We start from the raw sequence: 144,179 nt of genomic DNA, 5'->3' as shown, positions 1-144,179 counted from the left end.
AACACAAAAGGCAACGATGTAATTGATCAGAAGACCCGTTATACTTCACTAAATCTGAAATAAAATCCACATAACTGTAGTCCTGTAAGAAGAATGCCCTATAGGAATTCGAATGGGGAACATTTGACTTGGACTCTGGGTGTTTAATGTTTGTTCCAGAGAAGGTAGCCTGTACATAGCTTTACACTGGGACCTTGGAGTCTGATGGAAGAAGGGATATTTAGAATTAGCTAGGGAGAAAAAGTTGAATCTTAGTCTAGAATCAAGAAAATGGAATACTGGGTAATAAATGCATTACTCATGAGTTGAAACTTGAAATAGGCCTAATGAAGTGTAGCTTAGGTTACAAGATGAAGAAGATGAGAGAATGAAGAGTAAAGACTAGTTAGTTGTTGGAAGGACCCATCTTGGACTGACTGGGAAAAAATACATGAGTGTTCTGTGAGTGACTTCCTTGAGGCAAATCCAGTAGGGATAATATCTTGAACTATGTCAGTCCTCGGGAGATGGGACCGTGATTCCACGATTCTTGCTTACTTAAAGTGTAAGTAAAAACATGACCAAGACCTTTAAAAAAGATTCTTTAGTAAATGGTCTCAAAAAAGTATAGGAATACATGAGGAAGGAAGAAGGGTATCAGAAATGCTAACTACTTCTGCTGAAGCTCTAAGTATGCCAAGACATTAGAGTTAGGGAGAGTTCAAAACTCACTAGGAGAAGACAGGGCCAAAAGAGACAGAGCTTAAAGGTCAACAGGAAATAGTTCATTCTTAGGACAAGTTAGCAAGTAAAAATTGCTATGCCCTTGAAAGAAATGTAAGTTGGGTAGATTCATCTTCTGCCTTAGAGGAGGGCTGACCTAGAAAGGAGAAGTGGTATTGGTTGATGAGGGAATGTTAATTGTTCAGTTCTGTTCTTCATGAAAAAGCTGTATAGAACAGGACCACACTGTAAAACTAGACAGACAAAAATGGCATGTAAAGCAACCTAAGACATACTGTGAGCATACTTAATTAGGCTGTGATAAGATGCAAAGGTTATATTGCTCTTTTAAGTTTATACTAGGATTCTAATTGTCTTTTAGGTTGAAGCTGCATGTTTGCTGCCTTCCCGCACACAATTCAAACTGCATATGCCTGGCTAGCTATAATCATTTGGCTTGGAATACAATATTTAAATCATTTGGCCTACAACATTCAGGCATGCGTAGTGACGACGTAATCATTGGACTGTAATAGTATACTACCTAGATATGAGTAAAGGTTGATCACTGACCACAAAGGGGAACTTAAAAATAATTTTAATAAGTACCTGTTTGAGATTCTTGGATAACGATTAAAGGAAAATCTGAAACTGCATATGTTTTAAATGCTCTAAAATCCTGTATAAATAAAGATGGCTCGAGCAACCACTTGCTTGAACCTCATCAACTGGGCAGAGTTTTCCTTTCTGCCGACTCCACACCTCCCTCTCAGATTACTGAACTTGTCTGATTCAGACTCCAGCAAGCTGTCAATCAATCCATGGACTGTCTATGCAGTGCTGGAAGAAAGGCACTGGAGTTGTGGATCCTTCTCACTGTTCATCAGCTCATTCTGCCAGCATGTTATTTCCTTGCTTCTTGCTCCAGAGACTTCAGGTTCCATAGTGCTTCCCACACGTAACACTGTCAGCAATGCTTCCCTTCAGCACTTGTGGTGGTAGGCAACAACTCAGGCAACACAAAGCAGAGCCACATAATAGTTTTTTTTTAATGTTGATTTAATTTTTGGCACCACCTAGATGTTTTATACACCCATAGTTCATTCTTGCCAGGTTAAACGTATGAGTCAACTAAACTCATGCTCACTCTGTATCCCACATCTTGTCGGTTCTCCCTGAATGTTAAATATTAATGAAAGAAGATGAATTGGCAAACGAACAAGGTGATAGTTATATGGCTGGAACTCAAGTCCTTGGGGGTGCAAACATCAGCTAAAAGATGTCCATAACTTCTCATCAAAACATAGCTCAAAAATGTTTCTATTTGGACAGGAGATGCTTAAGAGCAGTAGAATTTTCAATCTAAATTATTTTAAATTATACAATAAAGTTGCTTTCACATGCCCTTTACCGTCCCACTGAGGATATAAAATGCGTTCCATTTATAATATAGATTTTCATCAGTTCTGTGATTATATTAAGTGAAGTTTTGCTCCATTGGTTGAAATAATTTTTTTCAACATGTAATGAATAGCAAACGGTGATAAAATATTACACATATGTGTGTGTGTGCATATATATATATGTATATATATATATATATATATATATATATATATATTTGTGGTTTTTAGCTTTTCTGAAACCCCATTGTTCATTTTACTGAATCCTTGACTAAACGCCTCTGTTTGCATTCCGCTTCACACAAAGGCATATTTTAAGGATGTACCTCTCACAAAGAAGTATTGTTGGGCCAGGAATCAGACTTTAGACAAATGAACTTTTCATGATAACACAGCCTAATTGTTAAAGCCCTTCTTACTGAAAAGAATGAAAATTTCATTAGTCATCACTGTAGCTTAGCTCAAAGTCCCCTTCCTCTTCCCTACAGTGCACTGAAAGAACGAGAAAGAAAAGCAGCTTTAAGTTTAGCACCAAACTTTTGGAAGCATTGGCTCTGTGTGCACCTGCATATGTTGCAGTGACAAAGGCTCCACAAATGTGGTTATAATCTTAAGTATAATTTTAAGTATTGTAGTGGTTTAATGGTTTTAGGTACACATGTGCAGCTCAAATTTACATGCAGCCTGGAGATCCAGCTGATGAACATTCTAGACCTTAGGTTTCTTCTGTGAAAAGTTTAGAGATTAATAGGTCCATCTTTGGTTATAGAAATGTAAAGGAATTAATTTTGCATTGGCAACCATTTTTGCTACAACCATTTAAAAATACCTTTTTCCATGTAACAAAGATATATATTGATCGCTCTACTAAATGAAAAAAGTGAAGGGAGGAATCTCAAAGTGTTTACCTGTAGACAAAAATCTACCAGATAATTAAGAACTGATGGGGAGGCCTGGTGGCACTCAGAGGAAGGATAGCAAATTACCAAGAAGAGACTCGATACTCTCAGAGCATATATAGGGGGAGGAGGTCTCCCTCAATCACAGACATAGGGGAGGGCAGAAGGGGGGAAGTGGGAGGGAGGGAAGAATGGGAGGATACAAGGGAAGGGCTAACAATTGAGATGTAATATGAATAAATTAATAAAAGAACTGCTGGGAGAGGGAATAAGGTCAAGCCTTAATTAGTTATTCAATTCTAAGTGGTCAGCCTGGAAATTATATATACAAACAAGCCTGAAATGAACTCAACAGATTATATTCATGTTTTTATGCCTACACACACACACACACACACACACACACACACACACACTGTAAAAGTGAAGAAAGGAAATGATGTAGTTATATTTTAATTTTAAAAAGAAAATACATTTAAAAAGACAAAGCAGGGAAGATACAGGAAGTGAATAATAAGGATGGAAAGTCTTGATGTCAATTAGGTAAAGTTGCTGAATATATTATGCAACCAAATAGCACAAACTATTTTATCAGATTAGTAAAATGGTGAAGGAAGAATACATCCGGTCGGGAACACACGACAACCAACCTGCAGCTTTACACTTGGGCAGGTAAGTTAATTGATTCTAGACGTATATGTGATAGAGACAGCACACCACTCCAGATCTGAGTTGGCTCATAGGCTTGTTTAACATGCTGGGGCTCTGGATAAATCTTGTAAGCTTTTTCTTCCTGAAACAAGCAGTGTAAGTTGTTTTATCTGATTCTAGATCAGTGTCTTGATCAAAGACATCATCTTGCTCACCATCTTATTCTGAAAAAAAAATGCCAAAGTCCTTAAATAGCCCACTGTTAGTTCTAAATAGTCTCTGCCCCACAGTCCCAAGTTCCCTTCAACAACCTCCACTATGGCCTTGGTCTGCAGTCTGCAACTCAAACGCAAGAAGCTTGCTGCTGTCTCAGACTCTGTGATTATGAGTACCATCCCCTGTGCCGACTCTGTTTAGAGTGCTCAGCTCCAGAATTCTGTATGTTCACTCTCCTTCTTTTTTGAGGACTACATTTAAATGACCTACAAAGTAGTTGACAAAGCTGCAGTCTATGAGCAAACCCGAACCCACTGCCTGGTTCTATATAGCTCCTATGCAAAATTGTGTTTATGACTTTATTTGAAAAAAAAAAAGGGAAAATCACATTCTGGGATATGTGAAACTCCAGAGTTCATGTCAGAGGCAGTTCCCAATCATGAAGAATGAGCTGTCCATTGGCTATTATCTGAAGGAGGGGTTTCTAGGTTCTCTTCATGCATTGGTTGGTGCATCAGTTTGTGTTGGCTCCCCTGGGTCTAGATCTGTGGGTGTTGATGGTCTCCCTGTGAAACTCCTGATCCCTCAAAGTCCTTCCATCCCTCCATACAATTCTCAGTGCTCCAACCAGAGTCCTGCTGCAAGTTTCAGCATCTGTCATAATGTCCAGCTGGATAGAGTCTATCAGAGATGTTAGGCTAACATTCCCTTATAAGTGAATATATACCATGCATGTTTTTCTGGGTCTGGGTTACCTCACTCAGAATAGCTTTTCTTTAAGATTCTGCTATACCACTCCTAGGCACATACCTTGAGCTAAACCTGGAATGAATAAATCTCCTTGATTATTAATTTGTTTCAGTCTTGTTTTCCCTCTTGGTGTAAGTCAAGTACTTGACATATGGACGTTCTCACTATAGCAACAATAAGCAGTCTTGAGGCAAAGTCCTTGGGGCCTTGCCTAAACCAGGGATACACCATTCATCAGCCAGGCCAAAAAAAAAAAAAAAAAAAAAAAGAGTGGGCTGCCTCCAGGAAGCTCACTTGCTTGCATCTGCCAATCCAGCAGGCAATTGCTCCCAGCAAATGATGACTGGGCTCTATTTTGAACTAAGCCACTTGCCTTTGTCTTTCCCATTGTGTGTCCTGGTTTTCTCGATTGTGGGCTCTGGAGAGGACTATTACATTGCCCTCTTATATTCAGTCCTTAGCGCTTCTGTTCAAGTATGCCATTGGCTTTCTTGGTTCTATCATTTGGACAAAGTAGATTGTGGGACTTTTCAGTTTCTCTAACGAAATAAACACTATCTTCTTTTATGTGTGTGTGTGTGATATAGTTGTTAATTAGATACAGTTTCATCTAACTGATATAAAAACCAACTCACAATCACAGAAGCCCAACTTTTTGTACTACAGATTCTAAAATTATTCCAGCATGGCCCTTTCCTTAAGAAATCTGAAGTTGATATTTACATGTCAATTAGGTAACCTTCAAACTTTGTTCTAAGAGGTACCTAGAGCTTTCACTGAAAGTGTGATTTTTAAAAAATCACTTTAAAGACTGATCCCAGGCCCCTCCCCCTCTCCTTTCAGCCCCTCCCTAATGTCCCGGTCCCCTCTTCTCTTTAGAGAAGGGGACCCTAAGGAGTCCATCCCACTCTGGCTCCTCAAATCACAGCAGGACTAAGAGCATCCTCTACTACTGAAGCCAAACAAGGCAGCCCAGCTAGGGAAAATGAATCCAAAGGCAGGCAATACAGTCAGAGACAGCCCTTATTCCATTGTTAGGGGACCCAAATTGTGACCAAGTTGCATACTTAATAGTTATGTGTAGGGGCTCTAGGTCTGGCACAATGCAAGCTGTTTGGTTGATAGTTCAGTCTCTGTGAGCACCCATGGGCCCACATGGTCTTTTTGTAGTATCCTGGATCTCTCAGGGGTCCCTCTATCTTTCCTCCCAGTCTTCCACAAAACTCCCCCTAGATCTACCTATTGCTTGGCTGTGGGTCTCTGCGTCCTTTCCCATCAGCTGCTGGATGAAGCTTTTCAGAAAATAATAATTAATGTTAGCCTCCTATCTACAAGTATAGCAGAGTATCCTTAAAAGTCTCATGGGTTGGCTCTCTCCCATGTGTTGGGTCTCAGGTTGGGCCATTATTGGTTTGCCATTCGCTTAATCTCTGCTACATCTTTATCCCAGCAATGCCTGTAGGCGGAACAAAGTTTGGGTTGAAGGTTTTATTGGTGGGTTTGCACACCCTTCCCTCCACTCAAAGTCCCACCTGGCTACAGGACGTGGCAACTTTAGGCTCCATATTCCCTGCCTCTAGGAATCTCAGCCTGGGTCACACCATAGACTCCTGGGTGGGGGGTGGGTCATGGGCTTTCCTGTTGCAGAGATACCCACAGATTCCTTTTCTCTCTCCTGCTTCTCCTCTCTCTTTCCTTCTCCCTCACCTTCCTAACACCTGATCTTCACCCCCATTACCCTCCCCACTCCCTGCTTCACACAGCTCCCTCCCACCATCTACTTTAGATGTTTATTTTATTTCTTCTTCTGAGTGAGATTCAAGCATCCTCCCTTGGCCCCTTCTTGGCTTCTTTGGATCTGTGGATTGTAGCATGGTTATCCTGTACATCATGGCTAATGTCCAGTTTTTGAGTACATACTGTGCATGTTTTTCTGGGCCTGATTTACCTCACTCAAGATGCTCTTTTCTAGTCCTATCCATTTGCATCTAAATTGCATATCTTTGTTTTTAAATGCTGAGTAGTATTCTATTGTATAAATGTACACTATATTTTCTAGCCATTCTTTGGCTGAAAGACATCTAGGTTATTTCCAGTTTCTGGCTATTATGGATTAAGCTGCTATGACCACAGTTGAACAAATGTCCTTGTAGTATGATGATCATCTTTTGAGTGTCAAATAGTTAGGTCTTGAGATAGCTTTATTCCCAGTTTTCTGAGAGGCCTCCTAATTGATTTCAAAAGTGGTTGTACAAGTTTTCACTCCCACCAACAATGGGGGAGTATTCCCCTTTCTCATCTTAACCAGCATGTGCTGTCACTTGAGTTTTTGATATGTCATTCTGACTGTTGTAACATGAAATCTCAGAGTTGTTTTGATTTGCTTATTCCTGATGACTAAAAATACTGAACAGTTTTAAAGTGCTTCTTAGCCATTAGAGTTTCCACAGTTGAGAATTTTAAGTTTAGCTCTGTACCCAGTTTTTAGTTGGGTTAAATTGTGGGTTCGGTGTCTAATTTCTTGATATGGCTTGGGTATTAGCCTTCTTTTGGATATAGGGCTAGTTAAGATCTTTCACATTCTGTAGGAAGCCATTTTCCCCTATTGACCATATCCTTTGTGTTACAACAGCTTTTCAGTTTCATGAGGTCCCACTTATTAATTGTTGATCTTAGTGACTGTTGGTGTTCTATTTAGGAAGTGGTCTCCTGTGCCAATCAGTTCAAGGCTCCTCCCTCCTTTTTCTTCTAATAGATTTAGTGTATCTAGTTTTATGTTAAGGTCTTTGATCGTCTTGGACTTAAGTGTTGTGCAGGGTGATAAATACAGATCTATTTGCATTCCTCTAAATGCAGACATCCAGTTAGACCAGCACCATTTGTTGAAGAGGCTTTTTTTTCTCATTGTTTGGTTTTGGCTTCTTTGTCAAAAATCAGTTGTCTTTAGCTATTTGCATTGTCTCTTTGATTCAGGTCTATTGACTAATCTGTCTGTTTTTATGCCAGTCCCATGTGGTTTTTATTACTTTGCTCTGTAGCACAGCTTGAAGGTAGGGATGGTGATTCCTCCAGGAGTCCTTTTATTCTAAGGATTTTTTTGATATCCTGGGCCTTTTATTTTTCCATATGAAATTGATGGTTGCTCTTTCAATGTATGTAAAGAATTGTGTTGGTATTTTGATGGGAATTATATTAAATCTGTAGATTGCTTTTCATAAGATGGTCATTTTTACTATGTTAATCCTACTGATCCATGAGCATGGGAGATCATTTTCTAAAATCTTACTTGAATTCTTTCTTCAAAGTCTGGAAGTTCTTGTCATACAGGTCTTTCACTTTCTTGTTTAGAGTTACACCAAGATATTTTATATTATTTGTGGCTATGTTGAAGGGTATTGTATCCCCATTTTCTTTCTCAGCCCATTTAATCACTTGTATAAAAAAGGATTACTGTTTTTAATTGCTTATTTATTTATTTTATTTTATTTTTACATAGACATTTATATTACTCCACATATATACAATAAACTTCCCATAGCAAGAAGAACCATGACACAACCAGGAATTACATAAATGTTATATTCTTAGTGTTTTGACTATTTGTATTTGACAGCCTCGAAGAAAACATCTTTCCTATCTTGGTGTATCGAAAATTCTGAGTGTAAATCAGTCTGTATCACATCTTGTCATTATCAACTTAAAACACCTATGTAGGCCTAAAAACATCTTAGCCCCTAAACAACTAAGCTTCATTGTAAAACTAAGCTACCTGGTCTTCAACTCCATCAGAGACTTGAGAAGGAATAAACTTGATTACCTGAATGTTCCAGGAGTGCAGGTTAGTAGCTTTCCAAATGAGAAGATGACAGAGACAGTTTTCCTGTCTAGTTTGGGTGCATCTTAGATTGGAGCATCTTCTTTGAGTTAATTTTGTATCCAGCCACTTTGCTTCAGGTGTTTATCAGCTACAAGAATTCTTTGTCTTCTAATAGCAATATTTGGATGTTTTCCTTTCCAATTTGTATCCCTTTGATCTCCTTTAGCTGTCAAATTGCTCTAGCTAGACCTTTAAGGACTATAATGAATAGATATGGAGAGAGTAGGCAGCTTTGTCCTTGTCCCTTAGAAGTGTGTGTTGGGGTTGGTTTTGTTGTTGTTGTTGTTTTGCTTTGTATTAAGTACTACCCCTGATTTTGGGAATCAGTCTATGGCACAATGTCTCAAAGCTGTGTCAAACTTTGAAATCAGAAGAAAAGAAAGAAAGAAAGATAGGAAGGGAGAAAGGAAGAAAGAAGAAAGGGAAAAAGGAAGGAAGAGTAGAAAAGAAAGAAGGAAGGAAGGAAAGAAGAAACACACACAGAGAGAGAGAGAGAGAGAGAGAGAGAGAGAGAGAGAGAGAGATCTTACTATATGTGGGGCTAAGCTCCAGGTACCTTGATTCAGTGTTCAATGTAGCTTGGATCCCTGGATTTTAAAATATCCTTCAAAGAATTTTAAGGCAGAGAAAAATCAGGAAATAGTGTTCCATGATATTAATGTGGAAACCATTTGTTTGACAAGACTGTCAAGTCATTTTTACCACCAGGTATCCTAAGAGAAGAATGACATTAAACTCCCCAGGAGACAGCTTCAAATGTGGCAAACAAGCCACTAGGCGAAATGTCCTCATTTCTGCCACAGACAGAATTCTGCCTAAAAATGGGCAAGCTTGGATGCAGGCAGAGTTGACTGGAAGCTCTGCCAAGAAAGCTTAAGCAATTCTTAATAGTTCCTGTCTCACAAATATGTGTCAGATATATTGGGCCAGAAGGCTGAAGATGATGTTCCAACATTATAGTGAGTCTGGGTGACTGTTCAGGCAGCAAAATGTCTCTGTCATGTTCACATTTTTAGAAGCTGCTAACCTGCACTTCCTGTTTACTCAGATAATTAATCTTATTCCTTCTCAAGTGTCTGATGGGGTTGAAGTTTTACAATTAAGCTTAGTTGTTTAGGTGTTCAAATATTTTTAGGTCTAGGTAGATGTTTTCAATTGATAGAGATGAGATATGATAGATATTGATTTACATTCAGAATTTTAGATGCACCAAGATAGGAAAGATGTTTTCTTCAAGTTTGCACAATACAAATAGCCAAAACACTATGAGTGTACCTTTTATATAATTCCTGATTGTTTCATGGTTCTTCTTGCTGTAGGTAGTTTATTGTATATATGTGTAATAATATAAATGTATATATAAAAAAGAAAAAATTGAAAAAAAGAATGACATCCTCAAGATATCTTTGAATCATTCATGTATTTAATTCACATTCTCTTGTAAATCCTGACCCCGTACCAGTGTGATGTACATAGTGTATCTTCTAATCTCTTTCACCAGATTATGTCTCCTTAATAGTGCAGGCTTCTGCCATCCACCCAGACATAGTGAGTTACTGTCTCTGAAAGAGGAGGTCAGTAATTTGTACTTTTAACAAATCTAGACGATTCCAGCTACACAAGACTTCCGAATACACCTTTAAAAACTGTATCAAACATACAGAATGAGAAAATAAGAGATTATAGTGGCTCAAAAGATAGACAATACACTGCTGTCATTTTTCTCTCAATTATATCACTTTTTATAACATGAAGCTATGCTACTCTAACTTACACATGAAAAATGTATGTGACTTGTGTCAATGAAATTGAACTCAGTTACTCAAGAAATAAAACGGGCTAAATGTAGACATGAGGTAGGCTAAAATAAGGCTATGTAATGTTACCAAGACATCGAGTTTTTCCATGAAGTTAATCAAGATCATGAGTTAATTTGGTAGTAAAAGAAATCTGAAAATTTTTATCTCTATCCTTTAACTATGAACTGAGAGGTATTTTCTTAGGATTGGAAAGAAAATTCATTTTGTAACGCGTTAGCCACAAAGACCTGAATTCAATTTCCGCAACCCACTTACAAAAGTTGAGCATAGTGGCGGCACTCACTGGAAATCACAGTGCAGGAGAAGTAGAGACAGATGGATTACTGGAGTTCACTGGCCTGGAAGGCCTAGCTTACTTGGTGAGTTCTGGGTCACTGAATGACCTTCTCTCAAAAGACAACAGCATTGGCCCTTGATGAATGACATTGAAGTTGCCGTCTGTCATTCACACGCATGTGAGTACATGCATGCACAAGAGTTGCACTGGGAAGTCTCTGTCAACTTGCTATAGACTAGAGTCACTTGGGAAAAAGGAGCCTCAGTTAAGGAATTGCTTCCATCAGGTTGGCCTGTGCACATGGTTGTGAGCATATGATTTATATATTATTTATGTAGGATGACCTAACCTACCATGGGCTGTGTCTTGTAAGCCAAATGTATTCTTTCCTTTCTGCAAGCTGTTTTTAATCAATGCTTTATCACAACCACAGAAACCAAATTAGGACAAAAGTCATTTTAATAAAAAGTAACACAAAATTAAAATAAATAGCACAATATTGAATAATTTATGTAGAATATTCACGTACTTACCTAATCTACATCTACACTGCTAGACTCTTAGGAACTAGCAGGAACTGTACATTGTCATTGGTATTAAAGAGCTAGTACATGTGGGCATATACCCAAAAGACGCTCCACCATACAACTAGGACACTTGCTCAACTGTGTTCATAGCAGCTTTCTGTAATAGCTAGAAACTGGAAACAACCTAGATGTCCCTAAACCAAAGAATGGTTAAAGAAACTGTGGCAAAATGACCCAGTGGAATTCTACTCAGCTATTAAAAACATAGAAATCATGAAATTTGCAGGCAAATGGATGGAACTAGAAAAGATCATCTGAGTGAGGTAACCCAAATACAGAAAGACACACATGGTATGTACTCACTTCTAAGTGGATTTTAGCCATAGAGTACAGTATAAGCATACTACATTACACAGATCCAAAGAAGATAGGTAACAAGGATGAACAAAGGGAGGATGCTTTACCCTCACTCAGAAGGAGAAATAGAATAGAGAAAGGTAGTGGTTGAAGAGAGGGAACAAAGCAGGAGAGGAAACACAGAGAGATATGTTGGTGTGGGGATTGGGTGGGGATCAGACTAGGGATAGCCGGTAGAGGTGGGGATGTGCAAAGGACAGAAAGTTTATAGAAGAAAAAAAAAAAAGAGAGAAACTGTCATCAGGGTCATCTCTGTGACAAGCTGGAGACCAAAGTCAGGGTAGGCTCCTGGGGCCATGGCGGAGGGTATGAAATGGACTTTAGCAGAGACTCCCAGTAGTAGGCGTCATAGAGACTGGAGAGGATCCCCTCTAACTAGATAATTCTCCTAGTAGAGGAAGGGGAACACCAACCTACTCACAAAATTTCGACTCAAAATTCACCTTGCCTATAAGATTTGCAGGGATAAAGATAGAGCAGATAGAGAAGAGATTGAGGGAAGGCCCAATCAATGCCTGGACCAACCCAAGACCCACTGCATGGGTGAGAACCAACCCCTAATACTATTAATGATACTCAGCTATGCTTGTAGACTGGAGTCAAGCAAAGTTGTTCCCTAAGAGGCTCCACCAAGCAGTGTCTCAAAACAGATGCTGAGACTTACAGCCAAACATTGGGCGAGCCTTGTGGAAAAGTATGGGGGAAGGACCTGGAGCTGACAAGAGCTTCACAAGATGACCAACAGAACCAACTAGCCAGGGCTCAAAGGGACCTACTGAAACTGAAGCACCAACCAAGGACCTTGCATGGACTGGACTTAGGCTCCCTACAAAGATGTATCTGATGGGCACCTCAGGATTCATGTGGGTCCCCTGTAAGGGGAGCAGGGGCTCTCTCTGACATGGACTCTTTTGTCAGCTTTTCAATTACTTCCCATTGGCAAGACTGTCTTGTCAGGCCACAAGGGAAAACAACTTAGTCCTGAAGTGACTTGATGTGCTGGAGTGGAAGGGAAGAGGGGGGCTCTCCTCTTCTGAGTAATAGGGGAGGGGGAAGTGGAAGAGGGAAAGTGAGTAAGACTGGGAGGTGAGGAGGGATGGGGCTACAACCAGGATGTAAAGTAAGTAAGTAAGTAAGTAAGTAAGTAAGTAAATAAATAAATAAATAAATAAAAGAGCCAGTACATGGCATTATATTTAGCATATAATCAATCATTTGCAAATCAAGTGAAAGCCATGTCTATTAGTCATTAAAACATCTTCAAATATGAAAACTGAAGCATTTCTGTCATATGTATATTGTGACTATGAAGAAAATAATCATATTAGTGTTGCAGCTATCTATCAATACAAAAAGAGCTCACTACTAAATATGTATTTTAGATTTGAAAAGTTGTATTTTAAACACCTTGCCAAATAATTCGAAGCAAATATATATCTTCTTATTTGCTGCTATATGATATCTATTATCTGCCTATAATCATCTATTATCTATCTATCTATCTACCTACCTTAAAATAGAAGAATTTTCATTGATGTCTATCTGCTTGTATAACCAAATGTGTATTTAACTTTAGCAGATTATAGGCTTCACGGCTTGTTTTTACTTATCTTTTGCTTCTCAGTGTCATTATCATTGCTACTGTTTAGAAAAATAAGCACATTTTTACAGAGATTAGTATAATGGTCTAAATTTAGTTCAGATGCCATCACTTAATATGTGTATAATTCTTCGGTTCGTATCTGGCTAGGCCAATTGTCTTAGTTGTAAAATTAAAACACAACATTTTTATTAATTATTCACTTTAAATCCTGGTCATAGCCCTCCCACTCCTCTCCTCCCACTCCATTCCCTCCCTGTTTCCCCTATTCCCCCTCCCCTACTCCTCAGAGAAGGGGAGTCCCATTACCCACCCACTACAAAATATCCAATTGCATCAGGACTGAGGGCATCCTCTTCCCCTGTAGCCTATTGAGATTTAAAAGAAGAAAGAGGAGGAGGAGGAGTAAGAGGAGGAGGAGGAGGAGGAGGAGAAGGAGAAGAAGTAGAAGAAGAAGAAGAAGAAGAAGAAGAAGAAGAAGAAGAAGAAGAAGAAGAAGAAGAAGAAGAAGAAGGAGAAGGTACCCCACAGGTGTTTAATAATTGTCTTAGTTGCAGTTACTATTGCTGTGAAGAAATATCATGGCCAAAGCAACTTGGGGAGGAAAGGATTTATTTTGTGGAGAAACAACAACAACAACATAATGGAGTTGCAAAAAAGCAACTTGCTAAGCGCACTGGGGAAATGTATAGGCAGTGGTAACTCTTATTCACTTATTTGCAAGAAAATACCTTGTTTGTTTGTTGTTATTTTGTTGTTTCTTTTTCTTTTTTTTTGTTTTTGTTTTTTCAAGACAGAGTTTCTCTATGTAGCCTTAGCTGTCCTTGGCTGGCTTTGTAGACCAGGCTGACCTGGATCTCACAGAAATCCGTCTTTCTCTTCTTCCTTGAGTGGTGAGATTAAAGATGTACTCCAGCACACCCAACCTTATTTTTCTTGTTAGGCAAAATTTTATACCTATATTGTATATCACTTGTTCTCAACCAGGGAAATATTAGGTTTATAATAACATATATAAAATTAGAGATGCATAGTGTAAACAGTTGAGTAATAAAATACACTATTTTCACCAATTCATAATTTTGTTATATTTTGTGTTTCTATCAATACTGTAAAAGTTTCTCTTATTTGATATAATCGTCATTTTGGAGGCTTACTGCCTCTGTCTGCTAACCTACACCTAGTCCTGGAAGCTTCTGGCCTCTGAACAACCTATTCTAGGCCAAGAGTGTTTTTAGCCTCTGAGACTTACTGCTGAATAAGCTTACCCTTCTTTTTCTTTCTGAACTCTGCCTGGCTGGTTAAACTCTGCTGTTCTGCCTCAAACTCCTCTCCAAGCTCACTGATTCAAACTGGTTTCTCTCAGCTTTTGACTGAATTGCTTTGCTTGGTTTTAAACTAACTTTAGCAGTCTATTCTAATCTTCTGGTTCCTTCTCATTCTCTGACTTGTCTGTCTTTACCTGTGTCTAGCTGGTTCTCTCAGTAACTTGTCACTGTTAAACTGTCCCAGTAAAATAGCCCCCTCTCCCTCTTTGAGCTTCTCTCTTTAAATTGCCTATTTTTCCTCTCTGTCCTCATGAGAATTGGACACATTCTATTCTATCAAATCTTTCTCTTATTCATCACTTGGTCTGTCTTTCAGTTAGATGTCATTGTTTGGGGTTAAAGGTGTGTACTAAGGGCATATCTGTGTTCCAGCCACATCACAATCACATAGATCTAGAAGGTCTTTGCATGTGATCAGAGCGGCCATGTTGCCGGATTAAAATTTCTCTACAAATACAAAGCATCATTGCTCCCTAGTGGCCAAGTGGGATTTCATGTTATCAATACAGAACATAAAATTTAGATGGGGAGATAGACAATAAAAATGCTAATAAAACAGTATATAAGGGCTATGGTAGGGAAAGCACAGTGGTGTGATAGAAATGGCCATTTAGTCTCAGCAGTGGATTTTAGTTTTTTCCCCATAAACTAGAACCTTAGGACAATAATAGGTATTCATGCAAAGTTGCTGAGATGAGTAGCACACATTACCCAATGTATGTATGTGGGTACGAATATGTCTATACCATATGGGCACATCTGTGTGAGGCTGGGAATGTACACATGTGTGCTGAGACCAGAGAAGGATATTTTGTGTCCTTTCTTCTCACATTGCTCCTTATTTCTTTGAGAAACTATCGCCCACTTTACCTGAAGTTAGGCTGGCAACCAGCCTCACCTATCCTCCTGCTTTTATCCCAGACAGTGTTGGGGTTTGAAGCCTCTAAGTGGCTATGCCAGAACCTTTACATAGATGTGGCTTAATGCTATCACTCATTGGGTCATGTCCTCAGCTTTCCTCAGATTAAAAAAAGAAATCCTCAAAACCGAAAGATTTATAGGTTTGGTGATATCACTGACCATGGAAATCCACATTGTTTGGTGCTACGATTTAGTTATGTGTTCTTTTTCAAACCTTGTAGGGAACTGAATAGGATGCTGAGTTAAAGCAAAATATGTACTTGTTGTAAAGTACATTTCTATGCGTTCTCATTATTATGGTACAGGGTTTGTCTGTGTAATGCACATTATACGAGTAAATTTTCATGTCTTTTTCCTCTTTAAATCTCTTTAAGAAGCTGGCTTTGAGAGTAGAATTGCCTCCTTGTCCCCTTCAAGATCCAAGAATCTTTATGTCAATTGTCCCCTAGACTTTTTAGCTGGGGCTGGGCTGGGCATCCTGACTGTGGAACAGAGAAGGAAAAGAAATGCAAAACAGCCCAAGAATAAAAATATTGAGCCCTTGAAAATGGCTAGAAGCAAAACCATTTAATAAAGACTGTATAAAATTGCAAAGAATAATCATAATATTCTCAGAATATACATAATTTATTTAGTTATTAAATAAAGAAAAGTCTCAGAGAGCAGAGGTCATTCTTTTCCAAATTTGCTTAAAGAGACAGATGGCAAAAAGACAATTTCCTAGCCCAGATAAAACCACGAATATTCAGCATGTGCCAAGCATCCTTTTTATGAATATAGTGCAAGGTCCAGTTGCTCAGGAATACACATTTTAGTATAGATTCTAATTCTTTATTGTCTTACAATGTATTACGTGTCCTTTTGACAAATGTACAGCAGTCTGAGACACCCAGTGTGGTTTGTTATAGAAGATATGATATGCTCTAATAAAAACATTAAAAACTAAAATAACTCAGTGGAGAACAAATTAACAATACAATGTAAAGTAAAAGAAAGAACAATAAATTAAGAGATCTTAAAATTCTAATATAGGAAAATGTTGTATTAGGATAGAAAAACATCAGATTAGCATAAGTGATATATCCAAATACTATATCCTCATACTTAGTTATAAAATATCAGATTCTTTCTAACTATTTTATATCTACCTTTTAAATCATATGTTTAGTTAGGGACAGAAATATATTCATGTACAGGGGGTACATTCAAAAGATAGTACCTGAGTTTCCTTTCTAGCAGGTGTAGCTACAACTAAACTGGATAATATTCTTAGATGCAGTACACTTACTGTTCCCTGGTAAGTAAACATATTTGATAAGAATCACAAGTGAACACTTAAACCATGGCTTTCTAATCGCTTATGTCAGTAATTACAACATTTACAGTGGAGAGCAATGAATGCACTTAACTCATGAAGGCTCTGTCGAGCAAGGTTTGAGTAAGTATTCTTTAGTGTTACACTACCCTTACCTGTCAATTCCATGAACACAAATGTAATTCTGGATATCTGTGATCTATGTTGCTTATAAAAACTAATCAGGCTTCCAACAGAGAAGTGAAACTTGGAAAATTATTCTAGCAGTCAGGATAAAACACAGGTTAATTGTACATAGGCAACGTCTCCTTGGCTGAGCTTCTGAATACTCCTGTTAGCAAGAAGGGTACATCTTCCATTAGATGCTTAAAATGTCTATGTCTAAGCAATGTTCCTTAATACATTGTTTATATGAGATGGATTATATCATGCAATTACCCAGCAGCATTTGTCAACTACATTTTATGCTTCAAATATTTATAATAAATGTCTTTAATATTTGGATATCTCACTTCAAGTTTATATTTAAATATACAAGTTTTCTATTTTGTACAAAGCTTTTGTAAAACAGTAAAAATGGGTTCTGTTTGAATATTTATATATGCACATATATATATAGTTTTTGTACATTTTTAAAAGATTGATTTTTATTATTTTTAATGGTGTGTCTCTCTGCGTAATTTATGCGTATGTGTAGAGGAGCCTCTGGAAAAGAGGAGCAGGTGCTGGACCCCCTGAAGTTGTGAGGCTCCTAAAATGGGTTCTGGGAACAGCACGTAGGTCCTCTGACAGAGGAGGGAGCAATCTGACCTGCTGAGGAATGGGATTAAAATTGAGCTACAGAAGAAAACAACCGTGCACTTCACTTTCTTTTCTAAATCTACTGAGGAATGATCACATCTGGGATGTTAATAATAACATTCGAAAACACTTCAGCTTCACTATATCCAAAGTTACAGGCAATGATTTGTCAGTTTAGAAACCAATAGTTTGGCTACTGGTGATAAATCAGAAGTGAGCAGGGCACACCTTTAATCCCAGCACTCAGGAGGTAGAGGCAGGAGAATTTCTGTGAGTTAAAGGGCAGCCTGGCCTACAAAGTGAGTCTGGGACAGCCAGGGCTACACAGAGAAACCCTTCCTCAAAAAAAAAAAAAAAAAAAAAAAAAGAAAGAAAGAAAAGAAATCAGAAGTGAATGGAGTTTTCCCATGGAATGGATGCTTTTCCTCAGAAATCGGAACATATTTTTAGAAACTGCATCTGACAATTTGCATTTATGAAGTACCAGAGGTTTCAGAGTGCTGTCCTATAGGTTACCTCACCTAATCTATACAACACATTATGTAGTAGAAACCCTGTCAACATTTTTGGCAGGCTTAGAGGCTGAGGTATTGCTTAATTTTGTAAGATTCGGTTAAGTTCACACACACCTAATAAAAGTAAGAAGTGTAATTTCAGGGCTCATCTAATGGAAATGTTAGTCTGTGTAATGGGAGCTTATTTAGTGGAAGGCATGGTAAAAAACAAAACAAAACACGAAGTATGGTTGGTGTGATGGTTACTCTTGTCCACTAGATACAATATAGAATCACCTTAGAAAGGAATCTTAGAGAAGAATCACCAGGGCATGGTTGGCCTGTTGGCAGGTCTGTAGGGGATGTTGCCTCATTAACATCAATGTATGTGAGAACGCCTAGCCTACTGTTGGTGGCCATCCCAAAGCAGTAGGTCGAAACTGTGTAAGTGTAGGGAGAAGGATGAGTGTTAAGGAGGCATGCATGAATGAGTTTATTCTTCCTCTTGTATTGCCTGTGGGTGATACTGAGTTGCCGATTTAAGTTCTTGCCTTTGACTTTCCTAGTATGGTGAGCTAAAGCTGACTTATAAGAAATATCAACTTTTGTCATGGTGTTTTACCCCAGCAACTGAAAAGAAAACTAGTAAAGTTTTGTGGAACAAGATTTTCTTTTATGTAATAGCAAGGCAGGTAGAAAACAGGAAATACTGAAAGGGAGAAGAGGGGATAAAGAGGAAAGCAGAAATAATTTCTATCTTTTTTAACTTATGGATGCTTCTCACAACATTATAAGTACTGAATAACTGCTTCTGTGGTCTAGAAATGTACCTCAGTATCCAACGTCAATGTCATACAAATAATGGAGGAAGATTTTGTAATTCATAGTTAAAAGAACAGAAAATTATTTATGATTTCCTCTTAATTTTACAAGCTTTAAAATTGGGCCTTTATTCAGATAAAACTATAATCATCATATTTCTATGATAAAGTTAAACCTACCAAATCCAAATGAAAGTCAAATCTAAGACATTTCAAAGGCCCTTGTAATCAAAATTTATACTAATTACTTAGCAACTATTCTCAAAATTATTAGAACAAACGGAATATTTATAATCAAAGTACCTCAATTATCTTCTATGTAACATAGAAATTGATTTGATTCTGAAATTTAGCTGATCGTTAAATATATTGAAAGTGTGGCATCTGTGCCACCACGGTACTGAGTTGAGGGCGAGGGGCTGCGGATTTAACTCATGCACACACACACACACACACACACACACACACACACACACACACACACACATACACACACACAATAACACAGTGGGTCCTTCGTGCTAAGAGAGCATCAGCCGCAGCATCAGCCGTGGCAGTGGTTTATTATTCTCGTCCCAGAGTTCCAGAGAGCCTTCTTATAGGCAGCAAAACAGGAATCCTCCTCCCAGGTGAAATCCCTCAAGAGGTGATTGCACACAGGAGGAAAAGTCTCAAGGAAGGGAGAGGTGCGTTCTCAGAGCAGTAAACATGACTAGCTAACCAAGATAAACTCAGACATGGAAGCTGGCAGAAACAGGACATGAAACAGCAAGACAGGCAGGCAGCCCAGTCGGGCCTGGTTCCTATAGAAAGTTTTAAAATTTTTATTTATTTATTCTTCTCTCACACAATACATCCCAACCACAGCCTCCCCTCTCTCTCCCCTCTACCAATCTCCCGCCTCTCCCCTCCCCAGATCTACTCTGTCATTTCCCTTCAGAAAAGAGCAGGCTTCCCAGTGGTATCAACCAAACTAGGCATAGCAAGCTACAAAAGACTAGCTATAAGCATTCATATCAATTCTGGATGAGGCCACCCAGCATAATAAAATAGGTCCCCCAATAAGGCAGAAGAATCATAGACACCCCGACTCCCATTGTTAGGAGTTCAAGAAAAACCCCAAGCTAACGAATTACATATTGCCTGCAGAGGGCCTGGTGCAGATCTATGCAGTTCAAAATTTTTGAATAGTTCTAAGCTTACAGAAAAATCTGTCAAAGCACTACAGAGGATTCCTATAGATCCTACGTCCACAACCTCATTATTTAAATTATATAGAGCTTCTGTTGGCTAACCACTACTGGTGTATTGTTTTAAGTAAAAGCATAACTTAAAACACAGATTCTCTTATCTTTACACCAACAACCTGTTCAGGAGAAGGAGTAATCCAAGACCAATCAGTCAGTCGTCCTGTGTCCTCTGTACTGTGAAGTTTCTTATGTTTCACTTTCTATGCCCTTGGCATATATGAGAAGTAATTGCATGGGTCCTTGAGAGCATCCCCGAGTTGGATATGATATGCTACTTTTTCTATGACTATACTAGATTATAAAGGGGGAAGATTTTACATCTCTGTGGAGAGAGGTGTGGGGAAGAAGGTATCTTTTCAAGAATTTCTGAGTTCTGTTTTGTTTTTGTAATTTGGTACACCTGGCATGGTGCCCAGATAATTGAACACTTTCAAAGTCCTTCAGAAATCATTGATGACACTGGCTCTTCTTTGACACCCAGACACCAGTGAACCTCTGAGGAGCTAGTCCTTCCAGTATGAAAAACTCCTAGCTATTTTTTTTTATATTTTAAAATTTTTAATTAAAATAGAATTATATCACCGCCACCCCCCCATCACTCTCATGTCTCCTCCTAAAAATCATGGTCTCCTTTTTTAAAAACCCTGTTGTTATATGTATAACTATATAAATACGACCTACTGATCTGTTTTTTGCTGCTTGAATGTATATGTCTTCAGGACTGATCCTCTTGGGATTGGATAATCAGTTAGCTTATCCCTGAGGAGGACTAATTTTCTCTCTCTCTCTCAGCTTGGTTTTGGATATGGTTCCTTTTACCTTTAATTGAAGACCATGATGCTTGTAGCATTCAGCATTTCTGGAACAGCCATGGTATGTCTGGTACGGTGTGAGACTGCACCCTGCTGCTCACCTGGCACTCGAGCATTGGCAATCTTGCCAAGAGCCACCCTGTTAAAGGCATGTGGGCTTTCTAGGAGGTGATCCAATGTTTTGCAAGGTCTGTACCATGATGCCATGCTCCAGAATTGCTTCCAGTGTCTGATATGATGTCAAGAGCCATTGATTTGGGGAAGTTCAGTAGGCATAAGAGATTTCTGGAAGGAATCCAGTATTTTGCAAGGTCTGTACCATGATGCACCCCAGAATTGCTTCCAACCTCTGACAAGGCCATCAATTTTGCACTGTTGTATCTCTCTAAAATCTGACATTGGAGCCTGGCATGGTGGCTCATGCCTTTAATCCCAGCACTCAGGGAAGCTTCTACAATAGTAGATTTCCATGACTTTTAAAAAGTGTCTTCAGTATTATGTATCTCTCCCATATTCCCTCTTTTACCCCACCCTTCCACCTTCCACCTTATTTAACTTTTCCTGTCACATTATTTTCCTTTTAACCTGTCTTTGTTACTTCTCTTTGGCCATGAGAAAACCCTATAGCCAAGATCTTCCTTCCTCTGCCTTAGAAGTGCTGGGATTAAGGGCATTTGGCACTATGCCTAGCTTCCTTATTACTTTCTTAAAAGCAATATAATTTGTTCTTGAAGTGAAAAGACTGAAGGAAGGTATCTTGAAAACAGTTATGGATTCTGAAATCTTCCTTAACTGTCTCAGTATGAGTAAGTACATTATCAAAAAATAAACATTTAAGAAACAAGTTTTTGCTAATACTTACTATTGCAGGACAGACCTGGTGGCACTCAGAGGAAGGACAGCAGGTTACCAAGAAGAGACTTGATACCCTATGAGCATATACAGGAGGAGGTAATCCCCCTCAGGAACAGTCATAGGGGAGGGGAATAAGGGGAAAATGGGAGGGAGGGAAGAATGGGAGGATTCAAGGGATGGGATAACCATTGAGATGTAACAAGAATAAATTAATAAAGGAGAAAAAATGTAAAAAAAAATAAATATCAGAGAGCTTTGATGTTTTAGGATTAATTATACTTATTGAATGTGAAAGCCACTGTAGATGGATTTAATAAGCACCCTGTAGCCAAATTAATGATGTGATAATCATAAGCTCTGTTGTGATAACCTTATCCAATATAAAGTAGAGAGATTGAGGAATAAGACTTAACCAAGGTCATGTCATATCCATTTTATGGGTAAAGACATCAAGGCACACAGTAGTTGGCAACACAGTTAACAAATAGTGAAACTCAGTTCAGTCCTAGGTAGTTGTGTCACAAAGTTAATAGTTAATGATTACCAGGTAAGCTATTATTTCTCACAAGCACTGACATTTTCTGCTGAAATCATTTGAGCCCAAGACTTTGTAGAATTATAATGACTTTGAAATGAACAATTGAATGAACAGATGAATATAATATGCAGCACTAACAAGGCAATTTCATTTTACCTTGGCTGAAACTTCCTTCACAGACATGTTATCTAGTGCTAATTTGAATGGGAATTTGAAGAATGGATAAAAGGGGAAAACCACACACCCTTCTTTGAAAGAAAGTAGAAAATGTCTTTCATTTATCTAACCATCCTGTCAATAATATTGAGTGCTGGTTGCTAGAGAATTTTAAAACAAAGAGAGTGAAGTTTACTTTTATAATTTCTTTTGTTGTTTCAAAGTCCAAAAATATAATTCTATTCTAATTTATGCAAAAGCATACTAAACTTAAGTTGTGAAATGCCCCTTCAGTGTTGGGCTGTGATAAACATGGTAATTAACAGACAGATCATAGATGCAAAATTCATGGACATAATTACACATAATATTCTGGAATGCATTTTTCGTTATTGGTTAAATCTGAAAAAATTTTACAGCATGATCAGTTCATTTGATTTTACTAAACACACGGATGTGATGCAAATTATAGAAAATAAAATCAAAATATTCATTACATTTATAATGTCAATTTTTATCAAGAATTTATGTACACTTTATAAGGACAATTAATTGCAACTGGAGCATGATTTTTAAGCAAATAAAGCTTTTAAAGAAAATGTTTGTATTCTTTTCGATTATCTATTATGCTTGTTTCCAATTTTTTCTAGTGTAATTTAAATTAATAAATGTACAAGTTATTAATCTCCTTAGGTCAAGTACAAAGACTTCTAACTTATGAAGATGAGAAGTGCATTATTTCCTTTGAAATAAGTATGACCTCTCGGCACTACAGTCGTTAAATAGATTTAATAAGAACAACCATGAATAGTAGATTTGTAAAATATCGTTACACAGATTTCCAATTTTTTGAGGATGAAGTCCCTAACATGAACGTCAAATTGGAGCAAGGAAACAAAACAGCATTAACGGCATCCTGTTTTCATTTCTGAACATTTAAACACAAAAATTGCCAAGCTGCATTTTAGCTTCTGGACTTTATGCCTGACCTGATTTCAGAAAGCTAGACCGTATTCAGTTCCGGTATGTATATGTGTATATACACATGTTATATATGACATCGTGTGTGTGTGTGTGTGTGCATATAGAAAATATTCCGAATTAAAGCAAATTAACGTTTCCTAGATTTCCTGAAGCTGGTGGCCTGCTATTGACACTTAAAGACACAAGTTCCATGGGCAACGCTGCTTCTTCATCTGGAAGACCACTTGGCAGATGTGGTTTCAGTCAGGAATAGGAAGCCAGACCCAACTAGACAAAACTTTAAAAGGCTTTTTCCAGGCGCCCTAGCTACGCGTTTTTCGGTGCCCTCCACGTGTGCGCAGGCGTGAGCCCCTTCCCGCCAGCCACTCTCCTCACGGGGGTGAGGGGGCTGGGGGGGGGGGAGGGGAAGAGCCTCTCCTCAAGGGGCGACTCTCTCAGGCTAGCAGACAAACAGGAAGTGGAAGGGGGCGAAGGTTGGCGTCCAAAAGGCACCGCTTCATTCCAGGGGCTTGAGGAGGAAAAAGGCGGGGCGGGCGAGTAAGCTGCGTGGCAGGTGCAGCGTCGTCGCAGCCTCTGGGTTTCCGCCGTCGAAGCGCGGGTGCGCGCGCCTTGGTGGCCCGGGCCCGAGGCCAGCGGGAGGCCAGGAGTTTGGAAAGGCGGCCCCGGGAAGCCTCGGGGGCGCGGAGGCGGGGGCGCGCGCGCGGGTCTGGGCGCGCGCTCCGGCTCACTGGCGGCGCGCCGTAGGGGGTACGGGGGGCGGGGCGGGACGCGCCGGGCTTGGGCGGAGGAGCAGGCGTGCTGCGGCCCCGAGGGAGGGCACCGGGGTGGGGGGAGCATCGCCTGCCCGAAGTGAGCCCGTCTTAAGGCGACAGGCTCGCCGCAGCGTCCCTCTCAACGCCCAGCCTGGGAAGGCGACGACGCGCGCTCCACAGACGCCGTCCCGCGCCAGAGGCGCTCTCCCAACTCCCCGCGCGCAGCAGCCGGAGGACGCGGTAAGCGGCGGGCGCCGGCTGGGGACACGGGGATGGGGCGGGGGTGGGGGGGGTGGGGGACGGGAGGGCTCAGGGATGCGGAGTTGTTCGCTGCCCGAGGTGAGTAAGTGAGCACCCGCCCGCGAAGGCTGAGGCGGCCGGAGCCGGGGCTGTAGAGAGTTCAGTCTTGACACCCTTCGGGGGCGGTCCCCGGGCGGCGGGAGCCGGTCAAGGGGAGTCCGTCCGGACGCGGGACTTTGCACTTGACCGGTATGAGGAGGATGGGCTCCTTGCAGCCGCCGCCGCCGCCGCCCGGGACTGTCTCCAGCCCGCTGGGGTCCCGCTAAAGGTAAGCGAGGGATGCCTTGGGGAAGGGGCGGCCACACGCAGGACCTTTCTTTCGGGAACCGCAGTAGTGGGCAGAGACACCACGGTCGCGCGGGGCCCTGGGAAGGCGGACGGGTGTGCGGGGCCAGGTCGGAAGGTGAGGGCGCTGTAGGGGGGGGGGGGTAGGGAGGGGGGGCGGCGGGCTGAGGGCGCGGGGCAATTGCCTGCTACTGAGGAGCGGCCAGGCCTGGGGTGAGTGCTAGGGGTTTGCAGAGGGGCGGCGGGGGGAGGGGGGGAAGCATCGCTGAGCACTCGCTCGAGGATGCAGTGCGTCTGGGCTAAAGGACGCTCAGAGGTGTCTGGAGTCAGCAGCTGATCTGTGTGCTCCAAGGCATTCGGTTTGAGGGCTTATAAAGTTGGGTACCTGGAACATGCCATTCTGCGGCACTTAGTGACCTACTGGGTCGCTGCTGTACCTGTGTGGATACCAAGGTGTTCAGCATCTTTGAGAGTTCTGAAGGTCGTGGAGAGCTCAGGAAGGGAAGGAGGGACAAAGTCTCAGAAACTTACCAAAAGGTGGAGACTTAGAGTTGGGGGACGTTGTATTGCAAGGAAACCCAGGGTGAAGTTTCGTAATCCTGATCTTTATCTGTTAAACCACCACTATTGGGGAAACAGTGCCAGGAGTAGACACAGGCTACTGTTTTACATGGCTGCTGTCTTAAAAGACTCAAAGAAAAGCACTAAGTTTTTTGGTCATCTTAGGCTGTAAAGTTGTGCAACTGTTTGTTTGTTGGTTTGTTTGTTTGACTTAAAATTAATGCCAGGAATGTGTGGTGTTTTGGCTAGATGCCAAATATGCCCTTGTTTCTATCTATAAAGCCATGTTCCTGAAACATACAAATATCTTCTTCAATGTAGTGTTGTCTGGTACACTGCTACGGGAAGATTTCTAAACTGTGGGCAAGCAGTGTCTTGACATTTAGAACAACAGGTTAGCTTTTTTGGCCCACATATGACTGGCCTTTTTCTACTGTAGTGATCTGAACTCTTTGAGTCTAAGCTCTACATTTTTGGGTGTATACTGCTACTTAGAACACTTGTTATAATAAACGAATTCAGTAAATAGATTTTATGACAAGATTATCAGAGACCTCTTTTTTGATAAGAGTTGCTTGATAGTTAACTTTTCTAGAAACTTAGATTGGGATGTTTCAAGGTATCCCTGAGCAGCCCTGAGTTTTGCTATCATTGAAGAAGTGCTATAAAACCTACTGTCAGCCCTCAGACTTCTTCAAGATAAATTATGGGTCTGCATATCAAACAACACAAGTTTATTCTCAATTTCCAGAGAGCACCTGAAAAATGCCAAGGCAGATAAGCAGTGAATAATTTTGCCTGCTTATGTAATATACGTTACCTCAAAATATTAATAACGAGAACTTCAAAAAAGCTAGCCATTGAGCAATTTGTAAGTCTTAGTCTGTCTTCAGAAGTCATTTGGCTAGGCTATATTAGTGTGTGTTGTGTGGTGGCTGAGTATCTTTGTAAGTGTGAATCTGTAGAAGAGCTGACACTGCCATTTGTTGGGATATACAGAAACTATTTCTGCTTACAGTTCCTGCTCTCTGCCTGCTGGGTAGAAGCACTAGAATGCAGACAGAGGTACCATTCTTCTTTGTGTGCTTTGTCTGGGTTCCCTTTCTGTTATTAGTTATCACTTTCTACTGCTGTCAAGGAGGGAGAGGGTCCTGATGCTGAATTCCCCCCCCCCCCCCCCCCCGCCACCTCTCTCGGTCTCTCTATCTCTGTCTGTCCTTGTGAAAAGATATATCCATTGCTAAGTACAGAATCTGCAGATTCTGTGATAGCTAATCTTTGCCTATGTGCTCTTTGCTGTACTGTGGTTGAATATTGATATTCTCAGAAAAGTAGCCTGTACATGCAAAGTTTTAATGAGTTTATATACAGAATTTTTTTGTGTGTGTGTGTGAGAAACCTTTACAAGAGTATTTTCATTTTTAGACAGTTTGGCTGTTAAAAAAATTTATTGGCACTTTAAAAATTGTTACTTTTCTTATGTTGGCTTGGATTAATTTTCTTGAGGAGGGTGTTTTGTGTCTTTCTTTCTGCCATTGAAACTCATTAACCTGATGTAGTGTTAATAGCCCCCTATCCTGGAAGCTAAGCAAAAGTGTAATGTGATAATGCTGCTAACCATACTGGATGCTTGTTAAATTATTTAAATGTTACTTTGCATACTTACCTAAGGAGGAGCTACATAATCAAATCAGTTTGAAAAAGTCTATTAGTCTTTAAAATAGCAACATAGCAACATATGTTCCTAATCTGCAGTATTTCGAGACTATATCCTCTCCTTTATCAAGTATTTATTAACAGAGTACCAGTCTTTGTGCACTGAGATTATGCAGACAAGTCAAACTGAGGTAGTTTCTGGGTCTAAGAGGGAGATCTAGCCTTATGCAATCAAGGGCTATAGGAAAGTTGTTGTTGTTGTTATTCAGAAGTACAGTGTTTTGATATTTGAACAATAGATTAATATACTATAATATGTTTTGTACATCTGAGACAAAGTAGGAAACTAATATGAATAAAATGGAAGAGCACTGTCATTTAACTGCTGTGGTAGAAGTGTGATCAGAGTACTTGAGTACAGATTTGGGAATAGCTTGTTATGAAGTCAAGAAGATGTGAAAAGATTTCTGGAAGGTGACATGAAATCAAGGTTAACAGAAATAAGATCCCGGACTTTTGTTTGCCATGCGGAGGGTTATGGGTCTTTATGCAGATGTGTGATGTGGTAAAAGGTCAGCTTTCACAGCAGTCTAGAAGGAAGGATTTCAGAAATGTGAGACAGGAAACAGCTTTTTTATATTGGGATGGCCTTGGCAAGAGGACCTAATATATGTATTACTTTAGTTAAGAAAGAGTACCAAGGTACTTACGTGGTAGAGTCTAGAGGCACAGGTGATGGATGTTATGGTAGGATACAGAAGTTTGGGGTAAGAAAGTAAGATTTGAGGCATACAGAATCTGAAGTGATGTAGAAAGTCCACTAGAGATGTGCATTCAGTGAGTCACTTAAAGTTTTGAGAAGACGGGTCCTAGGTTAGATAGTAAGTAGGTAGATTAATGGATGGATACACAGATGACAGATGTAGCATAATTGTAAACATTGAACATTGATGGGTTCACCGGGAAAGATACCAAGAGGTGGAAGGGCAGTAGACAACTAGGGAGAGCCTAAAATTTGACAACTGGTTTGAGGAAATGGGAAGCAACAAAAAACAAGGAAGTGGAAAGCAAGAGGGTGGGACAGAATGAGGGGAAAAGAGAGAACTGCAAGAAGTAAGCCATCAGGAGGTAAAAGGAAGAGTGTAAGGCAGTCCTGCTCTTCCTTCACTCAAGTAGTTTTGTGTTCTGGAGCTTGCAGTTTAGTTCCTGTCCTTTAATATGCAAAACAGGGACCAAAGCACTAGCTCTATTAGGCTTCTGTGAGGTTCAAAAACTAGAAAGTTACCTGTTTGCTGCCAACAAGCAGGAGTTGTTTTAAAGAAAACGGACCTTGGATTTCTGATTAAAAGATCCATAGTGAGTTTTACTTTCCAAAGTGCCAGCTGGCAGGCTTATTTCAGAAACCTTTCTAAGGTGATCCAATTTGTAGTGTCTTACTTGAGAAACCAATGGATTAGCAGACATCGAAAAATGGGAAGGGAGCAGAGAAGCCAGCTCAGCTAGGTCCTAGAACAGGAGTAGGAATTGTTTCCAGAGTTCTGGGGGGAGGGGATGCTGCGTTTCCAGAACAGCCTCTGTTCCAGCTGAACTGTCCCTCAAACCAAGGTTCTTGGTATTCTAAGTATGCATTGGATGATCTCTCAAGATATTCATTGTTCATTTTAATAGAGCCTGGAAACAGAAAAACAAAAACAAAAACAAAAACAAAACAAAACCCAAGATAGATATCAAAACTTTACAGACTATAACGTATCAAATGGTTCAGAAGGCATTTCCCAGTCATCTAGGGCCTAAAACTCAACATTGTGAGCAAGTAATGATTAACCTGTTTTGCAGTGGAAGGATGGTCATGGAGTTTGGTCTCTATCTCCTCCTTTGAACTTTAGTCTTTTTTTTTTTCTATATGGATGAAGTAGTGATGTTTTATATACTTGGTAAGCTCTTAAAATTGAATTTGCATTGTGCATACATAAATATCTTGTTTTGTAACTAGTGAATATTTTGGGAGTAAAATGTTTACGTATATGAATTGTTTTGGCAACCTGCCAATACCTGAACGCAGTACATTTGTTTACACAGTAATTTGATGGCATAATAGTGATTAGTTTGTTATATGTAATTATATATAGCTCAAATTAGTAAATCTATTAGTGCAGTCTATCTATGGTTAATTCACTCTTTAAAAATAGCATTCTCAGTAGTGCATAGATTCAGGATACATAAGAATTTACTGAAAAATGAAATGTAATGTTTAACATTGTAAAAGTGAAATGGAATTTATTATGTAGATGGCTCCACTATTTCTCTTTGAGAGTCTCTAGCCACACTTTCTGCTATCAGTACCTCTCGTTGGTAGAGTTGGCTTCCTGTGATGTCTTTCTACTCTATTTACATGCTCCTATTACTAACAAACTGTAAAGAGCTGTGTAATCTAATTTTTTAAAGTTTTTTTTTCTATTCCATATTTGTGTAAAAACCCAGTTTTTCCTCACTAGATACTTATTATCTTTCTCAGAACTCCCAGAGATAGCAAGGGCAAGTTGAAGTTTGATTAGTGAGGGGTGTTATATGTGGACAGGCATTGCACATTGTATAGTAGCCTGAACAAAAATGCTACTTTTGAATTGATGGTATGTTATCTAAGATAGCCTGGGTCAGTTGCTGGTTTCAGGCTGGGAAGCTGCCTAAGTTTTAAAATATTTTAGTAGATGGAGAGACTGCAGAGTAGAAAGATTTTAGAGCTCTTCATTATGGCCTTAGATTGTTCATGTGAATTTCTAATGCTTAAAATATTTTCAAGATTCTAAGTCACGATTTGACTGTTACATTAAGCATACCGTGGAAACTATGGAATTAATATTTCTCCGAGTGAGAAAAATGTATTAGGTATATGCCCGAGTATTGAAAAAGTAAAATTAGCTGGATGGTGGTGGTGGTGGTGGTGGTGGTACAAGCCTTTAATCCTGGCACTCAGGGAGGCAGAGGAGAGTGGATCTCTGTAAGTTCGAGGCTAGCCTGGTCTACAGAATGAGCCCCATGATAGCCAAGGCTACACAGAAAAACACTGTAGAAAAGCTAAATAAATAAAGAAATATAAAAATAAAGAAAAAGTAAAATATTGTTTATAGATTTGCTACATTATCTGTAAAATTTCCTTTATGTTGCATAAATTGGATCATTTGGATATTAAAACTTCAAAAGACCCAAGCAAGAAGCATTTAACACTTGTAAAACTACATTTATGGGCTAGGAAAATAGTTCAGTAGGGTAACAGTTTCTTCCACAATCTACAAGCCTCAGCATATGAATTCAGATCATTAAAATGCACCTATAGCAAGACTGGGAATGTATCTGCAATCCAGCATTCCTATGGTGAAATAGGAAGTAGAGGCAAGAGAATCCCTGGGGATTCACAGCCTATCGACCCTGATGTACACAGCTACAAAAACAAACAAACAAACAAACAAACCCAACCAGGTAAATAAACAGCAACAACAAAAACAAAAACAAAAAACAAGGACAACAACAAACCACCATAGATAACATACCACCAATTCAAACCCAAGAGACCTTGTCTCAAACAAGGTAGAGAGTGAGGGTTGAAATCCAAAGTTTTCCTCTGACTTCCACATATGTGCCTAGACTACCAAGAACACAAGCGTACATACACTATACTACATCTATGCACAACACACAGATTTTTTAAAACAATAAAGCTGATATTTTGCTATATTAATTACATACCTTATTATGTTATATAAATTTTTTTTCAGTAAAAGAAAATGTAGCTAATGGTTTAAAAGGACCTCATATTTTAAATAAACTAAACTAAAGGACTTTACTATTCAAAACAACATCAAAGCCCATCCATGGGAAGAATCCTTCTCTGAGTAACCTGTTTTGCAAATTCAAAACTTTCGATTCTGCTTAAGCACACACACAACAACAAAAGCACATGGGCACACCTCTATAATTGAATGTAACTCAACCGTCAGATTTTCTTTTTTTTAAACAGGCTTTTTGTGTAGCGCAACTGGTCTCAGATTTGCAGTTCTCTGGCCCCAGCTTCCAGAGTACTGTGTGTCCCCATACTTAGCCCTATTATAAACTGCATTATTTCAAATAGTCTTACTCTTACCGTAGTCTAAGCATTATCGTAACAGCGTTGATAATGCAGAAGACTAGCAAGAGGAATATATTTATTTTTACATTTCTGGCAATAACATAAATGAGGATGTGCTCCGTCTTAGTATTCTGAAAGGCCTGCTCTACACTGCCGGGGGTTGTGTAACTTTCCCTAAGCAAAATGGCTTTCTGTAGCTTTATCCATTGTCCAGTTGGTGTTTCTACTGAGTGGGGCTTGGAGCAAACTAGTTAAACAGGTTTATCTGTTTATTTGACAGGGCTGGGGAAGCAGGGAACAGATAGGATCTTGTGGATAAAGGCAAGGCTGAAGCTGATTTAAGGACATTAGTGCTGATCACTTAACTGTTTTCTCCTGATGTGGAAAATATGTCACGGGGCATTTATAAGAATATTGTCTTAATCGAAGTATGATTAGTGTAAGGAAATAGACAGGAAATTAAAAAGCATAACAACAAAGTGAGGATGACACGGATGGAATCCTTATTGGAACAAGAAAACGTTCAAAGAAAAGCAGCCGTGCTTCAGTGTTAGCCTTAGTTATGCTTTCTGTCAGCTGGCCGGGTCACACCAAGAAACCAGAGTATTGATCTGGGGATGAATGCAATTAAAGCAAAGGCTTGCCTGTGGTATTGGCATCCTATGTAGGACCTGTCATCCTGGGTCTGAGCCATGCTAGGGATACTTATGGGTAGGATATAGTTACTTTCTCTGACTCTAGCTTTATCTGAGGAATGGTAATTATCTTTTAGAAAGTAATGAAATATCTTTTAGAAAGTAATGAAATATTATAGTCATACAGATTTATGTTTTGCTTTTAAAACATAGTCTCATATAGCTGAGGCTGGTTTAAACTCACTATGTAGCAGAGGATGACCTTGCAGTGGTACTGATCCTCTAGTTTCCACTTCCCAGAGAGCTAGAATTAAAGGAATGTGTATAACTATGCCAAACTAGCTTAGCTTAGCTTTGTTTTGCTTTCTTTCCTTCTTCCTTTTCTTCTTTCTTTCTCTTTCTGTAGTTTACAAAACTCTTAAATGTATGTTCTATCATTGTATTGACGTTCCTCAGGCTTCTGGTGAGGAGGTGATAGAATTTTACTATGTTCATGATACGAAGCTTCAGAGTTTTTAAATTACTTCTTGAAGTGACCAGTACAGTCATTGGGATTTCAAGCCTAAGACCTCAGTTTCTTGCTAGAGCTATGTGCTGGAACTTTATCAAACACTTTATTTCCTGAAATCCTTTCATATTCCTGTGGAAATGACATGATAAAGTCTCTTTCAGTCCCACTGTAGTGTCCATTCCCTTCTTTCTTGCTGAAGTCTCCTGTTCCTACTCTGTGAGTATTCTTCTTCATCTGCTTTTCTGGTTATTTCTCTTTGTCTTTTCTGGGCCTTCTTCAGAACTTAAAAAAAAAATAATTCTCAAACTTTTACTGTTTTTCTTCATATCTTTGGTGAGGGTTATTCATACTCAGATACTGGGTTTCTGTTTATAAATACACGATCTGGAGTTCCTGCTGCGGCATTTTTAAATCTGCTCTCTCAAAAGCTTAAGGGTCCAAACAGTTTACGTGGCTGGCATTACTGTCTGTCTCAGCCAAATGACATATTTTGAGGTTACCTCTTCGATTATCTTTCTTTTGTCTCTCACTTTAGTCTGGCTCACTCTTCTATCATCTCAATAAAGCCTTCTCTTCACATTGCTTGAGACTGTCCTTTATCTTGTGCTGCCTTTGTGTAAGTCTCCTCACTTGTCAACTGAAACACACTATTGCCTCTTTCACCTTCTCCTTGGATCCATTTCATCACTATCTGTTACTTGCTGTGTATCCTTCACTTTCTTTTAGAGACATTTGACTGTTTTCCTTACTTTCACCTGGAAACACTAAGTCTTTAGCCAGCTTTCATGCCTGCACATTGTCAAGCTGTACCGTGAACATGCTCACTAGACTTACACCCAATAATGTGAAAGCATCTATCCCTTGAGGCACTTGCTTTGGGATATTTCAGACCTAAAGTGCCCTAGCATTCTATGGAAGGGTGCCTGACAAAGAGAGACAGGAAATAAGGAGAATGGGGGATTAGAGAGCTGGAGAGAGACAGAGAAGAGACTCGGCCTATAACCGAAGTCTTCTTTGTGCCAGACAGCATTCTACCACTGAAGTACATCCCTAGTCATCCCTCTGTAACCTGAAATTTTCATCTTACAAGCTTATGACCTTCAAGTCACACCTCAGGTTATTATATTCTTGTATCTATAAACGTTTTAAAAACTTTACTCTTTGCATACATTGATGTGAGCTTAACATTTACTCTGTCCACCTTCTCCCTCTAAGGAGAACACAGATCCATATACCTTCTTGGATAAACAGTTCTCACCAAAGATGTAGTATTCAAACGCCATTAAATGTTATTTTAAGCTCTTCACCAGTGAAGGTAGAGAGTTTTCCTAGTTTTCTGTACATATGCTGATTCTTTTAATATTTTCTCTCAAGCTGGATCATGAAGACTTGAAATGTTTTCCCCCTTTAGATTTGAGGATTTTCTGTGTAGAAATCATCTGTTCCATGTAGTAGGTCTTAGTGGCAAGGACTCATCCATAGAAAAGTCAGCCACAGAAGTCTCTATAAGGATCACATTCATGTAGCAGTATTTTCGTTTTAATTTACATGGTGGTTCTAGTAGATAAAAGTAAATTCCCAAGTAATTCTACGTGAGGCTAATAACAAGAAATACCCATAGCAGTAATTAAATGTACCTAGTTTTTGTTTCATATTTATTTTTTGAGTGTAAGTGTGCCTAGTGTCATGAAATAGTAGTTGGGGATGGGTTACATATACCGGAAAGAAGATTTGGAACCCTTCTAATTCACTCACCTGGACCTTTTCTTTTTCTTCTTTCTTCTTCTCCTCCTCCTCCTCCTCCTCCTCCTCCTCCTCCTCCTTCTTCTAAGATTTATGTATTTATTATTTTGTATACAGTGCTCTCACTGCATGTACACCTGTACACCATAAGAGGGCACCAGTCACATTTAGATGGTTGTGAGCGACTATGGGGTTGCTGGGAATTGAATTCAGGACCTCTGGAATGCTTTTAACTTATGAACCATCTCTCCAGCCCCCTCATCTGGACTTTTTATAATAGCTGCAGATGTTGAAAATGCTGCCCAGGTTGGTTTTGGTTTTATTTGTTAATTTTTGTCCACCTCCTCCCTTTCTTTGTTCTAAGAACCAAGTTCTTAAATCTAAGTTACCAAAATTCTTGTTCAAAACAATTCTCCTTCCATTCCATTCTGGGCAGGGAAATAGAAGAAGGCATGGGATAATATTCTAAGATTAAGACAATTTTAAAATATATTTTAGCCCAGGATAAAAATGAATAAAAGGAAAGAAAGATAAGCATGAACTATAAAGACTATTAAAACATGTACACAAGTTATCTGTTTATGAATCAGGAAGGTCCCATAGGAACTCAAAACAATGTAGGTTATTGCCATTGTTCTAAGTTGCCTACTATAGATAGATGGCAGGACACTTGCTAAGGACAGCACATAATTTGACTATAAGATAGAAAAATCAAGCTGGAGGTAACTAGGATACTTCCTCCCTTCAGGCTAGCTTCCATATATTACCTGAATCTAGTCCTGTTCCTATTAAAATTCCTCCTGTCTTCATGAAGGGAGAGCCTTTGTGAATCTGAGCTATGCATGTTGATTTCTTAGAGATCTGAGATATTGAAGAGGTAATCCAGCCACTCATCCTACAAGCAGCTAGGCATGTTCATGATCGAAGTCTACATCTGAGTGAAAAGTACTGTTTTTTTTTTTTTAATAGTGTATTTGAGAGCTGTATGGTATAGAGGGTTATGAAGGTTACTACTAAGGCTTTTCTGTCATTTTGATTTGTGTATCCCAGAATTCAAGAAAATAGTCGACCTGTTATCTGACATGTGGTAGTGACAACCTTGGAAAGTCTTTACATGGGACAGGTAGGATATACTAGATGAGGATAAAGACACCTGAGTGATATTTTTGACTTTGCTAAGGAGTAGCTATGGTTTGGCTTGTAATGGTAGGGAACTACTCTCTAGGAGCATTGTTACTTTTTCTGTAAAGGGCAGAATTTGGACTCAGCTATATTTAGCACTTAAATTGGGGCTCCAGTTGATATTTAGATCAAAATGCTTTTAAATGTATTTTGTGTCACTTTACAGAAAATATATTCAATACTGTGTTTAAGTATATTTACATTAGTTTTGCAAACCCAGTAATGATAGAAGTGATAGAAAAATTGTTCAGCACTTCTTTATTGTGGATATATTAGTATAGTCTTAGATGCATAAAATATGCAAAACTATACATTTTTCCATGTTTGGTCCCTGAAGATTAATATAACTTTGCCATTTTTCAATCTAATAATCTATAAAGGGCTTTCCATAGTGCCTGTGCTGGAATTTTATGACAATAGGCAAGTTTGTTATTAGTTTACTAGTGAAGATATCCATGGAATAAAATACAGAATTGCCTAGAATTCTTATTTTTGGTTAATATTTGGCTATACTGTTTTTTAACTCAAGAAACATGTTTGAGACATTATATGAATGTTTATTTTGTGATTTTCAACAATGCCAGTATAACCCACCTGAAAATCTTTAGTAATAGGAAATAAAGGATATTTTTAACAATAGAGGAAAGAGTCCATGATTCCAGTACATTTCTGTAACATTAGGAATTTCCAAGTAATCTTTAATTGAAAATATATAGAGAGAGTTGTATCGTGGGAAATCAAATTTTGACCTAGATTTCCTTCAGATTTACCACTAAAAGAAGTATTAATATACAGAATTCCAGGCGAGGCTGGGCTAATGTGTGAAAACCTGTCTTAAAGCCATTATGGACTATTAGATTGAAAAACAGCAAACCTACATTAAACCTCAGGGATCAAAGACTTGAGTAGGTTCTGCAGAAGACACAATGCTATTCTCTGATTCTCCTTTACTTAAAGGGACAAATTTTATAAGTTTTATGCATCTGATTATATCAACAAAATCCCAATAAAAGAATTTTAAAATGTTATAACATGGAATTTTAAAACATAAGGCATGTGTCAAAAAATTGCAAGCATTTGTTAGAAGTTTAAACCTTTGAAAGTCTCAGATAAGTTGGAAACTCTCCTATTTGCTTAAGGATGAAGTCATATTCAAAACAAAGAATTTATGTATTTGCTGGATGTTGATCACATGATGCAGAGGCATGGGAATAATTAGTACCTAGCTCGTCTGGACTTGGAAGAATTGTTGAAAAGAAACCTAAGTCTTTAGAATGTGTGTGTGGGTGTGTATGAGGTGGTCATAACTCAGACATGATAAATATTAAACGTGATTTAATCACGCCACATTCTTTAATAAAAAGGAACATTGTATGTTAACTGTGCGTTTTTATCATTACCACTTATTGTCAGAAAATGACTCCCGAGTCAGTACTTTCAGGCTCACCTGTGAACTTGCTAAAAACAGATTCTGTGGTTCATCCCAGATCTGTTAAGTCAAACTTTGTGAGGGCAGGCCAAGCAGTCTGTTTGTATAAATTCTCCTCTTGCTTTTGATGCTGGCTACTCTTGAGGCTCACTAATCTGAAACCAGGTGCCTAATTGGTAAATATATTTTCATATAATGAAAATTGGTAATCATTTTGAGGATGAACAACTTGGCTTAGGTTTTAAGACTTTATTGATCAACAGTTCCCTGGTAATTTTTACAACTTAAACTTATTATATAAAAAACCTTTCATTAATTAGTTGGTTGTGTATTCTTAATTCAGTTGATACATGCAGACTCATTAATTCATGTAAAAAATGAGCTGTGTTGTCACTTTTGTTGACTTGTTTTAGTGCTGTTTCATAGTTACCCAGTGGAGGGAATAGTTCTCTATTTTATCACCTGGATAACAGTAGCAGAATAAAAATATTAAAACCTGAACCTCAGCTGGGCTTGGTGGCGCATGCCTTTAATCCCAACACTTCAGAAGCAGAGGCAGGTAGAGCTTTGTGAGTTCAAAGCCAGCCTGGTCTACAAAGCAAGTTCCAAACAAAACAAAACAAAAACCACACACCTGGTCTCCAGAAATTCTATGAACTTGACTGAATTAACAATCAACTCTTTAGACATTGCTAGCTTTTCAAAGCATCTCAGTGTTCAGCTAGAGTTGAACTGTAGCCCTATGCTTAAAGATTGTCCATTTATCAAGCCAATTACAAGGTTACATAGTAAGTTCATTAGGTACTTATATTTATTTTAAGAAAATTGTCCTTTCTGTTTTCCTGGTTGAGAAATAATTTGCTTCTCTATAAGTTTGCATTGCTGGCTGCTTAACCATGTACTTGTCATGACTGCTTTAGGATTGTTACAGTGTTGACTAGATCCTGGCCTATATTCACTTAACTTTATATGAATACCAGAAGTCCCATGTCCCTAAGCAACTTGTTTCAGAAATACATAAATTGGGACTCTCACTCTTGATCTGTCAAAGTGCAGTTTGTATTTTCACATGTCTTATGAAGTGTATGTTCATATTAAAGTCTCTGTAACCTAAATTAGGAAATCAACTTGAATTCATTTCTCATTTGTAAATTTAGTACTCCATTGATCTAATCTGAACTGCTTTATGAACCAAATCATAACCATGAACCAAACCTTAACAATTAAACTTACTCTTTCCCCTTCCATTCCTGCTTTTTTCTGCTTTTATTTTACCCACTCCCATGTGAAAGTAATTTTCCTAGCTCTTTCTCAGTTTGTTCATAAATCCAGGTTTGAGCAAGTTTTATAATAGTAAAGCATGGTTAAGATTTTCAATTCGATAGTCTCACTTGGTAGGTTAGATAATTAGGCTCAAAGAAATAAAATACTTGAGTTAATTTGCAAAGATTACTAATAATAGAATTCATGGATTGTGCTATTTTTATTTTTTCTTCCATAATAAGTCATTTAAAATACTATTTCCATACTGCAGGTGTAAGCTAAGTGAAAAAACAATCTCAGGTTCTCAAACATACTTCCAAGCCAGAACTCTTACTGTACTCATTTACAACTATTTTAATTATATTTCAAAGTGGATCTTGATCTAGTTGACTAAGAAATTCTGTTATCATAACGCACTGGCAACATAAATCAATTCAGAGTTTGCGAAATGAATTAGATGAGAGGGGAAACCCCGTCCTAAAGGGAATGAGAGGGAGCAGGATGGCTGAGTGCTCCCTGCTGGAGTGGCTGAGTGCTCCCTGCTGGAGTAGTATTAAAAGCTTTATTCATGTGCTCTTGCAAACTGTAGGTCATCGTAGAAGAAAGGCGCTTATAAAGGTTATGATTATTCTGTGTTTCTAGGATCCAGGGTGTACACTGCGCTTTTCTGAATTCCACAGTTATGCTTTAAGCTCAGGTCTTGCTAGTTTCTTCAGTTCTGTCACTTGTATAACTCCACACTGGAGGGTTAGATTCTTATCAGTGAGTCTTACGGAGAATGGCATAGAAAGCTTCATTTGCTTATTTAACAGTGCAGATTCTTTTCCACCCAAGCCACAGCCTATGTGCTGAAGAGACCTTGGAATTTATATTTTTACACAGGTGAGTCCTTTGGGCCCTAATAGTTGAGGGTCATTTCCTTTAAATTTTGTGCTTTATTATTTTTAATATATTTATTACTGTTATCACCATCATTATTATTTTGAGGCGGGGTCTCATTCTGTACCTCTGGAACTCATGATGATCTCCCTACCTAAGCCTCCTGAGTGTTAGGGTTACAAACGATCAAATCCAGCTTTGATGCTTAAAATAGCTAAATTGATCACTATCAGGCATAAGTAGATATGAGGTTCTGACTACAGTGTTTGTTGATACTTATATCTCCCTGTCCTCTCCATAGCTTGCTTTTATTTTCCTTCCACTTGATGGTTGAGGAGAAACTGTGTGTGGACAGGAGCCAGCTATTGCTGATAAAGGAGAAGGGTTGAATTTCTCGTTACAGCTTTGCCACCTGCACTGTAGATTTTAGGAACGAGATAACTGTGGGTAGTTACAGAGAGGAGTGGTGAGTGTTCCTAGCTTTCCTTATAACTGTTTTAGAAGGTATCACTGATAGTTGACTTTTTTTGTATTTCTTTTTATATAAAACAAGGTCTGCCTGTTTGTTCTACTCCCAAAGAGCTGCATCAGTCTGATTTTCTTAGAGTAATATGTTAGTATAAGAGATAATACAATATGAATATAGTATTTTTCATCGTGGCCTTCCAAATTAGTTGTTAGTGATGGGTAATTTTTTCTTTTAAAAGTGATTGTGTTAGAAATTTTGACCAGAAATTTCTGACAGGAAGACTGAAGTTAATTTATTTTGTAAATTTGGGAAATAGACCACATTCTTCCTTTTTTATTCAGAATTGTTGTCTCAAATCTGCAGGTAAACTTTGCGTACCTACAAATGATATGCTAAATTAGAAATATTTTCGGTTGCTGTTGTTTTGTTTTTGTTTTTTGTTTTTTATTTTTTCTGAGTAAATCAAAGCCGGAAACTTAGAAAAGTAGTACAATTTGAAAACCTTGTTATCTACTCATTAACTGCTGACAGTCAGTCTGTGTTTTGTCAATGTATAACTTTCACCCTGATTACAATTCAGTTCAGGGTACCGGACAGACACTTTTTATTTTAATTTTGTATTTTATTTTATTTTTTATGTGTATGAGTGCTTGGCCTTCATGTTTGTCTGTGTACCACATCCATGCATGGTGCGTTGGAAAGGTAGAGGAGGGTGCCAGATCCGCCAGAACTGGAGCTACAGATGGTTATGAGCTGCCATTTGGGCTCTGGGAATCAAATCTTTTGAAAGTTCAGGCAGTGCTCTTAACCACTGAGCCATCTTTCCAGACCGCCTTCCCTTCCTTCCCAACTCTGTTTTATTCAGGTGGGAGCTAACTGATAGCAGGATTGGGGGCATAGTTTCCTAAATGATGTGTTCGCTTCCCACCCCAAGCTGGGAAGCTCCGATTCAATGAAAGGAATTTTACTTTCCGTGGCTTTTTTGCAAACAGCTAGTCATGCTTTACTTTAGAACACCAGGTATTGCTTTCATGGGAAAGTAGTAACCATAGAAGTGCCAGTGGGTTTTTCCCATTATGTGTGTGTGCTCATTAATTTACTAGGTATTAGCTTTTGTCAGGTTCTTAGCTTTTATAGGCTCGTTTCATAAAGTGAGCCCAACTGAGTTAGTCTAAGTGAAGTAATGCTTTCTAGTCTCAAAAGCAAATAAATGAACTACAAGATCAGAGCTGTGAGGTGAGCCACTTGCTTGGTTTGCTTGGTGATTTCTTGGTTTTAGTACTTGAATACCCATCCCTTGGGAACTCCCTTAATTATGGGAAGGCCAAGGTGATTCATTGTCCTAGAACTACTGACAGAGACAGTAGTGTCTGAGCAGTTAGCTCCTCAGAAACAGTAACATGGCATAAACATGGAGGAATAGCAATTTTGGCTCCAATCACCTTCGTGGCTACACCTTTCTCAGTTCACGCTCTGGAGGGTTAATTATTACCACAGTCTCACAGCACCTAGGAGGCACACAAGAGTGATAACTATTAGGGCAACGTTGAGAAATTGCACACAGCCCTCTACTCCTATGACCAGAGCCTTTAGGGCAGAAGCTTGGATATTAAAAGCCTCAGTATGCTGCGTTCTGCCACCAGACCCCATACACTAGTTACAGAGACAGAAGTTAATAGCAGACATACATTTACTGTGGCCATGCTAGGAGTTGAGGAAAGTTACAGGAGCAATAGGTTTACAGGACAAAGTTTGCGCCTGGAATTGTTTCCAGTCAGGGCCTGCCAGCCCTGGGAGGTAAAGGCTGCTCCTGCTTGCACTTGGGCAGGGAGGTGGAGAGGAGAGAGTAAGAGGCCCAGCCCTTCCTGCCCTCTGGAAGCAGGGAGGGAGTACCACCCCTGGGAGGAGATAGTGCTCTTCTGCTACCCCCCTCCCCCATGGTCAGGCTTGCAGTTAGGCAACTGCGCACCTTTCTTATCCAAACCCCTATGCCTACGTGATGGAACTGGGTCTATAAGAACTGGGTTGGCTCCATCCTTATAGGCCCAGTCCCTCCATCCCAGTCTTTCAAGCATCACCTTGTTTCTCCCATCTACCCTTCATTTGCCACCTCCCTTTGCAAAATGTACTTCTGGGAAAAGAGAACAAGGAAAGAGTCTTTTAAGGGAAGCACAATTCACTGCTTCACACACAGCCAAAATTCAGGAGGCAAGTGAGTAGGGCAAGGCTGTGGTCCTAATCCTCATCACCCCCAGCCTCCTAGAAAGTCATATAGTCAAAGTGGGACCACACAAATCAGAGATAGATTATTGCTTCAGTTTCCTAGTTGGAAATGGAACGTCCACCTTTCCTCTCTCTGTGTGTATACAGTGTGTTTCATGTATTATTCTTTGGGTGATCACCCCATTCTAGAGAGCTTGTGCCTCAAACCTCAACTTGGAATTGAATCAAGGTGCTTGGGAAAAGGAGTTGATTCTGATGCCAACAAGGCTCAGTGTCCATGACTCGAACTCCACTTGTCTTTTTTTAAATTTTTTTTATTAATTTATTCTTGTTACATCTCAATGGTTATCCCATCCCTTGTATCCTCCCATTCTTCCCTCCCTCCCATTTTCCCCTTATTCCCTTCCCCTATGACTGTTCCTGAGGGGGATTTATGCTCATGGGGTATCAGGTCTCTTCTTGGTAGCCTGCTATCCTTCCTCTGAGTGCCACCAGGTCTCCCCCTCCAGGGGACATGGTCAAATATGAGGCACCAGAGTTCATGTGAAAGTCAGACCCCACTCTCCACTCAACTGTGGAGAATGTTCTGACCATTGGCTAGATCTGGGTAGGGGTTTGAAGTTTACTGCCTGTATTGTCCCTGGCTGGTGCCTTAGTTTGAACGGGACCCCTGGGCCCAAATCTGCCTATCATAATGTTCTACTTGTAGGTTTCTAGGACCCTCTGGATCCTTCTACTTTGCTATTCTCCCATGCTTCTCTCACCTAGAGTCCCAATAGGATGTCCTCCCCTGTTCCAGTTTGCTGGTAAGTGAAGGCTTTCACGGGACATGCCCCTTGGGCTAGTATGCAGATAAAAGTGAGTATATACCATTTGAGTCTTTCTGCTTCTGGGTTAACTCACTCATTATGATCATTTCTAGCTCAATCCATTTGTCCACAAATTTCAGGAATTCCTTGTTTTTAATAGCTGAGTAGTATTCCATAGTGTATATGTATCACAGTTTCTTTATCCATTCTTCTACTGAGGGACACTTAGACTTTTCCATGTTCTGGCTATTATGAATAAGACTGTTATGAACATGGTTGAGCAAATTTTCTTGTGTGCTGGAGCATCTTCTGGGTATATTCCAAGGAGTGGAATAGCTGGGTCTTGAGGAAGCCCTATTCCCATTTTTCTGAGATAGCACCAGATAGATTTCCAAAGTGGCTGTACCAGTTTGCATTCCCACCAGCAATGAAGGAGTGTTCCTCTCTGTTGCTTACCATGGCGTCCCAGGTCCTGTGCTGCTCCAGCCCAGCCATTCACCCCCCTCTTTTATGAGGATTCAATGGCACCTTCAGCCTGTATGGTATGGTAGATGTCCTGTACTCCTCCTCCTCAGGTGTCCTTGTGTCATGATTGGGAATCTTGTGTAGACTGATTGCTCCCAGAATTGAGCCAGAGAGAGGCAGAAGGTGTCCAGGTGGCCACTGGTGAGGTCAAAGCCAGGAGGGAGAGGGTGGTGGGTAGTGCTTCGGTACATATCCTTTTGGAGCCTTTGGTTGCACACCTCAAGGCAGTTCTGGCCCTTAAAATGGTGCTGCAGGTGTTCCTTCCTTGGGGAAAGCTTTGTGGCACAGGTGGCACTCATGGGCCTACCCCATGGATTATCTTGTGACAGACTGGGAACTCCTGGGGGCATCTGTGAAGGGCATTTACACACAGCTTGTCTTGTCCATCCAGGCCTGGTGCCAGGGCGACCTGGTGCATGGAACCCAGGTAGTCCTTCAGGTCAATGGTATCTTCATCTGAGTCCAGCGTCTCTGGTGATAGTGGGGGCTTATTGCTCTGTGTTAGCCCGTGGGCTGGGGGATATACCAGCTCCTCATCTTCTTCACTATCAAAGACCTCATAGTTCAGAGGCCCCTCAGGAGGTGAGGCGACACCTGTGGGAAGACTGTAGCTGTTCTCAAGGCCACTGGTCCCCCTGTTGCTCACTCTACCAGCCACCTGTTCATCGTAGGTCAAGGACTAGATGAGTACTGTGTGTGCCTCAGAATCCCCTTGGTTTGAAGAAAAGCTTTTCAGAGCTTGTGGCTGTAGCAGGCAACAAGTCGAGGTGGTGATGGTGGTGGTGGTGGTGGGTGAGGCACCTGTGGATGGCTAGCTTCACCTTTTGGGTATTCCCCAGGTTGAGGCTGTGATGTTGGCAGTACAAAAGCCTCCAGGTGCTTCATGTACTTCCGTAGTCATGCTCATCTGGTCTGGGGGCTTCTTGCCCACTACTTTGTAGAATCTCCATGCAGGCAGCAATGACACGGGATTTCCAGTAGCTGGGGAGCTTGGAGTACAGCTGGCATGTTGATGCTGCTGGTGGTCAGTGTGGCTGTGTAGGTAAATTCAAGCAGGGCACCCAAGGCATCGGGCCCTAGAAAAAGTCCAGCTTACACACATTGGCCGTGCCTCTGCTGAAGCTGTCCTACCACACCCTGTTCACAAACCAGGAGCACCCCTCCCCCACCCCAAGAACTTCTTGAACTAGAGGCTTCATTTAGCCAGCATAGCCCTGGGGTGCCATTATTCAAGATGCTGCATCCTGAGGGTGAGGGTCAGCTGGTGTGGCTACATGGCCAGGCTGTTGCTGCTCATTGAGGCAGCTCAGGAGCTCACTGCTGTGGTCTGGGAGTGGAATTCCAGTTAGCTAGCTCATCCTCAGGCCTCCCCATCTTCTCCTGTCAACTGCAGAGGCACAGGCGGTGGGAAGAAGCCCACACCCTACTCTGGTCCTAGTCAGAAGGCTCACTGCTCTTCTGCCACCCCTTGTCTCCTCCTGCTGCTCACCCGCACCCCTGCCCGAAACAGGGAGCCATACATTCATCTGGTTCCCTCCACCCTTGAGTGCTCCATCGCTCTGTCTCACCTGCCCCCTTGCTTTCCCTCCATTCCTCCTCTCCTTCTTTCTGCCCCTGCCCCTGCCTCTGCCCCTGCCATTCCAACCCCCCCAAACCCTTAGCAATACCCTTTGTCACTTCCTGTGTTTTCATGGTCTCGTCACCCCTCCCCCTCACTCCATTCTTCTGCCCAATAAAAACATAAGCTTCTACCTCTTCCTGCAGCTAGTTCCAGCAAGGAGCATATGGGTTCCTCCCTCCCTTTGGCCCCTCTGAGCTCCTACTAAGCTCCCTGAGCTTTTCCTACACTTTTCCTTAGCCTTTCTCCCTTCACCTGCCGCTCTGCTTTTACCACCGTGTCCTCCAGTCCACCTTCACCTATAGAGTTTTTAACAGACAGTCTTCCTAAAACACAAATGAGAATAAGGATAAGATATTATATAATTCCAGAAGATCACTGTCCAGGGGATAAACTCAGATGGTTCTGGAGCAGGAGAATTTCAGCATTTGTTTCTAGCTGTGGTCTTTCCTTTCTTATTCACACAGTAGGATGTGCGATGCTGGTGCTTGTGCTTAGGGGCTTCATAGCCTTTCATAATTGGTCGTGTATTTAAGTAGTAGAGCATGGTGACCTAATTGAGGCTGCTTTCTTATAGTCACTGCTTTGCACAGAGGGCATGGTAGACATTTTTAGAAGGTATTTTGCGTTGAGAATATTGACATTTCTCAATAGTAATTTTCGTAGAATCAATGTTTAGAATCTGTACTTCTAAATTTTTTCAAGGACGGTACTCATTAGCTATATGTAGCTAAACTATTAATACAATTTAGATTTTAGCTCTCACTTTTATTAGCCTCATAAAGCTGCTCATTAGTTACTGGTGAGTAGAGAATGCTCAGTAGGAAAACAGGGCTACATGTTTTTCATCTCACAGAATATTCTGCTGGACAGTGATATTCTAGAACATAAGAAGTTCATTAAAGCAAAACCTGTTATTCTTCTTAATTTGTAGTAAAGACTGAAATAAAATACTGAGATCAGAGTAAGAAAACACAGAGGAAGGGTTTGTTTCATCATCATCATCATCATTATTATTAATTATTCAGTTACTTATGATCAGTTTATGACTTTGAGTGTGATTGATGTGTGTGCTAATTGTTAGTTCACCAAGTAGAAAAGTACCTATCTGCTGCCAGGGATCCGTCATTAAGTGTATCTTGGGTATGTACATAGTGAGAGTTGACAATAGTATTTATGGTGTACCTGCCTTTGCATTAGTCTCACCCCTAAAATTTATAGCATGTGTATGCAAAGTCTCTAATTTTTTCTTCAAAATTGGAAGACAGTAACATCAGAAAGACACAGAGGTATGAGGCAAAAGTAGTACACTTAAAACCCAGAAAGCTTTTTCCCCCTCTAAGTTTGACTACTTATTTCATCCTATGTTGACCCTGTAATTAGAGGAAAAAAATGCTGTGGAAATAATGTTTTCTCTTTTTTACAGATTTGTTTCCAAATCTACATAGTCATTCAGTCAACATTTAATATTTGTAATATTCATGTAGTACATTGCTTTTATTTCTCCTGGAGGTAAGAAAGAAGAAAAGAGCTAAAAAATAGTGTATTTATTATTGGAAAAATACAGCTTATTTTGTGTGTGTTTATTTTAGGTTGCTTGCAGAGCTTACATATTGAAAAAGTATATTTGTTTCAATTGTGTTTAGATTATTGGGAATTTTCCTGAAGAGTATGGCTATTATACAATCATAAACAAAAATAGACAACTGCACCATGATTTTTCGTGTATGTCTAAATGTATTTTGTGTTCTTCCTTGAAATCAAAGTGTCTGGTTTCCATGTATAACTTTTTAGACTGTATCTGTTTGGGAGTCTAACCTAAGCCCATATTGGTTATAATGAGTAGATTTTGTATATAGTTAATAGCTCTCCTAAGCATAATGTGTGTATATCTCACAAATGTCAGAGTAAGATTTTGTACATAAAATACTAACCTGAAAGTCTAGGAGAAATGTCAGTCTTGAAGCGTATATCCATCTGATTTGAGGTCGGCGTGCTAGTTGAACGTGGAACATGCACAGTATGGTTTGGGACATAATCATTTGCCAAACCCTTCTTCACTATGCGGTTACTCTTGGACTTTTTTTTTTTTTTGAAAGTCATTCGCTTGTGTGATGCCCCGAATCAATACATTATATAACAAATAAAGTACTGCATGAATACATAATGTCAGAATATCTAGTGTATTTAGTCATTAAGAAAAATATACTAAAGGTCATCTTACCTGTGAGGAGGTAAATGCATTTTCTACATAGTTATTAAACTACTACTTAATTATTTATCTTTGAAGCGTGTGACCTCTTTTGGAAACTTTTAATCACAATTGAGAATTTTACCAGTAAGTTAAAATTATGTAAGTAACAATTCTGTACTGATATGCCTGAAAATTAAAAATTGCCACTCTTTGAGCTCAAACTATGGCACCAGCCAAGGACAATACGGGCAGTAAACTTTGAACCCCTACCCAGATCTAGCCAATGGACAGGACATTCTCCACCATGTCAAATATGGTGGCACTCAGAGGAAGGATAGCAGGCTACCAAGAAGAGACTTGATACCCTATGAGCATACACAGGGGGAGGAGGTCCCTCTGAGTCACAGTCATAGGGAAGGGGAGTAAGGGGAAAATGGAAGGGAGCAATGGGAGGATACAAGGGATAGGATAACCATTGAGATGTAGCAAGAATAAATCAATAAAAAAAAAAGAACAAAATAGTAAAGAAAAAAAAAGAATAAGATTTTCTTAATATTGTTTCATGGTGTTCAAAGAAGCACTATCATTTGTCTCTAGGTCTTCAAGAAATTATTATCTGGAAATGATATCATTTCAGATTGGTCTTAATATGTATTGTATGTTGATTTCTTCCAGTTCTGTCTTAAATAATATTGTTGTTTTATATTTTGGGTGTTTTTCTAAAGGCTTCTTTGGAATATATACTAGGCTCATTTTAAAAAGAATTACATCATTAGGTATTTTGGAAAGTAAAATTGTTGTGATTGAATGGCTAGCCTCTATATACTCTTTTAAGTCATTTTCTGGTTGTCTTTGCAGCTATGAAGTCTTACACTCCATATTTCATGCTCCTATGGAGTGCTGTTGGAATAGCAAGGGCTGCCAAAATCGTCATTGTGCCGCCAATTATGTTTGAAAGCCATTTGTATATTTTCAAGACACTAGCATCAGCCTTGCATGAGAGAGGCCACCGCACTGTGTTCCTCCTCTCAGAGGGCAGAGACATTGCCCCATCTAACCACTACAGCCTCCAGCGATACCCAGGGATCTTCAACAGTACCACCTCAGATGCTTTCCTGCAGTCTAAAATGCAGAATATTTTCTCTGGGAGATTGACAGCAGTTGAACTCATTGACATACTGGATCACTACACTAAGAATTGTGACATGATGGTTGGCAACCAAGCTCTAATCCAGGGCTTGAGAAAAGAAAAGTTTGACCTGCTCCTGGTGGACCCCAATGATATGTGTGGATTTGTGATTGCTCATCTTTTAGGAGTTAAATATGCTGTGTTTTCTACTGGTCTTTGGTATCCTGCTGAAGTGGGAGCGCCCGCTCCTTTATCATATGTCCCAGAATTTAACTCGCTCCTCACAGACCGAATGAACTTCCTGGAAAGGATGAAAAATACTGGCGTTTACCTCATATCCAGAATAGGGGTTAGCTTTCTGGTTCTCCCCAAGTATGAGAGGATAATGCAGAAATACAACCTGATGCCTGCGAAGTCCATGTACGATTTGGTTCATGGGTCCAGCCTGTGGATGCTGTGTACTGACGTAGCACTGGAGTTTCCAAGACCCACCCTGCCTAACGTTGTGTACGTTGGAGGAATCCTAACAAAGCCGGCCAGCCCACTGCCAGAAGTAAGGTTTGCTGAGCATCTTGATAATTTTTTCCTAACTATAAGGGTCACTTTTCATTCTGAAAGAAAAAGGTTTGGTTAGGATCCCACTAAGAGCCCATACCTGATCAGCCCTCTTTACTTGTGGATCCTTTACTTGCCTGGAATTCATCTGCTTTGGGTGAGTGTGCCTGATCAGTATCAAGAGGCTGTCTGTCATGTGTGGTCAACACACTGAATGGGAAATAGATTTTTAAGTGATAACTATAGTTTATGAGTTTATACTTAGCTGTTTAGTTTTAACAAGTGTAACTTAGTTTGCTTTTAATTAAATATTCTTTCTCCACAAGTAGTACACAGGGCTCAGTGTCTCATAAACTAGGGGGAAAAACCTGAAAGAATAAAGGTACTTCTTTGGGAATTTATGACTGGAACATTTCCATTCTACAGTAGAAATGAATATTGATTTTTAAAGTAGGAAAACAACTAATTTAACTGTATAACAAATATAACTTTGTAACAAAAGCATATCGTAGTGTTGTTTAATTTCAAAGACAGAATTAATGGTACTTTTAAAACATCTATCTGCTCAAACCTGCATGTGTTTTCTAGCTGAAGCATCAGCAAATCCATTGTTCTTCAGAAATCTTTTTTACATACTACTTTGTTTTAATTAGCTATCTAAACTACCATGAGTCTCTCTCTCTCTCACACACACACACACACACACACACACACACAGGGAGGGAGGGAGGGAGGGAGGGAGGGAGGGAGGGAGAGAGAGAAGAGAGAGAGAGAGAGAGAGAGAGAGAGAGAGAGAGGGAGGGAGGGAGAGAGAGAGAGGGAGTGAGGGAGGGAGAGATAGATAGATATGTGGCCCTGGCAGGGAACATTTAAGAACTGAAATCGGAGTTGAACATATATATATATGTTCTGACTTCAGTGTTGCTCAGTACTTGATACCACTTACAACAGTATTAGTGCTTATGTAATTTTACTTATTCTCATCTATGAAAACAGATACATGTACAAATGGTTGATTTCCACTGTAGACAAATACAAAAGTCTTTACAGTTTGTCAATGAAGACATAACCAGATTATCTCCTGTAGGTATTACATAAAAATGGTCACTGGGTAGTACTTTCTTACAGTGGAATCAGGTGACTGGAATGTAGATGTGAGGGTTTTCCGGTAGAATCATTTGAGTGATATTTAAGAACTACCCAGGTATAGTCCATGTGACACGGAAGCACAGAAGTAGCTGGCTTCATGTCCAGGGTATTGTTAGCAGCCTGAATTGATGAAACTGCTGGAGTGTCAAGGGGGTAGCTGCACACTTTAACAACTTTGAGGATGTGAGTTAACTTAGCTTAACTCTGCCATTCATGAGTTTGTTTGACTCCGATTTCAATCCTTAAATGTTCCCTACCAGCGTAACCTTGTGAAGTGTTACTCTCCTACCTAAAGGTAGTTAAAGTCTGATTTTAGAAGCATGTTCTCAAGTATTTGGTAAGCAAATTTGTCTGTGTTTTAGGATGGTCATTTATAAGGTCACAGGCATAGCTTGGCTCTTTCCACAGCTTCATAATTTCCCACTGAGAGCAGTGCCCTCTTCCAGTTCCATCAGTTTTAGTCTGAGTGCTTACTCTCTTTGTCTTCTTACTGTGATGATTAGAGAAAGATCTTCTAATTGTTTTTCCTCCACTTTCAATTTCTGGCATATTTCTTGAGTTGCAGCATATTTCTTGAGTTGCGTCAACTTGAACAACCAACTCTAGGTATACAAGATTATTTTATGCTGGCTTTTGTGTGTGTGTGTGTTTTCTGTCTTTATTAGATACTACATGTACTTTTTTTTTTAAATAGTCTGAGCTATCATTACTGCCTTGGTTCCCTCTGTTCATCTGTATCTTAACTAGCTTGAATATTCTGTTTCTTCTTAAATTTAAAATAAAATACTTTATTTTATGTTCTGGCTGTTTTGGCTGCAGATAGGACTGTCCACCACATGCATTAGTTACAGGTGATTTTGGTGCTGGGAATCGAACTTGGGTCATCAGGAAGAGTGGCAGTGCTCTTAACCACTAAGCTATCTCTAGATCATATTTCTTTTAAAAAACAATTTTAGTGCTTTGGGTTTTTTTTTTTTTGAGCCTTACCAAATATATTAATCAAACTGTTTTTAGAGTTACCTTATCTTGGTTAACACTGGCTTGGCCTACTTTATGAGCTTATCACTTCTTTTTTTCCTTCATTGGATTTTATGTAATGACTCTAGTGAACGTTTGCTTCTAATTAGCAGCAGTTGTTTGTGCCTGTTTGTTGGGCCACACATACAACTGAAAACACATGGTGTGTGTTATACTGTGACATGATTAGTAGAATGGAAGGTTTGGATTTTAAATGTTGGATTAGTCTTTGAGTATACATCTATAGTATGGATACTTTGACAAATGTATATCATAATCTTTTTGAATCCCTCTTCTCTGTTGAAATTTTATATACTCAGAGAATATGTCTTCCCACTGAGATTTCTCTGGTTGTTACACGAGATAAACTATACAATAGTGTTAGAAAAGTCAACTCAAGTTTCTCAAGTGTTCATACAGTTACAGGATGTGCATATGACACTAAAACAAGAGGTCGCAGCAAAGGGCTGGTAAGAAATGTTATTTAATAACAACTATGCAGCTGTTAATTGCCTTGGTATTTCTTATTGGGAACATATATCTTTTCTGGATGTCTGGAAATGTTTTGACAGCATGAGTTTTACAGGATGGGATGAAGAGGTAGAAAAACTTCTAAGAGAAATTTTTAGAAGCTTTTATGATGTTTAACTGTGCAGAAATTATTGTGAGTATCTATACTAGTTCGTTCAGTAATTTTTTTTTCTCTCTTCAAGATACAGAGGATAGACAGGGTAGCCTATTCACTTGGCAGATAGACGTAAAGAGTTTGAGCAACTCATCCAGGGCCAGAGTCCAGCAAGCCATTTGTAGCATGGTTTGCTGTGCTACTGATTAATTTGTCAAGATGACTATAACCTTTGGAACTCATGTTATTTTTTTTTACATATGTAACTGTGTGCACGATTGTACAGAAATAGCTGTTTCTAAAGTCTTATTTGATATTAGTAGTTGTGGGTGCTTAGTATGAGAACCAGTTGAAGCTATTATTTGGATATTTACATTTTGAAGATTCTGTGTTGATCATAGATGTAAACACAAACACAATTTTCATAATAAAATGTTGTATTGATGTAGTGTGAGGAAATTGTTTACCTGGATAATCAAGTCATTAAAAAATGTTAGAAATGTGGCCAGAGAAACCACCTCTGTCCTGACATTAATGCCTGGATGTCCTCAGTAGGGTGCTAAATATTTGGATTAAGGGGAAGACATTTGGGTTACGTCACATCCTTGCCCAGGGTTACCTGTTGTTATTACAAGTCACTGGAAATGAAGGATGCCAGTATTCTAAATGTTAGTTTTCCTTGGCCTAGAAACAGGTTTTTCAGTAGAGCTCAATTTAAATGTTCCCTTTGATATTAAATTTAAATGAAATAATGACAGGGAGTGAGTATAGCTTGTAGTAATTTTATTGGATAGTATAGACATGTTAATTTAGAGAGTCTATCCATTATTAAATTGAAATGTTTCCTGAGAGAACTTAGATATTTCCTCATTGGCTGCAGTTCTTTAGCACTGCCAGGCTGCTGAGCTCTGTCAGTTTTCAGCTTCAATACTGAATTTTCACAGCACCTATTTATTAGATCTTCACTGTTAGTTTGACAAATTTTGTTTCCTTAACATGAGTGTGGATACCTCAGAGGGTTATCAGTTTTGTGCCCCAGTGTTTGAACAATATCAGGCACTCGACGAATTTTTTTTATTAGGTGAAACCCGGAGTAGCTGCCAAAAGATAATTCAGTTGGCAGTTGTTAAAGATTAAAACGACTGTCTCTTCCAAATGTATGTCTATATATTATTCTGCAAAGTAACTAAAACTTCCAGACCAATTATTTTAGTGAACAAAACTAGGTATACTAATGGTTTTGATTGATAAAACCCACTTGATGAGTTAAAATGCTTCTTCACTTTTTCTGAATACACACATAAAAAGGGTTGGTAGTGAAAGAGACCATTTGTTGCTGTCTGGAAAGATAACGTTAGCTGGTGTGCTCCTCTTTAGGTGCACCTCAGCATTGCTTTATCTGCAGGTGAAGAATACTGCTGTCATTTTCACTTTAACAGATCCCTGGCTTTTTTTTTTTTTTTTTTTAAGTTACAGAAATACAGTCATGGGGAGAGCTAGAGGAATGAGATAAGAAAAAGATAAAAAAGAAATAAGATCAATGACAGGGTCATGCCACACCCCCTATTTATTGCCATCTGGTCATTTGCCGGAGTTGCCTCATGGAGAGAGAGACTTGAGTAACAGATTTAATAGATTGGCCTCCTGAATAGTTTGAAAGGCTGTGTAGTTATGAGCAGAATGTAAGAAAGCAGTGGTTTTACGGGTTCCGTATTCAATTTCCATTGGCTCACTTAGAAGCTTTATGGTTTCATATGGTGATAAATGATCTAGGTTGTGACATGCTTCCAGGGTCTCTGGGACTAAAAGGCTTGATCAAGCTGCAGTGGGTAGCTGTTAAACTGAGGCTGTTTTAATAATACATTATCTCAACATCTAATGTTATGTTATTGTTTTAAGGATGCAGGCGAGAGAATAGCCGTTATGTACCATATTGATTGAAGTGCCAGGTTTTGTGAGTTTCACTTAGTAAAGATGTATAATCCCTATTACTGGGTGCCTAGTATAGAGTCCATCAGATTTACAAGATGTCTTCATACTGTTACATTGGCTTTTGGAAAACAGGAAGTTGAGGACTATAATGATTGAAGAGACTATAACTTAATTCCATTTGTGCTCCGATGTTCCCCACAAAATGAGAGTTGTGCAGGAAACCGTAGATTCATGTTTGTTTTTTTAAGCAGTTTTGTTAGTTGACTACAATATTTTGACATTTACTTTGTAGTTATAAGCCAGAAGAAGTTTTGAACAATGCAAATCTATGAAGAAAGTAATTCAGGAACTTCAGGGGCCATCAGTAAATTACCATTTAATTTACCGATACAGATATTTTCTATGTGGCACTGTAACAATAAATAACCTATCTGTTGTTCCTGTAAGCATTATTAATTAAAAGGATTTATTGGCATGATACGAGATCCAGTTATATGACGAGATTCTAGTGTTTGTAATTGATATCACAAGCTTTAGCATAACGTTGAGTCTCTAGCCTAGGTGTCAATCCTTAAACTATTATTGCACACTTGAGAAGCGCTTGATTAGATACTGATAAAACATTGACAGGGAATAGGAAAAAAAGTTAACTGATACTTCTGCCAGTGAAAGTTATAATAATAAATTGCTATTGGTACGATTTACTTGCTCTATTTTTTATACATCCTCATTCCAAGGCAGATATTTTTAGTTTTAAATTAAACTTGCTACTGTCAATGAATTTGGTACATTTATTTCTTAGTGTGTATTTTTAAATGAAAAAAGAAACTTTTATTTTTCACTTTATAGTAACATAATAGAGTTTCTGGTACATTTTGAGATACAAGAAAACAGGAAAATTTTCAGGTTGCCAAAAACACCCAAATATTTTCTAAATTGGTCAGTGTGACAAATGTACTCACTGACCAGTCATACCTAATTTCTACTGCACTAAAGTCAATGCAATTAAAAGAAAGCTCAAATTCACAACTGATACCTCAAAGGTATCATACTTGATTCTTTTGGAATGAAAAATGGTTCTTGCTACTTCATACCCAGAAAGTTGAATTCACATATCCACTAAAGAAAGGAAAGAAGGAAGGAAGGAAGGAAGGGAAGAGTATATATAGGCTGTACTAGTTTGCACTCCCATCAGAATCGATTAAATTCAGCATATGATATATATATATATATATTTTGTATCTTGACCATTCTGACTGGGATAAGATGAAATCCCAAAGTGGTTTTTATTTCTGTTTCCCTGGTGGCTAAGGATGTTGAACAATTAATTAAGTGCTTCTCAGCCATTTGTGTTTCGTATTTTGAGAATTCTAACAGTTTTGTTCAGTACACTATCTTTAAATTGGATTGTTTATTTTCTTGGTGTTCAGGGATTTTTTTTTTTTTTTAGTTTTTTATTTTATATACTAACCTTGTGTCAGGTGTAAATTATAAAGACCTACTCCTTTTCTCCAGGCTGCTTTTCTCATCAAATGATGGGGTCCTTTGCTATGCCAACGCTTTTGAGCTTCATGAGATCCAGTTAATTCATTATTCATCTTAATGCCTGTGCTACTAGGGTCCTTTCCTGTGCCAGTGAAGTCAAACCTGTTCCCTACAATTTTTTCTCACTCAGATTCAGGGTGAACTCAGATGTGAACAGCACATGCAAGATCTGCAAAGGCTCAAAACAGACAAAATCCCAGTACCGAGAAAGAACAGACACTAATTCCCATTCATAACCAAGAACTCACTTGTAGTTGATACCTGCTTGGAAAGGGAAAATCAGTTTTCTCCAGTGGGTGTACCCAAATCACACTCCACAGCAGCCTCCATACCCAGGAATAGTTGCCGAGCTTAAAACAGTCTCCATGTATTTTTTTTTTTTTTTTAAGAACATGAAATTGAGTGGATAGGGAGGTGTTGGAGGGGAAAGAATATGATCAAAATATATAAAAATAGACTTGATACCCTATGAGCATATACAGGGGGAGGAGGTCCCCCTCAGACACAGACTTAGGGGAGGGGAGGGGAGTAGGGGGGAAGTGGGAGGAAGGGAGGAATGGGAGGATACATGGGATGGGCTATCAACTGAGATGTAATATGAATAAATTAATTAAAAATAATAATAAATTTACTCCTTAAAAACCTAAAAAAATATTAAAATAAAAGGTAAATTAATTTCACACCCTCTAATTACAAATTCAGACCACCAAAGTAACCAAAAAGACATTACATTTAGGAAAGTATATATGCACTAAACTCTAGCACACCCAGTTTCATAACAAGTATACTACTAGGGGTCAAGACAGAGATTAATCCCAATTCAGTAACAGTAGGTGATTTCAATACCTGCTTTCTACAATAAACAGGTGATCTGGACAAAAATAAACAGGAACAGAATTACATGGCACAATATATCAAATGGACCTAACAGATATCTACTGAACATTAAACCTCAAGCTAAAGAATTCACATTCTACTAGCAGCACATAGAAGTTGCTCTAAAACAGACCATAGGTAAAAACATAAAACATAACTCAACAAATATAGAGAAGTTGAAGTCAGTGTATTCTGACCACAGTACAATAAAACAAAATCAACAACAAAAGAAACTCTAGTACACTGGTTTTTTGTTTTGTTTTGTTTTTTGTTTTGTTTTTGTTTTTGCTTTTTGAGACAGGGTCTCTCTGTATAGCCTTGGCTGTCCTGGACTCACTTTGTAGACCAGGCTGGCCTCGAACTCACATCAGTCTACCAGCCTCTGCCTCCCGAGTGCTGAGATTAAAGGCGTGTGCCACCACCGCCGGGCTAGTACAACCCTTTTGGGACTGCATATCAGACACATATCCTGCATACCAGATGTTTACATTACGATTCCTAGCAGCAGCAAAGTTAGAAAGTAGCAATGAAATAACGTTAGGATTCGGGGTCACTGCAACATGAGGAATTGTATTAAAGGATAACAGAATTAGGAAGGTTAAGAACTATTGCCCCAGTAGTTGCACTCATAAGAGACAGAAAACTCAGTTCAGACAAATGTGTAATCAAGAAAGAAATAATTTTATTTTTCACAACACACAGGAGTTTTTCTTGAAATGTGATCTTATTAGAGGATCTGGAAAGATAGTTCAGTAGTTGAGTGTGTGTACCACTCTCAGAGACAACCCAAATGATTCCCAGCACTAGTGTAATAAAATGGTCCATAACTTTAGCTTCAGGGAATCCAATATCCTCTTTTGTCCTTCAAGGTTACCTGTATACACATTCCGTATACTCACGCAGACAAATGGATATGTAAATAAGTAAAAATAAAGATGATTCTTTCAAAAAGAGAATTTGAAAGCATATCAAACCATATATACAATTTAGTTTCTCCTCTTCAAAAGTTGTATGTTTCATCTTTACAAGATGGAGGCGTTTTGGAATAAGATTTTGTAAATTAACGACATTTTTACTTTTTAAGTGAAATTTCAGAATATAGAGAAATGCTTCAAGCTTTTAGAAACTTAATTTTATTTTGGTAAATTTCAGATGCATTTGTTGTTTTTAAAAGTTATATAAGCTTAGTCTTAAGTAAATAAGATTTGTCTATGAGTTTTTAAATATTTTCAAAATAGTAATTGATGTCATATCTAATTTGAATCCACTAGTTATAAAGATGCTATTTTTAATAGTTGAGATCTGATAGTCATTACAAAGAAGAAAAGTAAAGATAAAGTAATTCACTTCTGCACTAGAGTATAATGGCCTTTTTCCTTATTTCAATTGAATGCCCCAAACCCCTAGTTTTATTTTTTTAAATAATAATGATATTTTAATGTAAATGATATAGTTCATCACACTAGATTTTCTTAGTAATAAATGTAAGCACTTTAAAAACTATCATCTAATGGAACTTACACTATGATTTAGCCTAATTGTGATTTTCAGAGAGTAAGTTCTTAAGCAGGAGTTAAATTATCTTTATCCCACCTAAGTTTTCTATAGCTGAAAATTATTACATTAGCTTTATTCACATATTGTATACATAATCTGTACTTACATTGATAACCCCACTTCTTTCAGCTGAATGAGACCTCAAAGTTTATAATCCAGTATTTGAGTAATGTATTATTCCTTTAAGAAGGCAGTAATTGGCACTACTGGTTACTACCAGTTGAGGCTTTACACAGCTGTGTACTTAGCATTTAATCATGCAAAGAATTGCTAATGAGAAAGTCACACTGGACAAAGCACACCCAGTGAATCTGATACAATGCCATTTTTGTTTGAGAAATATAAATAAATAATCTTCACACATTAGCAGTTTCATTAATAAGTATTTGTACCTGGTGTGTAAAGCAGATAGGCCTTAACAAAACATCTTAAGCTACTACTAGTGATTTATCATTGTATTCCTTTCATACAAATCCAAGTTCTCTTTAAAACAAAACAATTCTTCGTCATATTTCTGCCTGCACTTGACCCTTTACCTTCAATACTTGAATCTTTTGTTCAACAGCTTCCTCCCTTACATGCGTGTAAAGTATCTACTGGTTTCCCCTCCCCTTTCTGTCACTCCTAGAGAGATCCATGTAGCCAATAATCCCAGAGTAGAAGCATCACTCCTGAACTTCACAGTGTGTCTCAGGTTGCCAAGTGCCCCCTTCCTTTCATCAGAAGCACCCTATCTCTACTGCTTGAATGGGCTAACATGTAGCATAAGTAATGGCAACTAAATTCATTTATTGCAATATGGTAAGGGCTGAGAGCAACCTAATGTATTACCTTTCGTGAAGTAGTAAATATTTTATGCTGAAATTTGAGTTCAAATGACAGTGAGGTGTTGAGTCAGAACAATCAATACCAGCAGTGTAATTAGGCTGGAAGATAAATGGTAGAAGATGGTGGCTCAGGACAATTGGGGGGAATACTCGAGGCATCCCTGTATTTCTGGATGATTACAGGTGAGGCTATCCCTGCAGTAATTGGAATTCACTGGAGGAAGTAAATTCTGAGCTTATGCATTTCACGTTTGAGTTGCAAATGTTTGTGATACAGCACATTCGACCAGTGGTTCTAACTTTCCTTTAAGGCTTAGGAAAAAAAAAATAGGCCCAACGCATGCCATATTGAGAAGCTAATGTATGTGGAAAAGGCTGTTGTTAGGTTCTTTCTTTTTTGTCTTGTTTTGTTCTGGAACTTGGCCTTTGTAGAGTGGATGTGCTACGTTAACGGATACTGCTTGTTCTGGGTTCTATAAACAAGAGTGGGAGCCTGAGCTCAGGATCCAGGAGATTGAGCCTCAGGCCTGCTACCAAGAACTGCTTTCATTTTCATGAGGCTAGGAAGTTCGCACTAACTTTCTAGACCAAGTGTTTTTTTTTAGTAATCAAAGAAAATGATGGTTTTGTCAGTATTAAAAGCATTAGTTGTAGATCACTTGAAATATTTGTACTTAGAAATTACGGAGCATTATAAGAATAAAAGATTGCCATAGTGTCCAATGATAATTAACTTATTATTTAAATAAATATATATTGTATACTCAATGCAGACAGGTTGTATTTTTAAGCAGCATTTAGTGGAGAATAATCTAGAGTTTAAGTACATTTCTCCTCTTAAGTCCATTAACAAACCTTGCTTAGAAATCGTACTTGTATTACAATTAAGAACTAGAAAGTAAGTCTGAACAACATTTTAAAAGATGGAATAATTGTTACAGTATCCAGGAACTAAAACTGATATGCTTAACTCACAATAGCCACCTTTAGGCCCCTTTTATATAACTTGCTTTAATTATATATCTTCTAAAGATCTCAGCTATTTTATCCCCAAACCCATGAAAGAGTCAAACAGTTAAAAAGTAAAACATGACATGCTGAAGGCTAAAGGGACAATGTCTATTCAGTTTAACTGTCAGAGAAGGAGAGAAGCTTCTCTTGAAAAACAAAACAATGTACATAAGTCAAAAAGGACAAAGGCTTTTGGGACATTTAGTATCATAGACCCAGAGGAAAGCATTAACCACAGTAGCACAACACACAATTATATCCTTAACCTTGGAACTCTGGACCCTCAGGGAAGGGAGCACAGCACAGCGTCTACAGGGGCTCCTTCAATAATACATTGTAGTAGTTACTTTTCTTGTCGATGTGGCAAAATAGCTGACCTGACATAAGCAACTTTAGAAGGAAGAGTTTGCTTTGACTCACAGTTTGGGAGTAGAGACCTTTATGGTGGGAGTGGCTTTAGTGAAAGCAATTTGAGGCGGCTGACCACATTGATTCTACAGCAAAGAAGCAAAGAGGTGAATGTTGATACTCAGATGAATTTCTCCATTTTTTATACAGCCTGAAACCTCAGCCTGTGCAGTGGTGCCACACCCCATTTAGAATGGATATTCCCAGCCCTATTAACAGAATATAGAAACCCCTACACAGACCATGCAAAGATGCTTTTTCCATTTTATGATTCTAAGTCCCATCAGATTGACAATCAAGATTACTTATCACAGGCTTCAAGGAAAGTGAAGGTTCCAGATTGTGTCAGTCCTGTACACAAGCTTTGTATTTAGGTGAGAAAATTTAGACTTACTCATCAACATAAGTCCAGAGTACTCATCTGTAGCCTGAAACTAGACATTAGAATGTTTTAAGCCATTTGTTTGTTTGTTTGTTATTCTATTAACTTTTTTAAAACTAATTTTACACACACACACACACACACACACACACACACAATACATTACCTATAGCAAGAAGAACCATGACACAATCAGGAATTATATAAATGTTACATTCTTAGTGTTTTGACTATTTGTTTTTGACAGCCTTGAAAAAAACATCTTTCCTATCGTGGTGGGACTAAATTTCGGAATGTAAATCAGTATCTATCACATCTTGTCATTATCAACTTAAAACACCTATCTAGACCTAAAAACATCTTAACCGCTAAACAACTAAGCTTCATTGTAAAAACTAAGCTACTTGATCTTCAACTCCATCATAGACTTGAGAAGAAATACACTTGGCTACCTGAGTATGCCGGATAATCCGTTTTAAGCCTTTTTATGTGTGTGGGCCTTTTGCCTACTTGTATGTCTGTGCACCACATTCATGCAAAGCTCGTGGGGGCCAGATGAGGACTAGGGATCCCTGGGACTGGAGTTACAGATGGTTGTGAGCTGCCAAGTGAGTGCAGGAACCAAATTTGGGGTCTGTAGCACATTTTCTTAACTAGTAAGCCATCTCTCAGCTTCCTCAGCAAACTATTTCATTAACGACTTTAACCAACAGTGTTGTTTAATACCTGTGAAAGTAACAAATATTTATGAGTGTTGCAAATCTCTCCCGTTCAGAATATAGCTGTAGAAGCAGAGTAAATGGCAAAAGAGGACAATTATCTATTTGTTTATTATGGTGGTTCTTTCTCAGGAAAGAACATGTGTTAATATGTTAGAGGGTGGCTTAATGTTTAAGATATTCTCTAGAATGATTTCTTGGTTGAGGAATATTACAAATGCAAAGTATAATTTTAAAGTATTATCCTTATGTCCCTTTTCATACTTTGTAAGAAATTAAAACAATAAAAAAAGAATTATAGGCTAAAATGTATAGCCTCATATATTCTTTCTACTACATTTATATCGTGTTTTAAATCTCTAACAGATTTCCTGAGATCACCTGTGTTATAGAGTGTGCATTTGTATACAACAGTTCATAGTGTTCACGTTAAATAGTAAGAACAGCCTCCAGGTATCCTCTTGATTGTGGTAATTGAGCCAGGAAATAACACTCAAAAGATTTGAAAGCATTTCTTTATTCAATAACACAGGATCTAATGAAACAGATTAGTTTTATTCTAAAAAAAAAGATCAAGTCTGATGAACAGGGCAAAACCCTTGACTACTAATCCTATTAACTGAAGTTTGTGAACTCTGTGACAGGTTAATTTTGAGTAGCTGGGAGTAAGCAGGGGTCATGGGGGAGCTTTTACTGTGAGGGTCCCAGGATGTTGTTTGTAGTTCTTGTGTTCCTGCCATCTTGATCTGAACAATAGACATGCCTGCTACACTAGACAGCCGTATCACAACATCGTGGGTAGAATAGTAAGGTCTTTGAATAGAGCAATGACAAAAATAATCCAGCCTGAGCAGGTTTTAGGAACACTGCTGTATCCTAATTCATTCCGTCTTTTTTTTTTCTCATTCCATCTTTCCTATACTAATTCATTGAAGTCTCTGTGTACAACAGTCCATCATTTAAAAGCTCTACTATTTTATGCTACTATTTTCCTGCTACTCTTATGACATTTTAGTATAGTCTAACCTATTCGCAAGTATATCTTTCCCAGTAGCTGCTGTTTGGATCTTGGTGGTATCATTTGGGAGTTTTACTTGGGTTCATGGCTTCAATATCTCCCATCCTTTCTCAAGTCTTTTGCTATCCTCACATATCTCTGACTGTAGACTTTCTAGCTTCCAGTTCCTGCTCACTGAGGAGTTCCATATATGCTGAAGGTGATCTTCCTGAGGCTTCTACTTGCAGAAGAAAACACCCAGCCCTTCATATATACATCCTTGGAATAGTCTATCTCTTTTTAAACCAATATTTGCTGAGGGCCTCCAAGGTGTTGAGGATGCAGAATAAGATGCTTTAGTGCATGAAGCTTGCAGAGGAATCACATGTGATCTACTTGTGAAGAGAGAAGGAAAGCCAGCAGTCTCATGCTCTCTTCTACCCTCTGGACCAGATCACTCATCTCACCATCCACTAGTTATCAAGAGATGCATGTTCATTGTCAGTTGATAATCCAGGTGCCTTGGTTGAGTGAGGATTTGCAGAGAACCCACTTTCGAGCCTGTGTTGGCACTCCAGCATCTCTGGCTTGTTTAACATAATAACACTCATTAAGCCTGAAAAGGATGGCCTTCTGAGATTTTATAAATTTTCGATGAATTTCCATCATTAATTCCCCCCTTTTTTTCTTTGTTTTGCTCTTCTGCTCTTTCAGTGTCTCTTACTTTTCCCCTATAGACATTTTCGTTGTTTGTTTGTTTGATTGTAAATATCTCTATGTGCTAAGGCTACTTGGTCCTGCAGTGAGCATAGACTTTGACACAGGCCAGCATAAGCTTCAGTGGTAGTTTCACTGTTATTGGTTGGTTGCTGACCTCTAGCCACATCAAAAATAAGTATTTTAAGTGTTAAAAAAAAATAAACCTTTGCCTCAGGGTTACATATTGCCACATTTTCTTTAACTTGAAGATTTATCTTAGAAAAATATCACCAAAAGGTTAAGCTACTCACATCTTGAGAGAAAAGCCTTGATTGTTGTGGCTTTTTAATCTCAATATTAAAATAATTTCTTTCCAAGAGTTCTGATAAATATTAGAATATTATTCAAAGAGCCTGACAGGTGTAATCTTCATTTAATAGAGAGTAGTACTTATGGTGAGTTAATTTGTAATGAATTTTGTCAGCTGATAATCATGTTAAAAAGAACCCTGCCTTTAGGCAGTGTAGCTTTATAAATAATGTTACTTCAAAATGCGGTGTAGTTATAGTTTAATTTTTCTCTACTTGTGGTAAATACAATCCCTCTTCTCTTAATCCAAAGCTATAACTGATACTGTATAATCATAGTTAACAATAGTTAATTATAGTTAATCACAGTTAATCATAGATTCCAATTCACATGAGTAATGAGAAAGTTATTTTATAATTTAAAATATTAGACTTGGAAAAATATACTATTTTAAAGACAGAGACATAGTCTCTACTACCGTCACGTTTCAGTGGATGTCAGATACAAGTTTATTAGAAAAGTGTGACTCACTAGCGTTGCAGTAGTGTTTAGACCTGTGTTACAGAGTTGGTGAGGTTACTCAGCAAGTCAGGCACTGGTCTCAAAGCATTACATCTCAGTTCTGTTCCTGGGACCCACATGATAGGAGTAAACAGACTCTTAAAAGTTGCCCCCTGACCTCTAACAAGTACATGGCATGCTCAAATACAAACACACATGCACACCAAGTAAATAAAATGTAACTTTAAAAAAGTTGCTGTGATGGTTGTTAAAGTGAGAGAAGAGCTACCGTGGTAGACTAGAAACTATTGCATTAAGGTATTATTAGCGTGAACCTTGAGAAGAACGGTAGAAAAAAAACTACATTTTTAGAAACTTCCACATGCAAAGTAAAAATTTGATGCAGTTATTGGATGATATTTGTTCCTTGCCTGAATTAGTTATCTTTTGTGTATTGACCAAAAGACTATGTTAGAACTTCTGGTTTATCTGTGCACTAAACGAGTTTTAAAGACAGGTGAATTAATATTAAGAGGGAAGAAATAAACGTTGGTAGAAGGAAGCAATAGGGTTGTTTATTCTTGCCACATAGCAGACGTGGGGAGATGGCTCAGTCAGTAACAGTACTTGGTGCACAAGAATGAGCATCTCAGTTTGTATCCATCCACATTAAAAAGCCGCACACAGCAGTGTGTGTGCCCGACTACGCTGTTGGGAGGCAGAGACAGGAGAAACCAGGGTAGGCAACTGGTGAACTTCATTTTCAATGAATCATCCTGTTTCAAAGTAAAAGGAGAAAGACACCAGAATTTATTCCTGTTCTCCTTGTATCGCACGTCCACACAGGATCAGAGAACACACACACACACACACACACACACACACACACACACACACACACACAGAAACACACACTTATTTGAATTCAAGAAAAATAATTTTAAGCAATTAATTGTATTCTATTCTATGGATTATTTGCCCCCTTATGAGCCTTGAAAACAATATATGCATTTTGAAATAAAATAGGCATTTTCTTTATCATACACCAACAGAACATTAAGCAGTAAACTTTAATCCAGTCGCTTACAAACTAAATAGTGTGACGGGTTAGGTAAGTAAATTGAAGTTCTACTTATTGAAACAATCAGTGCTGAGTTTACTCAGCTGTCTTGCTGGGTAGGTGATTCAACAACATGCAGCTGCTCAGCCAGGTGAAAATAAAGGAAGCAAAATATCTACAGCTCAAGATTTAAAAAATAATTAGTAGGATAGCCTATACCAAAAAGAAAGAATCAATAATATTCTGCACTCTAAATCAGAATCATGTATAAGTCTTGCTACTGGCATGTGTTGACCATGCCATTACATAAAGTTGTTATAACTTACTCTATTTTGTTATGTAAACTAAAAATAATCACCGTAAGGTGATTCTTTAAAGGATGGGAATAGAGCACCTTTTTGTGCTTGTTACTTGGATTTAATTTAGGTCATGAACTGTGGTTAGAAACTGCCAAGTTTGGGGCTGGAGAGATGGCTCAGTGGTTAAGAGCGCTGCCTGCTCTTCCAAAGGACCTGAGTTCAATTCCCAGAATACCACATGGTGGCTCACAACCATCTGTAATGTGATCTGATGCCCTCTTCTGCAGATAAAGTACTCATTTACAATAAATAAATAAATAAATAAAAGAAACCGCCAAGTTAGGATTCTGTTGGTAAGAGTCATATTTTTTTCTGATTTCTTTATATTTGAAAGTGGAAATGGTGTCTGTATACAAAAATGATTGTAATGGCTTTGTCGACAATTAGACTGTCAAATTCAAAAGGACAGAAATCAATGGTTAAAATATAATTTGGAATCTAATAGTTCTTCAGGGGTAGCCAGGGATACAACCCACGAATCACTTGAATTGTATTTGGAATAGGCAGAGATATCCTTGACAGTCAACACAAAACCCCTGCAATTGTAAAACGTTGTCCGTGAGTTCTCTGCCTTCTGTTTGGCGCTAGTAAAGAGGGAGCTTATGAGGCTTGGAGGAAAATGGTATACCACAGATGAAGCTAATAATATTGAGAGTCTTTTATGTGACATTATTTTAGAGTGCGTTGCTATTTCACAAACACCAGTATTTCCTTTTGTGTTGCTGATATCTGTTCACAGGCATAGCATGTACTCAGTAGAAGCTTATTAGGTGAGTGAATGCATTTATAATCTCTGTCAGTTTCTCAGAGAAACCTTACAAAAGTTTATTAATTTCTTCCTATGAGTTAGAGATTTTCAGGGTTAGAGGGACAGAAGAGAGAATAATAAATTTCCTCCAAAGAATTCTTGAGGAGAGAATTGGTTGTAAACACACATAAATGCAGGGATAATGTTTTGTCATACTTAATAAGAATAATAAAAAATATTGCAAGAAGTTCACAATGGACTTCTAAAAGACAATTAGCTAAGAGATGCCTCTGGCAGATACACTTAGAGTTTACTGTTTTGCAAAAAGTATAGGTAAGTAGAGTATTATTCATGTGGCCCATCGCTCCCTTGCATTGTATACTGATCACTCCTGTTGCTATGCTTTAAGGTTTCCTTGCTACTTTTGAAAAACCAAACAAACATGTAATGCGATCCTTAAAGAGAGCTTTCTACTATCCAGACTCAGTGGCATATACCTATAATCCTGGCACTCAGGAGGCTGAGGCAGGAAGGCTGGGAACCTAAGGCTAGTATGAGTAACAAGGTAAGTAAAAGTAAAAGAAAAGAAAGATCCTCATGAAGTTTATTAGTATCTTAGAACAAAAGTGCCTTTTTAGTGGGAAAAAGTCCATTTTTTTTTCTTGGCAATAAATAGTGCAGTTGAAAAAAAGACATTAACTATGTGACGTTTACTAGGAAAAGGGTAACTCCTCCTTTATTTGCACTGGATGGAGGCATCCATTATTTCCGTTGTACAAAACAAAACACTTCAGCTCCACCTGATAGTGAGATAAAAAGTGCAGAGCACAGCAGAACTGCTGTCCTCCATGGCAACAGCACCTGGAACACAGTTGCTGCTTTAATGAGCAAAGTCGGTTCCCAAAAGCAGTATTTATCACGTAAGGGTCTTTGGGATAGTTACACTTTACAGAAAATGATAGGGAGTGAGTCTTTTTGGTTTTAGCGCTAAAGGTGGTGGAAAGCTAGAACCATCCCAGTTGTATTTAAGGAAAGTTATTTCATTAAATTGGGTGTTCTGGATAGACATTAGCTTAACTCTCCCACAAAATCCTGGGGTGAGAAAATATCTACATCAATATTCCTATTAAAGTTTGCCTTTCATCATAACAGGACCTGGGAAATGCCAAGAAAGATGTTTTGTTTTTTTTTTTAAGTATCTTTAATCAAACTTGCTATTTAGATAACTAGATAACTTCCAGCTATTCAACTTCTTATAGCCGTGACCAGTAGGTGCCGGCCTGCCACCAGTGTGCACAATGGTTGCAAACCATTCAGAGTTTGAAATCACAGTGTAGGAGCTTGACTGTTAACTTAAGGAAAATAAACATCTTCCTGTCATGGGAAGAGGTTCATCTTAATAGTACACAACTAGAAACATGTAGTGGTCATCCTTTTCATAGTCATGTTGGCAGATGTAGAGATTTCATAAAACGTATCTGTTTGAATACACGAATGTCTTCAAGGGAGTGCCATCTGAGATACAAATTATATATCACTTGTTCTTTCCTATAGGCCTTTAGTGAGAGCTTCTTTCCTTCTTTTTTTCTTTTTTTTTTTTTTGCGCGTGTAACTTTTACTGACAGTTACATAGTAATGGCTTGTGTCCACTGCACATTTTATATACCTATTCCAAGCAGCTAAGAGTCTTAGATGTTACTCTCCTCTCCCTTCACTCTTATACTTTTGATCATTCGAAAAAATTTTAGTAATGATTTTTCCCATGTCTAGTTTTTCCTTCTCTTCCTCCAAACCCTCCCATATACCCTCCATGCTCTCTTTCAAATTTATGGCCACTTTTAATTTTAATTGTCTGTGTGTATGTTCCTGAGCACAAAAATGCACTCCGCTTAGTCTTCATATTCTTGTTTATATGTATATGTCTTCAGAGCTGACCATTTGGTATTTGACAGCCAGATGGTGTGCTGTTATTCCCTATGGAAAACTGTTTCACCAGTTCCTACAACCCTTTCTTCTTGTATGTTAATGCTCAGAAAATAGAAAATATTTTATAGCGTATGTATAACATACTGTATATTCTTTTTTAATTTTTAAGTTTAATTTTATATCTGAGTATTTTGCCTGTATTTACATGCACTTAATGGCTGTTTGGTGCCCTTGGACATCAGATAGCAGACAACAGACAACAGACAGCATGTACGTGCTGGGAAACAAATCTAAGTACTGTGCAAGAGCAACAAGTCATCTTAACTGCTGGACCATCTCAGAGGATTTCCTTAATAGAGTAGTTAATAGGAATCAGTTAGTCTTGTTTGCCTCTAGGGTTTTTTTTTCTCATTTCCAGAAGAGTCTGTTGCATCAACCTAGTGGTGCCTTTCTTTTGAGGCTCTTTGCTGACTAGTGTATGATTTTCATTGTTTAAGTCCCTTTATTCTTCATTAAATACGATGGAAAGCCATTGCTACATATTTGAAACGACTTTAAACAGATCAAAGTGACACATTTATGTCCCAGGTAGATGCTGTATGTCTTTACTGTAATAAGGAAGTAGTTTTTAAATGGCTTATATACATTTTTATGTAGTATCAGTCTATATAAAATAGTCGGCTTTTCCTCCTGTTCCTCATTTTCCCCCCTCTTAGGTAAGTCAGATCCAGAGGACATAATGATTGGTATTCAGACTTCCTGTAGGGATTTAAGGTTAAAGACATTAGTTTATAAATTTTGCCATTATAGCACAAAAGCGAGGTGTGTGTGTGTGTATATATATATGTTCAAATTTTCATGAATCTTAAGAATATACTTAGAAAGAACACATTTTTAAACTCCAGTAGCAATATAGAAAGTAAAATAATATCTATAGACTAAAGCAGGAAGAAAGCAAAACAAAACAAGTAAACCAAGCAAAGGAAATAAAGCAACCAAACAACAACAACAACAACCAGCAGTAGAAAAGGAATATAAATGCATCGGTAGGAGACAGTGTCAACTCTCTGCCACACTGGCTGTGAGTTCCTCCTATACATCACTGTTTTCTCTTCAACCTTGCCAGTAGGTGAGGAACCTGTCCATTAGGAATATGCATGCACTGAGTGAATTTCATAGGCTTATAAATTAGTTCATTTTTTGAAACTTTATTCTGATGTGGAATTTTAAACATTGTTTGCATTGTCTCATAGAGTATATGGCCACACCAACATTTTAGAGTAAAGACCATTGGTGAGGAATTTAAGATATGTACATCTTCTGATAACTTCTTAGTTACTGTCTTGCTTTGATTTCTTTAGTGCTATCATAAATATTTTTTTCTTTTCAATTAATGGTGCTAGATTTTAATGTATAATTTCTTTTCCATTTGTTACTGCAAGTTACCAATATAAAGGTATTCTAATTTTAAAGCAATCCACGTGATCCAAAAATTAATATTAACAGTTTGTATTCAGTAATGCAATGAGGAATGAATTTGCTCAACTGGGTAGGCCTAAGAAAACCATACATTGTTAACCATTCTTTATGATTGTGGCATACACATACACTTTACTGAAAATAGATAAAAAATATGATCAAAGTATATTATGTCATATCAAGGACTTCCTAAGTTCCAGCATGGTGTGGCAGTACGAACAGGTGAGTGAGTGCATCCTCTTTGTTTTCCCTAGAGTGCTCCTTTTGTCTCCAGGATCTTAATAGCTGCTGTTATCCTTCCTCCATTGAAAACCTCACTTTGGCTTAAAACTCATTGGGATTAGCATTAACTATCCAAGTTAATGTTAACTAATGTAGCTTAGCTTTCTGGGAAACATGGTCTTTTCCCACGCTCCAATATTTCTAGCTAAATATTGAACTGCTAAAGAAGTATGAGAAATTAATATTGTTAGGCAATTAGCATCCTTCCACAGCAATACATATGTCTGGAATTATGATTATGATGACTATTACCAGATAATATATTCATCTTATGGCCTTATAATAATTTGGGCCCCGAGGTGCACTTCCATGGGCCAGCCTCAGCAGCCAGATAGGTCCCAACAGAGGAGATAAGGATAAGAGACAGTAATAGATGAGTAAGTCAGAGACCATCGTTTGGAGAATACTGCATCTCTGACTGACCAACAACCAGCATATTTCTTTCTTCATGCAGATTCCTCAAAAGAGGCAAACAAGATTTCAGAAGAAATACGGATCATATCATTTTGTCCTGGATAAGTGTTACAAGTACCAATCTCAAATCATTTTGGACTACTTGAGAATTTATGACATATGACATTCTATTCTTCAGGAAAAGTGAAACGTTAAACAGACAGAAAAGTACTTGAGCCACTCTAAATGAGTTGCCAAGCCTTGCATAGTAGTTGAAGTTCACCTTGTGAGTTAGCCTAGCTTAGACATTTGAAGCTGTCCCAGGCTGCAGACTGACTTGTTCTTCTCTTTGTTTTTTAGTTAAAAGATCTCACTGTAACAATGTGTGCCTGTCACCTTATGATCAACACATTTTTGCATTTCTTTTATATTAATTTTACATCATATATATATATAATATATATATATATATCCACGCCTTGTTTTAGGCAAGCTAACTTTGCTATGAAAATTTTATTTTCTTGGGCCAGTGTCCTGTAGAATACATATAGGAGGATGTCTGTAATCTGAACTGTTGCCAGAACTATTGTGTCTGAGTTTGCTTAGGCATAGCTGTGCCAAGAGGACTCTGGGGCTATATCCAACTTTGTGGTGATTTTCACAGTCTCCACGGCAAGGAGGACTCCTCCAGAGTAATCCCCGGTAATGTTATTTTCAGAGTAGTAATAATTTTATGGAGAAAAGACATAAATGAATCATAATGTTAAACGATCCTCACAAATACAACACATAGAGATCAGAAACCCAAATTGAAATTGAAACCCAAATTGAGAAACAGAAACTCAAATCGGCTCAGCTTTGCTAGACTGTGTCAGACAGCTGTGCTGGCTTCATGGCTCCTCCCTTTTCTCACAGTCATGGCTGCACCAGTACACATTGTTTTTTGTTTTTGTTTTTGTTTTTGTTCTCTTCGTTCACAACTGACTTATATACAGTTATTTAAATTCAGTGAACAGTGATTTATTCATGAGTAATAGTTTAAATTTGTGAAGTATTCATTTAAAGTAGTAGTGTTTTGGACCAGTGGGTTTTTAAGCCACACTTGAATGGTATGCAGAGATTTTCCCAAGATGACTTCACAGCAGAGATTCTGCCTCCAGGACATCAGGTGTTAGGGTCATTGATTCCCTCTGCCCAAGGCACCAAAAGATTTGGCAATGACTAGCTTGTGTGGTCACACTTACTGCCTTTGGAATTGTGTTGTGCCAACGTGGTCTTATAATCTCACCTGCCTGGTGTCTTCTGGGACCATTGCAGTTTACATGGGAAATTTTCAACATCCAAACCCTTCTTTTAAAACTTACATGCTTGGAAACATTCTCATTGTCACTACCTCATACAAATATATGAAAAATTTTATATTAAAATATAATAGTTTTAATGAAAACCTTATATTATGGCATTTTCTAGTTCTATCACAGTTGCTGTCCTGGTGGTACTTTCTATTTCTGTTGGTAGAGTTTTAAATCTCTCTTGAGGATTACTCAGCTTTCCGAAATTTGTCAGATAAGGGGTCCAGAATGATCTCATTACTAATTCAGGAATTTTTTTTAATATTAAATTTTCTATAAACTGCTTTTTATTTGGTAATGCTCATTTCTTTCTTTGGCATAGCAAAGCATTTCTTGTGGATATGTGCATTTTCTTTCTGTTCTACAACTCTTCCTACAGTTGTTCATTGGACATATTAATGTTTTCTATACTGAACAGTCCTTTTAAAAATCTACCATATCTTCTATTTTAGTAGCATAAATTTCTCTGCTTGAAATTGACCTCTCTGAAACTCCTGAGTTTGTTGATCCTGAGGAAGACTCATCCCTGTTTATTTTTTCTTTGTGGACTGTGACTATGACAGAACTTCATGAGACGCTGAGATCTTTACAGATATAACTTTCATTGTAGACACTAATTTAGAGGTGCATGATGTCTATTCTTTTCCTTCTGATTTTGAATTCTAGTAGATAGTTTCCCGAAATAAGGTGTATCATAAAAAACGGTGAACATTTAGACCTAAAGAGATTGGCAAGTTTTAATTGACCTAACTTGCTCAATTGAGAATATTTAAAATGTTCTTCTATAAATGTTGCTGAAGTTGTTTTTCTGTAGTGGTGTTTCTCTGTTATCAATATGAAAAGTCCAATGATACTATTTCATGTCTTAGGAAATTTGACCATTGTTTCAGGACCAGAAACAATGAGAGAGAAATACACAGGTATGTAGATATACACATAGATATAAAATGTCTTTCTTCCCATTGAAATGCTCCAACTGGGAGTCCTTTTTTGAGCGTGCTGCCAGTGTGCCTCAGCTCAGCAGTTTCCCTCCCTGGTAAGGAATGAATTTGCTCAGTGATGCAGAGAATGCATTGCTCACTGGTGCCATGGAGCGGTAGGAGAAAGAACATGATGTCTAAAGTTTCATCTCTCAAGTGTCTTTTGAATTATTACTTAACTTCCAATAATATGTAAAATGCTGGAAGATGACTTAAATTACCAGATATAGCGTATTATTTGAGGAAAATGTACGTTGGTTTTTGAAAGAAAAGCAAGTATACCTTTAGAATAAATTTTTTAATAAGTTGGTAGTGGTGTATGTACAGCCACAAAAATAATGAAACTTCATAATTGAGTGGAGAACATATAAGACATTAGATGCTGGCTATGGTAGCACAGGCCTGTAATCCCAGCACTTACTTAGGGAGGCAGAGGCAGGCGGATCTCTGTGAGTTCAAGGCCAGCCTGGTCTACAAAATGAGTCTAGGATAGCCAAGGCTACACAGAGAAACCCTGTCTTTAAAAAAAAAACAAAAACAAAAACCCAAACGTCATACGACATTTTGTATGACATTTACTATTCTTGATGCCTTGAATTCAAGAAAAATATAATCTGCTAAAGGATATGATGTGTGTAAATAATGTATAGGCAGTTCATGTGTGAATCCTGCCATAGATATATGAATGAAATGAAAAATACATGATTGATCTTGGCAAGATGAGATGAGGACTGATGCAGTAAGTAGCATGTGTGCTGACCTTAATCAACTTGTTGATTTGGATAGATGAAAATACTGGCCAGGTGTGGTGGTACACGCCTTTAACACCAGCACTCCAGAGGCAAAAGCAGGTGGATCTCTGTAGGTTTGAGACCAGATTGGTCTACAAAACTAGTCCAAGACAGCCAAGGTTACACAGAGAATCCATCTCAAAAAAACCAAAAACAAAAACAAAAGAAAAAAGAAAGAAAGAAAGAAAGCAAAGAAGGCAGGGAGGGAGGAAGGAAGGAAAAAAAGAAAGAAAGAAAAATACTGTCATGTGCAGAGAAGCTATGCATAAAACCTCCAAGTTGGCAAGAACAGAATAAGCTAAGAGAGGGGACTGTAGTTAGAATAAGGTATACAGAATATGTAAGCCTTGGATAAACCATTAAAATTTTAATTGTTCTTATGAACTAAAAAAGAAGGAATTAGTATTAAACACTTGGACACTGGGTGTGGATTAAAGATTAAGTAAAACTTTTGAGTATACTGTTTCAGACTGGGAAGTGAACTTTGCTGAGAAGGCCCAGAAGTAAGTAAAGGGACTAGGTGAGAAAGCACATCATTATTGCCTGCTCAAAGATAGTTTCTCATATACACTTCTCTACCTTCCTGTGGTTATTAACAGAATGATTTTGTCTTTGAATAAAGAAGAACAGGTCAATTCAGTTTAGTGCCATAGAATTGGCGGTGCAGTATATACTGTGACTGGATGTTTTTGCCGTCCATTTCCCTAGGGAATCCAGCATTGCTGACTGGTGTTACAGTGATGCTGGAAAACTGAAGTTCATTCTTCATTGATATAGTCACTACTGAATCCAGATAAAATCTTTTCTTATCCTGACCATCCTATTACCTTCCCAATAGAGTGACATTTACTGCTTTCTTTATATAAGGATATACATGGAAAATATACCGTCTGCCAGGTTGTTACCATGGTTCTCCCCAAGGCAAACATGCTTTCTCTGAGATGACCACCTACTCAGCCTGAGATCAATGTGCCATTACCCTTAGCCTTCTGGATCATTAACTTTATTGTATAATAGTAGTTTACTTCCTGTGTAATTGGAGAAAGCTATTATCCAAGTGAAGAGTAAAAGGGAGAAGGGCACATATTACAGACATTCGTGGCAAAAGAAAAAAGTGGACCAAAGACTTCTTCATCCTTCTTCTGTTTATAAACTGTATAGCTGACCAAACACAAACATTGGAGCTAATGGAAATGTCCATTAAGTCATGGATACTTGTCTAGCAGAAGATACACTATTTCATAAAGCATTTGAAGGAGCTGATTTAATTGTCATCATCAACCTGGGAAGCGCCATTTGAGTGATTTATCTTGGTAATTATATGTTAGACTAGTTTTAAACTAGTTCGCCCTTCCCGGTTTCGCTCTATACTGGCTTATAGTTTAGAAACACCAAATACCAATGCCATAATACTAGAAAAAGAATTCCTAATACTTATTACTAAGTTCTTATGCTTCCAATGCCCTGTTATTACTTTTATTTAATTTAATTAACTCTAAATGTGCTTCTAATGGGTTCTAGAAATATTTAGCCTACAACCTGGAATTGGTTGTCATCAAATTATTTCTGTGGCAACACAACTTTAAAATCAGGAGGAAAGTAAGATATATCCCCAGATATTTAATGTAAATGAACTTTCTAAAAATTAAAATGTCCTATTTCCAGGGAGGCCACTTGGTCGGCCTAGGGAGTACTACAGCAAAAGCAGTCTTGATTCACTGCTAGTGAAGGCCAGGAATCTGAGCTGGACTTTGAACTTTCAGGCAGGAAACTACATCGTGCTCTTTTATATTCCTGGCATGTAATCTCTTTCACATAAAATGCAGCTGATACAGATTTGTTTAACATTGATTGCATCATTGATGAAATGAATATGCCTACAGATCAAATAAAGGCACTGTATCCTTCTGCTTTAGACTATACGTAATACATGTGGTCATGTTTTTACAGCATAATTTTGCTGCTTACCCTGACAGGAGATTAAGGAATGTGTTTCAGGCTGGAGAGATGTACGCTGCACTACTTCCTATGCATCTTGGCTTCTTCCCTCTTGTGCACATGCGCAATTCATATTAGTTTCCAGATCTCTTGTCTTCTTACATCTCTGGATCCTTCCTTTACTTCTGTACCATAGAAGGATTTACATAATCATACTGTGTGACTTTTTTTTTCTTTTCTAGTCACTTTCCTCTGATTGTTTGATGTCTGCTCTTTTGTTTACTGGCGGGTACTCTCCGTAGAAGCTCAGCAGCTTGCTGTGCTCATATCCTTGGCATGTCTGAAATGCTTGCCTGCAGTTTGCTGAAGGTCTGAAGAACCTTGAAAGTGTAACTTTCCTCAGAGGGTTTCAGATTTTGCTTACTGCTAATTGTAACTGTGCTGGTGAAAACTAAAAGCTTACTGGAAAGGAAAAGGGATACTTCAGTACCTCAGTAGGAACTAATGTGTCTTTCAGGGTTTTTTCATTCTCTCGAATGTTCAGTGTTAACAAGACTTGGCTGTCAGTCACCTTGACATTGATCTCTATTCTTTCTTTAGTTAGTTGTTGTTTAAACTCCTGGATAAAATTGGAAAGCATTGGAACTCTTGGAAAACTTGACAACTTGATTTGATACTGCATGAAGAACATTATACTATTTTTCTTTATGTATTATAACTAGCTTTATATTGAAGAATGTAAAATATGGTAATAAAATGTAAAAAAAACCATACCTTGTTTTAGAAGGACAGTTTTATCTTTCCTTTTCTTGGGGTGCATGTCTTTTCATACCATAATTTGTGTATTGCTTATTAGACAACTTAGCTAAGAAAAAAAGCAAGGTGTGTTTAGCTGACAAAGTACTTTTAAACTTTGATCCCACTTAATCTCAATGTCCTGTGATATATTACCTGTACTTATGGAGGTGAGGAGTCCAGGCTTGTTTAGCATCACACAGCAAGTTGTGGAATTGGACTTTGGAATTGGAATTGGACCTCTTGCTGACATGAAAACAGTGGTTTGTATATATTCATTTTGGGAAGTAACTTTTAAATATTCTTTTCTCCCTTTTCCTTCATGTATTCATATATGTGTGTTTGTTTGTGTATGGGTTTGTTTGTGTGTGTAGTATGTGTGTGTTTGTGTGTGTTCATGCTTGTGTGCATGTGTGTGTGTATATGTATGTGTGTATGTATGTGTGTATGTATGTATGTATATATGTATGTATGTATGTATGTATGTATGTATGTATGTATGTATGTATGTACTTACCTGTGCTGGTGTGTGGAGGACAGAGATTGACATGGAGTGCTTTTTATTTTTTGAAACAGGGTCTTTTACAGAGCTTAGAGCTTTCCATCTTGCCAAGGGTGTCAAGATTTGCCTAGCTTCTTCCCCAAGGTGTGGGGTCACAGCTGGGCCCTGGCACATCTGACTTGCATGGGTGCTGAGAATCTGAGCTCAGTTTCTCATGTCTATGCAGCGAACACTTTACCCCATGCTGTCTCCCTAGCCCTGACTTTTATATTTTCATTGGTATTTTTCATTGAGGTCATCTTCTTTAGCTATTTTGCCACTACTTAAAGTTCATGTAATGCCTGGAGTTGTTTTTAAAAGAGTTTTTTTTGTATCAGAATATTTGCTATTATTCTCGTTGCTGAGTTTTACAAAATAAATATTTCAATTATTTACTGCCCACCTGACCTAAGCAGAACATTCTTTATATCAGACATGGTAAAACAGAGAAAAAAGCCCTATTGATGTTGGTGTTGGGAACAACAAAAGTGGCCTCAGCACCCTCCCCCTTGTCTTCTATCGCCATCTTTGTGTAGGACTCACTCAACAGTCCAAGCATTCTTTCTCTCAGAATGCATGGGGCTGACAAAGGATGCAGTGTTACTGCTTTCTTGCCTGTGCCGGCCCTCTCTCACGGCGCCCAGTTGTTGGTGGAAAAAGGGATGTAGCTTTGGATCCCAGGGTGCCAGCAGGACATACCTAGAGAGTTTGTTTCCAGGCACCAGACATGAATATCTTTTCTAAGGCTGCAAGGCTCTCATACTCTCAGAATGACGCCTCAGTGAGGATAGAGGCGGAACTGTACCATCCACGTGTGATGGTTTGGAGCAGTTTTCTGGGGGATTAAATGATCTAAAATTAATATAAGGCTTTTGTTTTGGATAGTGAGCTGAACATTAATTATTCAGTGATGGTCTCTGAAAGGTTGAAGAGCGAGCTAGAATTTATACTATCCCTAATTTCTCAACATGCATCATGTAGAAGTATTACCTGAAAATACTGAAACTGTTATACTTTTGAATCATTACACTGTTGTGTTCTTTAATTCCCGTCTACCCAGTCTCCTATCACAGAGACCAGCTACTGAACTCCTCCATGCTGAAAAGCACGTAGCAGAGTGGTGGAATAGTAAGAAGACAGTATACATAACTACCCAAGTCATGTCATTTGGTATATAATTGATCCAGAGAAGGGAATATGGGAGCGAGAGAACAAATCACTATCTAGTCATGTTATATCTGTCAAAGAATGTTGATATTTTAACATACAGCGTATGACTATGATAAATGTCAAACATAAACATTTTCCTTACGTTTTCTTTACTGTAAAAGACTTAAGGAAACGTATTTAACACTGCAAGAAGACCATGTGATTACTTTTATTTTGAGGTGTTTTTTTTTTTCAAAATGCTCAGAGAGTCAGGGGGCGGGGGGAGGGAGTTGGAGAGGGAGAAGGAGAGAGGGAGCACACATCTGACAACTAAATTATGCAGAAATGAAATTATTTATCCACGTACAATGGGGTAACATCTGACATCTGTGCTACTATGTTTATGTAGACTATTTGACTCACTGGCCTGATCATTGGCATTCATTTAGAAGATTGGAGAGTTATTCCCTCGGGGTTTTGATTCTCTTGAACTCTTAGGAATGAGTGTCAGCCTTGGACATCATGATGTTTGAGGACAAGTATCTGTGTCTGCCATGCCACCTGGTGGTGTAAAGTACAGTGCTGTGCTGGCAGGGTTTTATAAAGGAATGGATGAAATTTCTAAATTTGCATCTTGAAGGAAATGAAATGTGTGTTCTGTGCTTATGTGCATAATGCATACAAGAAGTAACATTGTTAGTGGAAGTTTTGAGTTGAAAAAGTAATTAAAATATATCACATGGAAAAATAACCTAATTGCTAAATAAAATGTAATGAGGCAAATCAAACCCTGTAAGCATTAAAGTATATTATAAAATAACAATAAATAAATTTCAGAAGTAGCAGATTTAGGGATGACAGTTAAGTGGAATGGAGTAGATTTTGGAAAGTAACTTAGATGGTGACAGTTTGAATCACTGAGGAGATCAGATACTGAATGCATAGTACTGAGAAAGCTGCCTAATGGTATGATTAAAAATAATGATGAAGACAGGCATGATGATGCACTTGGGAGGCTAAGGAATGGGGATTGCTGTGAGTTTGAGGGTAGCCAGAGCTACGTGACTAGTTTCAGTGTAGAAGGAACCGCATGGCAAGGTCCTGCCTCAAAACAAAGGAAAAACTGGTGATAGAACCCAGCTGGACTAATCTAGATGGCTGGAAATTAAATTCTATTAAGTCCTAGATTGACAGAAAGTTAATACATGAATTACAGAAAGAGAATACCACTTGGATGACAGTCCCACAGTGGGAAAAGATTGCCGAAAAACCCAGAGGACGCTTAAGAGATTGTATTTCTTCTGGGGGAAAAAAAGAGATTGAAAGAAAGTTGTAAAACTGTGATACCTAGTAGTAAGTGAACATTAAAATCATTTATTTAAATGTTTGAAATTAAATGGATTAAAATGTGATTTCTTAGCATTTAATAGCATGCTTATAGATGATATAAAACATTTAGAGTTTGTGTTCCTCTGAAGTAAGTTGAGGCATTTTTCTGGAATGTTTGTACAGTTTAGCATTCTCTGGAGGCAGTGTACCCATTTCTATCCCTTCAGTTTTCATACGAATCCTTTATTATATGCTCTAAATTCCTTCTTGTTTATTACTCTTTTGTTGCTTCCGTTCTCTGCAGTCTGTTCGATCTCTAATGAAATCTGCCTGTTTCTTTTGTGACTGTTGATGTCTATTACTCAGGAAGGTCCTTCTGGAGTAAGACAGGAACATTCTTTTATGTCTACAGATAAATCATCTGTTAATTCAGTTTAACATTTTTTATCCTTCTGTGATTCATGATCTGTGGAAGTGTAGAACCTCATATTTTCCCTAAGCGTATACTTTTATAACTCCTTTATTCTCTGAAGAAAATCCACACCTCACATCTGAAGGCAATTTGTCTGTCTTCATCAGCTGGCTTCATTGCTCTGCTCTATCTGCTAACATTACAAGACCTAATTGTTCTAGACTCTGGGACTCGTTACTACCTAGAAAAGTACACTGCCTGTGCTTCTCCGAGGTTACCGTGTGTGTGTGTGTGTGTGTGTGTGTGTGTGTGTGTGTGTGTGTGTGTGTGTGTATTTTCATTTTTCAAAGAGCATGTGTTTGTGTGATGCATGTGTGTTTAGGTGTCCATGTGTGTGCATGCATATAGATACCAGTCTCAGGCAAATCATGCCTCAGCTTATTTTTTGAGACAAGGTCTTTTGTTGACTTCACTAGACAGCAGCCAGCTCATCCCCAGGGCCCTTTGATATATACTTTCCCAACACTGGGATTGTAGACATGCACTGCTGTGCCCAGCTATGCATCTTAACTTAATGTCTTTGTATTTACACAGCAAGAAGTTTACCAACTGATAGCTCCCCAGCTTCTCAGTTTATTTTCTGCAGTTTTGATATTCATTTTATTATTTTACAATTCTCTTGGAAAATGTACTGGCAGTACACAAAATTTAGTTTTTCTAGAATTGGCATTATTCTAACATTAATATTTACTACTCAAGTACATTATTTCTCTTTATTCAGGTTTTACCTTTGTTAAAATTCTCGTGTTTTCTTCAAGTATGTTTTATACATTTCAGTTTAATTTCATCTTATATATCCATTGATGTTGTGCTGCAAATGAATGAACTTTTAGTCCCTTTATTTGTGTTGTTTTTGTTTTTTAATTTGGTATTTTCTTAGAGGGAGGAAAGACATTACTAAATACTTTTATATTTTATAACATTACACGTGTGCAATGGGGTTTTTTATTCTAAGTGTTTATTCTCAAATTAAATTTCTTAAAGAATCTTTATGGAATTATTGAACAGTATCATTGGTGAGTTTTTAAATTATGGAAGATATTGTCAACATGTACATAGAAGAGGTAACAGTTAGAGCTTCCCAACCCATTGGAGATATACAGACATATTTTTCATGACATCCCAGTTTAAGTCTTTGCTGTAGGCTTAGCAGTGTTAATATCCCTGTAACCTCTAGCTCAAATGTGTGGTCTGTGTGTCTTTTGAGCCAAATCCAAAAACCCTGTCTCTTCAGTGTTCCCATTGTGCATCTGTCAGTTCAATATCCTGTGCACTTGTGAAGAACAGAAACATGGGGGAAAGGAGGATTTCATCAAGTGCAAGCCAGGTGTCCACTCATTCCCCATCTGTACTCTGGACATTATCCCTGTATCTTTTACTAGCTCTGTACCACCTTGAAGCCACATTGTCCTTTCTAAGCCAAGGGAAGCATTACCTACTGAAAACTCTGACCACTTCTCCTGTAGGTAACTGTGATGAACACAACTTTTTCTAATCCCTTACCTGTTAGTAAAGACTAAACAAGTATAATCTTACTATGGTTAATAGCTGTGGTACAAAAAGGGGGAATAAAACTAGATATGTGGTTTCCATTTTACATCATGCAGAATAAAAACTGGAAAGCTGTTTATTACCTGGAATCCACTTAAACGCTAGGGTGTTTCAAGTACATGCCTGCAGTCCTTCCCTCCAAGGTCCTTGGTCAGCCACCTGGACTCCTGTGTCTACCAGTGCCAATGCTATGCAAAACTGTCTTGCCCTGGTCTCCCTGGTAATCCTGGGCTGCTGCATGGTGCTCCATGGCTATTTGCTGAAGTTGAAAGTGCCACAAAATCAAAGCTGGCCTAAATGGCATAATTTTTTTTTAAGGCATCCTGCCTCTGAGTAAACTTTTTGCAAATGGTATTGATCCTACATTGAGTGGTAGGTGGTAAATTACAGGAAGGGGAGGCATAGAGGAGGGGAGCCATGTTTCATGTACTCAGTGCAGCATTTGTTCTTGTGTTAGAAATGTTTGCCTTAGAGGTGTGCATTTTAAATTGTGAATAGATTTGCTTCTCATTCTTACTTAGAATCTAGTGATATCATGCTTAAATTTTCATCATGTGAAGTGAGCTTGGTAAATGTAGCAAATGATAAATTATTAGTTTTAATCTAAAATTGTGATAGGTTCAAGTTATTTAATACAATGTTCAAGTTTCCTAGAAAATGTTTAATATAGGCTTCTACCCAATAATCAAAATGTGTTTTCTTCACTGGCTAACCCCTCCTTACAGTGTTTTGCTTCTCTAATTCATTTGGGATATAAGCTGTGCTCCTTCCCTTCCTTCTCTAGGAATGAAGTATCATACAGTTATCATTAAATGAAAAAAATGCAGGTCATGTATTCTCTTTATATAGGCAAGATGAGCTTTAGTATCACTGTGACATGATTCTTACCCTGTAGTGCTCCTTGGCACTGGATCAGTGTCTTCTAGAAAGCTGTATGAAACTGCAAAATGAGAGTGACACAGGGCAGCAGTCCACTGATGCTGAGCAGAAAGTTAAGATCTATGTAGTGGCATTGACAGCAGGCTCTGCACTACAAACAATACCATAAAACTGAGTCATACTCTTGTTTTTATGTCTGTCCATGGCATACTAGTCAGTAGGCAGGAGTGTTGTCCTTAAGAAACATTGTGTGTCCTCAGATGCTTCTAGGCTCATTAGTATTCACAAAGTAAGCAGCCTCCACATCTTCGAGAAAGATTCATTGACCTGGATGACCCACCACTAACCTAAAACTTCTGCTTACAGAATATAGCTGACAGGAGTGAGTGGTAAGGGACTGCTTTGTACAAATGACCATTCCCAACACAAGTTTGATAGGACTCACTGAGAAGTTTAGCTGCAGGGTTTTGATGGTCAGTCTGAATCTTTTGCCCATATTCTCATATTTCTTTCTAACAATGGATGGATCAACTATTAGAATGTTCTGATTTTTGAGGTCTGACACTGTCAGCTACTAGTTTTCAGTTTGTTACTCACTGATGGGGGGGGGGCAAAAAAACATAATGCCATCCTAGTTCCGTGAACACTGTCAGAAGAAATTTTAAATATCATTTATTTTATATCTTTGAGTGTTTTTCCTACATGTATGTATGTGTCGTCTGTATGTACCTGTCATGGGTACAGATCAAAAGAGTGTGCCATATCCCCAGAAACTATAATTATGGACAGGTGTATGTGTGCATTGAGAACTGAACCCTAGTCCTCTACATGAGTGATAAGTGTCCTTGGTGGCCGAACAATCTCTCTGGCCCCTGAAATAAACCATTTAAAGCAGTTTGTAGTTTTGAAGAGGAAAGGGACATATGCTGTTTTTACTTTTTTGTTGTTGTTTAAGGAAATTATACAAAGACTTCAAAGTACACTTTGGATGGCACTGACTGAACTGTATTGCTCTTCATAAAGTTGCCTTCCGTGTTTCTATTGCAGGATCTGCAGAGGTGGGTAAACGGTGCTCAGGAACATGGCTTTGTCCTGGTGTCTTTTGGAGCTGGTGTCAAGTATCTGTCAGAAGACATCGCTATCAAACTGGCAGGAGCCCTGGGGAGATTGCCACAAAAAGTGATTTGGAGGTAAGGGCATGATAACTCAGCTTGGTTTTTTTTTGTTGTTGTTGTTGGTTATTTTTTTTTTTTTTTTTTTTTTTTTTTTTTTTGCTCTTGGATCTCAGTATCTTCTTATTTAATCTTCACGCCCTTGAAGACCATGGCACATTGATTCACTGGCTAGATTAGACAATCTTGAGGTTTCATTTTGTTTCTAATGCATTGAAATCCATAATCAGTTCATAAAGGTCTGTAATTGATAAAGATAACTGTGTAGATATATGCAGAATATATGATGTGGAATGAGTCTGTGTGGGGCACGGTTTTGTATTTCCTTCAGATTAAATGCCCATTTTTTCTTATTTTTTAAAATTTAGATGCAATTTCATGCCTGTCTGTATATTTATTAAAATCAGTTTGGAATAAGCTAGATAATGATTAGTAAGTAATTTAAACACTTCATTAATTCGGGTACTTTACACTCTCCCTGTAATATCTCACCTATATTATTATTTCCAGACTCTTAATCTGAAAGACAGCTTCTGAAACTCTCAGCACCTTACCATCTGATTAATATTGGTTAAGATAGACTTTGAGGCACATTCCAGATTCTTCCAAAGGCACAGCAACAGGGAGTCCAACCTGCATACTTCGTTGAGCACTCATTTATTTGCATGCGCCACTAATTTGGAACTCTGGAAATATATTAGTGAACACAACTCCACAATAAGGAAAAAGGGTCTCCCAAGCCATTATATATACTCTGAATTGTCTAGGCGTTTAGCTTTATAACATGTTGTAAGGCTGGGATAGAAAATGGGCACTTTATCCTGAGCAGGACTTTCCCCTTCCAACCCTGTTTCCGTTAAGATTTCTCTTTCGGGCTTAACTCAGAACCTCTGTGTGCCTTATTGAGGACAGTTCTGTCTGTTTGCATCAGACTCCGTCATCCTCATATTTGTGAGGCACATTTGAGATTCACCACGTAGGAAACAGCCTAACTATGTGCTTTGCTCTGCCAATCTCTCTGGAGCCAAGGCATGGAAGCATACTTCCTGCTGCCTTTCAGAGTTGGCGCTGGGTTGCAAGGATAGAGACTAGCGACAGCCTTGAGGCAGTTGTTTCTCTTTCCTCTCAGTACTTGTGTGGAATTAAACTTAGAAAATATTCATTTGGGTCCCCCAATGTTTTATGTATGTATCTTAGAAGAATAAATGGAAAATAGACTTTGTGAAAATATTATATCTTATCTATATGTAGAATGTTTTATTATGGAGAACATTTTTATTGATACTAAGCCAAAATTTCACTCATAAGAATATCAGTAATTTATCACATAACATAGCACTTGTAAATCTACAAAATTTTAACCCATCTTGTAAGGCCTCATTTCTGAAAGACCCATTGTTTGGTGTCTGTTTTAGGTTTTCTGGAACCAAACCAAAGAACCTAGGAAACAACACTAAGCTCATAGAATGGTTGCCACAGAATGACCTGCTTGGTAAGTCAGTAACTGTACTCACTTGACTGATAGGTGAAGTGTGTGTGGGTTATGGTGGACTCAATCTTATCTAGTATTTCAATTCTTAAAATTCAGACCACTGATTCATAATTTCGTTTGTTGTAAAATGCAACCACTACAATCTGTAATAAAAAATTAAACAACCTCCCAATTTTAATTCTCCATAAAACATATTAAATTCTGTAAGTTAATAGCAATAAATGAAGATATATCTGACTAGGTTAACTGCTAAAAGCCAATAAAATTAAAACAAGAAAACCCACAAATTGGAATTAAATTCATTTATAGATGTTGCTAAATCCTAGATAATTTGAGTTATTTTCTTATCTGAAACCAAAGAAAGACTCAACATAAGGGAAATAGTTGATTTGAGTTTAATTTGATCATTTGCCTTAATTATTTGTAAACTACTAGGTAGTTTTAATAAAGAAGCATTTATTTTAAATTTTCATTTGTTGTGATTTTTTTCTTCTACACAAAATTAAAATAATATTGATTACATGCTATCTTTTAAGTATGCCTAAATATAAATTATTTTATTTTATGAGTACAGACAATAAAAATGAACATTTTTATTCATTAAATTATTTATTAAATGCTGTGTCATCCCTTGATAAGTATTAAGGAAATGATAAGAAAGATGTTTACCTGAGTAGTATTGGTCACCACTCATGCATAAATAACACCAAATATCAAATAAAATAACTTACTTTAAAATTATTGTTCTTAAAATACTAGTAACAGTCTTAAAATATTTTAAAATGATCATTTAAAAGTATACTTATTTTAAAATACACATTCAATGATCTTAAAAGCTGACATTTTATTTATTGTTTTTGATTTGTTATTTTTAGACAGGCTCTCATGTAACCCATACTGTCCTCGTATTCAACTATATAGCTTTGAAGTCTTGCCTCTCTCTCCTAAGTACTGGAATCATAGTTGTATACTATCAAATAGTTAAATAGTTAAATCACCAAGGATTGAACCCACGACCTCAGATGATTGGCAATCACTCTACCATTAGTCTAGCAGGCTTAATTTTTCACTGTAAAATGGTGAATAACTTTTACATATAATACTTTTTTACCTAGCTCATTGTAAATGTAATAAATGAAACCGAACCTCAAAAAATGAACACAAAAATTATCTTTTCCCAAGACTTACGTTTTTTTTTTCCTTTTCTTGTCTATCTTTTTTATTATGACTTTAGAGTCCATACATGGCAGTAAAAAGCAGGAAAACTTCATAGAAACGTAGACCGTCACCTAGCTCAGTGCAACAGTGCAATGATTTTGTCTGGGAACAGCTGATCTTTACGTGTGGGGACCAACAGCAAAGCGCAGCTGTTTAATAGTCTGTAGGGAAGACCTCTTCAACCTGGCTCCCCCGGATTCTCCCTGTCTCATTTTTCTGGCCTTTCCAAGATTAGTACTTTCATATTACTCTGAGCATCACCTCCATAGGTGCTGTGATGACTTCTGTAATCGAAGATCATCCAGGACAAGGGGGAGGCACCAAACCACTGTCTTTTCCCTTCATGCTGTAGCTGCCCTTTTCCTCATATGCTAGCTCTACTTGATTTTTCAATGCTGGACTTGGTAGTACAGGTTTTGTTCAAATACGGGTTCTCCTGCCAAAAACTACTTTTACATCTGCTCCTTCAGTTAGCCAGAGGTAAGGGATAGGCAGTATCTACACAACACTTCAAGAGACACATGCACTGAGAGCTCATTGGTACAGCAGTTTTGTACCTGGTTAGTATATCAAGTAGGTTTGTATTTCTGCATCCTATAATTATTTACTGGCTAATGACATATTTCCTAAGCATAGTTTTATTTTTCTTGCACTTATGTAAGTTTTTTCATCTCTGTAATGAATACAGGCCATTTACTAGAAGGAATGCCTCGTTAAAAATCTGACTAGCTAACCTTTCTATTCCAGTGACAGCTAAATATTATATGATGCTACAGATGCTGAGGCCCGCACTGACTTTCTATTTACTTTTAGCAATTATAGTATGTATTGCTAGTCATGTGACAGTTGTACTTGAGATAATGTCATATATTTCATGATTATTATATGTCTAATTACCAAAAAACAGCTTTCAGTATATATGTATATATATACACACATATATGTATATATACATATATATGCACACACATATATATATATATACATATATATGTAACAAACATTTGAATTGGTATAAAGAATGGAACAATAAAATTACCACTTTAAAAATTCATTTTCTAAAATGTATGCTTACTATATTCTCTTGGTCTTGAAAAAAGCTCTGGGTAAATCTGGAGTAATAATATAAGTTATTTTCTTTCTATCCTTTAGGTCATCCAAACATCAGAGCCTTCCTAAGCCATGGTGGTTTGAACAGTATTTTTGAAACTATGTATCATGGTGTCCCAGTAGTGGGAATCCCACTTTTTGGAGACCATTATGATACTATGACTCGAGTACAGGCAAAAGGCATGGGGATCTTGTTAGAATGGAAAACAGTTACTGAGGAAGAGTTGTATGATGCACTGGTGAAGGTTATCAATAATCCCAGGTAAGGTTTAAGTTCATATAAGGCAGATGACAGTATGTATACATAGAATTTATCCAGATACATATACTTACATGCATATATTTGTTTACACAGTGTATTGGAAGCTGTAGGTTCATCAAGGACAGGTATCCCTTATATTACTGTGTGTTTTCTAAAAATTTGAAAGTAAACGCATCTGTCATTTAACCATCCATGTTGTGACCCTGAGGTTTTTGCTACCAAGATTTGTCAGGCAGAGAAACTAAGGTGGGAACAATCGTGGGATCTCTCTAGCATGTCAGGTTTTGTATCTGTTATTTACCTTTGATAGTCACTGCACTAGCTACATTTCTGTGACCTAGTCCTTGACAAGATGTGATGTGGAGGCGGGAGGATTGATTTTGGCACGAGTGCCTCACAGCTGTCGTGATGTGCGCCTCACATCTTGAGGGGAAAGCAAAGAGTAGAGAATAGTCCCGCTGTGCTGGCTTTCTTCTTTTTCCTCAGCCTGAGTCCCCAGACATAGGACAATGCTATCATATTCACATCTTTCTTACTTTGTTCCCTTCTGGAACTCTTCTCATACACATATGCAGAAGTATGCTTCTTGGGGAATTCTAAATCCACTCATGTTGACAGTGCTGATCAGCCATCACGCTTGCAGCTGCCCTGGACCAGAGCTGCTCGTCCCACTGTAGATTTGAGGCACTTGAAGGTCAGAGAGCGTCAGCAGTTTGCCTGCAGTCACATAGCTATTCAAAGACAAACTGAAGACAGACTTATTGGATTCCTAAGCAGAGCTCTTTATCCGGCCTGGCTTCCCCAGCACTAGCTGTTCCTGAGATGTATTTGCTTGTGTGAATGATGAATTAGAATCTTTATTTTGCCTTTTAATTCTTGATGTGTCCTGAGTTAACCCACTTCACAAATGAGGCTCAGTGGGCAGCTGGCCTGGGTAGTTTTAAACAAAGCAGTGATTTTCATCATTTAAAGAAGTGTTTAGTTTATCATGTGCTCCAAATCATGTTAAATAGCTGGAGACTAGTCTAATTTCTGTTTATACCTAGGTAATATGACCGGACCTTGGGTTGAGAATCATTGCTATAAGAGATGCAACATGAAAAAAATGGTTTCTTAAGCAATAGGGAATATCACATGTAAAATTTTGGAATCATCCATGGTTCATTAGGCTACCTTTTGTAAGCTTAGAGATGGTCCTCATCTGTGGGCCCTTAAAACAGCCAATACGTTGGTCAAAATGTGGCACTTGGAGCAGCATGTCTGCGCTCAGGCACTTCCATACTACCCCATTAATCTACGGTTTCCCTTGTTAGTCTTACACATTCTGAGGCATGTCCTTGGGAAAGTGTTTGCAATACTAACACTGGTTCACTATATAGCAACAATTATAGGAAGTAGTTCAGCAAAGTAGTTTGTGTGTTTGTTTTGATTGTGGAACTGGAGAGTGAACCCAGGGGCTTGCACATGCCAGGCAAGCACTCTTCCATGAGCTGTATTCCCAGCTCAGCTTAGCAGTGTTCTCCGAGGTGTGAGCCAGCATGAATTAGAGAAACGATCAGGCTATACTCATTACATTGCAATTGAGATCCTAACTGCAGACTCTTGAAGTATACATAAATACATTAATTGTGCCATTTCCTAAAAGTCTTTCTATAAACTGATTTACCTCAAGTATATGGCAAGTATTCCACTTCTGATGTGAAGTCATTATTTAAAAGGCTAAATTTGCCACTAACATTATACTCAAGATATTCTAGCTTAAGCCAAGTAACTAATCTTGCTAAAGAAAGTTTTTTTTTTTAATCGGTGCTATTTGTTTGTTTGTTTTGCCTTTTTAAACCTAAAGTCCACATGCTATTACCCTAATCCTCCTTCCTTTACTAGTGTTTGGTTTTGCTTAATGGAAACCCGCTATCTTCTTCTAAGGGAAATGTCTATAATTTTCTGCTTTATTTTTCTATTTTAAGGGAATTTTCCATAAACATACTTTTTTGTTAAACAGAGTAAGAAGAAATCTTTCATTTTCTTTTGCCATCAGCTGAAAAGTATGATACAATGTTAAAGCAAGATGTGGGTGAGATCATAATAATTGTGTGAAAAATTTAAGTCATTTTCAACTGGATTCATTCATTATACAGGAAACAGCTATAGCAGAGTAAATGTGCCTTTAAAAGCTATATCCTCTTATAGCATGGATATAGAAACTCCTACAAGTGATTATCTTGTCTAGCTACTCACCTCAGACCGAATTTTCTTCCATTCATTGGCCTAATTTGCTCCCATGAACATTACAGGATAAATAGTTAGGGCTAGAGCTACATCATAAAAGGAACATCACGTCAATTCATATGGAAGTGTAGACTTTCCATGAGGTGCTATTATCCTCCTGCTTTCTGGATGTTCATATCATCACGTGCCATGCTGTCCACACTACGGCTAGTGCTTGGCACCTTGAAGAACTTACTGTTCACTGGATCTGCCATAGTCCTGCAGGATCTAAGCATCGCAATTTCTTCTGACTTTTCCTTTACTTACTCTCACATTGAATCCAGTATATTACCAATTCCTACTGGCTCTTTCACTCTACCATTTTCTCCCATTTGGTTGAGCCTATTCTCACTTTTTACTACTTGTGTGGTCTTTTACATGTACCTCATCCTGTCAGTATCTTCCTCTATCTTAGTCATTTCTGCGATATAATGGCTGTTTGATTCTGTGATAAAAACTACATAATTTGTTGTTTAGTGTAGCCTTCAGCACCTTGCCAGACACTCCTGGCACTGCACACTGCGTGTGAAAGATTTGACCCTCGGAATGCACCTGTTCTCGTAGCTTTCTGCTTCTTCACACTCTGTTTTAGCATGCCAGGTCTTCGCATATGCCTAAGTCTTTCTTCCTTGGTAAGGCACCACTGCAGAGCCATTTCTTCTGTGATTTTTTTTGAAGTAGAACATATTCCTTTTATCTAAACACTAAGAACTTAGAACAGTTCTTTAGCTGACTGACACTGTTTTTAAAGAACTGGTAGGAAAAATGTCCATGCTTTTCTCTGTATTTTTTTTTTTTTTGTAGAATTTGAAAATGTCCCTTTTCTGATGAGACACTTAGGTAAACAGAATTTGGGAGCATCTGATGGGTAGAGTGTGTGACATGGTGTGGGAACGACTCCAGTTAGAAAATGTAAACCTGCCTCTCAACTGTGGAATCATTTCATGTTTCTGGGTTTGCTTTCCCTCCACAGCTTGAAATATGTGGAGACGCTGTATGTATTCAAAGCATTTAACCCAGCATCTGGAGTCGTTCCCCCACATTCCTAAATTGAGATAACCCTCAGTCCACAACCTGTGTATACATGCTTATGTCACGTTTGTCCCCATTGCAGCTATCGGCAGAGGGCTCAGAAGTTATCGGAAATTCATAAGGATCAGCCCGGCCACCCTGTCAATCGGACTACCTATTGGATAGACTACATTCTTCGCCATGACGGAGCCCATCACCTCCGCTCTGCTGTCCATCAGATCTCTTTCTGTCAGTATTTCCTACTGGATATTGCCTTTGTACTTTTGCTTGGTGCTGCCTTGTTCTACTTCATGTTGTCCTATGTGACAAAGTTTATCTATAGAAAAATCAGAAGTCTGTGGTCTAGAAATAAGCATAGCACAGTTAATGGACATTACCAAAATGGAATCCTCAATGGCAAATACAAAGGAAATGGTCATATTAAACATGAAAAGAAGGTAAAATGAGCCAACAGCCCAGGTGGTGGGAACAAATCTGTTCATCCCTGAGTTTGTCCTGCTATACTTAGTCTAACAGCTACTAAAGCTAAATGTCAGCAAACAATTCTAACACTTCCTCATCAGGCCACTAATGAAATGCCATGGGTAAAATGTCTGTACAGAGCACAGCCCTAAATGCAAACAAGTATTTTATTCAAATACTGATGCAGAAAGTTGGCACTGAATGATTTAGAAGCCTTAATTATTTAAAACAATTAAGTGCTTGTGTCAGACCTTAGTTTTAAATGTTATGTATGTATTATAGGTGAGGAATGGTGTCTTTTCTCTTAATGAGATGTGTGTGTGTGTGTTTCCTCTATAATCGAGTTTTAGCTCGTATTTGTTGAAAGTACAACATGTTCAGGAAGGGTGTAGGAATGTTTTTCTGCCAGTGTTTAGCATATGTGAACTTTAGAATCCTACCTTCAAAGACTGTTTCCTTCAAAACTCAGTGCAAAGCGACAAATGAGAAGATGGGTGGCACAATTTTTGTATTTTTGTTTATTATAGATTTTTTATTTTTTTCCTTTTGTATATGCCCTTTTCTTACTAACTTTGGATGTTTGTGAAGGAAAACATGTAATGAAGTAAATGAGTGAACTGATTTTCACATTTAGCTTAAGTTTTCCTACCAATATTTTTCTCTGCAAGAATTTTCTAATTTTTTCTGTCTTCTTTTAGTCAGTAACATATAAGACATGTAATTAAGACAAAGCACCAAAGCTCTTACTTTTTGTTCAAAGTACTGAAGATTATTGGTCACGTGGCACTTGGAAGCAAGGCCATTGTGGAAATGTTTATGTGACTGTTGAATATTCTGTAATTTGCATTTTGAACATTCATGTGTCACTACTCTAAAAATTTAACTTTAACATACCACCTTCCTTTTTTTTTTTTATTGTCTGGGTCACACAATATAGTACATAGGTGCCAATGTAATTCTTCTAAGCAGAACATTTGCATTTCTTCTGATTGGTACCTGCTTTTCTGCAGGGATTTGCAGTTTGTCAGCAAATAAGACTTTACATGCTACACGGAAGTGACAGAAATTGTACTACCCACTTGTGCAAATGAGTTCTTATTCCCTCCTCATCCCATTAGCCCAGCTCAGCGCCCTTTTATGTCATTGTGTCTGACATGGGACAGTGACAGTATTCATTTGGAACAGGGAGACAAGTCACAGCCTTTAAAAAATCAGGACCTCCCTGCTGAACCACTTACCACAACAACTGAAAGCTTATTCCATGTCACTGTTTACTGAGCATTTGCACTACACATGCAGAGTGTGTGCTTTATTTATTTGTGGTTGGAAATACCACATTTGACACTTGAGAGTAGAGAAATGAAATATTTACTTAATGTCACTCACTAACATGGAAGAGTTGTGAAAAATCTAGAATGCTGTAAATCCTTGTCATACACTATGACATACAATTTTGTGACACCCCCACCAGGAGCCACCCTCATATACTTAGAAGTAATATCAGTAGTTTTTTAATGCACAATGCATACAGTGTACTGCTTTCTGAATACTTGAAGAAATGGTATATATACAAACCTGTTAATTACACATTTTCACAATCTTATCACAATGTTGCCGTTAAAAGAGGAAAAAAATAAACACAGGCAATGAATGGTGGGATGGTAACAGAACATAGAGTGTATGAATGAGTTGATTTTACTTTTGTCATTGGATGAAGTTGACAATAGGCACTAACTGGATAATTAAGCATATGTTAATTTCCACTGTGATTTAAAAGACTGAAAACAATAAACAAAATTGAAAATAGAGAAATGTGGTTGGAATAAAATTTTTATTCATATTTTAATTCACAGTATTATATATAGGTATATTTACATTATAAGCAATGTTTCTAAGGACTCCCAACTTTTGTATGTATATATGAATGTGAAAACGATGTATTAAATGTGAGAACATATTTAATAAAAATTAAATTCAGGGACTTATCCTTTTAAAGTACACCAACATGGATGTTTAAATTCTATCCCAGCATTAAGAGTGTTAATTACAACTCTTATCATAGTTTCTTTGTTTTATTTTGTTTCATTTAGTTTTTGTTGTTTTCCTTTACCAAACGCCTGCCCTGGACTGCCAGGAAGCTTATTAGCCAATTTTATTAAGTAGGATGATTTAAAATTTTCTATATTTGGGCTAACTTCTCTAATGAAGTTTTCAAGATGACATTAATTTGTTTATTTAATTTGCAGTTGTTCAGAAAGAGTCACTGCAGAAGTAGGTGCTTCCATAGCTGGTTTTATGAAATGAAAATTGGATTTTTTTCCTTGTAAATTGGAAACTTGCAATATCTCACCAATAGCAGAAGGCAACAATTTTGATAACACAGATTGGTAATAGCTTGTGTTCAGTTGGAAGTGATACTGTATTATTGAACTTGTAGGAAACAAGATATTTTCCTCAAATCTCAGACTCTCACTAAATCCTAAATTACTACTAAAATTGAATGACTCCACTTTAAAAGGTTTAAGAGTTGAAGAACCATGAGGCTGGCATATTGCTTATAATGTGGCCTTGGGTTGTTCTCCAGAACTTCTCATCCTACCATATCTTCCCTAAAGAAGAACCAAAGTTAGTTTCAAAATAATCTCAAGTAATAATTTAGGTGTTTGTTTATTTAAAGCATAATTAATTCATTTCTCATTCTTTCTGCTGTAATTCAATGAGTTTATAAATGTCACATTTGATGGTGTTATCATTATCTATAATAAAATGAAGGAGAAAACTTTTTAAAAATTTAATCATTTTACATAATGATCCTGACCCTTTCCCTCCTCTCCTTTAAGTCCACTCTTATGCTCCCTTCCACTATTACCCTCTCTCCTCTGCTAATGGGGGGCCCAAAGGGTACCAACTCACCCTCACACTTCAAGTAGCAGCAAGTCTAAGCACATCCTCTCCTACTGGGGCCTGGCAAGGGAGCCTAGCAAGGTGAAGGGGATACAAAGGTAGGTAGGTAACAGAGTCAAAGGCAGCCCTACTCCCATTTTTAGGGAAGCCACATGACAGCCATACTGCACATTTGCTACCTAAGTATAGGGGATCTAGGTCCATCCCATGCATGCTCTCTGGTTGGTTGTTGGGCCCAGGTTCATATACTCTGTAGGTCTTCCTTTGGGCTCCTTAATTCCCCACCTCCCTCAATCCTTCCTTCCATTCTTCCAAAAACTTCCCGTGCTTGGCCTATTGTTTGGCTGTGGGTTTCTGCATCTGTTTCCATCAGATGATAGATGGAGTCTCTCGGAAGACACTTAGGCAGGGTTCCTGTCAGCAAGCATAGGAGAATATTACTAATAGTGAAAGAGGTTGATTCTCTCCCATGGGGTGGATCTCAAATTGGGCCAGTCACTGATTTGCTATTTCCCTAATCTCTGCTCCATCTTAATCTCTACACTTCTTGTAGACAAGACAGATTTTGAATCAAAGATATAATGAGTAGGCTGATATCACCCTCCTTCAACTGGAAGTCCCACCTGGCTATAGGAGGTAGTAACTTCAGGCTCCTTACCCACTGCTGATAGAAGTTTCAGCTAGGGTCACCCCATAGGCTCCTAGAGGCCATGTCCTGAAGATGTGTCACCAAAGATTTCCATTCTTTCTCAGAGCTCTCCCGCAACCCTCTCTGCCCATCTGATCCCTACCCCCTTTTCCTCCATCTACTTCAGAGGTCTATTTTGTTTTTTCTTCTTAGTGAGATTCAAGCATCCTCCCTTGGGACTTCTTTGGCTTCTTTGGGTCTATGTGTTATAGCACAGTTACCCTGTACTATATGGCTAATATCCACTTCTAAGTGAGTACATGCCATGTGTGTCTTTCTGGGTCTTGGTTACCTTACACAGGATGATTTTTCTAATTCCATCCATTTGACGACAAATTTCATGATGACTTTGTTTTTAATAGCTGAATAGTATTCCATTGTGGAAATGTACCACAGTTTCTTTATCCATTCTTCGGTTGAGGGACATCTAGGTTGTTTCCAGTTTCTGGCTGTTATGAATAAAGCTCCTGTGAACATATTTGAGCAAGTGTCCTTGTGGTATGGTAGAGTATCTTTTGGGTCTATGTCCAGGAGTCATATACCTGGGTTTTGAGTTAGAACTACACCCAATTTTCTGAGAAACCACCAGATTGATTTCCAGAGTGGTTGTACAAGTTTGTATTCCCATCAGCAATGAAGAAGTGTATCCCTTGCTTTGTATCCTCTCCAGTTTGTGCTGCCACTTGAGATTTTGATCTTAGGCATTCTGATGGGTATAAGATAGAATCTCAGAGTCACTTTGATTTGCACTTCCCTGATGACTAGGAATATTGAGCATTTATTTAAGTGTTTCTTGGTCATTAGGGATTCCTCTGTTGAAATTTTTTATTTTTAAATTGGATTGTTTTGGTTTGTTAGTATATAATTTTTGAGTTCTTTATATATTTTTATATTAGCCTTCTGTTGGATGTAGGGATAATAAAGATATTTGACCATTCTGGAGGTTGCTGTTTTGTTCTGTTGACAGTGTCCTTTGTCTTTCAGAAGCTTTTTCAGTTTTTCAAGTTACCATTTGTTAGTGGTTGAGCTATTGGTGTTCTGTTCAGGAAGTTGTCTCCTATGCCAATGAGTTGAAGGCAATTCCCCACTTTCTCTTCTAATAAATTTAGCATATATGGTTTTATGTTAAGGTCTTTGATCCACTTGGACTTAAGTTTGTGCAGGGTGATAAATATGGAACATTCACATTCTTCTACACGTAGGCATCCAGTTACACCAATGGCGTTTGTTGAAAATGCATTTCCTTGATGACTAAGGTCACTGATCATTTCCTTAAGTGCTTGGCCATTAGAGATTCCTCTATTGAGAATTCTCTATTTGGCTCTGTTCCCCATTTCTTAATTGGCTTATTTTGTTCTTTTTGAGTTCTTTATATATTAGGGGGATTAGCCCTGTGTCAGATACAGGATTATTGAAGACCTTTTTCTGAAAGTCTAAATAATAGTCTAATAAAACAAGAATTCTTAGCATATATTCCAAATTTGCATTCACAATTGGAACTACATTTCAAATTATACTATGATGTTAAATAAAAGTATTTTAATCAAAATTAATTCAATACTAACATTAATCTCGTGATATTATGATAGTTCTAATATTACAAAGGTTTTTTTATGTATGAAAATGGTTTCATTTATGAGCCCGTATAGAACTTGGCACTAATTTATAGAGAATTAAAGGTATGATATTCCTACTTCCGTTCTACTATCACTTCTACTTTTTCACATCCTGTTGTATGTAGGTGATAATTTTCTATGGCCATGAGCCAAATGGATTTATGTTTCACTGAATCAGTGTTAGTTACCCAGTTTCAAATGATATCTTCTGTTGAACCAATCCTTAGTTCCAATATTGGGATCAGATTTCTATTTAAATCAAAAGTAAATTTTCAAGAAATCTCTACAACTCAGAATAGTTTAATTATTAACATCTTTTATGCAAATAGGAACTTCAGGTGCAGCAACTACTATAATGTCATGTAACAGAATGTAGAGTGTGTGAAATAGAGTGTCTAACTTGTAGGAAACATGAATTCTATATTTACATAAAATTCTGCTTCACTTTTTTTCAGAATCTGTGTAAGTGTACATGTAGTTCTTTGCTTTTATAGAAAATGGGAACATTTGAACTTAAAGACATTGGTAAATTGCAAGTAGTATTCAGGTTAGCCATGATTTGTCCTGAGGTACCACTGAATGGCCATCCCCAAGCGATGGCCTGGTAGAGATCTTCAGTTCAAATTTGAATCTTGATTTTGTGTTCTAGTTAAATCAAAAGATTGAACTTGAAAATACCAGAGCAGTGAGAACAGTTTTACAATTAAAGTATTATGACACTTGGGATTAAACAAAACATGCAAGGCTCTTAAAACTCCTAAGAGTTTGAGATGTTCCTCAAAGTATGTAAGCAACAATTGCTGAGGGCAGGAGACTAGTCCACCAAGCTGTCTGTAAGCTGTACAGGGAATGTGTCTTGTGGGCTGTCAACCACACTAGGGTGGGCTTTGAATGATGCATTTGGGTCACCATGCTGTTGTTAGTAACTTCAACAAACCGATTAACTAAGTTATACATCAGTGCCTTATCTGAGGTCAATGGACAATTGTTTACATCTCTCCAGGAAAAAATAGGTATCCAAAGAAGTAAAATACTTATATAAATTTATTATTGGTTGGTGCTGGAGTCCAACCACACCTAGGGATCCTCAAACACTGAAGGGGCGAATGTGTGGAGTCAGTGAAAGAAGACTTGGACCAAGAAGTGCAGTTCACACACTTTGGCACTGAAACAACTCAGTTCACTTTTATTTATGCATCTATTTTTTTCACAGTTGAAAAATGTTTACAGTCATTTTCTCATGTATGCTTAACAATAACGTGCACATTGTATTGTTCCCCGTTCTTCTCCTCAATCCCCACAGTTTCTTGCTAACCCATGAACTAGATCAAGAAAGAGGAAACAGCTTCAGCAACGAGTTAATATCTAAACCAGCACATTGATATATAACCAAGTGACCACAGCTGGAATTAGCTGTGGTTACTATATAGAGAGGCGATAGACTATATATCCAGGAAATTCTGATTTAATTTTGGCACCTAGAGTCTCTCTACATCCTAATCAGGAGACTTCATTCCTCTAATGCTCAGGGCTCTTGGCAAATTAGTAAAACTAAGTCAGTTCTCATCCTTGCTTGGCTCACCTAGTGTTCCGATTAAGTCTTAGAACCAACAATCCACCAAGACCTACCTAGCCTTTAATAATGATCTCGCTGTTGTATGGAGCAGGTAGGTGAGGAAATTGTCAGAACCAAATTACCACTGGGAGAGAACATCTGGACATTAGCTGCTGTACCCAGACCAGGCCCTGGAGTTGACTGAATCACATCATCACTATTAATAAGAGTGGTAGTAATCTGTTGACTCCCATGATCCTCGGGGGCAAATGAGTGAAGGAAGCCTGAGCTTGCTATTTCTGATTCTGATGAAACATCTGTCACAGAAAAAAGCGAAAGTAAAAACTGCCGTTAGGAAAGCCGAAAGTGCAAACACATGGCTATAGTGAGCCAGGCATTTCTTTGGGAAATGCCAGCAGATTCCACACCAGTAATCCCACAGGTCCTTGCCATGTAGGGACCCAACTCCTAAGGCCTTGCCATAAGGAGAGCCATTCCTGGAAGAGGATTGGCCACCACCAGATTGGTGTTTATATCCAATTTTTGTGAGTTACATTTTCTAAAAATCCAAGTTATAAAGGGCTTGCTTTTTCTTGAGTAACAAATCTGTCCTAACAACCTTCATTTAAATTAAATGATGGAAGATCTATCAAATTTTGGAAACTTTAGAAATTTATCCTAGAACGCTATGTTTATAATGGAAATATTGAAGAAATAAAATTAAAGAGTTACAGAACTAATCCACTGCCTTAACTATGTTATTTCATGCCACTCCACCTTCCTGGTTATTCTAAAATAAAAACATTTTAAAAATTAGATTGTAAACTACATGTAGATTCCAAATATAAGTAACATTTTCTGTAAGTGTGAATTTAAATTGTAAGACCTACTCCCCAGGTGTTTTATAGAAAATTAAGGGAAGTGGGTAGTTTATTTCGATGCCTTGTACATTTTATGAAGCCAGGGGAAGGAAAATGGCAGCTTGTGCTATTTAGAAAGCAGTTCTGAGTTTCCGAAGGGGTGGGGGAGATCTACTCAGAACTTATACTGTTGATTGACAGTGCTCAATCTTCCTGTTCTGTTTGCTGTTATTTTCATGCTTGTGTGTTTTCTGATTTCTTTCTTAGCTCCTTACTTGCACAAGTTAAAAGTGTCAGTACCCACTGGTATTCCCAAGTGAAAGATACACAAATTGTGTGTGTGTGTGTGTGTGTGTGTGTGTGTGTGTGTGTCTGTGTGTGTGTGTGTGTGTGTGTGTGTGTCTAAAAATGATGCTTTTAATAGAATGTGGTAAGACAACTAAAAGTTAAAACATTAAAAAATATAGAAGGAATTGAACATATATCCATTTATTAAAAGACGTATGCTGTCCAACCTAAACATCATCCATATTCTAAGGTCCATAAAAAGAGGGATGGAATAGTTCCCCTATGGATACTGGGAGGAGAGCGCCCAGTGTGTGAACACTTTCCCTCAGAGCTCCATGGGACTCTTTGAATGTGACACTGTGCCATATCTGTGGGGGCATAGCACTATGATCTCTAAACAGTCAAGCAATAGGAACAGCCCTTTTTTGCCTTCCACTTGATCAGTTAAGAAAATATTTTTCTTCAGTGAAGACATCACCAAATGTTAATTGTTTGGATTTTTATAAAAGAATCGTGTACTGTAAACTGTTCAGTTTTGAGTATGTAACTGTTACCTAGCTTCACTCCTATCTCCCTTGTTAACAGAAGGTGCTGGAAGTGCAGCAAATATCTTGAGAGCCCAGAAAATCCTAGAGAAGAGGCAGGCATTTCAAACTTACCCAAACTTTATATTTCTCGAGGATGAACTTGTGTGTAAAAATTTATAGAAAAATGTAGATAGGAAAGCCAAAAACAGCCTGGGGAGGAAGCAGCCACTAATTTATTCAGCCAGCATAATCCCCTAACAACAATCTATAAGCATTTGTTCTTAAGCACACAGATAGGTGTACTCTTCACCCATGACTGTCACTTTTGTCCCTGCTCTAGAATCCCCTTGTCAACCCATCTAATTGCTTCTATGCATTCCAGTACAAGTCCTTCTGCATGTGATCAGTATGGAGTGCCTCTTGTTGCTCTTGTTCTGGTGTCTTCTAGGAAAAAAAAAATCATAGATTTTATTGTGTGTTAAATACCCATTTTCATTGGTTTCATTAAATTTTTTTGAAGATCTGTAGCAATGGACACCTTTGTATATTTCAAGTCAAGTTTGAACATCAGCCTGAACATTACACCCTTAGGTACAGCATTTTGCCCTGATTAAGTGGACCCTTCTATTTCTCAGGCATGCCAAGGTCACCTACCGTGCTGATTTTTGCTAGTCACTTCTCTTGGAACCAGTTCAAGCCTTCTTTTTATCCTAGTCTGTCTGCTCATTTACATCAGTAGCTGTTCTTAAGATTGTTCTCTCATGGTGTCTCAATATCAAGCCATGGTGTTTCACTGTTTTCCAGTTCCTTTATTGATACAAACATTTCAAGGATACACTCTCCATTACATTGCCATTTTTGACTCGTTCATCAGCTCGCTCTTCTAAATTAGAAAAGTTGCTATTAGCTGGTTTTTATGACCTTCTCATTCAAGACTTTGACCTTCATTCCGTTCATTTTCTACCATTCATCTTTTTTAATATTCTTTAAATTTTACATTACAAGGGCTGTTTGGGAGAAAAGGAGTCCATGTATGTGAAAGGAGAAATGAGAGAATTAAGAATTAAGGGGAAGAAATAGTATTGCAATATATTGTGTATGTAAATACAACACTTAAAAAAAACCCAATTCCTATTCATTTTGTTACCAATTTTAAACATACAGTGTGGCTTATGCTCTCAGATTGGATGGCATCTCAAACATTTATTTTAGATCACAGATAAACAAATCGTATTTCTTAATTTATAACACCACGAAATAATATTCCTTTGTCAGTATTGTTACCCATTTGGTCTCACTGATGTAAGTACAGCCTTTATGAAAACACAAACAAACATTGTTTTCTGTGTTTCTAAAGTGCCAGGCACTGTATGTGATAGTAGGGACCCAAGGATGAGGAAGCCATAATCCCTGCCTTCACGAGGACAATTCCAGCAATAGACAGTTTCACTAAGCAGTGGGATATTGGTTGTAATGTGGGTATAGAGTGAGCTACTGAAACAGAAAGAAAATGAAGGGAATTTCCACATGGAAATTGTTTCAGGTGAATCATAGAGAAATAATGGAAATTCACAAAGCTGAAAATGGGTGGACATGATCTTAGAATAGCATGCCCTGCAGTCAAAGGCACTGAGTTATGCCAGAGAGTCAGACATTATAACCTGCAGGTTGTTTAATCTGACTGGAGAGTGTGTGATGATGAGGAAGTGACCACTCTACTAAGACAAAAGACAGTTTTCTCACGGACTTCAGCTTGCCTTTGGCTTTGGTTTTTTCACCATTCAGCCTTGCCCTATCTATTCGGTAACTTTCCCCAGGAGGCCATATGTTATATAATGCTCAAAGACTGTTGGTATCAAGTTTCTTGAATTACAGGCTGAGATCACATAAATGCCTTTTCCCCATTTTTTTATTGTGTTTCTTTTTTAATGTATACATTTATATTATTACACATGAATAAAATAAATTACATACAGCAGGAAGAACCATGAGTTATAAATGCTTTTTATTCAATCTACACTGGATCAACAAAAGGATAACACTTAGATTTACTTGTTCTGGATTTAGGAAAACTACAAAATAGTATTATATACAGCTTCTTAAGAAAAAAGATGAGTTTTTTTTTTCATTTGAAAATATGAGTAAGTTTTGATAATGTAAAGATTTAGAAAAAGCATTTTTTTAAGTTCTCATGCAGTCCTGGCTGGCCTCAAACTGGTTAAGTAACTGAAAAGGACCTTGAACCCTGCCTCCACCTTCTGAGTCCTAAGATTACAGGTAATACTACAATTTTATGTGGTGCTGGAAACAAAAAAAAAAAAGGGCCTCCTGCATGCTAGGCAAATACTCTCCCTACTGAATTACATTTCCAGATCAATTTCATAAACATTTTCCCACACTTAACCTGTTCATAATAAAATATCTGGGATAAAATGACTGCCACCAGGTTCAAGAATAACAGTGACGTAAGGAGGGTGTGATAGCTCATACCTGCAATCTTAGCACTTGGGAAACTGATTAAGCAAGCCAAAGCCAGCCTGTGCTGAATAGAGAGACCATGCCTCAAAAATCACAACAGAAGGCTACCGAGATGTTTTAGTTAGTAAAGGCACTTGTTGCACAAACCTCTTGATGCCTTGTGTTCAATCCCTGGAACCCATTTACAGGCAAAAATAATGGGCTGCCTGTACTAGGGCCCTCTAACTTTCCATACATGTGCCTCTAGCAATGCACCTCCACACTCATATCATGTCCAGAAACAATAGTCTGAGTCTCTCTCTGTCTGTCTCTGTCTCTGCCTCTGTCTGTCTCTGTCTCTGCCTCTGTCTGTCTCTGTCTCTGTCTCTCTGCCTGTCTGTCTGTCTGTCTGTCTGTCTGTCTGTCTGTCTGTCTGTCTGTCTCTCTCTCTCTCTCTCTCTCTCTCTCTCTCTCTCTCTCTCTCTCTCTGTGTGTGTGTGTGTGTGTGTGTGTGTGTGTGTGTGTGTGTGTGTGTAAGACCAGGTTTCCTTGTGTAGCTCTGTAGTTCTGGCTGTCCTGGAACTCTTTCTGTAGATCAAGCTGGCATGAACTCACAGAGATCCACCTGCTTCTCTTTCCTGAGTGCTGGGATTAAAGGCATGTGCCACCACAATTAAAAAAATGAAACAAACAAAATAATAACCAAAATGAAAGATTACAGCTTCCTGAGAGCAAATAGCAATCCATGAACTGCTACATAATACCTCTTGGAGAAAGACAAATCACCATAGTAATGACTTCCTATACAGAAAATACACTAATAGGATTGGCCATAAAATAATATTTAACCATTTTCAAACTTAATCCTACACATTATCCAATCTTCATTTGTTTTTTTCTATGATTTCTGGGTTGGTTTTCACAGTCATGACTCTATTTTTATTAATCTCTTTCAGCAAAGAACATATCCAAACATCAATCGCATGTCCTAAGTCATGGGTAACTTGCGAGGCTTCCCAAAGGAGTGGAGGAAAAGAAAGAGCAAAGCAAACCTCAGCGCTCACTGTTGGGGAAGAACTTTGGTGAATAGTGAATGAGTCATGTGTGGCTTGCGACTGCTCAGGAAAGAGCTATCAGAATCTGTGGTTTCTCAGTGGAATAAGAACACAAGCTGGGATATAAAGCTAAGAAAAATTTAGATTCAGATGCTTTCTAAATAGCCCCTTTTTGTGGGTGGGATTCAGTTGTCTGTAACTCCTGGAGCCTATTACACCCTTAGAGCCAACCATAAACGATACTTTCTTGTTGGGAAGGAAAGTACACTTTATTTTTTCTCGATTCTGACCCATTTTGGAGAGGAAATAAAATAGGCTTTTATACCAGAAGTTGCTGATAGGATCACAGTCGGAGCAGCAATGGAAACTCCTAAGTGTAGATGTTGGTATTTGTACATTGTGTTTGGTCCCATAATAGACTGCAAACTGCATTAACCTAAGGGTGATGGCAGGTTTTAGGTGTCAGATATGCTGATAGGCCAAGAAAGGCATGGAGCAATTCCAAGTGACACAGCCCCAGGTGAGAACACTAGCTTTATGCCTATGCAATGAAATGTTGCTTAAAGGGTGATGGTGAAGACAAAATGTTCATTAATTGCATTCTTCACTCTTTCTCCAAGACTTTTGATCTCTTGTTTTTATCTGGGAGAAAAATCAACTACCATTTCCTTGTCAACTCTTTTTTAATCATCTGGAAAAACAACTAAAATAACAAATAACCATTGCCTAAACACAAAGCACCAGCGACTTTAGGCCTGCTTTGTAGAATTTATGATAAGTGGTTCAATTCTAGATAAGTAATTCCATTAGGATGACAGTTCTTTGGCCAAGACTTATCACAAGTTGAAACTTAACACACTGTTATGATTGACTTTCGATTAGTGCCTCTAAAGATCTTCTAAACAGTTTGTGTACTTTTTGTTCAAATTAGTTTCTTATTTCCTTGGAGTTGTCAAACCGTTTGATGTTTCCTCTGTTCCTCCCTGACTATCACCTTTATGGCAAATCTGGTACTTCCTATAGGACAAATCCTTCATCTGTGGACAGTTCTATGCTGGATCTTTTTTATTTTTATTTTTTCTCGGTGACGTTTACATTTTATTTACGTCAGTAGCACTAAAATACATCACGTCTTGAGGGTCACATTTCCACAACACACATTAAATACCAATCCACACTCCATGGTAACTGCCCACACCTCTTCCCACCAAAGCCAAGCAAACACAGCAAACACTTCGTGGTCTCACCCTCAAACCTCAGGTGACCCTGTCCCAGCTCCTAAAGGAGAAGTCTATACCAGCTTCTATCATCCCAGCACCCACTGCCTCTACTTAATGCATACTCCCATAACCCTGGTTTAACTCAATCTAAAAGTCCCCTTGCTCACAGTAGGGTGACGAGTAGGAAGTAGTTGAGATGACTACTTCACCCCCTTATCCATTTTCAAAAGACTGAATTGGTGTACTCCAGGATAGCCAGCTCTTCTTCCAGGACTCCTAGGTCCCTATCTGCTGCAGGACATGGATGACATCCTCCCCCCTGTCCTCTACCCTAAACTTTCATGGCAGAGCTTTTTGTTCCTCTTCACCATATAATCTGGACATTTTGTGCTCTTGCTGCTCTTGCTTTTTTCTCTCTCTTTTCTCCCTCACCTACATTTATATACTTTAACTTACCTTATATAAAAGCAATTCAATGTTCCTCATTTTTAAAAAAAGTTTATTTATGTATTATGTATACAGTGTGCTCTGCCTGTATGTATACCTGCAGACCAGAAGAGGAAATCAGATCACAATAGAGATGGTTGTGAGCCACCATGTGGTTGCTGGGAATTGAACTCATGACCTCTGGAAGAACAGTCAGTGCTCTTAACCTCTGAGCCATCTCTCCAGCCCCCCTCATTTTTTAATTATAGGAAAAGGTAGGAATGTTAGGATTCTGCTTCCATTTCTCTACCTGTGATGTCATTGACTACCCACCATGGGGGTGTGGCCCTACCCATGACAATATAAAAGGACAGTCCTACTTCACCTCTTCCTCATACTCCTCTCTCTCTATGCCCTCTCTCTTCCCCTCGCTACTCTCTTCTTCTTTGTCTTTGTCTCTTTTTCTGGGGTACTCTCTTTTTCTTTTTCTCACCATACTCATTTAATAAACCTCAGATAAAATAACAAAAAAACACCCCATGTTCTTTGATAACCAGGTTTTTTGTTCCTTAATACTTTCTATTGTCTCTACCCACAACCCTTGCCTTTTCTGTCTGGTCATATTCATGTGTCAAAGGACAGATCCTAGCTAAACTCAGGCACCTCTGAGATCCAGCTGGAACCTGGATACATAAGCAAGATTGTCAACAAGAACAACAACAACACAACCCATTAACAGATTCTCCTGAAAAGCAAAGTGGTATCAGAAAATAGCTGTGAGGTAAAGACTTACCTGTTGTGACTGAGTCTCTGGTTTCATTCCTCAAGACCACAGTAAACATGAAACAAAACAGAAGTCAAGGCCCTTTGTTGGAAGACGCTAGTGCCACGCTCTGTCTGTTTCATTACAGCTCCTTTTCTTATTTTCGAGAACTATTTCAAATCTTCCCCATTTCCCTCAGTTTTTCTTTTTCTTTTATTTGTTACTGAAAATGATAATGCCAATAGGCATGTATCCATACTTCAGCACCTTCTCCTAACACATTTGTGTCTACACATATTTTCTTCTTTACTGTATAGTTACCAGTGAAACATAATGTAAAAGCAACAAAGTAACAACATGTATGTTAGTTTCCAGTATGGGAATCACTCACTACTGAGATTCCATTGTGGAATCAGCAAGCTATCTAAGAGGAAAAATCCAGAAGGGATTTTTTTTGGAATATCAGTCAGGACATCTGGGGTTGATATTGACATGTGGGATTCAGCTTCAGATAAAGAATTCAAACAGCAGTGGGAAAAACTAATGGCTGGCAGTACATACTCCCCAGTAACAGGACACACTCCATAATCCCAATTAAACAACCCCTAATGCTAGGGAAGACCATTTTATCTTGCTTCCCTTAACCTTTCCATCTCTGCATCATTCTCTCTTTTTAAAAAAGTCTCTCTGTCTGTCTCTGTTTGTCTACCTGTCTCTGGGGGGTGGGGAGGGCACATGTACCACAGGTACACACGGATGTGCTGCCAGTCCTTGCCTTCCACCTCATTTCAGGCTTTCTAACTGGGTTCCCACTATTGCTTGAGTAGCCACTCATTTGTGATGGACGAAAACTCCTTCTGTTGTTCACTGTTCACTTGCTGTCTGCTCCCCTCCTTCTTGAAGGGGGAACTGACTTCTCACCTACAGTCTGTTTTCCTTGCATTTAGAGATTAGTTCGTCTAAACACAGTTCTTCGTGCTGTCTCTTCTTCAGTCATGCAGCTCCTTTACAAGCATGCAAGGCTTCAGCCCTTCTCTCCTCCTAGGCCACCTTCTCCTAAACTGGATAGAATCATAAGCAACTTCTCAGACACAGGGTGCTCTTTAGTGATAACAAGATTTAGAGTTTCTCTTGTCTGGAAATTTCTCTGAACTGGATCTTTTCTTCACTCCTCTCCTGTTGCTCCTTCACCCTTTCCTAAGCTGTATTGTTCCCAGAGAAAAACACCTTGGTCATTTTATGTCACCTACTGTGCTCACGGCTATTCATCATGTCTCTCTGTATATTCTCTTCTAAGCTAACGACCTAAGCTAATTGACTTTTTCATCTGCATTCCTAGCACACAGCACAGAAGTGAGACATAAAAAATACACATAAAACTATTAACTGAAAGAATGAAAGAACCATTTTATTTTTTTTTATTGCATTACTGCTCCCATGTCAACACATGTTAAGATATGGGATGGTAGCATGCTGTATAAATAAGCCTAAATGTGTATGTGATGAAATAAAATGTATTTGTGCCACACTTTGTTCACCTCAACTCAAGGAAGTCCCCTAGCTAGCTTTCTCTGGCTTTCTGTGTTGTGGGCTTTCCTTTCTCCCCTCATGGGCGTTGAGTCACTGCCACCTGCAATGAGTTGACTGATATGTAGTCAGTTTCAGACACAGGACAGGCTTTCCACAGAAGCTAAGGGATTTATTACCTAATTAATGAATTTCCTGTCAACGACATTTGGGAGAAGAGGGGAAGTGATTTTGTTTCTTTTCTGTCTTCTAGCAATCTTGATCCTTTAAGGATAATCTTGTTTTTGCAGCTCTTCACTTTTCAGTTACCTTCCTTCTCATCTTCCAAGTAGTATATGGATGCTACATATTAAATCCTGAATATACTGGTTTTCTATACTTATTTTCACACACATTCTAAGACTGTACACACAATGATATATATATATGTGTGTGTGTGTAAATATATATTGATATTCATATGTGTATGTAGTTGTAAACTGTGGGTCACTGAAGATGTTATTTATAAAACATAAATCTATACATAATTTTACCCCAATTGGAAACTTAAAATAATCATCTCATGCATACTTGTGAAAATTAGCCAATTTTTTTTAAAATCAATGTTTCCATGTTTGAAGGGTTAATGCTGACACGCTGCAAATGAGTTTCTAAATAGTGTAGGATTCACCAGGAACTTAAAAGTCGTCCATTTTTCCTCCCACCCCTAATGGACTTTGGACTTTGATATTTACCACTCTACTACTTGAACACTGAACACTTTAGTTCATGTTGTTGTTTCTTTCACTCTATAGAATAAAGTGAAATTTAGGAGAACTGCAGAATATATCTCACAGGTGTGCTCTCTATTTCTGGATCGCAGGTCATTCCAGCTATAGTCAAGTTGATGACCAGGAAGCACCATCACACCTCTTATTGCACAGCACCTCAGTGTTGCTAGAGAAGCCATCATGCTTACCGGCTTTACATCACACCTAAGAACTTCTTCTGTCTGAAATGGGCTCTCAGGCATCCTCACCCTTCAGCCTTCTGAGCAGCCTTGCTATGTTTTGACAGTTCACACGGGGTGATTATTTCATGTTCCATATCGTCTATTGCTAGGAATCTTAGCTAGTGTTCCCCTCATAGATTCCTGGGAGTTTCCATTGTCCTGGATTTCTAGCTTGTCCTAGATAAACTCTCGCAACTGATTCCAGTTCTCTCTCTCTCTCTCTCTCTCTCTCTCTCTCTCTCTCTCTCTCTCTCTCTCTCTCTCTCTCTCTCTCGATTGTCACTTCTTGCTCCTTGCGGGTCCCATAATATAGGGAGTAGGGGCTACTTCTGAAATGGACTCGGGCGCCCACTTGTTGATCGCTTGCCTCTGTCAGGGCGTCCTTGCCGGACCACAGAGGAAGAGGATGCAGACAGTCCAGATGAGACTTGATAGGCTGAGGTCAGATGTTAGGGAAGGTGGGCATCCCTTCTGAGGACTAGGGGAGGGAGAGAGAAGGTATGTGGGAGGAAAGGTGGGATTGGGAGGCAGCAAGGGAGGGGGATACAATTGGGATGTAAAGTGGATAAAAAAAAAAATTAGGGGACTTCAAGATGGCGGTAAGCAGCGTGCACCATGTTTAGAAGCTCCAGTAAATGATTCAGGGAATTGCACAGATTTCTTAACCTGGAACACTAAGCCTCCCATCCCACTACAGCGGGAGTACTCCACAGTTTGAAAAGATCAAAATACAGAAAACCTGTGTACCCCTGCACACGGGAGGAGTGCAGATGTTCTCAGACCATAGCGGCAGTGGCAGCAGCTGAGGTTGGGAGCTGGGAACCCTCCGGTAGAGGCAAGTGGTGTGGTGACTGGTGGGAATTGCTGTGGAGAGGGGACTTAGTGCAAGATTTGGTCACAAGAAGCAAGCAGGCGTAGTCATTTTAATAACTAACAAAATAGACTTTCAACCAAAATTAATCAAATGGGGTGAGGAAGGACACTTCATACTCATCAAAGGTAAAGTCAACCAAGATGACATCACAATTCTGAGCATCTATGCTCCCAATACAAGGGCATCCGCATTTGTAAAAGACCTATTAACGAAGCTTAAACCACACATCATTCCCCACACAATAATAGTGGGAGACTTCAACAACCCACTCTCACCAAGGGATAGGTCATTGTAACAGAAACTAAGCTGAGAAATAACATCATTAACCCCCTACTCAGATCTGTCCAATGGACAGGACATTCTCTACAGTTGAGTGGAGAGTGGGACTGACTTTCACACGAACTCTGGTGCCCCATATTTGACCATGTACTCTGGATGGGGAGGCTTGGTGACACTCAAAGCAAGGATAGCAGGCTACCAAGATGAGACTTGATACCCTATGAGCATATACAAGGAGAGGAGGTCCTCCTCACTCATAGTCATAGGGGAGGGGAGTAAGGGGAAAGCGGGAAGGAGGGAGGAATTGGAGGATAGAAGGGATGGGATAACCATTGAGATGTAATATGAAAAAACTAATAAAATATATTTAAAAATAAAAAAGTATAAAATAATAAAAAATAAAAATAGGAGATATAAGTTAATATTTTATTGTAACAAAAAGGAATATTTTGTTACAAAAGTAAAGTTAAAACACTGAAAAAAAAAAAAGAGCAAATGGTTTTTCTAATAGCAGCCTCAGGCCTGTTAGGGTGAATGAACCTTTGGTGCCATCTAGTGGTCAAGCTCAGAGTTAGTTAAGCACAGTTTCCAGAGCTTTGACAAAACTTGCCCTAACAGAGAAACTTAATACATTTACATATTCGTCATCAAAAGTACCTTCAAAGAATCAGAAATGGACTGAAAAATAAGAAATAACAGAAGTAACATTTGATAAGTGTGTCATTTATCGTGAGAAACTGTTTAGAACACATTGGTAGTAACTTGGATGCTTGGTTTGCATGACTGTGCTTCATATCTAAGTGTAAGAATCTCTACATATTCTTTGAGCTGCTATTGTCTTTCAGTCGAATTTGGTTTAATTGACTCACCCTGAGTAATATATTCTATCTCCCACCAAAGTGCCTATACCCATATTTTCTTATTTGGCTTTAACAAGTAACCATTTCCATACAATTAATGGCAGGAAATTATCTTGTTTTTACATTAAACCACTGGACCAGAAAATAAAATAAGAGAAAGAACTTTGAATGCTACCGTTCTGGAAAGAACAAAGTTATCTTCATTGTTTTAAACAAATGCATTCAGTCCTGTAAACACTTTTCCGTAGATAGACTATTCTGCATTTCCCGGAGCCTGTCTTCAAAGCTAACAGAAGTCCGGAAGGATTGTTAAACATTGTTGAATCTCAAGACTATTTTCAGAAAGAAATACTGACTGCATAAATGCCAGTTTATGTTATTTTTCTATGACCCTCCTATTCACTCTTTGGAATAAAAATTTACCAAGAAGCTGGGAGTCAGGGGAGGTCACAACTGTGTCTAAAAGTTATGTTGACATTATAAGTAGAACTAGATTTTTATTAATTATCCAGTTAATTTAATCACGTTAGATGTTTAAATACAAACTCAATATTTCATAGTGTCATTTGCCAACACGAATGTGCCTGTGCTGATTAAATTAAATGTTTAGCTTCCACTTTGCTATGTTGAGCTTATCCTGTAAACTGATAGACAGCAAAGAGTATGTTGTGATGTAAAATACTGTACTCTCTTGGGATAAAAATATTTTCTTCATACTAAATAAACTCCACTGCATTAATCATTCTGTATAAGCAGACAAAAAATTGAAATGTAAGATCAAACATTTAAGACAAATTATTTATTCCAAAGTCTTTACTAAGCTCCCATATATACCAATTTGCATTTGTTTTTAAATAATTATTGCAAAACATTTTATTATGTAATGGAAACTTTCACTCTGGTGTGGTTACTTTCTTCATCCTACAGAAGCTTTATGTTTAAGACACAGCATGTGTGCTTCTCTTATTCAGGACTTCTTTCCTGCTGAGGGTGTCACAAGCTTTTAGTATGGCTGACATTTATTTAGGCAGCGAGTAGCTGTAGCTCTGTACACTTTGGTTGTCTGATACACTAATCGACACTATCTTATAAAACACCAAGTTTTAAGTGTCTGTTTCTACATTTTGCTCTTTCTAAAGCTTTATTACAATTATCTTTTAAGTATGTAGATCTTAGTTTGATCATGCAGGAAAGTCTAGAAACCTAACCTTACCCTTTGAAAGTAGTTCTTAATCTAAGAAAAGCTAAGTGCCTGCATTTTTGTTGTTGCTGTTTGTTTGTTTTGTGGTGTGTGTGTGTGTGTGTGTGTGTGTGTGTGTGTGTGTGTGTGTCTTCAGTATTTTATCAATTAGCAGAAAGACCCTGAGTCAGGAGCAAAAAAAATAATAATTTATCAGCAGAAAAGGTAGCAAATCTGGGAGAGACTTTTCATTTTCTACCTAGTCCACCAACCCATTTTACCATCATAGAGTCAAGACAGTGTCAAAGATGCTCTTCCACGGGATAATTTTCTGTTGTTTATGGACACACACACACACACACACACACACACACACACACACACACACACACACACATTCTCTAACCATTTGGAGGAGCAATTGTTATTATCCTGAAATGGCAGAACAATCAAGGACAAGCAACCTTGGTACCCAGTATCTTATGTTGAATATAAATTTGGCATTCACAGTCTTAATATGAGGTCCACGTTTGAAAACTAAAACAAAAAAGACATGAATATAAACTCAGTTATAAATACAACCCGTGTCATTAAACACAGTGTGTTTGAAAACATTCACAAGGTAGTGATTTATTTGTTTACGTAGGTAGGCATGGATATTCCTCCTCACTAAACAATCTCATTCGAATTCCTTGTGATCAGTAAATTCTAAGCACTGGGGAATACATTTCCCTTCATAGAGCTCACTGTGGTTTGCATTAGTCATTAATAAATATATTATGATATGCTATATACCTCCGCTGGCAGCTTTACAAATCATCGCATAGCTTCCTGCCAACTGCCTGCAGAATCAACAAACAGGTTGTTGCACACAAGATGTTGAGCCACTGTGTGTCTTTTAAAATTAATTCTCCTTTTAAAAAATTAATCATCCTCATTTGCGCTCTAACCCAGCCGTAGTGCTGACCCCCAGTGAGCAGTTTTGAAGGTTACCCAAGGAGGTCATTTCAATTTCCAATCACTTCAAACACATTCATTTTTGAACCAAGAGGGCTCCTAAAAAAGAAGCAACACAAAGATACTCATGCCAGGATAAGAGAATGATATGGCAGTGTCCAACAAAGCTTTGCATTTGCTTAGTAAAATACCAAGATTTTTTTTTTTCTTGCAGAGTAGGCATGCCAGCAATGTTGTAGTTGTAATAGCACTGCTATGGTGGTGTCAATTAGACCATTTTATTCCTTTTAAAGAAATATAAACACATCGTCTTATTCCCAAGGAGTCTTCCACATTGAACACTAATTCGATTTTAAGGCACAGAAATTCTTATCTCTATACTGTCTCTTCCAAACAGTGTTCCAGTTTGCCTAGAGCTGCCCAAGTATGTGGAAAGTTTTCCACTGTAATCTTTCTGTTCCTGTTGGAAACTTGCTGCACATTCTTTTGTCTTTGTTCATAGGGTGCCATTCATTGAAAATACCATTTACTTATACATAGTAATACATGTGACATTAAAGTGAAACTGATTGGAGATAGCTAATTATTGTAGATTTTCCTACTTGATTTGATAGTGTCAGGTTGAATCAATGTTGAGTTGATTTTCTAATATTCCATATTATGTCTGTTTTAATAATTAAAAGGGGGTCAATAAATATTGGTGTGGTCAATGAGGACACATGCAAATGTATGCCTTTTTAAAGCTATGAATGCCAATCAGAACAGAAGGCAATAACTTTCCTATACAGTGTGGATTCTAGTTCAAAGAGTTTTAGCTAGAGCTCAGGAATCATGTTGAAAACTACTGAAAAGGGGGATTGTGACCTCTCTCTGTGTGTGTCTCTCTGTGTCTCTGTGTCTCTGTCTGTCTGTCTGTCTGTCTGTCTGTCTGTCTGTCTGTCTCTCTCTCTCTCTCTCTCTCTCTCTCTCTCTCTCTCTCTCTCTCTTTCTCTCCGTCGTGTGTGTGTGTGTGTGTGTGTGTGTGTGTGTGTGTGTGTGTGTGTGTTACACTCAGGATGGAATATGTATGAAAGAGAGAAAGGGTAGGGGAGAACTGAGAACAAAATTGATGTACAGACTCTCTGACCATTAGTTAAACTCTGTTCCTTTTTGTTTTCTTGTAGAGAAATGTGTGCAAAACTTATTTATTTTTGTTTGCTTGTTCTTCTTTTTAGAGTACTTTAGTTTTTTGTGAAATTCAAGATATATTGTTTATTATTTTTTGTTTTAATCAAGGATCATGGGTTATATTGAGAATAGTTTAAGAGGAATGCAAAAACTTTTAGAGAAACAAATATTTTTCTAAAATTTTAGTGAAAAATAAGAGTTTGTGACAGTATAAAGGTCTACATCAGAATGTGGTTAATAGGTCAACTGTTGTTTTTCGTTGACTTATTGAAGGATTAATTGATCCATCCATAGTTTTTTAATCATGCCTTGCACTAGATAGTTAGTAGGTATATGGTACATGAACTTGGAACACAAAAATCTGGATCCGGAGTTTCTAAAGAAAGGAGCAGATGGAGGACCTTGGGTAGTTTCAAAGACGACTTTAAGTTGCACATTTCTGTTTAATGCCTTGGGATTCAGTACACAGATCTGAACTGAAGAAGCTGTGGTTCAGGCACAGGGAACCTTAAGAGTTTATCTCCAGTGGTATTTGAGAGGAGCCATAATTTGAAAGCTCTGCAAGAGCTTGAAGATCTGTCTCCTTTTCCCTCTATAGAAAGTCAATAATTGAGTTGGGTATGGTGGCATACACATTTAATTCCAGCACTCAGGGAGGCTGGAGCAGGTGGATTGTTGTGAGTTTGAGGTCAGCCTTGTCAACAAAGAGAGTCCAGGACAGCTATAGCTACACAGAGAAACCATGTCTCAGAAAACAAAACAAAACAACAGCAAAAAGTCAGTAATCTAAAATATTCTGGAAATATGCCTTAGATAAGATGCATATTTATACATTAAAGTGTGTGTATCATATTTCTTAACATTTTTTAAAAAATTATTCACTTTATATCCTGATTGTAGCCCCCTCTTTTGTCTCCTCGTGGCCCCCCACTATTATCCCCTTTTCCCCTTCCTTAGTCCTCAGAAAGGGGGAGCCTCCTCCCCTATTATCTGATGCCAGCCTCTTAAGTTTCATCTGGACCACCTGAATATTTTTCCTCTGTGGCCTGACAAGACCACCCTGCCAGGGGGAAGTGAGCAAAGAATGTCAGAGGTAGCTCTTACTCCCCATATTATGGGACACACAAAGAGACAGTGCTGCCAATCAATTACAGATGAGCAGGGGTCTAGGTCCTCACCGTGCATGGCCCTTGGTTGGTGCATAGAAATAAATTAAACTTCATCAAAACAGTGTGATTTGGCCCAATTGTTCAGGACCACAATAAGAATCTGTGGTTCCTTAAGATGAGACTTGATAGCCTATGACCGTATAGTGGAGGAGGAGGGCCCCCTCGGTCTTAGACCTAGGAAAGGGGAATAGGGTGAAAGCAAGAGGGAGGGAGGAACAGGAGGATACAAGTGATGGGATAACAATTGAGATGTAATCTGAATAAATTAATTAAATAATAAAGAATAAAAAAAGAATCTGTGGTTCATATTCATCCACACAATTATAATTATAAATGCAGTGTTCTAGGAAATTAGTGATTTCTATTCTAGAGTCTGATCTTCACAAGACTAGGCACTCAAGAAATTTTGTAACCAGGTTAGAAAGCTAATAAAAGTACAAGTTAGAAGTAATCCCTTAAGACTAAGCCTGAATTATTGAAAGAATAGGTATGTTTGTAGTTTTGTTACAGATAATTTCCCAAGTTTGATAGTTGTACTTTAGAAGAAAGGTAAACAAGAAGGCATGCCATTCAATAAACTGTAAATGCTCACACTCTATGGTGACTTAATTTTCTTAACATAATGTACCATTATGTCCAGATTCCTAGTTACTCAGTTGACGAACCCCTAGAAGCTGAGTTGAAATAGTCATGCTGAGCTGAGTAGCACGCCATTTACTGGAAGTTAGACTTGCTGGGATTTCTTTCTTGCATGGCTGTTTAAGGACTTCTTATAGCTGTCTTGCCATTAACAGTATTTTGCTATCCAATTAACTCTGAATGTAGAGCATCCTACTGAAAAAATTCTTTGCATTGACCCATTATGTGTGTACCTACACCCACTCACCACAACACATGTGTTTCAGAAGACAACTTCTGGTGCAATTAATTTACTCCTTTTCACCATGCACATGTGTTTCAGAAGACAACTTCTGGTGCAATTAATTTACTCCTTTTCACCATGTGAGTTCATTGGCAGGCTCATTGGCTTGGGCCTTTACCTGCTGAGCCATTTTCGCATTACTTAAAAAAAAAAAAAAGGGTTACTGTTCCAACCGAAGTCATCCATTTATATTTCATAATGCGATATACTATTTTCTCACTTAATGTGATGATTTTTTTATATTCCACAAATAGTTTGCAGGACAGCATCCCAAATCATATGCTGTTGTTTTAGAACTTGCCACTGCTATATTTATTACCACTTCATTATAGAGCCTCATTCTGATATCTTCTCAGCCTTTAAATGCATGGACAGTGATTACTGATCACTCGGGATTACATCACACTAGGTATGTTTGATTGGTTGGCAGTGTCCAAAGATTTACAGTGTAATATGAGTAAGGAAATCAAACCCAGTAGGAATGGGCTATTAAGCATGAGCTAATGCCTTTCAAAGAAAGGAAGGCAAGAATGCATTCTGGTCACTCTCTTTCCTCATTTTAACTCATTTCATAAATATTTTATACCTCAAGATAAATATTCATTTCTCTACTAGTAACAGTTGAAAGGTAACATCTTCTTATATAAAGATGAATTACGTTTATCACCAGTATTTAATAAGGGACTTAATATAAAATAGCCCCAACTATGTAATTTCTGGCAGATGGAAGGGATGCAAATAAAAATTCTAAAATGAAAGTTATTATATAAAGTAAAATTTTTATCTTAGTTATGACACTTGGCATGTGGGAGGTAAAACGTGCAGGCTCATTCTGTGCCATGCAGAGCTCATTTTGCTATGGGTAAGCTGCAGGTATACTTCACAGCCCAGCTTGTGGGGCTTGTCTGCCCAGGTGTTACTTACTATACAAGAGCACAGTGGGAATTGATATGTGGTGACCATGTCAGTCTTACCTATGGAGTGACTTGTTTTGTTGAAAAACAAAAAATGAGCAGTTCTCTAGTTAGGTTCGTATCCTTTTTGGAATTCTAACTTCTATAAAAGGATGTTATGCATCAAAGTGCCTACTAAAGGCAACTTCTACAATAAAAGTAACTTTACTCAGCATGTTTTCTTAGAGTATGATTCTGACCTTAGTGTCTCCATATCTTCCAAGAATTTGGTCAAGATGTATAATGTTGTAGAGTACTACATCAGTATTATATTATTCATTCATTCAACTAGATATGTGTTTTTAAAATGCCTTTTACTAGCAAATCACATCTAACTGTTGAGTTTTTTGAAGTATTTTAGTAAATAAAATGTTTAAAGAAGGACTTTACCTTCAAAAATCTTACTTAACTGAGATGAGTCACTGGATGTCTTCAAAGAACCCCAGAATCATGTGATGAAGGAGTCTGAAAGGAGCCAAAGTGATGTGATTGGTTGTACATGCTGATGCCTTCAGGGGGTTGCTCAGATGAATGTGATAAGTCTGAGAATCTGAGTCACATTCTCGGTCTATATACGTGTCTACTGATATTAAGAACATGCATTCTTCCAAACCGTGTTGTTTAAGTATCATTTACTTGTTTATTTTATTCTTTAGTATCAAGTCAAAGCACATGCAGCTTTGAGTCTCTATTTTGTTACACCTTGGCATTAATATTTTAAAATCTGTCTTTTACTTGTGTCCTAGAGGTATATATATTGCTTAATTTGGTTGTCAGATTGTAATGCACATGGCATCCTTTCTAAAAGAAACATCCATTATAAGCTTGCTGTTAAGGTGTCGAGTGATTCTCAATCTACTAAAGATACCTCTGTATCTGGATATCTGGAATACGCCCTCCTAAGCTCCACCCAAAATTTACTAAACTTAAAATAACAAATTTGGCACTAAAACCCAGGATTCTATTAAAATTAGGCAGTTACCACTGCAAATGTTAAAAGTATATTATAAGTGATGTCAACACATAAAGGCTGCATACTGAACACTTCCAAGTATTTCACATTCTGGAAAATACAAAACTTCGGACACAGTAAAGACATCAATGCTTGGCAGATGGTTAGAAGAGAAGACGGGCAAGCTGAACACCATGGAGTTTCAAGTCAACAGAACAACTATGATTTGTCATACATTTCTGAACCCCGCTGAATGTATAACTCTAAAGGAATCCTATGGGAATCCATGACTCTTATATGCCAGTATGGGTTAACTGTGACAGATTTCTACTGAGGCACAGGTGTCTTATAGTGGGAGAAAGTCATGCATGATGGAGCAGGGCCTTATGCAAAGGTATACTCAAACTAGAGATACATTATGAGCAACAAATTTTAAGTAATGCTGATTCTAAAGGGTTTTTTTTTTCATTTTCTGTGTCCTATGGCGAAAAAAAGAAACTATTTCATGGTCTTGGAATAGTTTTACTGTACAACTTAGAAAACATTCAAAGGGCTATGACTTCTGTAGCTTGTGTCTTTGGCTTTTTGGTGAGGCTCTCAGCTTAAGACCTTGAATTATCTGCTGAATCAGGCTGGATCCACTTTAATTCTCTGTAGCTAAATTTTCTTTATTGATCAAAGTTAATTTAGCTCTCATTCATATATAGGTTTTGCTTCTTTGTGCCTTTTCAAACACTCACGTTGAGTAGTGACCTACTACATGTAAAAACTAATTGCACTGCTTGACTCTCTTGAAATATATTAAGAGTTTTAAGCTAGCAAATAATCTTATCATATAATTATGGGATGTAATAAAGATGACATACTAAGCAGAGTGCCTGGCACATAATCAGCACCCAGTTATTTAGCAATGACCATTTTATTATTCGAATGCTGTAGGCCGACACAGGAGTTAATTAAAATGATGAATTCTGTTTTGAGAACTGACAGCTTTATTTTTTAATTTTATTACTTACTTTTCATTTGCTGAACTATTGTGAAATAAATTACCACCATCATTGTTTATCTCAAAGTACGTCTGAAGTACATCTTCACACAAATTAGAACACATACCTTGGACGTAGCATTGCTACATCTGAAAATGATAATCCCTTTTTGTCAACGAGGATTCAGACTACTCTCAAACTTTGACAGTTATCCCCAAAATGGTTTGTATAATTTGTTTGTAAAAAAGCAAACAAACAAAAATTTGTGAATGTGGCACCATTAGTCAGTTGCTTTCTATATGCTATAAATACCATTTGGCAATTTCTAGGCAGTAAACTTTATGCAAGTTGGCTAGTAGAAGAGGACAAATGTTAGGCAAATGGAGAGGGCAAGAGAAAGCCTGTCCCAGGCAAGCTGTTGTGAATGAGCAGACAGCAAAGCATGCTGTTTACAGTAATTGGTATTTTTGCAGTTGGAGTACACTGCCATGGAATAGGGATGCAAGTTTTAGAATTCCATAGTATAAGGCAGCAAAAACTACTAAAGACCTGGAGATTAATTGTATAGTACAAAGAATTCCTGTTTCCATGGGAAGAAAATATCATACATTTTGCATGTGGCTGTGTAACTGGATAATGTCAAATGTCATGCCATGATAAATTTGTTCTGTGCATACATTCTAATAGGCAGGGTATTTCCTGTGGGAAGAAAAACAAAGGAGCATGGAAAACTGTTGCTTTTCTCCAAGTTAGTTTATAAATATTCTGTGAGAAATAGTCAATTAAAATTAAACTAAAAGTGTTAAGCACCAGGAAATATTGCTGAAGAAGATTTGAGGAGCTGGCTGGATGGCTCAGTGATGAAGAACCCTTGCTTTTCCTGTGAAGAACTGAAGTTTGGTTCCCAGCACTCCCAGCATGGCTCACAAACATCTGCAAATCCAGTTGATTGAGATCTGGCACCCCCTTCTGGCCCATTTGATGCTGATGCACTGACATATATGCAAGCAAAGAACACCTATAATAAAAATAAATATTTAAAGAAGATTTTAGTGAAGTCAAGTTGGTTCAATGTTTTTGAGTAGAAATAAATGGGATATTCTTCCCAAATCCAGGGCTGAACACTTGTATTTTTTGCTACTATATATCTTCTGCTCCTGAGCATTTGTTTTTTCATTTACTTCTTACATATCAGGTTAAGGTTTTCCAAATTCTATCAGTTGTGTTGGTTTAAAAAAAAAAGAAGTCTGATCTTTTAAAGACCAAAATAGGGCTAGCTAGCTCATTTCCTCTTCTAATCTCCTATCAATACACACAATCTGACACAGTCCCTACCTAACAGTTTTAGAAATAATTTGACAACTTTATCATTACTATGAGTTATCACATGGGACAATTAGTAGCTGGAATTAATTCACACAGTTCATTTCTTCTTTGGGTATTTGTCTGTATCCAGTGGTCAATGTGTACTAATTCTAAGCATTTTTAATAGATGGTTTTATTCATTGTGTTTTTAATCATGTTATGTTATCTTATTCAAGAAACATAGTTAAATGAATAAATGCAGTTAAATTCCTCATTATGCATTAGGCTTTGCTTAGGCTTTAAGACTACAATAGATCTTACCCTTCATCAAAGAATTCTTTGATGCCATACAAGACCATTACAGAAAACCACAACTAGGCTAATCGATACATTAACAACACAACTTCTGCACCCAAGACTTGGGGAACATTTCAGACTAGAGAATGGAAAGATTGTAAATACCAGAGGTTCAATAAATCTGCTGTGAGTTTGTGTTTTATAGCTATGACAGGGAGCTGTACAAGTGAAATCTTGAAAGCTTGGCTGCCTAAAAACACCCAAACAATTCCAAGAATTTGACATACCAATGTAGATGAGTAAGATTGCATGAGACACCATCCTTAGATGACAAATTACAGGCAAGTAACAACCACTAAAAAATAATTAGTTTTCCCAGGGATCAGCTTCCTGATTGCTTATATACCACTGAGTAGCCAGTTCTAGAAACACACACACACACACACACACACACACACACACACACACACACTGAATGGAACCAGCAAGTTGTATTTGTACATTGGTTTATTTATATGAAAACATAACACCAATGATAAAAGAAGAGAAGGCCTTGTTGGGGAAGGAGGGGAAGTTAGATATGCGAAGGGTAGAAAGAGGAGAAGGGAGGAAAGAAATGACATAATTTATATTTTAAGTAAATAAAGAAAAGAGAATATAGTAGTAAACAATATAGATAAGCATTTGTTTGGGAGGTTAAATTTTTATGGAGAAAATAACAAAGATAGACAAGTAAGGTATGTAAATAATATGCTTTGAAGAAAAGTAAGTCAAAAAGGCACAAAATTCTGGTGAGGCTGTAGTGTAGAGAGAATCATAATCATTAATAGGGTCGATAGGGAAGACTCTTATTATGGTAGCAAGCATCTGGTAAAGATTTTACTCCTTAGGCTTAAAGAACGTTCAGGGCGTTTTTGTCCATTTGGTGCCTCAATTTAAGCTTGGCTTGAAGGAAGTAAGAAAAAACAGTATGTGGACCTTGATTTTTGTCACTAGGATAGGGAACAAGTTGATTGCTATTAGGAGGCAAGCTAAGAGTTATCACCATATCCAACCAATCAGCGCACCTGGGAAACATCAGTAGCTGTGAGAGAGTTAGCCAGATTCTGGCTATATCTTGAAAGAAGAACCAATTGAGTGTGACTATCATAAACAGAGAAGGGTGAAAATTGTTGTGAAAGTCTTTTGCATGACAGTGGAACCAGAGCGAAGATATGAACTGTAGAAATAATAAGGAGCAAAGTGCACATCCAATAGGATTTAAGATGTGGTATCACTTTTGTGTGTTATTGTTTTTTTTTCCTGGTGCTGTTTTGTTTGTTGTTGTCTCTTGTTTGTTTGTTTGCTTGTTTTTTGTTTGAAAGAAAGAGAGAACATAAAGTTGGGTGGGTACAGAGGTGGAGAGGATCTTGGAGGAGTTGGGGAAGGGAAAACAGATCAAAATATAGTGAATGCTCCCATCTTCAAGTATAGCAGAGTGCCATTAATTCTGTCAGGAGCTGTCTTTCTTGCATGGTGTGGCCAGGCATTAGCTGTATATCCTCTCAATTTCTGTTCTTTCTTTATCCCTGCACATCTTGTAGAGAGGGTAAATTTTGGGTTGAAGTTTTTATGGACACCCAAAATTCCCCTCCCTCTACTAGGAGTCCTTTCTGGTTAGAGGGTGGCCTCTCTAGTCTCCATGCCCTCCTCTAGTAGGGTTCTCAGATGGAGTCACCTCCATATTCTCCCAGCAGCCTACCCTCTCATAGGTCTTCAGCCTTTCTCAGAGATGCCCCAGGTCACAGTTTAGGCTTGTATCCATTTTTAAATTGGATTATTTTGTTTGTTGGTGTTTAATTTCTTGTGTTCTTTTTATATTTTGGATATTAGCCCTCGGTCAGATGTAGGGTTGGTGAAGGTCTTTTCCCAGTCTGTAGGCTGCCGTTTTGTTCTGTTGATGGTATCCTTTGCTGTACAGAAGCTTTTCAGTTTCATGAGGTCCCATTTATTAATTGTTGATCTCAGACCCTGAGCTATTGGTGTTCTTTTCAGGGAGTTGTCTCCTTTGCCAATGAGTTTAAAGCTCTTCCCCACTTTCTCTTCTAATAGATTTAGTGTTTCTGGTTTTATGTTAAGGTTCTTGATCCACTTGGAATTGAGTTTTGTGCAGGGGGATAAATAGGGCAGATTGAAGTAGATGCTGAGACTGACAGCCAACGTTGAGCAGAGCACAGAGAGCTTTGTGGAAGAGTGGGGGGAAGAATGGAAAGATCCAGAGGGAACAGTAGCACCACAAAAAGACCAACAGAGTCAACTAACCTGGGCACAGCAGGCCTGGTGGAGACTGAAACACCAACCAAGAACTGTGTATAGCTGAACCTAGGTGCACTACACACACGTACATGATAGGCAACTTAGGCAACTTGGTCTTCATGTGGGTCCCCTAGTAAGGGGAGCAGGGGCTGTCTCTGGCTAGGACTTTCTTACATGCTTTTTGATCACTTCTCCTGATGGTGCTGCCTTGCCAGACTACTGTGGTAGAGGATGCATTCAATCCTGATGTGATAGGTGGGGAGGGGGGGCTCCCCTTTTCTGATTGGTAGGGGTGGGGGAATATGGGGAAGAGGGGAAGAGGGGAGAGATGAGACAGGGAGGATAAGAGGAAAGGGACTACAATTGGAACGTAAAGTCAATAAATAAAGAAATAAATTATTTAAAAAGGGGAAAAACAAAAAACAAAATATAGCAAATGCGCATTTTTAAAAAGTAAAATGATAAAAAATGTTGCAAGCTCAAAAAAATAAAATATGAGATATATTAGATAGAGTTGGGGTCATAAATGTCTGTGACTCACAGCACACAATGGCAGATGAATGGAGAAGAGTGAGGGCTGATTATTATACAGCACTGTAGAGCAAGTGCTAGTAGGTGTATCAGTAGATGGCAGCACTAAGCAGGACTCGTGGGGAGTATCTGAAGGTAAGGGGGTTAAGGGTTTCTTTTTTTTCAGGATTTAGGGAGGTTATATAACCTGGAATCTATACTAAGAAACAGGGGCATGCCTCGACTATACATCTTGATGACTGGGACAACGGGAAGAAATTGTGTTTCTGCATGAGGTTTCAAGAAAAGCAAGGTTTACAGGAGACATCTGCGTAATTGGCAAAGGATGCAGGGAAGGGCAGTTTGGAGCAAGTTGATGCTGTGTAGGATTCTCTAACAATGGCCTTATGATAAGATCCTACCTTGCTCGTATTTTCAGATAATATTTTCTGTTGTTTGGTATATGTCACAATAATATGAATCAAGCAAATTAAACCAAACTAAGCAAGACTGAATACATTATTTACATAAACATGCTTTTATAGCATTTCTGAAGCTAAGACAAACAGGCATCTTTAGTTATTTCTTTTAATACATGCCACAGACAACCAGATCATATTTATTATACTTTCAGGGTATTTCCAAAATTCATTACCGTTTTTTCTTTCCTTATAATTATGACCTGGTACATACCTTCCTTTTTTCAGAAAATATTGAAACAATTTTCTAAATGCCTTCATATCTCTACTATTACCTCCAATTAATCTACTTTTCTAATAAAAAGAACATGGATTCTGAAATCTGATATGTCTTGGTTTGCATATTAGCTTTGAGACTTAGTATAGTCCAAGAGAAAAGATAATTAGAGCTTTATGAGCTTAAACTTTCCTCACCTGTCAAAATGGAACACAATAAAAGTATCTAATTTACAAGGCTGCTGCTAGAGTTAAATGAAACAGCACCTGGCTAATTTATGGCACTAAATGCTGCCCAATTAATGTTAGTTTCCAATTTTCTGTTATAGCTCTCCAGTATCGTTCTATAGTGGAAATTTGATTGTGTGAAAAGAAACCTCAGCATCTCTTTCACTACAGAAAGAAAATTTTCTACTGTGGCATAAAACATCATCGATAGGACTATACTCCATTGGTGATAAACCTCCAGGCTTGAGTTCTAATTGGTACAGCATTCTGGTGTTAGCTAAAACAGAAACTGTCAGCTGCTCACTCAAAATCTAATATTCCATCTTTGTGGTGTGGCAGGAAGTCACCAGCTGGAACTAGCATTCATATTACCTTTCTCTCTACACTCTTTGTATGTTCCAATTTTTATATTAAGATGAGGTCATGTTTCTGAGTGGTGGGCAGTAGAGTGGGACTGGCACTTAGTGCCTGACTTGCCTCCTCAAGTTTATGCTCTCTTCCTCTATCTCCAGACCAAGTGTGGATGATACAATACGGTAGAGGACTCAGAAACTCTGGGGGGAACAGAACCATAAGGTGACATGCGTTTGGATGCCAATTATGAGATGACATAAAGCAGCCCACCCAACTATGACGCCCCAGACCATGATGTGAACAAGACGGACATTTTTAAATGGGATAAATTCATTAAGCTCAATTGTTGATTATAATAACTGTTAGCTTGCATATTTAGCAGAGAACCCAAAAGAAACTGGTACTGTGATAAAACCTAAACAATTTGCCATTGGTTGGTTGGTTGGGCCACAGATCTGTAAAGAGCATTTGTAAGAGGCCACCAGTAGAAATCCATCCTATCTTATGGTAAACGTATCTTAAAATGACTAGAAACATAGCCACTAATATCATAACCACCAAACAGGTTTAGAAAAGAGAACTTTTTTTAAAACTATAGGTTGTTGCTAGATAAATTTGATTGAGAATTGTCAGAAATAGAAGTTAGGAAATGGCCTATTTTACCTGTGGTGGAAAAAGAAATAGGAGTAATCATCGGGCCATTTTAAGTTAGAAAGGTCAGTTGAACTGGACTTCGAATGAGTCTCTGAAAGCAATGATGTGATTGAAAAACAGGTTTGAGCAGAGAGGACCCAGTGAGAGTTTTCACTGAAATGAGTTTCTCAGCAACATTAGGAAAATTAACCTGAAGGTGTTTTTGCCTCCAAATCTATTGTTCCACCTGGCATCGAGGGGGCACATTAAGATGAGAGAACAACCTAAGGACAAGGAGCATACAAATAACAATAGAGCTGGCCAAGTACTGCATGTGCTAATGGCTTAGGACGGTGACTGGAAGCAGATGAATTAGGAATGTGCCAAGTGGAGGGACATGTTTTGCTAACAAAATGGTGTCTAACGTGTGTTTGTATGTGTGTATATCTATGATCCTATATATAAGTAGAGGTTGGAGCTCCCCCAGTGATAGTTTTCTCTGGATGGAAGATGACTGAGAAGGCTGAGAAGGCTGAGTTGGAGACCATGGAAAAGAGTGGAAAATGGAGTATTCCTCCCAGCACGAAGAACTAGGGTCTCATTTGAATCATCTAAGAAATGCAAGGTAAGAAGCCTCACGTGCCACAGTTTGAGCAGAGCCCCCTGGGTCCTGATCCACCTGTCCAGATGTTCTTCTTGTAGGTTTCTGGGACCCTCTGGGTCCTTCTATTTCCCCATCTCCTTTATTTCTCTTACCTAGAATCTCAGTAGGACAACACAAGTAGTAAACATCAAACCCCTACTCTGATCTACCCAATGGACAGGACATTCTCCACAGTTGTGTGAAGAGCAGGGACTGACTCTGATATGAACTCTGGTGCCCCATATTTGACCACCTCCCCTTGGTGGTGAGGCCTGATGGCACTCAAAGAAAGAATAAACAGGCTACAAATATGAGACTTGATAGCCTCTGACCTTATAGTGGGGGAGAAGGTCCCCCTACATCTTACCTAAGGTTCTGAGATGATTAGTCATTAAAATATAGGTTTCAGTAATCATAATGACTCCCAAAATTATTTCAACGTGTCAGGTCTTATTTTCTTGTATTGTGCTCCACCTCTTCACATGTGGTAACCTGTCAGACTCAGCTCCCAAAACCATGTCCAGAAAAGCATAATTCTTACAAGAACAATCAGCCTTTTGTGTTCTGAAATGATCTTAATTATTTTGAAATAATTCATTCTTTTTATGCTTTGTTCAAGTTTTCACTTGAAGATGTAAGGTTGTGGGCTTTTTTTTTTTTTCACCAAGATCACTAAACCCTTAATAAAAGTATTGATTTTAAATTCCAGGGAAGAGATTACATCTGATGTCCGCTAGTTTACTCTAGGGACTAGAACAGAGCTGTTCACTGGCAAATCTTCAAAATGTTATTTGATTTAATTAGAGGTGGTCTGGGCTCTTTCTAAAACTCTACCTTCATACTTGCATTCATTAAATTTAGATGACTGACAAATTCTGCTTTGTCGTACATTAGATGTTTTACTAATCTGAGAGTACTTTTGTTATCACCTTATTTCAAGTCACTATAGTTCATAATTCACAGTGGAAATATTGAAATTAGAATATTTATTCACTACACATACAGATGGTATCATCTTTATCATTTTTGTTTAACCAATGATCTGTTGAGTATGAAAGTGGCTCAACACAAAATTGTAACCATGCTTGAAACATAATGAAATGTGGCATCTTTTTATTTTTGTTGCATTTAAAAACTTTCTTAGAGTCCCAACGTCCTCCCCTCTGTCCCAGTTTCCTGGTAAGTGAAGGACTCTAGATGAGAGAATCATGGGAGAATGGCAAAGTAGAAGGATCCAGAGGGTCCTAGAATCCTACAAGTAGAACATTATGATAGGCAGATTTGGGCACAGGGGTCCCGCTCAAACTAAGGCACCAGCCAAGGATAATACAGGCAGTAAACTTTAAACCCCTACCTAGATCTAGCCAATGGTCAGAACATTCTCCACAGTAGAGTGGAGAGTGGGATATGACTTTCTCACATACTCTGGTGCCTCACCTTTGACCATGTCCCCTGGAGGGAGAGCCCTGGTGGCACTCAGAGGAAGGACAGCAGGTTACCAAGAAGAGACTTGATACCCTATGAGCATATACAGGGGGAGGTAATCCCCCTCAGGCACAGTCATAGGGGAGGGGAATAAGGGGAAAATGAGAGGGAGGGAAGAATGGGAGGATACAAGGGATGGGATAACCATTGAGATGTAACAAGAATAAATTAATAAAAAATATGATTCTATAAAAATATTTTCCATGTCTAAACAACTAAGCAGGAATTTTTAAGGAGGCTCTGCTGGCAGCTACCCACACCCCATCCTTCTTATACCGCTCCAAGAGTCCTGAAGTCTTCTGTCTAGACCTTTACAATGACTAGATTATGAAGAGACAGAGACTCATGGACAAGACCCAGGCCTGAGAGTTGTGTCCAATTTTGTGGACAAAACTTTTTCACATGGCTCTACCAAGGAAAGATTGAACAGTGGAGTGTACCTATTTGTCATATAAAATAGATACCTGTTAACAATAACCAGTCTATGGCCCTCCTGCATTGAATATCTCTTTTATTCTCCATGCTTGGAGATACAATGGCCTTTTCCTTTGCTACTTTCCCAAAGGAGACCATCCAGCTCTGCTCCAGCTGGAAGTCTGCAGTCGTCAGGACACTCCTGTGGGGCACAGTAACTTCCGAAAAAAGAAGGGACCTGACTTGGATAATCTTCACCAAAAACATATGTTATATATTCATAGAGCAGGGGTTTATTTCTTGCTTCTTTATTCCCACAATTTACTATAAACTGTATGATATCGTTTTAAAATGAACCAACTTTGTGACTGAGATGTAGAGGTCAAAGTGACCAAAATGTTTTATGAGTATATGTAATAAATAGTAAAATAAACAATAGAGTTTGAAAACAAATTTCATTAAAAAGAGATGAAGCTTTGAAACAAATGGAAGGACTGATCTGCTTGTCAGTTTTAGAACAAATCCCGATACTGTAATGGCCATGACGGAAGGTGAAAGAGAATTCATAATGGAGGTAGTTCTTTCCCCTCACCTCAGGTTAAGCATGGGTTTTAATTATTCCCGCAAAAAACCCCATTAATTATTCATAAGCACAATGAGCTGAGTGCTCCTCTCTCCTCCACCAGAGTAAGGTTTCAGGCCTCTCACCACTTTTACTGGGTGTGGGCAGAGAAAATGCTGTTTGATTAACAGGCTAGAGAGGTTTCTTAAAATGCTATTAAAAGGCTTCTCTGAGTAAATAGAAATCTTTATTTCATCAAATGAATTCCAAATGTGAGATAAAGTCACTTGGAAAACACACATGAAGCTCCACTTCATCTAGTTAGTTTATGTGTAGTTCACTTATGTGTAGAAAACACTTATGTATGTGTTTTCTAAGATGCTTGTGTTTTCAAATTTGCAATTAAAACTAAATATAAGGAATATGAATTAGATATACTTTCATTGTATGGATGGAGTGAAGCAACAATGGTTAAAAGAAATAGCTTGCTTTCTCTAGAAATTATTTTTAAGATGTCATCATCTATATTTGTACATCAGAATCTTTGATTTGCTTCCCAAAAGGCAAGCTGGGTCTAGCATAATGCCACCAGTTTAAAGCTGTAGCCTCCTTATTTCACTGTTCTTATTTTTCTATGTATGCTGTTGAAATACACAGAGCCAAGCTCTTATAAACTGCTCTGCTTCAGTTGACCTTGAGTTGACAACCTTATTATTTTATGAATATCAGGAATATTGTAGGCAATGTTTATATATGTTTTCTTTATAATTTCAGATGACATTTCAAAGTTCTACCATTTAATGAAAAATAGAATTAAATCTGAGAGGTTAGCTGAGCTGAGCTGTAATCTCATAATAAAACCACAGCATGTAAGTGGAGTTGTACTTTCCCAGAGTGTATAGTTGCCCGTGTAAGCAATGGTATACACAGAAACTTCAGCAGCCGGCAGAGTGTGATGTTACATCATGTGATTCTAATGAATAAAAAGCTTTGATGCCTGCTTTCTCTTTTCAAGATCATAAAACAAATCAATCTTCCTTTATTGCCCGATGTTCCTGCCACACTGTGCCTTCCTGATCCAGGCAAGCTATATCATAGTAGCCCGGGGGGGGGGGCGGGGAGGAAAAAACAAACAGAGCTGTAGATTGTTAGTATTGTTATTGAAATGTTGAAGTGACTCTCAACATGGAGAGAACAAATGTAAGCTGTGCACTTAGCAGTTAAGACTATTTCTAGCTTAAAGGGCTCAATGAAACAATTGTCTCAGATTTGGAGTAATATTCAGTATGTTGTATACTGTAAATCACAAAAGAGATAGAGCAATTTTTTCCATCTCTCAGAGAAAGACAGAATAACTACAAAGTCTCTGAACATCGGAGGAATTCAAACCAGAGAAAGTTTGGTATTAAGTTACAACCTAATTACTTCTACCCAAGTTTCAAAATATTTACTCAATCTCATGATCTCTCTCTCTCTCTCTCTCTCTCTCTCTCTGTGTGTGTGTGTGTGTGTGTGTGTGTGTGTGTGTGTGTGTGTGTGTCTGCACTCATGCTTGTGTGTGTACAGTTATGTGTGAACCATGGGCACGTATGTGTGAAGGCCAGCAGACAACCCCAAGTACGGCTCTCTGAAGTAACTGCAGAAACCTGGAATGTAGAGAGGGAGGTAGGATGATATTTTTCATTTATTATGGTTTATTTTTTAGAGGGATGATCATCATAGTTTACATGTTAAAGTTAAAGGATAAGAAGAGTGAACTGGTTCTGTGCTACCAACAATGTGTGTCATGGGGACTGAACTTAGCGCATCCAGCTCTCAGCAAGTGTTTTTATCCACTGAGCCTCCCGTCCCTGTGGAGCAGAGACCTGGTTAACATACTTAGAGTGGCTAAGCATCAAACCCAATTTTCATCTGTAAGATGGGGACAATATTCCTCTTTTGGGGGCTCATAGAATCATTGTATATCTGACTTATATAAGCAGATTAACCCAACAATAAAGTAATAGTAATTACACAGTACATAGTACTTACTATTTCTGTTGCTATAACTATTATTTCTATTGATGCTTTTCACACAACTACAGGTATTTAATCTTTATTTATTATCCTTTTTCAAATTCTTAGTGGTGAACAGTATACTATTTATCAAAAACAACTAAAAATTATTTAGTTGAATTCTTTTAAATTTCCTAACAAACTATTATAATATTTGGTTTGTTACATACTGCTCTAAATGAAATATGATTATAAAATGATGTTCTAATATTCTAGGTTAGATAACCAACTTGGAATCAATATCAAGATATAAATAAAAAAGTATTTAGAGAAGTACTCTAAATACCAAATGTAGTTAGATACTTAACATGGCCAACATTTATCCAAATGCTTTTGAATTAAAAGTTACTCTTATGAGTATGCTTATACTGTTGGAATAAATGATGGTGGTCACCAACTTTGCTTCTCAACTTAATTTAGTAGATTTCATTCTTAATGCATAGGCTTCAATTGCAGATTAACAATAGGGTATAGGATTAAAATAAACACTAAAATCTGTCATTGCTTTCTTGAAAAGTTAAAATGACCTTGGTGCCATGGAATGTATTACATGCATAAACGTTAAAACTATTATTTTCATGTAATTAAATTAATGATTATCATGATTATATGTAGAAGACTATTTTGAACAATTTATAAAAGCTAATATAGGTGCCACAATACAACTAATAAATCCATTAGGTTTTTGAGACTATAGAAAGGTTTCAAGACTGTCAATATTTGTATGGAGACAAAGGACATAAAACTGTATTATCAGAAGTTCTTTGAAAGGAATGAAACAATGAGTACAAACACCGTAAGTGAGCAGTGTTGAAAGATTGTCATCCCTGCTGAGAAAACCCAAAGAAGAATCTGTTTCTCCTTGACATCTACTTCCTCAAACTGTTCACAGCATTTTCTGAGAGTGATAACACAAAAAAACCAGTTTCCTGTCTTTGCTTAGTCAGCAATTGGCAATCCTCACTTAGTGAGAAAGGATGGGAATGCATTTTTTTTTTAATTTTTTTAACATCTGATGGTCATTAGATGCTTACCACTTGTAGAATACTTCACTAAGCACTCAGAAGTGTGAGTGTCAGCGAAGCGGATTTTTATCTTAGAAGGGTAGGGAGGTGGTGCTATGAAGCGACCCAATATGGCATTATTTTCCAGGCATTAAAACACTGAGGTTTCATGCATGAAAACCTCAGCTTAGGTGGCCAGAGTCTTTCTCCACCTCCCTCAGAGATTTTCTTTATTCTCTTCTTTTCTTATTACCTTTTCTAAATTCTAATCCCTAAATCTTATACATGGATTTTTTTTTGTGTGTGTGTAATTATCACAGTGTTTGGAAAAATTTGAGTTTCCCAAATGAAAATAGTATATACGCGCGCGCGCACACACACACACACACACACACACACACACACACACACACACACACACACATACACACACATATCCAGATGAGAGTGGCTCACACCTTTAATCCCAGCACTCAGGAGGCAGAGACAGGTGGATCTCTGTGTTTGAGAGCAGCATGGTCTCTACAGAATGAGTTCCAGGATAGCCAGTGCTACACAGAGAAACCTTGTCCTGAAAAACCAAAATAAAATTAAGTAACTAAGAGTCTAATAAATAAAAATTATTTACACAATAAATTAAAATTGTGTAATGCAATCTGTAATAAATCTTTTTTCCCCCCGTGACAGGTTTCCTAGCTTGCCTTGCCCTGCTCTTACTATGTGGACCTTGAACTCATAGATCTGCCTCCCACTGCCGCCAAGTACTAGAGAGCTAGGATTAAAGGCATGTCCTACCATACCTAGCTTATCTGGCAACAAATTGTGTGTGTGTGTGTGTGTGTGTGTGTGTGTGTGTGTGTGTGTGTGTATGATTTCTAAAAAATTATTATTCACTCTACATCTCAGTCATAGCCCCCTCCCTTCCTCTCCTCCTTGTCCCAGCCTCCTTCCCAGTTTCCTTTCTTTTCCAGTCCCCTACTTCTCAGAGAAGAGGAGCCCCCCACCCACCCATCTACCCCAGCTCATCAAGTCGCATCAGGACTGAGTGCATCCTCTTCCCTTGTGGCCTGGAGAGATAGCCCTGCCGCCCGCCGGGGGGGAGGGGGAAGTGATCAAAAAATGGGAAGCAGAATCCAAGTCAGAGTCAGCCCACATTCCCCTTACTCAGTGACCCACATGAGGACCATGCTGCCCACTGACTACATCTGTGTAGGAGGCCTAGGTCCATGCCATGGTCCTGGGTTAGTGCTTCTGCCCCTGGGCCCTGGTTAGTTGGTTCTATTGGTCTTCTTGTGGAGCTCCTGTCCATTATGGGTCCTTCTATCCTTCCCTCAACTCTTCCACAAGGCTCTCTGCCCTCTACCCCCAATGTTTGGCTGTGCGTCTCTCCATCTGTTTCTATCAGCTTCTACGTAGAGCCTCTCAGAGGACAGCTATGCCAGGCTTCCATGGTTAATAGCGTAAGGAGTTGGCTCTCTCTCATATGGTGGGTCTCAGGTTGGGCCAGGCATTGGTTGGACATTTCCTCAATCTCTGACTTATTTTTGTCTCTGTGTATCTGGTAGGCAAGGTAAGTTTTGGGTAGAAAATTTTGTGGGTGGTTTGGTATTCTCCTTTCACTAGTTGTGTCTATTTAGAGGGTGACCTGTTTAACATCCATGACACCTGGTACTAGAAGTCTCAGTTAGAGTCACTCTCAGATGCTCCCAGGAGCCTACACTGTTGTATGCTCCAGCTTGTCCATATAGCACAGGATATGCATACTGCAATTCACTGACCAAAACTAGATAAGTAATAATGAGGACCTAAGGGAAGATGCGTAAATCTCACTCAGAAGTGGAAATAGACTAGACAGTGGAACTGGTTAAACAAATTTGTAAGAACTGTAGTCACGTTTTTATTTGAATATTTGACTTCCTGTCATCTTTCAGGAGTTGATTCTCTCCTTTGCTGTGAATTCCAGGGATCAACTTGGGTTATTGTGCTTACACAGAAAGCATTTTTACCTGCAGAGCCATCATGTCATTTATTGTTCTTAATTATCGATTTAAATATTAGCATATTACAGGCATGCATACATGCCTACACACACACACACATACACACACACAGTATTACTATTCACTGATGATTATGTTATAGCACTTTGAATGAAGTAGCAGATTTTACTACCATTTAGACTGCTTGTTGTTCATTGGTGAAGAGTTAGAGATCCCTGCCCATCCTGATGTTTCTCTTGATGACTTGAGCATTTTGTTACATCTTAGAAGAAAAACACTTAAGCATTGTGTGAATCTGGATTCTGAAGTTTGGATTTAGCTGTTTGCCTTTAATGATCTTGAGTCAAGATAATGGTCAGACTCAGGAGAACCAAATTTCTGACGATGAAGACATCTTCGCCTAGCAGACAAGGAATCCTGCACAGAATATGCAGGCTGTCTAAACAAAGAAATCTAAAGCCTATCTCAAGCCTTGAGCCCCAGGGAAAGAAGTTCTGTAGAAAAGTTAATTTTAGGCTATATACTGAGTGAGTTTTCTGCAGGTGACAGCAGGACCGACCGAAGTACAGGGTACAGTGGCAGCCATGTGGCAGCTTGGGACTGCAGTATAGCTGGCAGAGCCCCAGGGTGTGACTGGCAGGGGTTGTCCTGCAGCAGCTGGGAGCGCCAGGAGGCAGCTGTGGTGCACTTGTGGCTGGCAGAGAGATGGTCACACTGCTGGCAGGGGGTCCTGGGAAGCCATAAGCTGCCTGGAGCTGATGTCAGAAATACTAACTAGACATCAACGCTGCTTACAGCCCTGTGAGAAATCAAGGGTTGATACCACCTGATTCTAAAAATAGTCAGCAGGGCCATCCACACTGGCAAACAGACATGTCGTGTCAGTGTGGAGTGACCTTCTGCAACAACCCCAAGACAGGCTTTTTTTTGTTGGAACCTCTTCTTTCTTACATGGAAACTACAACCAGGAACAGCACAAGGACAGTTTATATCTGTACATGGATGCCCAAAACTCTTCCTGAAAATGGTTAATTAAATGCTAAGTCTTGACCAACAGCAAATCAGGGCTCTGGGAGTGAAGATTTGAGACAGCAATGCTCAAAGGTAACTTTCGTTTTTATAGAAAAAACATTATTTGTGTCTAATATTAAAGGAATGACAATCCATGTGTGTGTGCTTTACTTCTCATTTTTTATTCAAACTGTATCAAATGAAAGATAGTCAACTTAAATGCCTGATTTTTCTGAGAGTAAAGTCAGTTCCCACCATAACATTAGTACACACACACACACACACACACACACACACACACACACACATACACACATTCTTTACAAATGTCGGCAGTTGATTTACAAAATGTTTGTACTTTGGGGAAGGGGCAAAGATTAAAAGTAGCTGTAGCTTATGAAAGCTGAGGAGAGAACTGAGCAAAATAGAAGAGTGATGGTCCTGCTGGTAAGTGCAGCCTATGCAAGAAAATAATTTTCCTGTACTGTATACTGTACTGACACTATATCTACAAAGTGTTCATTTTCCTTTTTTTTACATTTTTCTTTTATTAAACACTTTTTAATTTTTTCATATCCATTCATATTACTACACACACACACACACACACACACACACACATACACACATACATTCTTAGTGTTTTGGCTATTTGTATTTGACAGCCTTGACGAAAATATTTGCAGTAATATGATATGGAGTATAGCCCTCATATTAAAGAAATCTGAGGCTAAATCAAGGGCTTTAAGAAAATAGAAACATGTCAGGAAGGATGACATCAGCAATATTTTAAAAAGAATGACTTTACTTCACATCTCCATTTTTCAACCATTTTCCTACTTTTTCTACGTCTTTAATGTCACTCCAGTGCCATCACTAAAATGTGTAGCTATCTGTATTCGTCACTTTTCTCATTTCTGTAACCAAATATTGGAACAGAAGCAACTTAAGGAAGAGAGAGAGAGAGAGAGAGAGAGAGAGAGAGAGAGAGAGAGAGAGAGAGAGAGAGAGAGATTGTTTTCCTCCACAGTTGAGAGGAATGGAGGGGGTCACTGTGGGGAAGGCAGCTTGGTTGGAGGCAGTGTCAACAATAGGAGAGAGAAAGGAGAAGGCTAGTGCTCAGATTTCTCTCTGCTTTTTACTTTGCCTAGGACTCAGCTATGGAAGGGTGCTACCACATTATGTATAGATTTCCCCCTAACTTATCTCTAGAATACCCTTATGCACATGCCCAGAGGTTCATCTCCTAGTTGATTTCAAAGTCTACCAGAATGCCAATGTTTATGAGCTATCACATGGTGTCTATTTTATAATACCTTATTTTAAAGAGAAGGAACTTACAGTATATTGACAAGAATTAACATTTTAGTTGATAGGATGAAAGGTGACTTGGTGGGGGCGTCTACTTAGAAAACCTTTTGCAAGCAAGAGCTCCTTTTTCATACGTGGCTGTGCTAACAAGTAGAGAAAGTTACAATGTCATCTGCTTTTATTCCAATTTACTCTCCCAGATAATGGGGATAACCTAGTATAATATTCCTTAACTATATTTTTAAAGCTGACAAGCCTTAAAATTATATTTTGAAAATTATTGTGAGCACCTTAAAACTAGAGAGTTTATAAAATTAAATAGCCCATGTTTCCTAATACTTTTAACACCACCTCACAAATAAGATAAAGCTATTAGCTTTTCCTGCTTTAAACTTAATCTAGCATTTTTATTAGTGTGTCTGTTATAGCACCAAATGCATAAATTTACTTAGTTTATGTGTACCAATTCTTTGGTTGTATACATGCTAAAAGGATATTGGGAATGATATTGAATTATTTCTCAACTATTTACTGCGAACACTCCTTTCTGCAGATGTCATTTTATTTGATTCAGAGCGTTAGACAGTCCTAAAGAGTCCTTATTACCAAATAATGCATTCTTTTTAAAGGCATTGGTTCCTTTCTAAGTAAAAGGATGGCAACCTTCCAGTACTACTTCTTTGAAGAAGAAAAACGCTCCTTGAAACTAGACTGTAATAATGGAAAAGCTCTTTTCTTAGTGAATCAAAGAATAAATATAAATAAATAAATAAATAAATAAATAAATAAATACACACATACATACATGCATACATTCATACATACACATACAGTCTTTGGAACTGGATTACTTCTTGGGCTTGTGTTTTGTGTATAACATGGATAGATGGTTTCTATGTTAAGGATGATGACACCCAAGAGTCTTGACCCAGAAACCCAGTTCACCTGCTCACAGTTGCATCTTTCCTTCCAAGCGTTCTAACTTCCATCTAATGAGCTTCTTCATTGAGTAAACTGACAATAACTGAAGACCTAGTGGGCAATGTGCAGGACTTATGAGGGCTCACTGACATAATCGTGCAAGGACTTTCCAAGCAGTCCCTACACAGGGAAGACTGGAGAGCCCTGTGGGAGCTGTGCCTTTGACTTCTGCATAGTTCCCGGTTCCCTCATCACAGTTACCTAACTTTTCTCAGTTGATGTGGACCGTGATTTGACAATCTTGGAAATGCAGACAATTCTGGGAAAGGCAAAGCCAATGATATCTAACAAATAATCAAAGGTTGCTATAGACCTAGCACATTTGTTGAAAAGGCTTATGCTATAACATATGGTCAGCATTGTGTGCTGGGATATTTGCACCAGACCAATTATTTCTTTCCTAAATAAACTTCCCCAAATGCATCTCCTTTCTTAATTCCAATAGAAGCCTAAAAATGACTTACTCTGTGATTTAAAATATAAACAGACCCCATGAGTCAAACTACAAATTGCTCACTGACCACCTTGTGATTAACATGAACCCTATGGAGACCCTATTGTGTCCTAGGTTCTGTGCTATATGCTAAGGACCAAGCAGCATTCAGAAACAGCTGTTCCCCCATCTTGCCCAGGACAGTCAGATGCAAAACAAACACTCCAGAGTACAAGGAGGGCATGGGCTTATGGGCACACAGGTAGGGAATTTTCTCTAGTTGGAGTTGGTCATAGATTGAGCCTAGAATAGGGAATAGATGGTTTTAACTGTATTAGTTGTGAGATCTGTTTTCCATGATTTTTATATAAATCTCTGAACTATTCTTTCTTTCTTTCTTTCTTTCTTTCTTTCTTTCTTTCTTTCTTTCTTTCTTTAATTAATTTATTCAGATTACATCTCAATTGATATCCTGCCACTTGTATCTTCCTGTTCCTTCCTCCCTTCCTTTCACCCTATTCCCCTCCCCTAGGTCTGTGACAGAAGGGGACCTCCTTCCCCACCATATGGTCACAGCCTATCAAGTCTCATCTTGGTAGCCTGCTTATCTTTTCTCTGAGTGCTACTAAGCTTCCCCACAGAGGGAAAGTGGTCAAATATGGGGCAACAGAGTTCATGTCAGAGACAGTTCCCACTCTCCACATAACTATGGAGAATGTGTTGTCCATTGACTAGATCTGAATAAAGGTTCTAGGTTTACTGTATGCATTGTCCTTGGTTGCTACAGTAATTTGAGCAGACCTCCTGGGTCCAGATCCATCAGCTTTGATGGTCTTCTTGTAGGTTTCTAGGACCCTCTGGATCCTACTATTTTCCCATTCTCCCATACTTCTACCCAGAGTCCCATTAGGAAGTCCCTGCGTCTATCCCAATCTCCTGCTAAGTGAATACTTTCATGACCTTTTTTGGGGTAGTGTCCAATTATAAGTGAATATATACCATGTGCATCTTTCTGGGTCTATGTTAACTCACTCAGGATGATCATTTCTAGTTCCATTCATTTGCCAGCAATTTTCAGGAATTCCTTGTTTTTAACAGCTGAGTAGCAGTCCATAATGTAAATGTACCATAGTTTCTTTATCTATTCCTCAATTGAGGGACATCCAGGTTGTTCCCAGGTTCTGGATATTACTAATAAGGCTGCTATGAACATGGTTGAGCATATGTTCTTGTTGTGTGGTGAAGCATCATTTGAATATATTCCAAGGAGTGGAATAGCTGGGTCTTGAGGTATCCCTATTCCAAGTTTTCTGAGAAAGTGCCAGATAGATTTCCAAAATGGTTGTACAAGTTTGAACTCCTACCAGCAATGAAGGAATGTTTCCCCTTTCTCCACATCCTTGCCAGTATGTGCTGTCACTTCAGTTTTTGATCTTTGGCATTCTGATGGGTGTAAGATGGAATCTCAGAGTAGTTTTGATTTGCATTTCTCTGATGACTAAGGACGCTAAGCATTTCTTTAAGTGTTTCTTAGCCATTCAATATTCCTCTGTTGAGAATTCTCTGTTTAATTCTGAGCCCCATTTCTTAATTGGGTTATTTGGTTTGGTGGTGTTTAATTTCTTGTGTTCTTTATATATTTTGGATATTAGACCTTTGTCAGATGTAGGGCTGGTGAAGATCTTTTCCCAGTCTATAGGCTGTTGCTTTTTTTTTTTTTTTTTTTTTTTTTTTTTTTGGCTGTTGCTTTGTTCTCAGCATCTTCTGCCTTACAGAAGCTTCTCAGCCTCATGAGGTCTCATTTATTAATTCTTGACTTTAAAGCCTGAGTTGTTGGAGTTCTGTTCAGGAAGTTGTCTCCTGTGCCAATGTGTTCCAGGTTCTTCCCCACTTTTTCTTCTAACAAATTTAGTGTCTCTGGTTTTATGTTGAGGTCTTTAATCCACTTGGACTTGAGTTTTGCGCATGGTGATAAATATAGATCTACTTGCATTTTTCTACATGTAGACATCCAGTTAGACCAGCACCATTTGTTGAAGATGATATTCTTTTTCCATTGACATTTGCTTATGAATTTTATTTCTTTCCCCCATTATCATCTTCATTAATAAGGATTGGAGGTCATTTTCTTGAGCTTCATTCGTGTTTTAGTTTTTGGGGTTGGATAACTGGGGTCCGGAGAGGCCATATTGTTTTGGCTTTTGTTGTTTGTGTTTTTTTATGCTGGCCTTTCATCATCTTGCTGTCTCTGATATTGGGAAGAAGCTTCTGGTGTCCTTCATGGGTCATTGAGAGCGGTTTGTTGGTGAGTGTCTATAGGTTGAGGGCCCTTACCTATGGGGATCATGGACCTTTCCCCTGGATCAGGCAGGTGATCTGATGTTAGCTCCAGGGCACTTTGCTCCAACCCTTGGGATCCCCACTGGCTCAGCAGAGGTAGGTGTTGGTGCTCTGCAGCCCCAGGATCAGTTTGAGGTAGTATAGGTAGACCTGGTTATTCTGTCTTTGGCTGGGCTTTGAATACCTTGTCTTCTGGCCATGGGGCTTTGGGACCTAGGTTGAGATTGCCCTAGAGTGCCTGAACCCCTGCTGGCTTGGGGCAGTTGTTTAAGCTTCTGCCTAATTAGTCCAAACAGTGGGGCTTAGGTTCTGTGCCCCTGGGAAGGAGCAGATACTGCCCTCTGATTGTTGATGGTTGCTTAGGGTTCTGCCTTGTCCCATCAGGCTGCTTCAGTCCTGCTTGTGTGGCATGACATGGGAAATTCCTGCTGGGTTGGGCAGGCTGGCTAGTTTTCTGCCCTATTCTCTCAGGCCAGTTCAGCATCTCAAGAGAGCTTGAGAATCTCTGCTGGGCTGTGGAGACTGGCTAGGCCAGGTTAGCTCTGCCCAAAATGTGCAGGAACAGTCCTCTGTGGCAGGAAGCTAGGTATCTGCCCAATCTGTCTGACCTCATTGCTGTCAGTCCCGTTAGACTGTATGGGAACTCCTGCTGGGTTTGGACAGCTGGCTAAGTTTCAGCCCTGTCTCCTCAGGCTGGCCCTGCCTCTCTCTCTCTCAAGAGCGGGAGACCCTGCAGGGCTGTAAAGACTGGTTAGGCCAGGTCAGTTTGGCCCAGATATTCAGGAACAGTTTGCTGGGGCAGGCAGCTAGGTTTCTGCCTGGTCAGTTCAGACTGCACAGCTGTGGCTTTGCTCAGCCCATTTGATTGGGCTCCCCGTCTGTTCAGGTGGTCCCTGTCTCTCCAGAGAGCTTGGAAGATCCTGTTGTTTTTGGAGACTGGCTAGGCCTGGTCACTTCCAACCAGATATGCAGGAAGGTAGCTAGGGTTCTGTCCAGTCCTGTGCAGACCACATAGCTGTGGCTGTATACTGTGTTGGCAGCTGCCTGGGCCCCCATGAGGCCCCTGGGGTTTTCTGTGGACTGGCACAGGGTTGGTGGGGGTGGCGGGTCTGAGGACAGATCCACCTGTTTTTCTGAGATTTCCCCAGCCCAGCAGTTCCTGTGCATGGCTACCAATAACAGGTGTGTTTGGGTCCAGACTCTGGGGACTGGACCCCCATCCTCCATCAGCCATTGGATGCCCCGAGGCCAGACCCACATGTGCTCTGTACGGTGTGGACCCCTCTCATATAGGGCTCTCCTGATTTTGCAATCTGTAGCTCCCAGTAGGGTCCCTAGTCTCCGTCCTGTAGATCAGATACAGTGCATGTTCAATGCTCCAAACTATTCTTTTTTAGTATATTTTGTAGATACATGAACTATGATGTACAGAGAAATGAAGTCATATTTCAGTGTCATACAGATGGAGAGGAAGGGAACGGGGAAGTCTTGTCCCGGGCCTAGACTGTTTAGTAATAGCAAGCTTTGTGCTTAAGGGATTACAGCTCGTAATGAGACCAAGTGTCTCCATAAGATAGCAGTCAGCATTCACATTTATTTATCATTTAAAGTCTGTCTGCTCACCTTTAATGGCATATTATATCAAAATTAGAGAAACCCAAAAATCTACAGCTTCTCAAGGCTTGGACTATGACTAAACTGGAAAATGAGAGTGTGAACCCCAGAGGGGTAAGGTCTTGGGTTGATTTCTTCACTAATGAACCCAAGTGCTGAAAGCAGAGCCTGCACTGGTAATTATTTGCCGAGTTAAAACAAGGAAAATTGTGAGCAGTTTGCCAAATAATAACACTTGTTACCAAGTGGAATATAAGTGGTACTTACTTGTATTTTTAAAATTCCTTTGTGGAATATTATCAGATAGCATTAAGTAGTAAAGTAACAGTTAGAAATTATCAATGTGATCATTAAGAATTTGGATTTGCCAGTTTCTTTATAAGAATAGTAGGAAGACCAGGAATTTGAGTGACATACTGAAAACATGGATTTTGTAAGATAAATATGAAGATGATCTAGAAAGTTGTGTGTGTATAGGAGGGACGACATTAATTCTCAGGATGAACAGTTGGTGTAACATAAATGTTGGCTTCCTACTGAGTTAAATTTCTGTGCCTTAAAGATCTCTTCCTCAACATGAAAGTGGGAGGGCCTGGGAGGTTGGCAGAATTGTGAAAAATGTATATTGTATGTAAATGAGTTAGAATCACAAGAAGCCTTTTCAAATATAAATGATCATATTTCAGAAAATACTATCAGAGGTCATCAGAAGGAATGATCCCATAAGATTGTTTATATTTATTTAGTTACGGAGTCATTCTAGAGCTGCTTACTTCTGACATCTACTGTGTTAGACCCATAGATTTAGGCCCTTGAAATAGATCAATGTATATTATGAACATGAGTCTCTGACCTTATTGGATATAAATTGGGAAAATAAGATAAAATAAAATTGAAAAATAAAAAAAACTATGTATAATTCAAAATGTGTGTTGCAGAAATGGCAGCAGGATAAATTGTGATAAGGCAGAAGGCTTAACTGCCAGGCAGGAATGAGGGAGAAGTAAAGTGTGTGTGTGTGTGTGTGTGTGTGTGTGTGTGTGAGAGAGAGAGAGAGAGAGAGAGAGAGAGAGAGAGAGAGAGAGAGAGACAGATAGACAGACAGAGACAGACAGAGACAGACAGAGACAGACAGAGAGAGAGACACAGACAAAGAGAGACAGAGAGACAGAGAGACAGAGAGACAGAGAGAAACAGAGCCCCTTGTGACCCAAGACTTGGACTCCTATCAGGTATGAATTGGGAAGACACATAGAGAGTGGGGTGGCATGAGCTGACATATATTTTTTAAAAAATATTTTACATGTACATTTATATTATTACACATATATAAAATATATAAAATAAACTACATACAGCAAGAAGAAACACAAAACAATCAGGGATTATATTAATGTGACATTCTTAATGTTTTGGCTACTTGTTCTTGGCATCCTTGAAGAAAACGTCTTTCCTCTCTTGGTGAGTCTAAAATTCTGAATGTAAGTCAATACCTATCATCAAAAAAAAAAAATAGACTAGTAATTGACATGACTGGATCAACCAACACTTAACTTGTATAATTTATTATCCTAAGCAGCCTGCAATATCACTTTCAAAATACTGGAGGTAAACCTTGTATTCTACTTGAGTTGTGTGGGTACAATACCTCCTATTAGAGTATAACTATATATATATATATAGTGTGTGTGTGTGTGTGAAGAATAATCTTAAATTTGAATTCTATACCAATGTATCAAAATTAAACTTATTTTGCACCAATATACAAAATTATATACCAATGAATTAAAAATAACTTTGTGAGCAACAATTAAGGCCTTAAGTTGAGGAGAAGATTCAATAATCCACTTTTTGTCCTATCATCCCCTACATATTTCTATATTCCCTCTTCTTTCTTTTCAACACCTATCTCCAAACCTAAGAAAGAAAGATAAAAGAAAAGAGAGACATCCCTGAGTCCAAATTTGTTTTCTCTCTGAATAAGACTAATATAATTTATAACCAACTCCCAATCAAAGTAAACATGTATAGGTCAAAAAAGTAATCAAAACCTTATCCAACCCCCCTTACAGGAAATAAGGCATCATTCTCTTAAGGTTTCTTCTGTCTTAATTGGAACAAATAATACCTTTGTAAGGGCCCAAATAAAAATGTTAACTGTCCTATATGCAAAAAATGAACACCCGACAATGCTTCTTATTTTTATCATATGGCCAGTAAGAACAACTTAAATAAAACTCCAAGATATTATCAATTGTTCCCACAAGATGCATACAATGTTTCCAAGAACAATATTGGTGACAAGCATAGCATGAGGAAGACAGTCACCATAAGTCCATGGGTTTTGGTCCATTAGAATAACCAGAGGGGGAGAGAAATTACTTATTGCTAAATGTCAAAAAAATCAGCATGGCTAAAATGTTTTAATTTTTATGTTTCTAAGATGGTGAATAATAGAGGCAAAAATGGCACTAAAAACATGTTGACTGATTCTCCTAAATAAGTTAGCACTGTACTGGGTCTAATTAAATCAAAGATACTAGTCTGTTTAGCTATTCACTTCTTGACAATAAACTTGTCTTCTAAATCACACCCTCAGTTCTCTCCTGGATTGTCCCTCCACCTCTCTTTGATATTTGGAATACATAGCTTGGTGAGCCATGAGTTTCTTATTTCCTGCTTTCAAACTGTGAACTCAGATTACTTCTGTTCCTTAGTACTGATAATTGTTTCTTCATCCAGCTGCCTGTTGGCCAGGCTGAAGAATGCAATACAAATAAACAATATTATCATATTTGAAATATTTTGTAATATGATTCCTGTCTGCTTTATAGTACATGGAATATATATATATGCCTTAGGAAGAAGATTCACTTTAGTCCACTGTAACTAGACTTGATTCAGGAGTATACTAAAATTCCTATGTTTATAATTATAAATAAAATCTAACCTAATTATGCAATAAACATTTTCTTTAAAGTAGGTTAGCTAAAAATTATTACTATCCTCGAGTAAAACTAGAATGAGTTCATATATCCTATGTAACTATTCAGTAGCACACAAAATAACAGACTCAGCTAATAACTGGAGCCATGGAAGAGTAAAAACATATGCTTTGGAACGCATGTGCTGAAAGAAAGCACAACATCAGCACACATATTTGTGTGGTACACCAGCTGCTTAAGAGAGCAAAGCAGTAGTGTTGACCCTTATACAACACTTGCAGTATCATTCTTAATATGAAGTCTTACTAAAATGAAAAGAGGTTCAAAGTAATACACACACACACACACACACACACACACACACACACACACGACTAATTTTAATTTTATTTTTAAAAAATTGTCCTCATGTGTTTGTGATTCTATTGACCAGTTTTGAATCTCAGTTTGATCACGGAGACACCATCTAGCTCTTTTATTACCTGTATGACTAGAGTAACAGTTGTCCCCTGGAAGATTGGCATGAGGAGTAATTGAGTCAATATGTGAACAAAATAGAGTCTTGAATTGGGTTAGTGAAATACTGCTAGGTGTCATTACAATTTATTTTCTATTAAAAGTATTATTAGTGTGATAATGCATAGTATGACTATCAAAGAGGTAATAAAAGAAGAACACAGTATATTTAGTTTTTTAAAAGTTTTGTCACAGAGAGTATTGCTAACTTCACTGGTAATGATCTGAGGAAATTAAGCATAGTAAAAGAAAAGTCAAATAAACATATAAAGAATGCCCAACGGACTGGAAACATAGCCCCTTCCATTGCACATTTAGGAAATATGAAAGTCTTGAGAATCTAGCTTGTCAACAAATAGTGGAGGCACTACACTATTAAAGAACTGTGCATATAATTTGAAATGCCAGAAATGTTCTCTGAATAGAATTCATAGATAAAAATAAGAAGCATTGTCAGGTGTTCATTTTTTGCATATAGGATGTTTAACATTGATCGCATATCTTATAGTCTACATATAAATCTCAGGTTCCTATTGAAATTCAAAATCTGTTTTGTAATATTAATTAAAATTCAAAGGAGTCTCCTGAATTATACCATTAACCTTTCACTGTTAGAATTCTAGGGATCATTCTTTAGGTCAATGTGAATAATGAGTTTTCTGGTCTCCTCCACATGTCCATTTGTACAGTTCCAGAAGCCAGGGAAGAGATTATTAAATCATCATCCATTTGGAAGTTTTTGCCAAAAGAGAGTGCCAAGGGGGTCTTTCAGGTAAGGACCATCTTCAATTGGCAAACCACATGCAAATTTAATGAAGGCTTTTCTTGATTTAACTTATTTCTATGAACAACTGACACATTAAAAAAACTTGAAATAAGGTTTAAAATCTACAAAAGAAAAGATATAGAAAACAACCTAACTATTGTTATATTATGTTATATCCGTGTTCGCACCTGTTTATGTTTGAAAACTGGTATTAGTGAAAACTCATCAAACTTTTATTTTGAATTTTAATGGGAAAAGCAATGAAGGAAGGGAAAGAAGACACATTTGAGGGAGGATTCTTTATCAGTATTGACATATTTCTGGATGATAATTAATAAATAATCTGAAAATACAACAAAGGAATGAGGAAAATTTATAAACTGATTGAGGCTGCGAAAAGCCAGTAATATGGCCATGAGCCCCAGCAAAATGGTTGGAGAAGAGAAAGGAGAGGAATAATAGCTTGGGGCTGACAACGTTGCCTGACAAGTCTGTTCATCTTCACATCTTTCCTGGTGTTTAGGGAGAGATGCAGCTGCTGTGTCTCTGAGTAGGAAATAAGATTTTTGGTCAGAACTGGCAGATTTGAGGAAATCCGTCAGTGCTTCTGAAATAAGCAGAAGCAATTGATGTTGGTGGATGGAAACACACAGCGAACGATGTTCAGACAGGCCACGGTGGATGAATGCTGTTGTCTTCTCACACTAATTACTGGTTTTGTAGCAGAGTGAGTGGTGAAGTGGATGCTTTCCTGTTG

General features: G+C 38.3%; 1 protein-coding gene across 2 annotated transcripts; it reads left to right on the top strand.

Moving 5' to 3' along the window:
* The first annotated feature begins 24,187 nt into the window (after window positions 1–24,187).
* On the top strand, window positions 24,188–91,847 carry UGT8 (UDP glycosyltransferase 8). Of its 2 annotated transcripts, none has more exons than XM_084757604.1 (6): window positions 24,188–24,406; window positions 47,430–48,253; window positions 81,881–82,023; window positions 83,421–83,497; window positions 85,868–86,087; window positions 89,470–91,847. In XM_084757604.1, the coding sequence occupies exons 2-6, from the start codon at window positions 47,432–47,434 to the stop codon at window positions 89,831–89,833; spliced, it is 1,626 nt and encodes a 541-aa protein (XP_084613730.1). In that variant the 5' UTR covers window positions 24,188–24,406; window positions 47,430–47,431; the 3' UTR covers window positions 89,834–91,847. The 2 variants fall into 2 exon arrangements, with proteins under 2 accessions (XP_084613730.1, XP_084613731.1); XM_084757605.1 differs by lacking the exon at window positions 24,188–24,406 and adding an exon at window positions 24,580–24,734.
* Window positions 91,848–144,179: the final 52,332 nt, after the last annotated feature.

This window comes from Acomys minous, assembly GCF_964271855.1.
Source record: "Acomys minous genome assembly, chromosome: 14".
Lineage (NCBI taxonomy): Eukaryota > Metazoa > Chordata > Mammalia > Rodentia > Muridae > Acomys > Acomys minous.
This window is presented reverse-complemented; position numbering and strand designations above follow the sequence as displayed.

What these genes read in the sequence shown, in the direction of transcription:
- UGT8 (XM_084757604.1), top strand. Translation starts at nt 47,432, where the DNA reads ATGAAGTCTTACACTCCATATTTCATGCTCCTATGGAGTGCTGTTGGA. An exon ending in CGGCCAGCCCACTGCCAGAA is followed by an intron (nt 48,254 to 81,880) that starts GTAAGGTTTGCT and finishes TTTCTATTGCAG; the next exon opens with GATCTGCAGAGGTGGGTAAA. An exon ending in GCCACAGAATGACCTGCTTG is followed by an intron (nt 83,498 to 85,867) that starts GTAAGTCAGTAA and finishes TCTATCCTTTAG; the next exon opens with GTCATCCAAACATCAGAGCC.